This window comes from Fistularia commersonii, chromosome 16 (genome assembly GCF_037954325.1).
Source record: "Fistularia commersonii isolate RoL2024-O1a breed Wild chromosome 16, RoL_Fcom_v1.0, whole genome shotgun sequence".
NCBI classification, from domain to species: domain Eukaryota; kingdom Metazoa; phylum Chordata; class Actinopteri; order Syngnathiformes; family Fistulariidae; genus Fistularia; species Fistularia commersonii.
The window spans coordinates 2,781,638-2,904,477 of NC_141299.1; the positions used below are offsets into that span (position 1 = coordinate 2,781,638).

Genomic DNA, 122,840 nt, shown 5'->3' on the forward strand with positions numbered 1-122,840 from the left:
TGCGGTATGTGAAATGACCCAGGAGTTCGCTAGGTGTCAGTCCCACTGATCTAGTCTTCAGCCACACTGTCCGTGGTCCTCTGAAGCTGCTTCAGGAGAAGTTTGGGTGTGAAACCACTGCCCCTAAGCAGCAGAACATTCTGGACTATGTTAGTTCATTTCACGAGTGCTGGCACAATACTTGCGCCTGTGCTAAGAAAGCCTGCTCTTCTGTTCAAAGACGAAGATTCGTTTTGACCGCAAATCAGTTCTGCATTCCTTTCAGGTTGGTGAGAAAGTCCTAGTGTTGCTGCCAATGGTGGGGTCAGCATTGCAGGCCAAGTTTTCACGGCCGTATGAGGTAAACGCTAAACTAAGTGAGACTGATTATGTAATTCACACCTGAAAGGAAGCGAAAAACCCACGTCTGTCACAAACATGTTAAAACCATATCTCTTGTGACGCTGAGTCAGTGGGGAGCGAAGTGCTTGTGCCTGAATCTTCTGTGCCTGTGGCCTTTTGTGCTCCCATTCCCTAGAGGAGGACGCCCTGAGCTTTTGAGATGTTCCAGTTTCCTCCCCATAGCCCAAAAATTCTGAAATGCTCACTAGTTGGATTTTATCAGATTTGCCACACTGTTGTGCCAAGGATGTACAAAGGCTGATCCAGTCTTACTCCGATTTATTTTCTGATATCCCGTCTCAGACTTGCGTCTTTCGCCACGATATTGGAGTTAGTCACCCCGCAATCAAACAGCACACTTTTTGTTGAGTAGCAATGGCTTCATGGGTTAGCGGAACCCAGCTCCGGCCCATGGAGCTCCCCATGTATCCTGTTGCCAGAACCAGACGGAACAGTTCATTTTTGTACGGACTTCAGAAAAGTCAATAATACAGTTACCAAGCCTGGTAACAGGAGGACTGTGTAGATCGAGTCGATGCTGCCATGTTTGTTACTAAGCTTGACCTACTCAAAAGGTATTAGCAGGTCCCATGCTGCTGAGATTTCTGCCTTTGTTACCCCCGACTGTTTCATGCAATATCGCATCATGCCGTTCGGGCCTGGAAAAGCTCCTGCTACATTTCAGCGCTTGATGTGCAAAGTTTGAGCTGGCATTCAAAATTGTGGAGTGTACCCAGACGACATTGTTTTGCATTCATTATTGTGGTCTGGTCACCTCAGCTTAGTCTGTTCTGTGTTCCAAGGGTTATGTGAAGTCTCTCTGACCTTGAACTAAGCCAAATGTGAGTTTGATTTTGAACAAGACCCTGAGATACTTGAAGCAGGAGCATTTGAGGCAGGACCTCTTTCCGGACCTGGAGTGGGCACTCCATCTGAAAACTATGTTCTCCTACCAGATAGACATGCCCAGAATATCTCCCCCAGGAGGCGTCCAGGGGGCATCCTGAACAGATGCCTGTGCCAACTCATCTGACTCCTCTCTATGCGAAAGAGCAGCAGCTCTACCCCAAGCTCCCCCCTGATGACCGATCTTCTTACCCTATCTCTAAGGGAGAGTCTCGCCACCCTGTGGAGGAAACTCATTTTAGCCGCTTGTATCTGCGATCTCATTCTTTTGGTCACTACCCATGGCTCATGGCCATAGGTAAGGGTGGGAACGTAGATCGACCGGTAAATTGAAAGCTTCGCCTTTTGGCTTGGCTCCCTCTTCACCATGAAAGACCGGCACAGAGTCCATATATGCCCATCTCGGGTGGGCAATCCACCCATTCCCGGTTGAGTACCATGGTCTCAGATTTGGAGGTGCTGATCCTCATCCCTGCTGCTTCACACTCTGCTGCAGATCGTTCCAATGAGAACTGGAGATCATGGCCTGATGAAGCCAACAGAACCACATCATCTGCAAAAAACAGAGACTGGATCCTGCGGCCACCAAACCGAATCCCCTCGACGCCCTGGCTGTGCCTAGAAATTCTGTCCCTAAAAGTTATGCACAGAATGGGTGACAACGGGCAGACCAGGCAGAGTCCAACTCTCACCGGAAACGGGTCCAACTTGGAAACCAGCAATGCGGGCCAAGCTCAGACAACGATCATACAGGGATTGAACAGCCCATATGACGGGGTTCGGTACCCCATACTCCCTGAGCACCATCTGCAGGATTGCCCAGGAGACATGGTTGAATGCACTCTCCAGATCCACAAAACACATGTAGACCGCCAAACTCCCATGCCCCCTCGAGGACCCTGCTGCGGGTATAGAGCTGGTCCACTGTACCACGGCCAGGATAAAAACTACGCCAGTGGGACAAAGCAATTCCTATATCCAGTAGTGCTGCCACACAGTGACCCGGACCTCCTCCTACAGGAAAGAAGGAGAATAGGTTGTGATTGGGATTTGATGGGTCTGCAATGATATTTACTACCTTGTTTCTGTCTCTGAAAGTGTATTAATCCTGAATAATCCTGGTAATTTGGCACCTGCTCAATTCTGTTCAATTCTGGCTGGACTAAACCAGATGCCACAGAACTGCTGGGACTAGACTGGATGACAGCAGTTGAGAACTGGATCAGCAGCTTGTAAGGCAGGCTAAACTTCCTGTGCTGGTGCAGAAAGTACATCTTCTGTTAGCCCTATTAGATCACATTATCTACGTCAGACAACCATTTTAGGTACTGGGAGATGATGGATCCTTGAAACCTTCGGGTTTCAACAGTAGCTACAGTACTGTTTAAGTATGGTGATGGCAGCAGCACAGGGGTTCCTCCTATTGTCCTATCTCCAAGCTCTAGTGTACGTTCAGTTCCAGGTTGTTTAGACTACACCAGAGTACATGCTGGTCAACATCCAGACTGTATGTAGACTCATCACTGTCTCTGATGAGGCCAATGGCTTTTGTGTCGTCCGAAAACATTAGGAGTTTGACAGATGGGTGTCTTGAAGTGCTGTCATGGCGTAGAGAATAAAGAGAACAGGGGAAAGTAAACACCCCTAGGGGGTGCTACTGCCGATGTCCTTCAGGTGAAACAACACCAGCTTCTCAAATGTTTTCATGCCCATAGACATTAGGTTGATCTGGATTATTGTGGGGTGTTTTAATCAGAAGGGGGAACTTCACATAGCTCCAGTGATCCGTAGAGTATGCTTGTGAAATAGGGGGCAGGCTGATCAGAACAGGCCTTCGGGCATGAGGGTGACTGTCAAGACAGGAGCCTCCCTCGTGTTCTGTCTCATTAAAAGCTGGCACACATCCTCCTCACAAATCCTTAATGGTGGTAAAGTGTCATTGGTGAGGGGTGGGTTGGAGTGTAGCACCTCCGTTAATGAGTTGGCCTGGTTGGGACACTGTCATTTCTGTATGCCTTTTCCATTTCCTGACGAAACTGCCTCAGTTTTGAGGTGAACCCTGATTTGTTGTTGTATGCGCAGTCTGTACACACATATCCTCACCATAACTAATGTAAGGTGACACAATGTCAGTGAGTTCATCTGTGGTTACAGTCTCAGCAACGTGGCATTTGTACCCCAACCTTTCTTAATGTAAAAGCAGATTCCCCTTCCCCTCATTTTACTTGTCATCTCCGTGTTGTGGTCTGCGTATCAAAGTTAAAAGCCCAGCAGGTGACTTGAACTGTCCAGGATGTGATCACCTAACCAGGACTTGATGACACAACGGGTGGCAGATCTGCTAAAGAACAAATTTCTTCCACTAAAGAGTGTCAGTTAATCCATCTTGTTGGAAAGACAGCAGATGTTTGCCAGATGTATCGACACGACCGTGGTGAGGAATCCCCGCTGCCGCAGCTTCACGAGTACACTGGCTCATTTCCCCCTGTCTAGATCTCCTGAGCTTCTTACAGAGTTACTGCTCCTTGAAATGACAGTTCTGGAAAACTTTTAGAATTGAAGTAAAAAGGGAAGAAGTATCGCTAGCAGACTGACTGAAGTTCAAAAGTTCCTCTCGGGTGTATTGGATGAGTGATGGACCAGCCACTATTCGAAAAAACGCGAAACCATAAAAGGTAGGAGGAGGCAACAAATTGAGGCAGCCCTTATGCCTGCTATCTTGGCTGGGTCGGTGGTTACCCCTGCTTCGTTCACAACATGACCCAAGAAGGCAGTCTCTCCATGGAAGAGGCTGCTTTTCTATGGGTGAAGGTGAAGCCCAACAAATAGCAAGACATTTCTAAGGATGTCCAGCGCACACTGGAAGTCTACAACATGGACAAGGGTACCATCCAAATAGACCACACACCAGTTCTGTGGAATGTCACACAGGACCCTCTCTATCAGGAGTGAAGAAGTAGCAGTGGCATAGCAAAGCCCAAAGGGCACCACACTGAACCAGCTTTGGGGTTCACCTCTGGTGAACCTCTGGGGTAACACCTCTGGTGTTAACTCCACCTGCCAGTAGCCACTCCTGACGTCAAGGGAGCTGAACCAGCGGGACCCACTGATGTATTCCAGGATATCATCCACTCAGGGCAGTTATGCTTACAGGTGACTGTTTTGTTGGCAATAGTCAACACAGATACTTCAGGATTCATCCTTTTTCATCCACTAGAGCTGCCCAAGGGATGGTTGAGGGCTCGATGACTCCGGTACCCAACATGTCTTTTATCATCTATTTAGCCACGGACTGCATGAAAAGGGGTCCAGTAGGTTCTGTAGCTGGCGTTTCTGGCCATCATCAGGCCGTCACAGCTCTGGCTGCTTGCTCTGTTCAACAGATGATGGGGTGGCGGGTTCTTGAGCTGGAGGCGAGGTGCGCCGCAGTCCTATCTCACCCGGAATATTGACCACTGTGCCTTCCAAACTCAGATAGAGTGTTGCTCTGGGTACGTCAACCATCGCTCTTCATTTCTGCAACAAGTCCAAACCAATGATGTTGGGGTCCTGTATCCTTGCTAGCCCGCAACTGTGATCTACACAGTAGAAAGGTGATAGTCCTCTCCCCCAACATCCTGGTGTGCCTTCCAGAGACAGTAGTGATGCTGAGGCCAATGCATTTCCAACCCTGCGGTCCTGAGTCAGCAGTGCCAGGCAGAACCCCGGGGCAGATCAGCAAGGTGCTGGACCCAGTGTCCACTAGGGCACTGCATTGGGTGCCATTGATACTGCAGTCCACAAATATATGCAGTCCACCATGAGCTCAGCCAAGACGGCCAAGCCATGGTTGGGACCACGAGGGGGAGTCGGCAGTGGTATCAGATCGTAGTTCTAACGCTGGCTGCCGGGCTGAACTCTTTGGTAGGGTTGCCTGGCTTCCCACACCAATAGCATTCCACCGTTCTATGTCGATCAGCCACTCTCACTCTTTGCCGTGATAGTTGCCACTCTGGTTGTCGCCAGTCTTGTAGTCAGTTCGACTGGCTGTTTGTCTCACACTTGGAGCACATCCTCCTGACTCCAGAATGTTCGCCATACACTCTGCTTCACTGAGGGATCCAGCCAAAGTATTTGCAGCACACAGGCAGATGTGTTCTTTAAGTCTTGTTGGTTGGAGGCCCTGGATAAAAGCTTGGAAGACCAGCTTTTCCTGCACAGTTAAATTGCTGGTTAATAACACAAACAGTCATCAATTCACTGTGTCTTCACATTCTGTTCCCCGTCATGCAAAAGTAAAGCACAAACTAGTGCATCACATCTGCACCTGTAAAGTACAGGACACCCACATTGGGATTCAAGGGTTTTTATGGTCATAAAATGGAATGGAACAAAATTATTTTCAAGAGTCTCGGTAGAGAGCTTGCAGCAGCGATACGTATATAGTGCAATACATGGGTGTGAGATACCCACTGTGGCCGGATAATAAAAGAAAAAGTAGTGGGTATAAACACCTGGGTTTTAAATGTTTACCATCTGCTCCTCCAATAAACACTCTTGTCTCCCGTACCGCTCTCGTTCTCATCTCCTCGGTCGGTCCACACGACCTCCCATGCCCTCTTACTCTCCTTCCTCACGGACTCCCCGTGTCCAAGCCCAGTGTTTCCCAAACGCTGTGCCGATGCACATTAGTGTGCCGCCGTGAGAGAGGTGGAAAAATGCCCCCTTTCACCTGATTGGTCCAAAAATTATTTACTCAGCACAAATAATGTGTCGTTATACGTCCATCTTAATGGGCAACATGCAGTCATAGGCAGAACAATTAAATGCTCTTCCACTAGATGGCAACAAGTGGTGAATTAACCTGTGTATCTACCTGCTGCTACACAAACACGGCAGTGATACGTGATGGTTTAATAGTTTAAAAGAAAAAGTAGTCAAGGATCAGAAGGTCCCCCGCCAATTGGCCGTGTAAACCAGCGCATTTTGCCTGACTGTCTGTCCCCCAGTTTCACCCAGGCCCCCCATCCCGGCCAGGCCTCCCCGAAATGCCGGCACCTTCCGTCCCAATCCGGGCACGCATCTCGTTGGTGTGTCGAAACGCCGTTTTCCAAGACACTCGGCCTCTAACTACTCCCCGGCACTACTCCTCAGCCGTCCGCTCATGGTTCACCCACGAAGGGTGCAGAGAATAATTTCCTGTAATGGAATAATAAAGAAAAAAAATCACTTTGTCTTACAAATGTGTAATTTTTTTTTCATTTTTGCTCGCTCTAAGCCATCTCAGGCAAAACTGTTCTCAGTTCTACTACCTCAGTGGTGGAACAAACTTCCGGAAGCAACAAGACTAGCATCGTCCGTCTCAACCTTCAAGAAACAGGTAAAAACGTTTCTCTTTCAGGACTTTTTACTGCGCTGATGCCCCAGATCAGGTTGGCAGCAAGTTAAGCTATGCAGTGTGTGTGTGTGTGTTTGTGTGTCTCTGTCCAAAAAAAAAAAAAAACAAAAAAAAAAACCCTCACTAACCCAAGCTTACTGTTCTGTATCTTTCCTGTGCATCGTGCATTTGCAGTCCCTATGTCCTCTATTGTAAGTCGCTTTGGATAAAAGCGTCTGCCAAATGCAATGTAATGTAATGTAATGTAATGTAATGTAATGCATCTTGTATTTGCAAGTGTTATTTGCGGTCCTTATGTCCTCTATTGTAAGGCGCTTTGGATAAAAGCGTCTGCCAAATGTAATGTAATGTAAATATTCTGTTTCTTGTCTTCTCATAGATGCTGGCTCTCAAAGGCTCTCGAAACCCCAATCGGGAGATAAAGAGACGACAAATCTAATTTTTATCAGATGCTTCAGCTGGGTGTGTAGGCAAGGCCCCGCAGGCACACATGAAGCGGCTCCGGCCTCCACGCCCCGTGCTTCTATGGCGGTCTTCCAAAAACACAGATGTTACGAGCTCCATCCAATCGCTCACAAAAACAGTCCCGGGGCATTTGCTCCCACCCATTCACATGTACACACCGGATTAGATAAATAAGCAGGAAAACTCAGCAACAATAAACAATGATTGTTTTGTTTATAAGTGGACTATATATGCCAAATAGTTTTACGGATTTCCTCTTGGTCCCCGCTGTTGGCGTTTCAAAGTCTGTTCATGCTGTGTCATTGTTTTAATGTAGTGAAATGGTTCCTTGGTTTGTCATTTGTTCCTTATAGTCTCCAATTTTAACATGAAATAATCATTTTTGATGCGACTGAATACGAGTAATGCGTTACACGAGTTAAAATATTTACGAGAGCTTGTTGCTTGATTTATTTAATCGTGTCTCAATCGCTTTAAGTGACTCCACAAGGTTGTTTTTTTTTTGTGTTTCTGTTTGTTTTTAGTAGTTGATTGTTTCAGAATACTTTTCTGGGGACTGGAGTGATGTGACAGTTTTCTTTTTTTCCTTCAGGCTCAATGTTTAGAATATAAAAGGGAGTTTTTTTTTTTTGTGGACTTCTTGAAGGATAGAGCTGTTGTTTCATGACATACGGATTAAAAGTTTTAGTGTTTTTTTTTTTTAGCGGTGTGGCTGAGAGAATGACCAAACTTCTTTCAGTTGGGATACTTGCAGAGAAATCCATCTGTAATCCTTCATAATTTAAAAAACCTGAAAAAACACTTTTGCAGGGAAGGTCTTCACTTCACAATATATGCATAGAAAACCACAGATATATAGTTTATTTTTACCCATGCGTTCTTCATCCACACATGCATCTAATGTATCTCCTCCTCACATTTTCACATTCGAACTTCACGCCACTGAAACAATACAAAGTTGGAGTTGTAGTGAAAGAAAAAAAAAAAAAAAAAAAGTCAGTTGCTTGAAAACAGCTCTTCGATTTATCCTAGACCCGCCCAGTGGTTATCCAGTTACCAGAGTCTTTCCAACTATTGGTTGAAACCAACTAATTATGCAAGGTAGCGAATCCCTATGGGGGAGGTGTGGCCAAAACCAAGAAAACTCCTTTGGCTGGTAAAATAAGCCATTATTTAGAACACATCTAGGCTCATTACTTGCGACCAATTTGCAGAATTATTAAGATACAAACAAACAAACAAACAAACAAAAAAAAATCCAGTGTCTATCAGTCTTTTTTCTACATTACAGTGAATCGGAGTTCCAGCACATGAGGTGCCCAGCAGCAAACAGAATGCAAGGATTCTGCAGAATTCCCCTTCCTCACACAAGGAGCCTTCTGCACAACTGAAAGAAAAAGTAAGGGGTGTCAAGAGAGAACCGTGAGGGAAGAAATCAAACCACCGAGATTCAATCGAAGGATTTTTTTTTTTCTGCTCTCGTTGCCTCAGGTGTTCCTTCCCTTCCCTTTCCCTTTCCCTCCGCGGTGCGCACTGCTTGAAATCTCCATCCCCCGGGGTGGCTGAGGCCATGGTGTTTGCGCTGCAAGCCTTTCTGCCCTTTTTCTGCACTTTGCTTTACCTGAACCTGCCGCCCGGGGTGGAACCTGTCGTGCCCCTGGAGGACTTCTACCCTTTTGGCAAAGAAAAGGGAGACTCCCAGACCATTCCTCAGGACGACGGAGGCTCCGGTCTCCTGGAGATATCTGTCGCTTTCCCCTTCTTTGGAGACAAGCACACGGGGCTTTTTGTAAGTTTATATCTCAGTTCATCGGACGATCGGTTGACAGATAAAGTAAAAAGCAGGCGTCCTGGTGTGAGTTGTGTAACCGCCTATAAGGGGGTGAGATGTGGCGTGCAGCCACATATTACATCGCATTTCCCTTTTGGCTGTTTGACAGTTTGCATTGTTTGCCTTCGTTTGTTCCTGTTGCGTAACCGCATTTGTAGAATGCAAACACACACACACTCTCTCACACACACACACAGGTTGATTCATAGTCATCCTTTACATGACAGTCCTCGTTTGATTCCTTACATTCTAGCCGGTTTGCCGCACTGAGAGCATGTTTTTTTTGTTTGTTTGTTTGTTTTTTGCAGAAATTGAGTGATCTACGGTTGCGCGGAGAATTTATGAACTTCTGTTTTGAAATAGGCAAAATTTGGATGTTGATGTCCTGAAACTGAGCCTTTAGTAGTATATTTAGTTTGATCCCAGCTCCTCCTAAAATATCTGCTTGTCAAAATCTTCCTGTCGTGCCCACTGGACTTTTCACCCCCTCTTCTTCACAACTTAACAATTTTCATCTCTTATAAATAAACTCCCATATTCCAAAATGGGCTGTGTTTAGAAACGAGATGATCTTCTGCAAGCTGTAACGAATTGCTGCAGAGATTTCAAATTACAATCATATCAATTGAACAAACCTTACACAAGCACATTAAACATCTGCAGAAAAGTGCACAAACAACCCCCTTGAGCGGGTATTATTTCAATGAGCACTAAAGGCCAGAGTTTATTGTTTGTAGCATGAAAGCATGTGAGCTCTGATTTTCTTTTTTTCCCACATGGAAGCTGCAGAACAAACTGACTTTTAATAGTTTTGAATGATTCCTTTACTTTTATAGCCGCAGCTGCTTTGCTCTACATATACCCTTTATTATTTTCTTGAACATCCAACAGTTGATCCTATTAGTTACTGCCTTCATCCCCTTATAAACCAAGTCCTCTTACTTTTGGCAGCTGTGATTTAAAAACAAACAGCAGATTCTGCCAAGGCCATGTGAGTATTTGTTACACATGTATCTAGCGGCATCCCATCAGATAATTTTCCTAACATCACGGGTTCTCCGATTTTGGTCCCGCTCTAATTCTGCTTCTGAAAAAGCGAGTTACCCCCTGTGTTATGGTTCGTGTCTGGGAGGATCCACATCTCGCTCTCTCCCTCCCCTTTCTCTCCTCTAACACCACAGATAACATGGCAAGGGTCTTTTCCCCTGGAACTGTCCAGCTGGTTTATCTTGGAAATGACCAATCATTTTTAATAGAAAACAGAGGTATCTGCAAAATGTCTTGAGAGCTTTCATACTGCGCAGCTCGTGAAATAGCCACTCTTATGGATGACTGGTGTCAAGAGGATGAAGGAGGACGTTCAAGGTCAGAGAGGATAAAACACAAACAAGTTCTAAAGCAGATGTGAGAATAGTTGGTTATGATCAAAAGTATTTATTGCAGAACAACAAAGTGGAGAGAATTAAGTGTTTCCAGGACTTTTTTTTTTTTTTTTTTTCATAGTTTAACTCCTTGGTTTGGAGCAGTAATAAGAACCCCTAGAATATTTATCTCTAGTTACAAATTAACAGCTACATACAGAATATATTAAGATTATCTTGCTAATACTGCATTACGATGTAATTTAACTGCACTCCTCACAGAGTATAAATCAACTTATTTACGGTATTAACTGTATTGTTCTTTATTCACCATGTTTTAGCCATCCACATATGGACCAAAGATGTGTACATCATCTTATATTCTGTTCTCTACATAGATACTTTTTGTCTGGATGCGTTTGTGTTAAAGGTTTGTTACTGTTACTTTTGCGATTAAGTAACAGTGATACCACGATCAGTGTTTGTCCCGCTTTCCAGTTTTTCATCAAAACCACACTAAGCTAAATTAACTATCTTTGAATTTCTGGAAACGATAATATCAGCGCACTGTTGGTAAAACTATCTGACACAGATTGTAGGTTTGATCTTGAAAGCTAAATTTCAGTGTTGTTTTTTTGCTAGATCCCATTCCAACACATGACATTGCTGAATAGTTCTAACAACAAGCTGCACCAGTTGTCAATTTAGAGTTGAAAGGATATGAATAAGTATCATTGTCAAATATATTGAATGTCATGTTTTACAGGCATTAATAGTTAACAGAAATGACTCAGTATCAACACCAGCGGTCATCAGGTTTTTATCAGGTGGTTTCATTTCAGATGTTGACATGCAACCTAAAATCAACGTCCAAAGACTGCCGATGTCCAGGCATAAACTTATCGAAAATCATTGCACAAAAACAGATGAGATCTTTCACATATAAAATATTGGTAATATTGCAAGCAAGATATGTGTGTGTGTGTGTGGGAGTGTGTAAGGATAATCACTGCCTGATCTATCATTCATGCATGTTGTGATATATGTATACACAGTTTGACTATTTATAGTCAAGGCTTTTAAAAGCTATTTTTTTAAGAAAAGGGTTTCATTAATACCTTTTGTCAGTGTTCTTTTTCAGACTGTTTGAAACTCACCTGAGGTTGTACTATTTTTTTAAAATTTTTTTTTATATTTTTGCTTCAAACTGTGTTTGTGAAAACATTGTCGTAACTATATACATTTATGTTTCTAATACAGACTGGTTAAACAAGATGCATCCTAGCTGCTTGTGGCGTGGAAGTTATGTTGAATTGCTTCCACATTTTCCCTGACTGAATTTCTAGCCTTAGTAGAAAAAATCTTTCGGTGATGAAATTGATTTGGAGTTACAAACCCAAGTGTGCCCACTGCCACAAAGTTACTGGGTAAGCTCATAACTGTGAAACCTCCTTTTTGACAAGGCAAATCAAAAAATGTCCTTTTCACTCTTTCCCGACTGTAAAGCTTACTTACCTTTCCCTTGATTCAATTTCTGATTGTAACCATGTTTGAATCTAGTATGAAGATGATATAATAAAAAAGAAAATCTTTAGTTTCTTTCCTCCAAGGGCGATATCATATTAAACTAAACTAACTAAAAACCCATAACAAGGATGAAATCAGAGTAGTTCAACAGTTCTGGATGCTTAAACTGAGTGGATTTGGTGAGGAAACATTCCATTATTTTGTGTATACATTTTGTTTTGATTGAAGCATGATTTTAACAGCAGTTTTGCTGTAAGATGGGTCACTCCTAGACCATATCCACCATAGATCTCTCATTCCTGTGAGAAATTTCTGAGACGTATATATTTTGTCGCTAGTTCTGTTCACTGTCCCTTGCTTCTGTCTGACAGTGCTTGGGAAAACCTAAATGTCCGGTCTTTTCATTCACACCTCTTGTTCTCCACATTGGCCACATTCTCACCACATAACACTGATGCAGTGAGATAGACTGCAATGAAGCAATTAACCTGTTTTCGTTGCCAAACAAAACTTCCTCTGCAGATTTAAAAGAACAGTCCTCCAAATTATGATTTTAAACTGAGCCATCTTACTTTGCTTTGTCACTGTTCAGCAATTAGGGGAAATAGGATAGGTGCCATGGAGATCTGTATCTCCCATTCCTTATAATATGCAGTGATGGTGTATGAATGAATGTCTTTCATGGCTGAGAAAACTTTCCCCTGCACTCAAAGCTGCCTTTTTGAAAAAGGCACAACCCACTCCTCTGTGAAATATAATATATTTATTTCCTACCTGAACACTGCAAAATGCGAAAGCCGAATCTGGGAAATTACCCTTTATTTTCTATCATTTTTATGTTCTTTTTTTTTCTTTTTCAGCATGTCATCACCTTTTTAAAATGATTACCTAAATCAATTTTTGGACACATTTTTTTTTTTTTTTTTTTTTTTGTCAAAATCAATTCCCTATTCTATTATTTTCTGAAAAACTTGAAAAGATTACTAAGCGATTATTTTTAGAAAGCCACAATATTATTGTCTTTCTTCCAAACGTTCGTTTCTCAAATGAATGGCTCACTTTCCTTTGTTACAATTCTTGCATGAATCTATACTATTAAGCATATACTTCTCTTTATATAGGGCTATGGTAGAGAGGCTCTGCCAAAAGTTTTTCCTTCCAAATAAATCTTTTCATCCAGATCTAATCACATAACAGCAGGGCTTGTATTTATACACTCTATGGATGCGATATGATTGCCTTAATAGACATGAACGTTCAGTCATTCATTATTTACCACTTATCCTACAGTCAGGGTTGCAGGGAATGCTGGGATGCTGTTGTTGGGCAACATTTTGGGTACACCCTGGCCGCATACAAACAACCAGTCATTCTCTAATTCACACAATCGGGCGATTTTTTCCCTTTTTTTTTTTTTTTTCCAATTAACCTTCTGCATGTTTTTGGGGCTGTGGGGGGGAACTGGAGAAACTGTGGAGAAAATGCAAACTCTGCACTGAAAGCCTCCTTGATGAAATCAAATCAGGGTCCCTTGTGCTTTTAGGTGGAAGTGCTGACCGCCGTGCCGCCAAGACATGAACAATCGCAGTAATTAAACGCTATTTTCTTTGTCCGGTAATCCTAATTGAGTCCGAGTTGAGAGTTGCCAAAGAAGAGTTGACATGGCCATCCAAATTTTTAAGGGGCCTACAGTACTAACAAAGAAAACAGCATTATAAATAAAAACGTTTCACTTGGAGTTTAACTTAAATTTAGCTTGAATATTACAACTCTGAAGTCATAATCAAGACTGAGTTCTTTCATCTCAAGTGAAAGGTAAGTTAAGAGTATTGGAATCAGGATCTCTGAGTTGAATTACAAAGCATGCCATTGTACTTGTGATTTGTGATCCCACATTTATAGCCAGTATCAAAAGCATTTTGAAACCGATATCGCCTCTGAAAGAATTCTCACTTAAGTCATGTTTTTGAAGGACAATTTATTTTCAAAGTTACACTTAAGTTTGTTGAAAGTACTCCTTTTCAGACCTTTTGAGTGTTTTTCAGTTTTACTATTTCGGTTTGTTCTAAATGCAGTCAATGTCCCTGTGATGAAACTTGAACAGTGCCCTATTTTTTACTTATAAAGCACGATGAAGGGTCTGCACAATAGACTAACCTAAAGTTGTTGACCAAAAAATGTGTTGTTCTATGTCTACGTGTTGTGAAGAGAGACCCATTTTCTGTAATGTGTGCTGCATGCAATTTAGATTTTAACACTGTGACATTGAGGTTATTGTGTTCTTATGTTGTGGACCAAAATGAAATGATACCATCTTCAAGTGCCGTAAGGAACTGATAAATGTGAATGCTGGAATAAGCAAATATTTGGGATATGAGATATGAAATTATAAGATAGTCCTTTATTAGTCCCACAGCGGGGAAATTCACGTAGTCAACAGGAGAAAGGACAATAATGATAGAACAAGCACTATAGACATGCATTAATGTCCACACTTTTTTCCCATTCTATGACCTTACATTTAAGCGAGTGCATGATTTTAGCGACTGAAATATACAGTAAAAACAGTTACCATCATTGAATGCAATGTATTGATTGAATTATCTGTAACATACAGAAACAACGTCCATCTGGCTATGAATGCAAAAAATATGACTATAACTGGCGTAAAAATGGAAAATAAAACTCGGTATGAGCATGATCAGCTTGAATACATCAAATATGGACTCTATATTTACAGTGTAACCTGACTGCACATAAATCATTGTGGATACTTGAGATTACATTTGTCTTACTGTGCATGGAATGAGTAGAATTGTTGTCTTTTGAGTATCATAAGGGATGAAAGAACTTTGATACAGCCACCTCTTTATCGTAAATAAATAAAATAACTTTTTGATCAATTGGTTGATCATTTAAGATGCGGTGAGATAAGAAAATATGCATCAATCACCTATATTTTTTACATTACACTTTAAGTCCTGACTGTGTATTTTTCGAAAAAAAAAAAAAAAAAAATCAGCTGGTGATTTTAATTGGCAACTTTAAAGTTTAAAAGTCATTGCACCAGTAAGGAAGTTGGAGGTTTTCTCAGCTGCATTTATATTACAGTATAAAGGTAGCGGCTGTTTGCTATTTAAGAAATGCAAACATCTGCCATGGGGCTATCTATTTCCCCATGCCACTGCCTGCTCAGTTTGTCCATTTTCCTCGCTTCCTTATTACTTCTGTTCCAACTTAAACTGTGCTTTCTGTGTTTAATATCATCCAGATGCTCTCTTCTCTCTCCTCTCTAGGTTAACAACAATGGCCTTGTATCATTCCTGAGAGAGGTGTCTCAATTTACACCTGTGGCTTTCCCGATCGCTGGAGACAGGAGGGTTGTGGCACCATTCTGGGCCGATGTGGACAATCGTAGGGCAGGAAAAGTCTTCTACAGGGAGAGCAAGGACCCGTTCATCCTCAGGAGGGCTGCTGATGATGTCAGGACTTACTTTTCAGAGTTCCCCAGCTTTAACGCAACATGGGTCCTAATCTCTACATGGCATCAAGTTACATTCTTTGGTGGCAGCTCCCTTACACCGGTATTAACTCATACACTTGTTTTCTTGCTTCTATTTACTTCTGACTAAGACATGGAAATGTGGAACTAAGTGAATATATAGATATTCAGATATCTGTAATGTTAATTTTCCAAAGACTTATAATACCTTGGTAGGGATCACAGCTATTAAAATCTCATTGTAATGCTGAATGCAAACTTTCTGGACGTAAAATCTGTATGTTTTCACAGTTAGCCGAGTTAGCCTCGTGTCCTGCCGTGACATAGAGTCCAGTTTTCGGAAAATACTGAAATAGTGTAACTCCCTAACCCTTTCCCCTCTCTGCAGGTAAATACTTTCCAAGTGGTGCTCATAACAGATGGGGAGCTTTCTTTCACTATATTCCAGTACAATAATATTACTTGGACAACAGGTATGCATGCCAGCAGTGGAGGAAACCTGGCTGGGCTTGGAGGAATTGCAGCGCAGGTAAGATCATTTTTTTTTTGTTTTTGTTAGCAGTTCCAAAGTCAAAGTCCGTGTGTAATGTGATTCGTACAGTATGATTTGCTTTATCTTAAGATCATTTCATTTTAGGGTGTTTGGACCCTAATTGAGTTATTTTATGGGATGCCTACTTGTTTGTTACAATGTTCCCAGGCAGGTTTTAATGCTGGTGATGGTAAGCGCTATTTTAACATCCCTGGCTCTCGCACAGCTGATGTGGAGAATGTAGAGGAAACAACAAATGTTGGCTACCCAGGCAGATGGATCTTCCGTATAGATGACGCCCACGTGGAAGTCGGCACCTGCAATAACTCTGGTTAGAGAAGTATTCCGGTTTTCTCTTTTCTCAGAATTGTTTTCAAGAATTCTCGGTATATTATTTTCCTTCTACAGCATCTGTTTGCCCGAACCTGCGACCGTGTCTGAATGGAGGGCAGTGTATTGACGACTGCATCACAGGAAACCCCTCTTATACTTGCTCCTGTCTTGCTGGCTTCACTGGCCGACAGTGTCATATCAGTAAGTTACAATCTACTAACCATTTTCTTTGTTGTGTAAGGGGTTGCAGAAAATAATTTTAAACAATTTGTGCAAAGATAAAGAGCACAAAATGTATATTTATTAATATGTTTTAGAAAAGCAAAATACTGGAAATATAGTGCAAAGCAGTAACTATTCAAAAAGGTGTTTAAAAAAGATTGAATAACACCCAGTGCACATATTTTTTAGTATCATAAAAGGCTAAAAAAGATATTAACTTGTGAGATGTTATGATTTGACACTTTTGCTCATCTATATCCTAAAATGTGGCTAAAAATGAATTAAATGATTATCAAAATGCTCATTTATTAATTTCAAAGTGGACGGCTAAATAATTTAGTAACCCTTCACTACAGGTCTAGATTTGTTTGGCACTCACAAAACCACATAAATAGACTGAAAAAACAGGTTCCTTAAAAAAAAAATGGAAACGTGACTAATCAAAAAAAAGAATACCTGAATCAGCCTGTTGAACTTTGAGACAACAAGCTTACATGACGTTTTCTTTCTTCTTTATAAATATTTATACCTTTCTTTATAGATGTGGATGAGTGTGCCTCATATCCCTGTCAGAACGGAGGAACTTGTAAAGACCAGATTAATAGCTTTACCTGTCGATGTCCTCCGGGATACACTGGGGTTCAGTGTGAACAAGGTACGATAGACCCTTTCCCGTAAAGGTAGCTTCTTGTCCAATAACTCTTTTTATTTCTTCCTCCTTTTTTGTTGAATGAGTCCTCTTTAGAAGTACAGTAAGGCCCAGAAATATTTGGACAATGACACAAGTTTATGAAAACATATTCAGGATACAATTATATAAGCACATATATCAATATGGGCTTAAAGTGCAGACTCTGCTGTAATTTTGGTTAAGGGTTTAGAAATTACTGCTCGTAGTCACCTCTTTTTTTTTTTAAGGGACCAAAAGTAATTGGACAATCGAGTCAGAAGGCTGCAAAAAAGGAATAACAAGGTTGCATGGGCTCTTCCCTCAGTAACTTTTTCATCATTTTAAGCAGTTAAAAGGAGTTTATTCCAGGTGTGGCGTTTAAATTTGGAAGCTGTTGCTGTGAACACACAACACATGGGCAAAGAAGCTCTCTATGGAGGTGAAACAGACCATCCTGAAGCTGAAAAAAAAGAAGAAATCCATCAGAGATAGTAGAAATGTTAGGAGTGGCCAAATCAAGTTTGGTACATTCTGAGAAAAAATAAAAGTTCACCGGTGAGCTTGGGAACTGAAAAAGGTATAGATGTCCGCAGAATCCTTTCCATGAGGAAGAAAAACCCCTTCACAACATCCACTCAAGTGAAGAACACTCTCCAGGAAGAAGATATATCAGTGTTTAAGTCTACCATAAAGAGAAGACTTCATGAGAGTAAATACAAAGGATTCACCACAAGGTGCAACCTATTAATGAGCCTCAAAAAATAGAAAGGCCAGAATTGACTTTGCTAAAAAAAAAAAACACCTGAAGAAGTCAGCCCTGGTCTGAAACAGCATTTTTTAGACAGATGAGACTAAGATCAACCTGTACCAGAATGATGGAAAGAAGAGAGTTTGGAATTGGAACAGCTCATGATCCAAAGCACACCACATCTTCAGTAAAACAGGGTGGAGGCAGTGTGATGTCATGAGCATGCACGGCTTCCAATGGCACTGGCTCACTTGTGTTTACTGATGATGTGACAAAAGACTGAAGCAACCGGATGAATTCTGAAGTGTACAGGGATATACTGTCTGCTCAGATTCAGCCAAATGCAGCAAAGTTGATTGGACTGCGTTTCATAGTGCAGATGGACAATGATCAAAAACATACTGCAAAAGCAACCCAGAAGTTTTTGAAAAAAAAAAAAAAAAAATGGAATATTCTGCAATGGCCAAGTCAATCACCGGATCTCAACCCGATCGAGCATGAATTTCACTTGCTTCAGGCAAAAAGACCCACAAACAAGCAACAACTGAAGACAGCTGCAGTAAAGTCCTGGCAAAGCATCACAAAGGAGGAAACCCGGCATTTGGTGATGTCCATGGGTTCCAGACTTCAGACAGTCATTGCCTGCAAAGGATTCTCAACAAAATATTGGAAAAAGTAACATTTCTTTATTTGTCCAGTTACTTTTGAGCCTCTGAAATGAAGAGTGTTTGTATGAAAAATAGCTACAATTCATACAGGTTTCGTCATTTTTGTTCAATCCTTGAATTAAAATAAACCTTAAAGTCTGCACTTCAATTCCGTTTTAAGAAAATCATGAAGATTGTGTCATTGTCCAAATATTTCTGGGCCTAACTGTTTGTTGAAATTATAAATTTAATTGTGAAATTGGGCTTGCTTAATTTTTACAGACATTCCAAAGTCCCTGTTTCTGCATTCACAATACTGGTATAAACTCGAGATGGAAAAACTGTTCTCCTCCTCCAAGGTTATGTAATTTTTACCTTGGTACAACTGTTTTCAAAAATACAAATTAAGCTTACCCTCTCTGCCACAAAATTTCAGTCTTGACAGGCGGCCAAATGATTTTTTTTCTCCATGTATTAGCGACTTTATTCATACCACCAAACAAATAATTTACATCACCGCCCTCAGAGCCTCACCTCAGCAAATAAGGCATACAAGTTTTGTGCCCCAGCTGAATCCTTGTTTGTTCAAGATGTGTCCCAGCTAAATTCTTTTGTGCAATTAAAACATTTAGCATTAGCATGGCATCCAGTTGTGGTTTAGCCCCAGGATGTGCTTATTAGACTGCCTCCTGGCTCTTCGCCAAACCCCAAAATAGCATTTCTATCAATGTGTGCTCTTTTTTTTCATGGAATCGTTATCATTATAATTACTTTGAGTCCTGCCCATCTTGATCATCTAAGTATGTACTGCTGCTTGTATTGACATAACACTATATTCAACCATTGATAGATCATACATACGGTGGGTCTTGGAAACTCGTGTTTCTGACAAAAGCATAAAAGCATCACATTCTACAAGACTTTTTCATTGGCGCCTCAGGAAATGTTACACGGGTTTTGTAAGAGGTGCGTGTTTTCAGAGTAAGACAAGTTTTTACCTCCTTAAAAAGTCATATAAAAAATTTTGAGAATATATTTGTCCAGTTTCCACAGAGCTTCTGTGCCCGTTCCCTTTGTCCAGCACATGGAGATGTTTCAAACCTTGGCTAATATCCTGGATATATTAATCAGCTGAGAAAACATTTCACAACCCAAACATCTCTGCCTGCTTGTGTGTGTTACAGATATTGATGAGTGTGAAGACGGACCATGCTTCAATAGTGCAGTGTGTGTACAAGGCAATGGGAGTTTCACTTGTGTTTGTGAGCGGGGTTACACTGGTCTTCTGTGTGAGACAGGTAAGTGAAGTGCTCAGGTTTAGAAGGTACCTCCCCCTTAAGGAAATATTTTTCACTGTTTTTCACATCAAACTCAGCCTTTTGACAGATGTTTTATCTAAATTTCTGTCTGAGATGTGGTGCAAGTGGAGATTAGATTTAAAGTGATGTGAAATTTGATTTGTAGATCCTTCCCCTGGGCTCACCACCCATGGGAGGGGCCAAAGGGGTTGGGTGCAGTGTCGCCGCAGCAGGGGACCTTGGCGGTCCAACTCGGCTACAGAAGCTGGCTCTTGGGACATGGAATGTCACCTCACTGGCGGGGAAGGAGCCAGAGCTGGTGTGCAAGGCTGAGCGATTCCGACTAGATATAGTCCCACCTACCTCGCTGCACAGTCTGGGATCTGGAGCCAGGTCTCCTGAGAGGGGCTGTACTCTTTAGTACTCTGGAGTTGCCCTGGTGAGAGACGCCGGGCAGGTGTGGTCTTATTGATTGCCTTCCGACTCTTTTTTATACTGGGCTACTTCAACTCTCTTCTCTCTGTGGGCAATGACAGTGTGACTTGGAAGGGCGTGATTGGGAGGCATGGCCCCCCAGATCTGAACCCAAGCAGTGTTTTGTTATTGGACTTCTGTGCTCACAACAGATTGTCCATAACAAACACCATGTTCAGGCATGAAGGTGTCCATATCTGCACTTGGCACTAACGCACCTTAGGCCCCTGTTCTTGGATCAACCTTGTTGATATGTTGTCGGACTTGCGGACGCATGACCTGAACACTGCTGTCAACTGATCACCACCTGGTGGTGAGCTTGCTCCAGTGGTGGGGAAGGATGCCGGTCAGACCTGGTAGACCCAAACGTAACGTGAGGGTTTGTTGGGAACGTCTGGCTGAGTCCCCTGTAAGAAGGCGTTTCAACTCCCGCCTCCGGCAGAACAACGACCACGTCCCAAGGGAGGCAGGTGGCATTGAGTCCGAATGGGCCATATTCCATGCTTCCATTGTTGAAGTGGCAAAGTTGCAACGCTGGACCTGTGACTGTATGGCACCTGTTGGGGCGGCAACCCAAACTGATGAAGGAGTCCTCTCAGGCCTTTCTGGGCTGTACGGCTCCGGAGGCAGCTAACACCAGCAGGCCAAGTGGCAAGCAGCTTCGGTGGTCACAGAGGCAAAAACTCGAGTGTGGGAGGAGTTCGGTGAGACCATGTTGGGGGAAGGAGGGGGAAGCTGTGCTCCATCAACACTGTGTACAGTGGGGGTGGAGTTCGGCTGACCTCAACTCGAAACGTTGTAGATCGGTGGAAGGAATACTTGAGAGACGTCCTCAATTCCGTCAAAATCCTTCCAATGAGGAAGCTGAGCCAGAGGACTCTGGAAGGGACACACCTAATTCCAGGGCTGAAGTTGCTGAAGCAGTCAAAAAGCTCTTTGGTAGCAGGGTGGATATGGTCCACCCTGGTTTCCTCAAGGTTTGGTGGCCACAGAATCCAGTCTCTCCTTTTTGCAGGTGACTTGGTTCTCTTGGCTTCATTAGTCCATGATCTCCAGCTCTTATCAGAGCAGTTTGCTGCCGAATGTGAAGTGGCCGGGATCAGCACCTCCAAATCCAAAACCATGGTGCTCAACTGGAAACAGGTGAAATGCCCACTCCGGATAGGGGTCCCAAGTGGAAGAGTTCTAGTATCTTGGGGTCTTGCTCATGAGTGAGGGAAGGCTGGTGCGGGAGATTGACAAGTGGATCGGTGCAGCACCTGCAGTGATGTGGACTCTGTAACGGTGTGTCGCGATGAAGAAGGAGCTGAGCAAGAAGCTTCCATACATTCAGGTGAGGGCACATCCCTACCCCCACCTGTGGTCACAAGCTGCGGGTAGTGACCGAAAGAATGAGGTTGCAGCGGGGCCAAGGGGCCGAAATGAGTTTTCCAGACTCTCCCTTAGAGATAGGCTGAGAGGTTCAGCGATCCGGGAGGAGCTCAGAGTAGAGCTCCTCTGCATAGAGAGGAGTCAGATGAGGTGGCTCGGGCATCTGGTCAGGATGCCTCGTGGACGCCTCCTGGGGGAGGTTTTCCAAGCATGTCCATCTTGGAGGAGGCCACGAGAAAGACCCAGGACACGCTGGAGGGACTGTGTCTATTTTGGCGTGGACACACTTTGGGATCCCCCCAAAAGAGCTGGACCATGTGGCTGGGGAGAGGGAAGCCTAGGCCTCCCTGCTCTGGCTGCTGTCCTTGCGACCCGACTTTAGATGAGCGGCAGAAGATGGGTGAATGGATGGTTTGAAGATCAGGTTCAGCAGATTTTATTGAATCCTTGTTTCTACATGGAACTGAAATTATCTAAATAACAACTGACCACTCTTGAAATCTGTTCATATACAGTCTGTGTTTTTGAAAATGGTTGTTTTATACTCTTATCAGCACTAAGACTGTCAACATCTGACTTTTTAAAACTGAATTGGCAGCAAAGGGACTTTTGAACCTGTCTTTTTCTGGGGAAAAAAAAACAAACTGCTACTAATTTTATCTGTGTCTGTTAATAATTTAGAATGTGTCAGTCATGTGACAAGTTTCACCTGTGTTTGTCCTGTTAACATTTAATTGAGAAATGAGGCTTCAAGAGCTTGAATCTCGCCAATGGACCATACTCAGAAAATTGAATTTTTTTTTCTGTAATAAATAAATATCCAATTTATTATTTTATTTGACACCTTTTTATACTTTACCCATGCAAAATTGACTTATATGCGTCCGAGCTGAAAGGAAAGGGGACATGAAAGTGGTGAGACAAGCGCTGCTGTTTGTCCGAGAAACAGTTACAATGACGAAAAGACCAGGAACCAGAGCTAAAGGTTGCAGAGATGAAGATGCTAAGGTTCCCTTTGGGAGTGACCAGGATGGATAGGATCAGGAATGAGTCTATCAGAGGAACAGCACATGTTAGATGTTTTGGAGAGAAGGTCAGAGAAGCCAGACTGGGATGGTTGGGTCACGTACAGCAGAGGGATTGTGAATATATTGGTAGACAGATGCTGGAATTGGAGTTGCCAGGCGGTTCAAGGAGAAGATTTATGGATGAAGTGAGAGAGGATATGAAGGTAGTTGGTGTGAGAGAGGAGGAAATGGATTATAGGGTTTGATGGAGAAGGTTGATTCGCTGCGGCGACCCCTGAAGGGAAAAGCAAGAGGAGGAAGAAAAAGGACGAATATGAATGAATCCAAAGGATTTTTTTATCTATAGCGAGAAGAACTGACAAAAGGCAAAACCTAAATAAGTAAGCATTCTGATCTTTGTCATGTCGTGAAATTTTTAAATGTTACATAATTGAGGATTACACTACAGTTACCTTTCAATGTTTTGCTGTTTACCTTCTATTCTTAAGGTTCAATTCCAGTTCTGTTATCCAAAGATCACTGGATACTCACTTGTATTGACACAAGTAGATAATCTATGACCACATATAATTTAGATTTTACACTCCCTCTACTGGGAAGTAGAGATATTTTAGTTTATACTATCAAGTTTTATAGTGTCCATCACTTTCTTTTTCTGTTTTCTATTTTGTTGATAGTCATATTTAAAAATTAAAAATGTCACATCCGATTTTGGGGATATTCTGCTTTGCAATAATAAATACAGTTTTAAGTTGACATGATGATGTGATTGGAGCATGTTACATTAACCTTAAATAACCCGAATTGCTACATCCATCCAATGGAAAGTGAGAAAGTGTTTTTTTTTCCTGCTTAGTTTTTTTTTCTCTCTCTCTCAGAGTTGGTCATGATTCAAGTGAATTCAACCAAGGCAGAAAACCAAACAGGTAAGCTGGAGTACAACTTAATACTGCAAATAAAAAAAAAAAAAAAGACTTATGGTCATACAGTGCTGTCTGTGATGCTTTCCAGTAGCCTGCAAAGACAAAGATTGCACCAATCACCAAATTTGTGAATACAACGGCCCTGGCAGACACAACTGTACATGCGCCCCGGGATACTATGGCAACCATTGTGAAGGTATGGGACACCATGCTGGTTTAATTGCACTGTAGCCCCTGTCTACAATCAGGTAAATGACAGAGCTATGTGACAACAAGCCATTCTTTCCCACAGGAATTGGGACCACTGCCCTGGAAGAGGCTTCTGTAATGATGGATTATTGTAATAATCTAAACTGACATGGCCTTGCCCGGTTTATTACGGGAACCTTGGAAGATCAATCTTTTGATTTTGTGAATAATTGTTTTATGGCACCTTTTATTAGTGTACTAACAAAAGGAAGTGCTTTGTCTAGACTTAAAACGGCATTTTTATGAGTTAAAGCTGGTCTTTGGTATGTAGGTCATTTCTTCAGGCAGAGCTGTTGAAATATGCATGCTTCCACACGGCTTCTGCCTCTCTGGAAGATGGCCATAGCACCACACCACACTTTGAAGCACAGCTGCTGCTTGCATAACTAAAGGTCAACTTGAAACACAACATATTAAAAATGATTCACACCTAGTGCTTCAAATCCTCCATTCATTAATGGATTTTAAGTCCTTTTATTTATTTTATTTTTAGTCCAGCCGATCTATACTTCACTTTGGGGTTCATTTAGTCTCCGGAGAGACAGCAGAGTGACCCTCTGACAAATGGCAAACTTTTGCTCTTTAATAGTATTTGAGCTATCGCAAATGCATGAAACATCTCACTGTTGAGCTGAAATAACTATCAGCGCTTATATAGGCTGTCTTAAATCCCTCAAATACTTTCCTGTCTGGCTCACTTGGAAAGAGCGGTGGAAAAAAAAGTGAGCGGGACACAGAAATGCCTAATTAAACTCTCAGATCAAAAAGTCCAGGCTAAACAGGTGGCCAATGAAAGTGCCTCTTTGACAATAACAATGTATTTATTGCCCTCAGGGTGCTCCATATACAGTATATCAGAAAAATAATACCCACCGTGGAGTTACTACGACTTCAAAGAAGAACATTTTAGCAGCGATATGGCCGCTTCCTTTTAATTTACACTGTAATTAAGAGGTAAAGAGAAATGAAAACATTCTTAGAACTTGTACAGAGCGGATGCTCAGCATACTTACTGGTAATCTTCTGGTCCTATAAAATCTTTTCGGGAAAAAATAAGGGAAAGAGAAATTCCGGCAAATCAAAACACAGTTTACAGTATTGTAGATAAAAGGGGCTCAGCATCTGGTACACATGTTGACCATTTATACCTCCTGCCTATGTTTACACTTTGGCCATGCTGAGAATGTAACATAATTCAAGTGCTTTCTTTCAAGTAACCTGAGCATGCGTTCCAGCTTCTTTCATCTACAATTTCTCTCCCTGTTTCCGCAGAGGAATGTCTTTGCCAGAACGGGGGTGTCTGCGTGGACATCAATGGGACTTGTGAATGCCCTGCAGGCTACACAGGACTCTACTGTCAATTTGGTAGGTATGAAATATGAGATACGCGGTCCTACGTCTTGGACTTGTTGTCTCGCAAAGCACGCCAGTGACTACAAATGCAAAAACAAAGGCTGTCTCCTGTCCTTTCTCCCAGAAGTAACCCAGACACCATGTAGTAAAAGCAGGCCATGTCCTGATGGTGGCCCTTGTCTGGAATATGGAGGAGCCTACCTTTGTACATGCCAGACGAGCGCGGCCGAACTAGACATAAAGGATATCTACCCTCATGGTAAAAGCCCCTCTCAACAACTGCACACTTTGCAGCAATTTGCATGAGCAGCTAGTTACTGGAGAAACAAACACATTTTCCTGACATGTGCTGCTTTCTATTCAAAAAAAAAAAGGAATTGTCTTTTTCTATTTACATTTACAATGTGGAGATAATGCCATATTTAATTCAGTCGTGGAATGACAAAGAATACGTTTATTTCAAAGGTTTGCCCAAGCCTGATTTTAATTGAATTTAATTGAGGTTGTTTACTTGTTTAACAGTGCAATAGAGCACAGTCAAGTCTCAGTGTGTCTTTTTCAGTACAGCCCCGATCGGTCTGTGACTCTTCTCCTTGTATGAATGGGGGATCTTGCTATGAGCAAGACGGAGGGTACACCTGCGAGTGCAACCACGGATACTGGGGGAAGCATTGTGAGAAAGGTAGCATCATTCGTTTGAACTCATTACTACCATGTCACAAAGTCCCTTAATTTTACTTATCACTCAGAACTGCCGCAGGGAATGTGATCTTACCCACAATACCGCTTAAAATATGATCTCCAGAAGACACATGATGACTTGTGTTTATTAATGATTTATGTTACGATTATGTTGAATTGTTGCCGTACACTTGAGCAAATTTACTTTGAATCATTATTGAATTTTGGCTACATCTGTAATTCTCTTTTTCCTGTTTCCAGTGAGACTCAATACCTGTGCTGCTGGTCCCTGTCGGAACGGAGGCTCCTGTAAGGAGGAGGCAGGCAGCTACAGATGCGTTTGTCCCTACAGATTTATTGGAAAACATTGTGAAGTTGGTGAGTGGCCTCTTCAGCAGTCTTCTAACAGAAATATCCAGAAAAATAGATCCCTGTTGTATAAAGGTTTCAAACAAACGGCTTAAACAAATAAACCTATGACATTTTTATTACAGGTAAGAATGATGAATAATGCAGTGGCTAACAATAGTGATGAATATACTCGGCAATGACTTACAACACTATTACCTGATTGAAATTTTGACTTGCAGTGAACTATTCTCTCATGTTTACCAGTATTTTTTAATTAAGTAAAGCCTCTGAATACTCTGTTCACCACCCACAATGACATTTTTACAACGGTAATTATATAGATCATAAGTTGATGAATAAACATGAACACTATGACATTAAACACCTTTTCTTTGTTTCAGGCTATAAGCCATCATTTACAACTTGATCATCATAATTCATAGTTCCAAAGTTATTTCATTTTATGAGTGGTGTTTAAAAGTAATTTCAATATAAATTTCAAGAAATTATTCCTCATGTTTCTGATATTATCCAGGGAAGCCGGACCCTTGTGCCTCCAGTCCATGTCTTAATGGGGGGACATGTTTTCACTATATAGGAAAGTATAAATGTGAATGCACTGAGGCATTCAGTGGCAGACATTGTGAAATAAGCAGCAGCTCTACAAAGACTTCTGAAAGTAAGCAGACTGTGTCACTTCTCAATTATTACTATAATTTCTTTATAGCATGAGTATCTGTAAATAGTCAGGGGATCTCCTTCCACCTGAAGATGTACTTGGTAGCTTTATAAAGTTAAGGTGATCGCTGTCTGCTCAACCAAGCAGTCTGGAGATAATTCTCTATAAACACTTGTTTATCTTAGAAATGCGTCAGACCTTTATGTCTATGAAAGTTCTCGGTCATCCGGGTTATGATTAATTGTTTTCAAGTCTTGTCGCAGTAACCAAGACTTCTTAAGTTCAAAACTGAAGAAGACTCTCGGATGGAAGATGAAAATATCTCAATAAGTCAAATCCAGTTGCCCCAACAAGATTTAACAATAAGAAGAAGAATAAGAATAAGAACAACTTTATTCATCCTGAAGGAAATTGTAGCCCCAGAGTTTCAAGCAAAACACAACAATAAACAATAGCAGGGAAAAAAAAAAAAAAAAAAGAAAGAAAAACAAACTTTTTGAAAGTGGGCAGAGAAGATGACAGGGTGGCGTTTTTAAAATCCCCAGACATCAGATATCAGACCTGGAGATTCCAGTCTTTATTAGGTTTTGCTACCTTGTTTTGTGGCTCATGTAATAAGTGTTTGACTTGTTTGTATTTCAGAATTGGGCTGTGGGATGCCTCCCCAAGTGAAGAATGCTGAGGTTAAGTTTTTCTCCACAATACCAGGTTCTGTGGCCGCTTACATCTGCCACATAGGCTTTATGTCTGTCCCCAGAGCAACCCAGAGTATTTGTGGCATTCAGGGAGATTGGAGCCAACCACCCACCTGTGAGGGTCTGTCACTAATGCCAATTTATGGATACACATGAAGACAATAATCAATATCAACATTCAACAATATACCTAAGAAACACAATGAACAATTCTGCAATTGGAGTCGTGTTGAATTTTTCTGATTCATACAGAAATAGACGAGTGCCTATCACAACCTTGTGTTAATGGGGGTACCTGTCGGGACCAGCAAGCATCCTACCTTTGTGAATGTGATGATGGCTTCACTGGAAACAGATGCCAGACAGGTGAAGCCTCCTGCTATGCTTGATCAAAAGCTTCTCAATTTAAATTGGTTGAATTCTGTAGATGCATATCTGTGAGGCCCTATATAACACAAATGTTTATCTTTGTGCTTTATCTCCATGAAGACATAAATGAATGCCTCTCCAAACCCTGTAAGAATGGAGGAACGTGTGAGAACCAGCCTGGTGCTTATGTGTGTCATTGTCCACACAGGTTCAAAGGCCAGAACTGTGATATAGGTGACGTTTTCATTCAAGTTGTTGCGTCACACTTAAATTATAAACCATTGATTATACATGGTTACGATAAAATTCAAAATGTATGTGTGTAAATTTGTTTAGAGCAGGATGGCTGTGACCCCAATCCCTGTCATAATGGAGGTGTTTGCAGGGATTACAGAAGAAATTTTATATGCATGTGCAAAGACGGCTTCTTTGGAGACCTTTGTCAGATGCGTAAGTGGATTAGCACCACTTTGCAAGTCAAATGCGTGATGCTATAAGCTGATTCACACGAGCTTTATGAAAATGATTTATAAGCCATATTTCAGCAAGTACTTGTCATCGCCTCCCCCCAGTGGAAGATCCATGTGTACTGCAGCCTTGTGGAAACCGCGGCGACTGCAGGAGTGACAGGAGAGGGAATTACAACTGCATTTGTCAGCAAGGACACACGGGCAAAGATTGCGAGAAAGGTCATTGAACTAATTACTATTCAATGAGCTCATCATGCCCATTCCTGAGAGGTCAGACAATTTCATATTGGTATATGGATCTGTCATGCAGTTTTTTCTTTCTCACCAGACCTGTTGCCTCCCTCGGGTCTACATGTGCTGCGTGTGGAGGAGAATGAGGTTGAGCTGCGCTGGGATGAGCCAGAGCAATCCAAGAGTCTGGTCAGTGGTTTTGCAGTAATATATGCTCCCCTCGGCCAGACCAATCGAAAAGCTGACCTGCTGGACAGGCAGCAGTCCACTTACATCTTGCGTGGCCTCATGCCTGGCCTGCTGTACAACATCTCCACCTTCTCCATCAAACACAATACCAACAACAATGACATCAGCCAGCCTGCCACGGCACTAATACGCACCAGTGAGTTTGCCTTATCTTCCCAAAATTACTAAAAATTGTTGGTGTGGAAATTGAAAAAAATATTGTTCATTTCCTACTCTAATTTGCACTTAATTGTAGCCAGCATGGACACAGTGTATGATTTTTCTGTTTTGCCTTCCATTACTTCCATATTTTTACATAAACATTCATTGTTGCCATTCAGAATGAAACATTTTCCACAAAATTTGATATTGCTCAACTGATGGAGTAAAAAAATGTAGCAATGCAGCCAGCCTCAAGGGGAATGCATCCTCAGGGGCGGTCCCAAGCCCAAATAAATGCAGAGAGTTGGGAAGGGCATCGAGAAGAAACCTTTTTCAAAACCAAATCTTCGAATCTAACGTATGATACTCATGACTGACCAGTCACAGCCTGGGTTAACAATGACCGCCATTGCTGCTGATAACCTATATGGGTACCAGTGAGAATTGGTATACAGTGGGTCAAAGACAGAAAGAAGGAAGGCGTGCTAAGAAGCAGAAAGAAGAGGGGAAAGGCAAGAGTCTGGGACTGAGAGTAGAGACTTAAACATTGGGACATGACAGGGAAAAGTGAGCGTTTGTTGACATGATCCAGAGAAAGAAAATGGATATTCTGTGTGTCCACATGACCAAGGTGAAAGGAAGCAAGGCTAGAAGCCTAGGAGGAGGTTTTTTTAGTTACACTTTCATGGTATTGACAGGAGGACAAATGGAGAAGAAGTTGTTAGGAATATTCCAAAAGTGAGAAGTGCATCAGACAGACTTAAGAGTCTGAAACTGGAAATTGGAGGTGTGATGCTCAATGTTTTTAGTGGCGAGGACAATTTCTGAATTGAGTTAGATGAAGTGATAGGCAGATGTGGTATCCAGCATAGGAACACAGAGGAACATATGATGGTAGACTTGGAAAAGGATGGAAATAGCTGCAGTGAATACTCTTTCCAGAAAAGGCAGGAACATAGGGCAACTTATAAGAGCAAATGAAGGATCACACAGGTAGACTACATCTTGTATAGATAATGTAATCCGAAGGAGACAAGTGACTGCAAAATAATGGTAGGTGAGAGTGAACATAGGAGGGTGGCTTGTAGGATGGATCTGGTGACAAGGACAATAAAGAGGACAAAGACAGTGCAGAGGATGAAGTGGTGAAAAACTAAAAAGGGAGGAGTGCTGTATGGTTTCCAGCTGAGAGTTGATAAAGGCTCTCAATATTCAGGGAGAGCTTCCAGGTGACTGGAGAGAGGTAGGAGAGTACTTGGTTTGGAAAATAGATAAGGAGACTTGGTGATGGAATGGGGAAGTCCAGGAGTACATACTGAGAAAGAGGTTCGCAAAGAGGAATGGGACACTGAGGAGACATAATAGAACAGACAGGAGTTCAGAAAGATGCAGCACAATGTAAAGGTAGAAGTAGCAAAGGGTGTATGGTGACTTGTATGCTCTGCTGGACAGTAAGGAGGGAGAGATTGGTTTACTCAGATTTGGTGATATATTGACTGATGCTAGAAAAGAGACAGAAAGATGGAAGGAGTACTTTGAAGGACTGATGACTGAGAAAAGTTAAAGAGTGTCGAGGGTAGAAGAGGTGACTATTATGGGCCACAAAGTCGCAGAGATCAGTAAAGGTGAAGTGAAGAGGGCACTGAAGAGTGGAAAGGGAATCCTGTCCTGATGATATGCCTGTGGAAGTGTTTAGGAGAGGAGTCTGTAGAGTGTCTGGTTAGATTATTCAACAGGTTCTTAGACAGTGGGAAGACACCTGAGAAACAGAGAAGAGGTGTGATGGTGCCCATTTTTAAGAATGAGGGAGATGTGCAGAATTGCGGTAACTATACAGGGATAAAGTTGATGAGCCATACAAGGGAGTTAATGGAGAGAGTTGCGGAAACTAGAGTGAGAGCAGAAACTGCATTTGTGAGCAGCAGTATGGCTTCATACCAAGAAAGAGTACTATGGGATGCAGTGTTGCACAAAGCCATGGCTGTGGAAAACAAAGCTAGACAGGCAGTCTTTGACAGACCTACCTTTCTTCTTAACGCCTGCCAAATACAGAATGATTGGGACATCAAGGGTCTATATAGCAGCACTTTGAAACTTGTACATGTCCCTTAAGTTTCTGTAGAATTGAAAGTGATTTCAAAATGTCATAAGAAGGGAGGTAAAACTACAAAGAACCAATCATTTGGCCTCAGTTTTTTTGAAATGTATTATAAGCCTGAATGGCAGGAATAGATGTAATGAATATTTACCAATATAATATATGAACGGAAAAACAGAAAAGTCATATGTTCTCTCAACACATATGTTTGAAAAGTACGACTATTTTCGATTTCCACCCCACTACTTTTGTTTAAAAGTCTGAAGTAGCTCCAAATTCATGCATATACTATATTTCACAATTATCCATGAATGTCTTTGGTAGGACCCTATCGGGCAGAGAAGCTGGAGGTGGTGAGTGTGTCATCTTCCCAGGTGTGGCTGCGCTGGTTGCTGAAGGTAGCCAGACAAACAGGGGTCAGCAGGGTACATGTATCTCTGTCACCTTCAGACGGTAGCAAGGGTCTCACGGCAGTGCTTAAAGCAAGCACCACTGAGTACACATTCAGGTTAGATTTTGCACTCGTGGCCATATTTTCACTTGTAGACATGTTTTATGATAAAAACAAAGGGTTAAGGATTAATAATTATGCACCTTTTATTTCTTAAATATTTAATTTTGCACTCTTACAAGCCCTATATAACCAGTTGACCACACACACACACACACACACACACACACACACACACACACATCTATATATATATATATAGACACACACTCACACATCTATATATGTATATATATAGATGTGTGTGTGTATATATATATAGATGTGTGTATATATATATAGATGTGTGTGTGTGTGTGTGTGTGTGTGTGTGTGTGTGTGTGTGTGTGTGTGTGTGTGTGTGTGTAATTACAATGTTTATGTCATTCTTTCTGCCCACCAGTTCTTTACTTCCTGCACAAATGTACACAGTGGATATGGTTACTCAAAGTGGAATCAAACCAGATGAGTTTCCTTCCACAAGCTACCCAGCTGGACCTTTGCAGTTTTGGACAAGTAGGAAGCTCTAAATCCTTCTGCACCATATTTGTCACCATAATATTTGCAAATTTTACATGACGGCAAAAATTTCCTTTCATGTCAACATTTTCATCTAACCATGTTTCTTATCCGTATGCTAAGCTGATACTGCTAACTATGTCAACTTTCAGTTTAGATGGAGTAAAACTAACTTGCGATTACAACACTTGCCGGTTAATAAGATGAATTATTTATAAAAGAGAATTAGAGCAAGAAACAGAAAGAAAAGACTTATGAGTAGACAATCTTGTGTTCGAGAGTTTTGTCTGATTTGAAAGTTATTGATGGATCTAATAGCGGCTCGTAATAGAGTTCCCTATAAACAAATATAGGGAAGTACCTTCTGCAGCTTAATAATAATTATAAACTTAATTTTCACATGGGGTTTGTAATTTTTATCACCCATTTACTTTATACTTTGACTAATTTGCTGTTATATAATTAAGCTAATGTTAATTTCTTAAGTGTGAGCAGTCATACATTTTTTGTAATGATAACCAATCTTGTGATCAGATAACTATTGAACTGTCCATAGGCCTAAACAGCAGCATAGAGATAATGATTATTATTTAAAGCAACAGCACCAAAAAGTAATAAAGACGACATTGTGTTAAGAGATTAATATATGAAGGGGCTGCTTTAAATTCAGACTATTCTAAGGTAAGTAAGAGATAATGCACGTTTTATTAATAAATCCTTTCAATGCGTGTTTCTTTCAGGACCTCTGCCTCCTCTGAACTTCTCCCTATCACATGTGACCACCAATTCTGCCCTGATCACCTGGAGCAACCACCCAAGTCACATCCCAGATGGGTTTGTTGTTAATGTAACTAGAGGCTTGAACACCAGGAGTCGCTTCCTGCCCAATGGGAAGTTGGGATCATACACCCTACGTGAGCTGACGCCGGGCCAGCACTACTTTGTGGCTCTTACATCTGTTAAGAACACAGGGCATGAACAGATCCACAGCAAGCCACAACATTTGGCCTTCACCACTTGTGAGAATCCATGTTCTTTCATATTTCAGTAAATAGGTTGACCACTGAACAAGTGTATATGTGCAGACCATGAAAAATTTCGATTTTTTTTTTGTCGTGGCATTTGTTTCACCCTCATCTGAGAAGTTTCTTCAGTTTAATGACCTGCGAGGAGTTTCCGAATATAATGTGTTATATTCAGTTACTCCCCCGCCCCGCGGGTCATTAGAACTGATGGAGCTTCTTGGATGACTGGTGAAATATTTTCAAGTGAAGAAATTCAAGTCCAGTTGCCACGACAGGAAGATTTTGACAAGAATTCAACATGATCTGGATGACCGCGAACCTCCAATGACATCATAAAAAAATGTTATTGTAATGGGAACCAAATACCATCTGATTTCCACATTTTAAATGTCGGCTATACCAGAGGGACTATTCATTCTAATGGGTTTTCAATTAATTCTGTCATCTTAAAGGCCGGATTCTAGTTGCTTAAAAGTTACACATTGATTCTTAATAAATCTCTTGACAATACTTGATGGATTATTGTAGGGTCAAAGGTCATCTGCACATCGGTCTTGTCATAGTGGTCTGCCCAAATACGTTATTCTCCGTGTTCACTCTGTGAGACTAAACAAAAAAGGTCTAGTTTTGTGTGAAGGGATTAAGATCTAGTTCTAGACTAAATTACATTTTAAACCAGGATTTATTGAAATGGTTTCCTGAGACCAGAATTAAAATAGTCTCTGACTTGTTCTGGTCTTAAGTTGATTAATCTCATTTTTTGAAGGAAGCCTAGAGCTAATCCAGGTCTAAACAAGGACTTGAATTAAACCAGATCAGATGCATGTTTCAGTTAAGGCTTTTTGACATTTGTTGTACGGTTAAAATGGATTACCTTGATTATACTCTGTTCAAGCTGATGTCAAATGTCTATTAAAGTGCTTTATGAATAAAGCTGATTAATTGATTATCATTGAGGCTGAAAGACTACCATTACATCCATAGAGTAGATTGCTCAGAGCTAGGGGTAAACCACTGAATAAATTTAACATACATTATTCTGGCCATTTACGTATGCACAAAGACAATGAAATTCAAGGATTTTGTTTGCTTCAGACAAAACCTTCATGTGACTCATTGAGGGGAATCTTTACTTACCCCCTTCCTTACAAGTACTTATCAACTCAAGGTTTTTGGCAAGTGGAACGTTCTGTTGTGAAATAATGCATTTGTTGCGGTGTAAGTGAATCAGCCGTATGCAAATTAGTGCACCAAGTCTGCAAAGCAATATGTGAACTGGGAAAGGATTTGATCAAATTCTTTTATGCTGTTGATCAGGCGACTACAAAGTACAATTTTATGAATATGGAAATTTCTCTGGAGTAAATAGCTGTATTGATGGATGTCATATTCTCACATATAAATGTCCTTCAACAGAACTTGCTGTGTGATACAGGAATATTAACTGGTTTTCAATAAATGTACAAGGTGTGAGCATTTCCGCTATTACTACTATTATTTACTAATTGTAATTGAATTGGCTCATGGTTAACAGCAGCCTTGTTAGAAAAAAAAAACATGAATGTGTTGCTACTGCTTCACCTTGTCTCTCTCCACCTTAACGTGAAGGTTTTTATGTTGAGTTAATGTTACTCTTCACTGTAATTTACGCCAGTGGACCTAAATAGCAAGTTTCTCACGAATGAAATCGTATTAGCAGTTGTTTTCAAATGAGAGAGCACACACTCCGAAGTGAGTGATTAGTAAAGCAGTAAAGCCACCACAAATAATATCAATAAATCTTACCTGAAGTTGTTGAAGAGTTTGGTTGGTTACTTTTTAATTTAAATTATGTTCATTCATAATTACAGTCCATTGCAACTCTTTTTCCTTAGTCCGTTTTTTGTCAGGGGTCAAACTCCAGCTCCACTCACACACTGCTAAAGTTTATATTGAAAATTTCAACGCCGGGTTTTTGGAGCACCCTTCCCTTTGCACCATGTGAACATTCATAATCCCATTCGGCTTCCGACTAAATATCTGTCCTTGATTACTTTAATTTGAAACTGTTGTCCTGAACTATTTAATATGAAATTAAGCAACAGTGCAGTAAACCTTTCGATTACAGTGGATTAAATTGATTGGCTCAGTCCTGGTTTGATTCAAGCCCTGAATGCAAAACTGACCCCAACTGAAATGTGGTTTTCATAGTTTTGATATAAAAGAAGGAGCAAACCGGTTGTAGTGTTCTTTTGTATCAAAGAACATTCTTTTAATTTATCAACTGTCATAGCAGATGAATATATTTTTTCAAAATAATTGAATATCTGTCTTTTTTGACCCAGTGCCAGTGAAAGCAAGATCAGTAAGGGTGAAGCCCACGGGACGTACACTCACCACATTGAGTCATCAAGAACTAGCAGGTCCGGCAGAAAAAGACAACTCAGAGGAACTATCCAGGTATGACCAGAATTGGGATGATGACGAAGTACCAAAAAGCATAATTTGATGATTCAAAAGGACTGTTGTTTTCTGTTGCAGATACACAGAATTAATTGACAGAAGGGGCAAGATAACTAAGTTCACAAGCTTACCAAGAAAAGTGATTCAACATCAAACTAGTAAGTGCATATAGATACGTTGTAACACTGATTGACAAATTGTGTAAAGAAAATATATTTTATCTTGCAATTAAATATTTTCTATTATTTTTCCTATCTTTCATGTAATTTTTTTACATTCACTTAATATACAATTTTTTTGAGATACGAACAGCAATTCGAGCAAATTTTATCCTTGAAATACGAAAAAAAAAAGCCTCGATACAAATACAAAAGTGAGAAAATCAAAGTTCAAAAATCGCGCGGTACGTGTCAAACGAGCTCCCCCAGCTTGAATACACTTTATAACGCTGCTGCATCTTCTGAAATGGCGCTGCTTGCAGCTTTCACCTTGAAGAAAACCTTGCAGCTTCCAGCATCCCTCAGTAACTTCGCCTGGGTAGTTCATGCAGTCCACATAAATCCTTATGTTCCTATCTCTTGTATGGCATAATTTTATATCTTTGTGCTTATTTTGTGTATTTTTTGTAATAATCATCATGGGCCCTAAGAAAGCAAGTGGAAAGGCAAGTGGTTTTCCATCGACATTTTAAATGAGCCCACTTCTGGAATGAATTCACTTTGTATCTTAAGTGTATATATATTGTATAAAATTGTGTTTCTTATTAAGCTGGACATTGTGCAATATATAAACATACCTTGTAATTATGAATTTAATTTTAAACTATTCAAATGATACACAGGCTCCTATATTTATGTTTTTTAATAATTTGAAAGGGTTGCTGCTGGCATTTATAAACATATAATTAATCCATTTGCTATGTTATGGTGGATTCCTGTTAAAGTATATTTAAAAAAAAAAAGGAAAATGGAAAAATGTTAAAAGAAATACAACCTATCCCCTCGGTACCTCGGTTGCAGACCCCCTGTTGAAAACTTCTGCTTTTGAGGGTTTTCTTTCTTTCAACAAGATTTCCCTTCCCCTTTCTTTGTCTGAAGAATTCGTGGATTTCAACCCCTGTCACAGGTGGTGTGTGTTCCATATTTTAGTCTCCGCCTAAAGCTTTACTGATTTACTTTTAGTTGCTGTTTGGTTTATTTTCTGCAGTCTGTCAGCAGATTATCACTCCTTTTAACACTGAATCATGGCAGAAAGTATTTTTCCTCCTACAGGACCTGAGCCACCGATAAGGTTAGAGCGAATGGAGGAGACCACAAACAAAATCAGCCTTGCGCTAGAAGTTCAGGAAGAAGATATAGGAGCAAAACTTGGTACGTATCTTTACTCCTACAGATGACAGATCCATGTAGTGGTTGACATTATGGCGATTCATGTACCACCAAGTGAAAAGCATATACGTGTTGGTGTTAAGCCTGTTGAAGAAGAAAAAAAAATAACATTCCTAACATTGCCAAAGGCCCAAAAATTGAAGTGAAACAGCTGGATTTTGTCACTGCATTGCATTAAGTTCATATGGCCCTATGGGCTGAAACCTGAGACCGCAGCATATTTTGTGTCGTGGATGATGACAGCATCTGTTGACTTTCAGAGCTGACCCAAGACTGCCGCAATCTACCTTGTCAGAATGGAGGTACATGTGTGCATGTTGATGATTCTTTTATCTGTGACTGCACAGCGAGGTTCAAGGGCAGACAATGCCAACTGCGTAAGTTATGAGCTTCCTACACTCATAGACATACACACACACACTGCTAGTTTATCATTTATCCTGCTGGAGTTTCAAAAACATTACAAGGCATTTAAATGCAATTTCTAAACCAGTTCCAGTATGCTGATGGGTGTGATTAGTATTAGCTAAGGACTATAGCCCCAATTAAAACAACATAACTTTTAACATCATCATTTGGAGAAAGCACCCTAGAAACTTTTATAAAATGTGGGAATCATATAGGGCATTATATTTTGAATCAATTTCTATATAAATGCTAGAAACAATGAATGCCCATGTAAGTTTACGTTCTCTCACATACACTGAGCATATGCACAGACCCCTCAAATCAGGAAACTCCCCTGCTTTGCGCTCATTAAACTTGATCCAACTGATATTCATGAATTGCTTGTTTAACATTAAAACTTCGAGTATGACTATTCAAGAGGATTATAGTGGCACTTTAAGCACCAATCCTCATCCTATATCAAGTCTCAATGTTATATTTCTAACTCAATGTTTGGATAGAATTAACGAATATTTTGTTTTATTACATGAGGCAGAAATATATTTACATTTATACTGACAAAATCTGTAATCATTTTTGTTTGATATTTGCAAGTTGATGTTATTTAAATTTGTCTAGAGCCTACTCCATTTTGGTCTGTTTATACTGTATAAACACTGGAAGGTAACTGGAAGGGAGTCATTGTGGCTTATAGGAGCATATGATGAATTTGTGCTTGTGACAAGTCAGTAAATTAATATGCAATTGCTGCATAATTGTAAGAGTAAAGCAATGCATCTGATTTATGATCAAACCTCCAAAAATTCTAAGAGGAAAAATCTTAATGACTGAATCCATCTGACTTCATGTATAGTACATTATAAGTTTGATTATGTGCTCAACTGTGTATGTAATAAAAAGTAAATATAAATAAATATTTATAATATGAATAAGTATTTTCCAGTTTCCATGAGCTTTTCGTATGTTGAAAAGCTCATTATTTATACTTTATTAATCCCTCGTGGGGAAATTTGTTCTCTGCATGAATGAACCATGAGCAGTCGGCCACCAGCGCTAGGGGAGCAGTTGGGGGTTCAGTGTCTTGCTCAACAACACTTCGACACACTAAAAGGAGCCGGGAATCGTACGAGGAATGTTTGGTTCACAAAACACAATTTCTCTACGTCCTGCACCACACCGCCCCAAATGGAACACTCTTATATTCCTGTCTATATATCACATTATCAGGTTTTCAGGAAAGGCTTTATACATGTGCTGAGTTTTGGACAGCATAGAAAAAAAAGCAGACGTGGTTAAAAAAATAGATAAATACAAATATATAGACTTGGTATCTGTGTGTGTGTGTGTGTATAAACTTGATGTATGCATGTATAAAATATACATACAAAACATACTAAATAGCCATAAACTACAATATTGGCCACTGTAAAAGAACTTTGCATGACAATATGGTAATTCCTATGCAGCTTTACAGATAGTGAGACACAATATATAACAGACTAGAATGTTTAGGCATTTATCAAAGGAAGATTATCGACATCTCACGATAGATAGGACTTCTCCACTCCCCTTTTAAGTCCCTATTGCTCCAAAGTACCCAACATCTCATCTTCACACATTCTTTCAATTTAAAAAATCCATCACCTGGACCGAAAAGCCAAGAGCCCCCTCATGTGACGCCCATCAAACATGCTTTCTTTTGCTGCTTGTTCAAAGATTGTTTCATTTCTGTAACATTTTTTTTTTTTTTTGCAGCCTGCCATCTATTGCCGCACCCATGTACCCGCCTCTACTCTGAAACAAAAAGTGTCCCTCTCTGGGAGGGTGGAGTGTGCCATTACCTGTAAGTCACATTAGCCAAGGTTCTCTCACTTTTGCCTGACATGCCTTCATTCATTATTGACTCCTTGAATATGCAAATTTTTGTTTTAACAGGTACAAAAGGGTATATAAAGTACAGCAAGATGTGTGCTATCGTGAAATGTGTGAAACATCACTCCCTGAGTAAGTAAGTTCACAAGGTTGTTTGGACAATGTTTTTTTTTTTTTTATAAAAATAAAATCATAAATAAAATAAATCATAAAAGCACACAATAAGGGATGTCAATTGATTTATTGTTGTTTTTCGGTCTTGAGGCTATTTTTTCATCAAATACACAAGTCATTTAATTTTACATGCTTTTGTGTACTTTTTAATGTACATGCTGAAGAACAACTGCACAGCAACCCACATTGTGGGTTTCAATGACACAAGCAATACTATTTCTTACAATGAAGCAAACAATGCACATGAAATTCTTCTGAAGATGTCAGTGCTTCAACAATAATCCCTACTCTGGGTCTCTTCTCTATTTTTATCTCTTTTTCTAGAGCACTTGGATTCTGATGAAAAGACTCTGAACGCTGTCATGTGAAAAACCTCCAGATTAGATTGTACTTGAAGTAGCTAGTTATGTTCAGTGTTGTGTTTAAGTCCCCTGTTAGAAATGCACCAATAGCCCCAATCAATCAAATGAATAATGGCCCAGATAATTTATCACAAGGTTTAAAATTGAGCAGTACAATGAATTCCTCTCCTCTGACAGCAGGTCATGGTGTTCTTCAGTTTGTCTCAGGAGGCATGGCTGCTCACTGTCCTGTAAATAGTGTTCATAGGCGATTTTGTAGGTGACTATTTTAATAATAAAAATGTTAAAATGTCCTGTGTTCATTTCTCTTTTTCAATCTCATGTTTTAAAGTTATCATCACCACAACTGTTGTCAACTCAAAAAAGGATCCCATTTTTTTACACTATCTATATCCATTAGTCTGGAGTTTAACATTCATGCACAGAAACCTGTTAAATGTAGCCATACAAACACATGCATTTCTTGTGATTCCATCTGCACTGTTCCCGATTTCTTCCAAGCAATTTAGTAGGCCGTATGGTGCACCATTAGGTGTGTGTGAAGGCACTCTTTAATCCTGGCTGGGGTCAATTGTTGTCAAGTCTCACTGGAGCAAGTGGACTGTGATTCTTTCCTTGAAGACACTCAACCTCTCATCTGAGAGACTTTTTCAGTTCTGAATCAGTCAACGGCCGTCAAAGAAAGGTACTAAGTCCAGCTGCTGTGATAAGCCTGGACAGTAGGCATACCATTAAGGTTTAATATGTCACTCAGAGAGTTGCCCTGGCCACATTGAACTATTGTGCATTGGTTGGGTATATGACTACATATGATGCGAGTTTTGGTACTGATGCAGCCTGATTATTGATGATTACTGATTACTGATGCAGATTATTGAAATGGCCTATGATCCTTCCAAGGAAACACCCCAGTAAAACATACAGCAATGTCTTAGCCCAGCAACCTGACCGGAACTCGATTGAGCTGAGAGAAACTAACTATTCAGATTATTTTACAACAATTGAAATATTTGCAGTTGAGAAGCCAAGATTTCATTTTTACCACTACTGCACTTACTCCACATTTAAGAAGGATTTTTAATGAATTTGCTGAGAGGAGTTCAGAAAAAAGTATTCTGATGAACAGTCATAATTCACTCAGAAGAAGATTTATTTTTATGGTGGACTTGTATTGTCCCCCTGTTCCAAAATTGAAAACAACTAGTTTGTAGCACATATAATTTAATTTTTTGCCATCATGTTCTACTCCTCAATTTCAATTTGTCATCTGGGGGGGTTGCAGGATAATTCCATTATGTATATAAATATTTCTGAGAAGTATTTGAAGACGATAGTCTTTGAATACAGTATAATTTCAGTAAAAGGGATTTTCAGTATAAGAGTGTGATTAAAACCTTTATCCTCGGACACAACCCTGTTTTGATGTCCCTTTCGATTATTGCGCATTTGAAATATTTTAAATGTAATACAATCACACGGTTGTTGATATTCACTGCACAAGATTAGATAAATGTTGGCATTAATTTTCAGTTTCGGATGATGATACCTGTCGGAAGTTTATTTTTCCCTGCTGTGTTCATAAAACCTCGGAAAATCTATTACCGACATGTGTTAAAACATCTCGAAGGACTTGACTGACTTATTGACTGTTGTTAACCATGTGAAACGGTAACATGGGCTAGAATTAATAATGAACAGACACAAAGTCTACTTTTTTTGGATGCTTCTTATTTAAATGCGGTAACGAGTTGGATAGATAAACGAAGTTGTTTGCAGAATTAATTCTTTCTGTTGAGTCCCTGAATGCAACATAATTTGTGAGTGAGAGGAATGAGCCTACCCGCCGCCCCCTCCTTCTTCTGAAAAGTGAGATAGTGAGGGAAAGCTATGGCTCTAAAGATCACGGAGGGAGAAAGCGTATTTTAGACTCTTGTTACGTTTACCCACATAAATCATTTAACCAAACGTGGCGACTTTTAGTGTGTATATTAATTACTGGGAAAAACCGTCGTAACTCTTTTAAAACATTCAAGCGTTTAACAGCAGTCGAAGGTTAGCACAGTCCGACCGAAGTTAGCCTGACTTCGCTAGCAGGAAAGGAGAAAAACAGACTAGTTAAGGCTATAAGTCGTACTGTGTTGTGAAGTAACTCAGAATGTCGCTTCCCGGTATTAACCTCAGATACGGATGAGAAGGTTGGCAGCTGAGAAACTCCGAGAACAACTGACCAGCGCTATGTTGGGATTGAATCGCTGCTTCGGCAGTCCGTCCGAGTCCCCAGGTTGGCCCCAGTCCGTGCTGTGGAGGCTTGGGGGCTTCTTCGTCCTCCTGCTGCTGGAAGAGGCCGGCTGCTTCGCCAACCCGAGCAGCGTTTTAGGCGTCAATGACAATCATAATGTCAACATATACATGAGCGGGGAGGAAGTGCAGAAGCTTTTTGGTAAGAAAAGTCGTTGCATGTCCTGGATATAAGCTAGCGGTCTACTAACTGCGTGCCTTCGAGTGTTGTGGGGCAGTTTTACCAATGTGGCCTTCACACTGCTGCTGTGCTTTAGTTTAAGAACTTAAAAGTTCATTTTCACATCTTTTTTTTTTCAAAATAAGGAATATCAGCTAGATGTTCACCTATAATAATGTTCCCTGGCTGATGGAACAGCCTTACATTTTGATCCGATTACTCATCGTTTAAAAAAAAAACTAAATTCCAACTGGACAACATACAATGTTGAAACATTGTTTTTTGAAATGCATCAGTTGTGCAATAATTAAAAGTAATTGATTGATACTTAATTTAGAAATCGTGTAGTGAATTGTGTTTTTTCAAGGTGTAGTATGCTGGATAGTTAACGACTGCTTTACTGATTCTATTGCATATACACAATATTATGGAAGTAACTCTAATAACACAGTTTGAAAGTAATGGCGAGATGCTATTTGTGCGTTCACAAATGATGTTGGGCAGTAATGATGTTGAGACAACGTCAACTACTATGGTCAGACTGGAATATGTGATAGAAGATTAATTTCAAGTCCAGGCTATGGGCAACATTACACTGGTCCGGTTGTCTGTAGGATACAATATTGTTGTATACAAGAGCCTCATCAACAGCAGAATGTGACTAAATTTGAAAGATAGGAGATCATTTACCACATCTGTATTAACTTATAGTTACCTCGAAACACATGAGAAATACTAGAAAGGAGAGCATGTCATGACTGTGTCTACTCTCATCCATAATTTGATCAAGAGACAGTTTAGGTGTAACTGTCCCACCCACATTAATTGAGTGAGTCCTGAGCTTTATCGTACAAAGGTGTCATAAATTAAGAAAAATAAGTAATGTGATTGACATATTTGTTATTGTTGTTGTTTTGAAATTGAATACTTTTTAGTCTCCATCAAGGATGTCTGGTCAAATATGATGAAATGGATGGCCACACTTTGTACTACAGTCAAAGATGCAGTACTGTTACCGCATCTAAGCTGTTGATATAGCTTTCACCTGAGATTTTTTCAGAAGTGTATCATACAAGTGCCACAATGTTAATGATTATGTTAGAAGTAGTGGGGCAAAATTATTTTTTGTAAGAGGAAGTTCATATTGTGCAGTCACAATTGTATGACTGGATTATGGCCATTTTTTAGTTGCTCAGATTGCCTATTATTTTGACCAAGTGTCAAAGGATTCAAGTTTTTGACCTGGAAATAACTTTACTATTTTGGTGCCCTTTTTTCTCATTCATGTTATAGTAGATACTCTGTTCTCAGACCAAGGCTTTTGTTGTTGTGTGTGAATCTCCATTTGAACATATGTTGTTGATAACTATGTGTGTTGAAGTTATGTGCTTGGAAAAACTGTGTATGGGGCTGGAGGGCATCAACCTCATTTTTGATTTTTGTGAGACACATTGAAAAAAACATTCAACCACTTCTATTAGGTACACATGTTCAACAGTTCCCATATGTAAATATCTTCTCAAATGCATCTTCTAAATGTAGTTGATTTACAGTCAATTATAGTATGATAAGGCTTTAAAATAAGATATTTTAGCATGAACATTTCTGGATAAAGGAAAAATAGAGCTACAACACAATCAAAGAAGGACAAAGAATACTTACCAAACTGTTCTAAGACGATTGCCTTTATTTTGTCCAGCCACTCTAATCCATAGTAACATAATTTTGATGAGGATTCTGCTCATCTTAAGTGTCGCCTCAGGGTTTTTTCATGGTGGTAACTATCAAACCACTCGATTCCAATGAGACCCTTTGCAAACTTCAAGGCTGAAATGAAAGCATACACTGTGTTTGATCTATAAAATTAGAGCAGACAACCAGTGCATTAAATTTGCATATGACTTAGGGGCTGTACACAGTGTAAGCTTTAAACCCTCAGCTTATTAGCTTGGTCTCAAAATCTGAATCCTTGTCTGATATATGACACCATAAATTTTTGTAAAGGTACATGGAAATTTTGATAAATCCCTTTCAATAAATATTAAAACTTTCTTTACCACATAAAATAGCAGGGCCACAGTTGCTTTTTGATTCAGAGACAACATTTCCTGTTGTCATAATCATCTAAAGATAAAATAAGGGGAGGGTTGGGCAGAGGACACAGATTCGTGTTTTAATGAACAGTTTAGGTATTTGGTTTTTAAAAGCGATCAGATTGAGATGAAGAATGTAGTTGAGTAATATTCTTCTTTTCCATTATGTGTCCTCATTAGGATACCTGTTCAGGAGCTGCGGGTGCAAAGTACCAAAGCAGCCTTGGCATTCATTTTGTGAAACAGTATCATCTCCTATAGAGCTGTATTACTAGGATGAATTTGTCATTATAAACATGTCTTAATATTTGTTTATTGTATTGTATCTATAAGTGTGTATATGTTTATTATGTTTTGGAAATACTTTTTTCCAATCCGAATGTTGAATCGCTCTCATTTCGCTACTGATATGTTCAGCGTAAAACAATTTATTTAAATTCTAAGTAATCAGCCAGGAAGTCTGATTATAGAAAGCATGTTTTAAGACATGTTTATACATTTGGGCATGGGTCTGAATACTGACAAGTCACTGAATTGATACAGTATTTCCTCTTCCTTTCGGCTGTTCCCTTCAGGGATCGCCACAGCCAATCGTCTGCCCCCGTTTAATCCCATCCTCAGCATCCCCTTCTCTCATACCTCACATACATCAAGATTTTCAAGTAAATCTTGAATAAAAAATATAGTTGTTGTCAAATTTTGTTGTGACAACTGTACTTGGTTTTAGTTTGTTTAAGACTTAAAACCTGTCCTCTGAGTGGCTTCCTCAATTCAGTTCAGTTCACGTCTTCAGAACTGAAGAAACCCCTTGTATCAATCTTGATCTATATGACTTAGAACATTCATAGACAAATGAAAATAGAGTCAGACTAATTATGTCAGTATATTAGAAAATTATTTTATTGTATTTATTCTGCCTATATGGTTTCACTTGAAATGAATGATCATATATCTTACTCTGTAGAGATAAAGGGGTAGATAGAGCATTTGGCACTTCTTTTGGCTCCTCCACCCTTTTGGAGTCGCAACACACTCGCTATAGTCCTGCGTAACCACATCCACAAATCCCCCAGTTGGTATTTCCATTTTCCTCCTGCCTGGAAGATCCATTTCCAACATCCTTCTACCAATGTACTCACTCTCACTCCTCCTTATGTGCCTTTCCAAGACTTCCAACCTGGTATGTCCCTGTGATATGTGCGTTTTCTTATCCTGCCCTTCCTTGTCAATCCCAAACCAACTCTTTAAGCAGTTGCTCCTTTTACCACATTTTTTTCATGACCACTCATTCCTGCTTTGTTTTTAAAACTGAAGGCTAGAAGCACTTGCTAAATTCTGCAAGCAAATTGTCTTTAATTACAATGGAAAATAATGACTTTTAAACCTTTGAGCCATCTGTGGGTCACACTGCATGAATGTTGTCTGTCAAATATGTTCTTGAAGTATGTCGTTAGTTGCTGTTTATTCTTCAGGAAATTGAAGACAGGTCAACACACTAAGGAGATGGTAAACCTGAAGGAACCACTTGAATAAGCACCCGATCTAACTGGCACAATAGATTTTTAAAATCAAGGTTAATAGTTCAAACAACCTACTTTTGTCAGGACTGTTTCTGAGCTACAATTGGATGTCAGGTTATTGATTGCAGGAATGTTTAAACCTGTGGCATTTATTAGTTAGGCTTGATGCTCAAAGTTTATTTTCAAAAACATCACATTCATTCCTTTTATTTTCTTGCATTTCTGTATAATAAAAAGGTTTCATTTTGATAACCCTGTTTGGGGTAATGTGTTTGATAATGTGCTGCGCTCTAAACAAAAGCTAGTGTTATTTCTTTACCTCAAGAAACCTAAAAGAAAAATAAACAAATTTTAATCATGTAATTTATTGAAGAGATCCATCTGTGCTCATGGATATTCCACCTCTGTCTACCCTCCCCTTTTGCTTTTGGCTTTTGCCTTCATGGGTTTATCATCTGCCTCCATCCTACTCTATTCTCTGCTTTCTTTTTTCTCAAACCCAACTTCATGTCCTCTTTCAATATATCCAAAAAGCTCCTATTTGGTCTTCCTCTTTTTTCCTGCTCAACATTTTTTCATATTTTGTATATCTCTCAGTAGTATCCTTGACTCCCATTAGCTGTTGACTCACTTGCTTTGTTCAAAATGATAGTCAGTTAATGCTCCTTCATGGCCTCACATTTATCATCTCATCTGCCTGGGCATTCCACCATTTGTGATCTTAATAGACACAAGTAAAACCCGATGCTGCTGCTCATGCCATTGTTCAACGACATCCATATTTTCTTTACATTTTACAAGTCAAATGTTTCAGTAGTCTATTTATGTTCTAGTACTAGCTCACTTAACATAAAAAGAAACTATGTTTTGTCTATGAATTGGATCTTGGCCCATATGTTCAGCCCAAGTTGTTTTGAGTTTGTGAACAGTAATTTGAGATTTTCTGTTGTGTTGTTCCTCTTTTTTATTTAGTTTCATACATCATTAGTGAGTCCTCTGATTATATGTGATCTATTTTTTTATTTTATTTGTTGACCTCAAAATTAAATTTATGAAATACAGATTTTATTATTATCCCTGTGCCATGGCCAACACCTAAGAGTCAACATAATGATGGCTTTGTGATATTAAATGTATATAAATAGGAGTATTTTTAGTACAGATGAGCATGGAATAATAATGCTAATTGTGCCCTGCACTAAATGTGTCAGTGAGCAGTTAGGTTTGGTTTAAAACAGCACTGATTCATGCCGTTGTTAACTCCAGCATGGAAATCCAGTAGCCCTAATCCTCCTCTGAGTCATGAATGCATCTCTTTACAATCAAATTAAAGGTACTAAACCACATGATAGAGCCACAGATAGACACACTGCTAGTGTGAGTTTTGATTTGGCAACACTACACTATATGATCTATGATCAACAATCCAATGTCATTTTAATGTATTCAAAAAAAATACATGATCAAAATATATATGCCCAATCTGAAAAACAGCTGCTTTTAGATCTAAAATAACTTTAAAAAAAGGATGTGTATTATAATTTTCTCAAGCTCTCACTATCTCTGTTATAATCTCAGCCTGGATTATATCTTTACAACACAATGTATCTTGTCTAGTAGGAAATGGCCCCTCAAACACATACCCTTCTGAGAATTTGAAACAGAATTATTTCCCATTAGCATTTATAAAATCTGCTTTTGTACCCCAGTGAAGTGGGATTATATTGTAGCTTCATATTTCATCATGTGGCAAACTTTGAATCTTGTTTACAAGCACACATATTTATTTTGTTTTACCACCAAGTAACCAAACGATTGAGTCATTTTTTTTTTTTTGTTTTTGTAATCACAGGAGCCACTTACTCCCTGTCTTTGGTCTTACAATGAAATGGGGGCCTGCGCTCTCAGTCTCCTGTTGGCATTCTCAAGAATTCTGTTCTGTCCTGTTCTGAAGTTGTTCCTGTTCAGGGTGCACCACCAGCGTGTTGTGTTAGGAAGTTCTGAAGCCCCAGTTCACACTAGTCTACAGCCTCTGGCCATGGGTGCCTCATTTAGTTGCCATAAAATCAGCAAGACCAAAGATAATGCAAGAGAAGCACACATAAGAGAGGCAATTATTTCTTGACAGAATTATGTGTCTGTATTAGGCTGATTGCTTTTACATGATTTTCAATAGCTTTTTCATTTAGCATTAGGGAGTCACTCCTCTTGCAGTGCAATAGAACTTAATGTCATTTCTTTTACAGCATTTAGAAATCTTGTATAGTCTTTATATATATATATATATATATATATATAGCAAATTAGCTATAACACCTCAACAGTTAATTTTGCAAATGGAAGCCACATCTCCTCATGGCAAAATATGTCTTTTTTCATATCACTGAAGTCTTAACCTTTAGACTGCTGCCTTATCGGTCTAAATACAAGCTTTGCAAACACTAAAATTAATCAATATAAGTAAGTTGATATATCTGGCTGAGCTAACTATTGAAAAGGAAATTTAAAAAAGCAGACTCTGAGATGTTGGTGTTTTGAGGACCAATTTGAATCTCTACCTGGTGCGTCCGCTGATGTCATGGATGCCCCAGGTCTTTGGACATACTGCATATTTGTTTTATTGAATATGGTTTTCAAGAGCTACAGGTATTGTAGATATTTTAAAGCTAATTCTAGTGGAGTATTTTACATTCAATGCCTTCCCTCGTGAATCAATAGAGAACCATCTTTAGCAAAAACAAATGACTGGACCAACCAACACACTAACTAACACAAGTGGTTCCAGAAAATGAGTATCAAAAATTTGATTCATTTTAATACCCCTGTGCTGTGAGAGGATGTTAGAGCTGGCTTTTTCAACCCTTCTTTTAGAACATGAATAACAACCTCTGTGCTTAGACTTTTACGAACTGAAATGTGTAGGGAATGTTTGCCACTTTTATATTATCTTTCCCATTCAGACATTTTTAAGTCTCATCAAATTCTATAGTTATTTTCAGAAAATCTCAAGATGTGTCAAGTGAAGTAGTATGAGCTTATATCATAGTACCCTCCTTTCTGCATATTTACTTGTGTGCTATATTTAAACACTGAACACTTGTAATAGCCTTGCTATGATGTCCTCTTGTATAATGCCCCTTGCCAAAACTGCCTTTGAGATGTTTTCAATTGAGTTGATGTAAGAAAGGTCTGAGCCAGAGCTCTGTAAACCCCTGAGGTTATTGGGGGAGCCTGGGCACATTCTTCCGCTACCTTTAAAATAGATACCAAGGGACTTATTGACAGACCTCATTCTGACAGATACAGGCTTTCAAGAATTGAAAGTACTGCCTCAGGCGTTAGTTGGCGATTTTACTGACTCACATTAGAGTTGTTTGATGCAAGATCCTTGTTACAGAAAAATGTTTCAAGGATAAATTTTGTAACTCTTCAGCTATGTACATATCAACAACTAAATTGACATATTTTGGATGGTATGTGCGTATGTTTTTCGTCTGTCAGGCTTCTTCTTCCTTTTAATTATTCCCCTGCCTACTTTAGTTTGCTTGGTTTAAAACAATCAAGCTGAAAGTTTTTCACTTGAGCGGTAACATTTCTGAAGTTCTAGCAGATGAGTTTTGTCTTGTATTTGGGTGGGTATCTAAATCTACAGATGAGTGACAGTATAATACAAGAAATCCATATTAATTGAGCTAGGAAAGATTGTGGGTCATACTCCATGCCAGTACATCATTTAAACTTTATAGAGACTCCAAGCTAATTGACTTTGAAGCATGAACCCAATTCTTTCAAAAGAATATTCTCTTAATTTGTGTAAAAATAATGATGATCATCAGTTTAGAATATCCTCAGAAGTTAAAATCAAATTGCCTGTGATTTGGTTCAGTGGTCTCCAATCCCCCGGTCCCGATCATTTGGTAACAGTCTGCAAAGAAAATCTTTCTTGGTACAAATTACACATTTTTCATTAGACCGTCTGGATCTTATTTTGAAAAACTACTGTTTCCTCCTTCGCCTCACTGCCACACTTAATATTGTAATTGTCTAATATGAAGTGTAATGGTTATATTCAGATTAAATACTGTGAATTGACAAAAGGATTTATTATTTGAATCCACACACCTCTAACCAGTCCATGGAAACCTTTCTATGCATAAAACTGGTCCCTGGTACAAAAACGGTTGGAGACCACTGACTTAGGATATCCATACATATTAGGCACTGTTTTCATTTAACATTAATGATAGTGATTGTGGTCTTTGTCTGCCTCCGATCATTGTCATTTCATCTTTTCACCTTTTAAGGTGAATTGTTGGTTAATTAATTGTTTTTGTTTCTTGATCTGTTTATAACCTTTTTCCTCTTTAAATTCAATTTAAAATGATTCCTCCAAATGGAATAACATGTGATATTTAAATGTTCTAGAAATGACATTTTTAAAATAAGAAGAAATATCAAACAAAAATGATTGTGAAGATAATTACACCAAGGAACTGCAAGAGATAAACCTTAGAAATGAAGACAATTTTCAATAAATTACAAGTTACAACAAAGTTACTAATGGTAAACAATTGTAATTTGAATGAAAGATTTGCACTTCATATATATATACAGAATTTGAAAAAATTAAGAGGCCACCGCATTATTTTTTCTTTTTAGAAATCAGCATCTTGAATTCCAACACAACTACACCTGTTTCTACCATCAAATAAACCCGAGCTGCTTTAATTCTTGCATCAGGAATGGCATAAAGTCTACCAGCAATGTGAAAAACTGGTGGAGAGCATGTCAAGATGCATGAGAGCTGTGACAGCAAATCAGGGTTACTAACCAAATATTGATTTCTGACATTTCAGGTAAAACATTGGTAATGTGTTGTTTAATATGAACTTGTATATTCCCATTATTTGAGGCCTGAAAACATGTTTTTCATCCTCTGCAAATCAATACTGTGAATGAAAATATTTGTATTTGGAATTTTGGAGTTATGTTGTCAGTAGTTTTATAGAATAAAACAAAAACATTATTTTTGCTCAAAAATAAACCTATAAATATCAAAATCAGAACTGAAAATCGGACGGGGCTTGATGACGAGTGCCTGACTGGTGGCCGGGCCTGTACCAATGGGGGCTCGCCCAGGCCCAGCCTGAAAAGGCAATGTGGGTCCTCCTTCCCTTGGGCTCACCACCCATAGGAGGGGCCATGGGGGTCGGGTGCAATGTGAGCTGGGTGGTGGCTGGAGCAGGGGACCTTGGTGGTCCAATTTGCAGCTATAGAAGTAGGCTCAAAGAACATGGAATGTTCATGGGGTAAGAGCCTGAGCTAGTGTACGAGACTGAGAGGTTCCGGCTAGATCTATTCGGACTCACCTGACGGCTTGGGCGGCTCTGGAACAGGCTTCTTTAGAGAGGTTTGACTCTTTTCCATTTTGGAGTTCCCCCTGGTGAGAGGTGCCGGGCAGGTGCGGCAAATTGACGTCGGATTCCTTTCTGATGAGGGTTGGACTCCTTCAGGGCTGTCTTTTGTGACCAATACTGTTCATAATTTTTATGGACAGAATTTCTAGTCGCAGCGAGGGTGTTGAGGGGATCCGGTTTGGTGACCTCACGATTGGGTCACTGCTTTATGATGATGATGATGATGATGATCTTTTGTTGGTTTTGTTGGATCTTCTGTTGAATTTCTAGTTGCAGCGAGGGTGTTGAGGGGATCTGGTTTGGTGACCTCAGGATTGGGTCTCTGCTTTATGATGATGATGTGATGCAAACTGTGTTTGCAGCGATATGTGAAGCTGCCAGGATGAAGATCAGCACCTCCAAATCTGAGACCATGGACTCCAAATCTGAGACCATGGTTCTCAAATGAAGATAGGTGGAGTGCCTACTCAGGGTCAGGGAGAAGGTCCTGCCTCAAGTGGAGAAGTTCAGTTATTGTTGGGTCTTGTTCATAACTGAGGGAAAGATGGAACAGGAGAGTGTCAGGTGGATTATTGTGGTGTCAGCAGTGATGCAGATTCTGCACTAGTCTGCTCCACAAGGCAAAGCTCTCAAATTACCGGCCGATCTACTTTCCTACCCCCACCATGTTCACGAGCTGTGGGTCGTGACTGAAAGAACAAGGGTCCAACCGGCTGACATTAGCTTTCTCTGCAGGGTGTCCGGGCTCTCCCATAAAGGTAGGATGAGGAGCTCGGCCATACGGGAGGGTCTCCAAGTAGTCACTGCTCCTCCATGTGGAGAGGAATTAGATGAGGTGGCTAGGCCATGTGGTTAGGATGCCTCCTAGACGCCTCCCTGGTGTGGTGTTCCGGGCATGTCCAGGAGGAGGCCTTGGGGGACACCCAGGACACAATGGGGGCACTACGTCTCTAGGTTTGTCTTGGAATGCCTTGTGATCCCCTCAGCAGAGCTGGACCAAGTAGCCGGGGGAGAGGGAAGTCTGGGCCTCTCTGCTTTGGCAGGGCCCCCATGACCTGATCTTGCATAAGCGATAGAAGATGCATGCATGGATGGATGGAGAACTCCACCAATGAGAACTAATGTGCAGTTTGGCTGTATTATTTTTTTTTTTCATTATTTTACAATTTTCAATTTTTCATACTTAATCCAGTTAGCAATTTTATCTGTTTTGTGATTCTCATTTGTTATGTCCTTTATTTACGGAAATAAGCACCTGAGTTTATAAGAAATTGAAATTTATTTGCGACCTCTGTCAGATGTCTTAAACTAAAATCCAATAATATCAGCATTACTTTTTGTTTTAAGCCTTCCTATATATCTGCATTTTGCCATGATTAAAAAAATCCCTTGCCGTCACCTCAGTTTGCTCTGTAGAAAGTTTGGAAGCTATTTTCCTGCAATATTCTGTCTGTTTTACAACACTGTTTAAAACATTTGGGGTTACTTTGATCTGCTATATCTCCACAGGCTTGGATGCAGAACTCTACTATGTGCGAGATGATGTGGTGAATCACCATGCACTCTCCTTCGTACTCCTTGTGCCTATTGAGACCAACAGCCTACACTTCACTTGGCAATCCAAGACAAAGGTACAGCCTTGCATAATGAAATTCTGACAGTTTGCATTTATTCATATACATGACAATCCATTTATACAACAACAAATTTATTTTATTTGTGCTTTTTGCTCACAGGTGGATTACTACCTTGGCTTTCATGTGGAGAACCCTATTGTAATGAACCAACCACAAACAAATATCTCCAGTCAAGGGGAGGTCCCCCGCGTTCCCTCTGGTTTGTCAGATACTTTCCTTGTGTAGATTCACTCAAACCCCTTCTAATTAACAAAGATAAAACTCATGTTTATGGAAGAAGATACCAGATAGAATAAGATTGGCTGCCAGCATGTCCTACAAAGTCCCACCTTCACTGAAAGTTGTATTACTGTTATGCATTTGTGTGATGTGTCTGTCTGTCTGAATAGTTTTTAGAGTGGACCTTTACTGTTCTGGCAAGATAGACGGAGAGGCCGTTTTGACGGTGCAGCTCAATCTCACCTTCCATGCCAACAACTTCACAGTTCTCAACTTCAAGAGGAGGAAAATGTGCCATAAAAGTAAGCCTCAAAACAAACACATTAATCTTCAACCTAAGTACATTTATTTTCATTGATCCATATATTCCTGCTTTATCAAAAACTTTTTTAGTACATGTGAATGGCTGAAAAACTAGTGTTTGTGTTTAGTGTATCATTAAGTCTTTAAATCTGTCCTTCACATTCTGTGGGAAATTTGTTACTTGTACCAAGGAGTGTTTATTTTCAGTTTTTTTGGCTTATTTTACAATTCACAAGTATTGTTGATTCCTGAGATTGAGTGACAGTTGTTCAAAATAATATGATATAAAGTGACATTTTCATTCTTGTTTGCGTACTCTTTGAGAGAAAACACAGTCTTACTTGAGTTGTGATTTGAGGTCTCTGGTCTCAGAACACTGACTTGAAGTTAAACCATACAAAAAAATCATAGTGCAAGATGTGCCTTTTATTAAGATGTCTGAAAGCATTATTGTAATAATTTAAGTTCCTTAATCCTTGGACTCCTTAGTCTTAAGTATTATTTGAGGCTTAAATTGTTTGTTTGTTTTTTTTTGTTTAGAAAAAGTGCTTTGAAAAATACCTTTTTGAATGTGTGAAACATGACTTTCTAATTATTTCTTCTTTCCGAGGAATAGATTCAGATCCAAAGATACACATTTCCCTCAACAACCACAGTCTTCAGCAGCCTGACCGTAAGAGCTGTTATCTCCATGTTCTGTTTTACTTATCCTCTGCCAGCTTAATTTATTGTCTTGACATATGTGGGCTTGCAATCTGTGGCATTGCACTCTACCTTAACTACCCATCAGTGATGGAAGAGCCCAGAGGAAGAGATTCTTTCGTAATGAAGCGCACTTTTATCAGCCCCTAATCTGTAGAGTGTTTGTTCTTCTCCAGTCGGAACCATTCATGCCCTTTTTGCAGCCTTTCCTTTAAAAAAAAAGGAACATTAGTGGGTTTTCCCCATTCTGCTTGGGTAGACCTGATAATCCTCGGGCACTCTAAAGCTTTTAGAGGAAAGTTGAGATAAGCACTTAGAGACTGAATTCTGGCCACCAGTGCCTCGGCTCTAACATTCTCATCCTCCTCGAAGCCCACTCGCTTCGTGTCTGTCACTGCTTCTTTTATGATAGAAGAAACTGAAGGTTTTTGTTGGGTCACCTTGTATTTGTCTCTTGTCATGTAATGTTCATCCAAAATGTGGATTATCTGCTGATTGTCAACATGTTTTGTTTTCCCCAGTAGATGGTGTTACCACCCCAACCACTTCCACCCAGGTGTTCTATATAAGTGTTAGTGTTTGCTGCATTGTTATCTTCCTTGTTGCAATCATTCTGGCAGTCCTACACCTTCACAGCATGAAGAGAGTGGAGATGGAAGACAGGTTCGCATCTTATGTTTGCTGGCCCCCTCAAGGTTAAGCTCATCAGTAGGGAAGTAGATAGAACAAATAATCTAAAGAAATACCATATAAAATGGTATAAAATTTGAACTGTATCACGGTATTCCTCCACCGTTTTTTGATCTTTATTTAAAAAACAACCCAAATAAATTCAACCCTATTAGACACGTGACACTTGTAATTAAAGTCCTTATTTTTGCATGAAAGTGAAATTTCAACAGAAAATTGAAGATGTATGAAAAAAGTCAAATATATATAAAATTCTACCTCAAGTGAACATAAAGATGTCAGTAACCAGTGTCTCAATAGTGTCCTCTTCTTTTATATCTTCAGAATTATGTAATCCGTCACGTGGTTTTGTTATATGTAATGCTGCAATGCTTCTGAAAATATGTTGGTATGATATATCCTGTAATGATGTGTACAATGTAGATATGTATGGAGACATGAAGAATGGATTATTTACTTACAGAAAAGGAATGAAATATATACACAGAATGAGATGAATACATTACTTAGAAAATACTGACAGTTTTAGAATGGACATATGACAACAGTACAATAATATTAGAATATGTTGGGATGGAGTGCAAGGAGATGTTAGAGGTCTTATCATTGCAGTTCCATCCTGACTGATCAACCAGGGTAGATGAATTGTATGGTCTCATGGCAATAACAATACAGCAATACAGGAAAACATTCCTTCAGACATTGGAGTCGTATATCTTTTCTTCAGACATATAAAACATAGTTAAGGTTCTTATCGCCTGTATAAATTAATTCACTGAGTCCAAAAATGCCACAGAGTATGTAGTCCATTTTACTTTGTCTTTCAGTGTGAGTGACAGTGGAAGCTCGCAGGGCCTGTCTCAGCCATCTACCCAGACCACGCAGTACCTGAGAGCTGATACACCAAACAATGCTGCGCCAGTCAATAGTAAGGCACTTCATTCCAGACTGGAAGAACACTAACAAATATCACATTTTCAACAGATTGATGATAAGAAACAACGGTTACATTATTATCATATAGAACAAAACATATAACCTGTAGAAGGTCAAAGCTTGTTAGACTCTTTTGACACTATCATCTTAAAATGTTGAATGCTTCTCCAAATATTATTACTGCTTTTGAATGACCTAATTTGCTCAAGTGATATCATTTGATAGAAAAATGGATGGGTAATCTTTGTTGCTATTTGTTTATCAGTCAGTATTCACCATTTCACCTTTCTTTAGTGTTACTTTTTAACAGAGGACGACTCACTAGCCGTATTGTACATCTAAGTGCAGCAAAACAAGCAACTAATAGAATTTGGTAAAGAACCCAAACAAATAGCTGTTTTGAATATCTACTCAGTTCTCTTGAAGAGGTATTCGTATAGTTGAGGTTTGGTAGCAGTGTGATTATTAACCCTGCCCTTGATTTCTTGGTTAGCATCCATTGTAAATGCTATGGAGTTTTAGCCGTTTTAATGGAAAATGGAAAGTTATGGCAGGTGGTGCAATTTATCTCTTCATCACTAGGCATTACTTTTTATAATTAGTAATGAAATATTTTATCTAAGGCTGGCATAATAAAACTTAGTAATGTATCTTTTCTTCTACTAATTGTACCAAACAAAAGTGTAGATGTGGTACCTTGTGCCTCTTTTCTTTTGTTGTTAACCAGGGAGACTATATTATAATATTTAGTGTTTAAAGAAAGCGATCCCTCTTATGTGGGATTAACAAAACTGGCTTATTTGTACTTGCAAATTGTACCAAAAAAAGGCCAAGTAAGGGGCACACATGTCTTTGGTGTAATGTGAATGGTGTAGGAGTAGAGTGAGTAGAGATACTGTGTTGTCTTTTGGGGCAAGATCAAATGAATGATTTAGTAGTAGCAATTATTCAAGTTGCCGTGTTTTTATAATAACAATGTCATTTTTCTTGTGCCACACTAAATAAAACAAGAAGTAATTCTGAATAAGGAGTTTCACATTGCATGGAACGCGACCACTATCATTTTTTTCATGACCGTTCTTTGATTAAACTCAACATACATTCAGTTATAATGAATGAAAGCCTTTTTTGTGGGGTCTTTTCATTTTACTGCATGCAGTGCTTTGACATTCAGCACACCTGCAGGATCTTGCAGCACTACCATTTGCCATTTTCTCATATGACTTATTTTGTTTATTTTAACAATAGTTGTCACTAACACTTTTGAACTTGTCTTTTCAATCAGAGAAAAAAATAGCAATAGGAATGGGAAGCGGCCTATTTAATAACATTTTAAGTAAAGTACGAATCTGCATTGTGACTTATTTATTCAGTCTAAACAATTTATAATCAGAATTTTCAGGTGTAAATTCGAGTAAGAAATGTCTAAATGTGGTACTTTTATGGTTATTCAATATAATGCAACTTTAATTTGTGGTGATGTCTAGAAATATTTTTACCAAAAAATAGCCACGTCAGATTTCCATAACTTCCAAGTTTTTGCCCAAACCTAGTTTCTTTTTGTTAACTTAATAATGACATGACTAATTTGTTTTGTTTGACTTTTTCAAAATTCAGGACAAAAATAAAACAAAGTAAAAGAACATATGCGACTTAAGTAAAACAGCACTGATCATTGTAAATCAAACACCATTCCCCTATGCATTTCTTAACTGCAGGCAGACTACATAACTTGTGAAGGGAATGAAACATGCTTCTGAAATTGTCAAGATCTTCGCAGTTTGCTGCAGGAGTGCCAACCCAATGAAGGGCAAAACCAACTGTTTTTGTGCCTTTCTGCATGATCCATTATTGCCCTCTTGTGGATACAAGTACCATCTCAGCTTTGACCTTCTTGCCTTTTCTTCATCTCATAATTACTTTCTTCACCTCCTGACTGGTGCTTACTGAATTTGCAAGATTGTCTAGTCTGATGGATATTCTTGTAAGAGGTGGGCATAGGCAATTAAATCAGGACAGCTGTAGCTCAGTTGGTAGACCAAACCCAAAGTTTCTTCTGATGGTCTATTCAGCGCCTTGCATGGCAGCTCTGCCACTATTGGTTGTGTCCCAAATGTCAAATACAGTCTTGTGGAAAGTGCTTTGAAACGGAGGTTGTAAAGGCACTATAAGTTGAGCCCATTTACTGTTGCTTCATTCAGATTATCATGTTTGAATAAGTGATCCATTAAATCTGTCTTCAACTCTACATCATTTTCTCTTCCCCTCTTCTCTTGGCACTAGATAATCACACTGGTTCTGCACCCATACTGCAACTTGCTGCCTCTACTTTCCAAAATGCTGGCGCTCCCCCCAATGAAACAAGAAGTAAGTTCCAGTGACGCCCTGAAAGAAAATCTTTCACTCACAGTAACCCTCTTTGCTTTATATTATCCATCTTTACTCCACACCATTATTAATAATCATGTAACTATTTTTAGTCTGTTTTTCCCCTGCCAATTCTACTGCTTAAACCACCATATTATTTGTGAAATCCTACACCACATTTACAGTAATTATTGCATTGTAATCTGCAGAAAGGGAGTGAGTGAGTGAGTGAGTGAGTGAGTGAGTGAGTGAGTGAGTGAGTGAGTGAGTGAGTGAGTGAGTGAGCGGGCGGGCGGGCGGGCGGGCGGGCCGGCCCAATGAGAGCTAAGATAGGGGCGGGCGGGCGGGCCGGCCGGCCCAATGAGAGCTAAGATAGGCTCCAGCATTGGTTAGTTCAGTCTTCTATTTAATTCACTTTTTATGCTAGGATGATTAATAAAGTGATATAGAACTCTCCAAAAAAATCAACTGTTACTTTTAAAATAATGAATGTGGTTGAAAGGAAGCAATACAATACAATTTTTCAGATGCCTCTTTCTGATATTTATAACTATCATCTCGACTAAAAAGAAATGGAAAAATTGTGCAAAAAAATTACTTGTCACATCATACCGTCCATTCATCCATTATTGACCACTTTTCCTGCAGTCAAGGTTGCACGGATGCTGGGGCCTATCCCAGCTGTCATTGTGCGAGTTGCGGGATACACTCTGGACTGGTCGGCAGTCGATCACAGGGCTACATGAATAGACAAACAACCATTCACTCTCTCATTCACACATTTGGGCAATTTTTCCAGGGTATACCAACTGACCCCCTGCATGTTTTCGGAGTGTGGGAGGATCCAATCTACTAATCACTGTACCACTGTGCTGCCCTTATTTTCAAGTGAAATATTTTTTTCATTTTTTTTCATTTTAGTATGAAAATAAATATATTGCAACTGCATACATTTAACCTGGATTTTGAGACCATACTGGCTATTAGGGTGTCAAATTAAGGCGAAATAGCTCTTTAACATGATGCCTGCTGTGGTAGTGTTTTGTGTTTTAATTGGTCCATTTAATCTTAAATCTTAAAAGATTCTTTAGGATTTACCCGTGGTAAATAGCCTCTAGGAGACAGCATTAACCCATTAGTCAATTTTTCATTGCAAACAACAGTCTTAAACATATAAGTTTCACTGACATACTAAAGCATGTTGATTTTCCTTTTTAGCAGCATCTTGACATTTAAGTAAAACCTTGAATCCATCGCTCCCAGATCTCACATCCAGAGCACAACAGGGTAATTTTGATACAGTACCACACGTGTAAACAGACTGTTATTGTTTGGGTTAAATGTATATGTATTGCCACTAACTTAATCTTGAGATTGTTTGGGGCTGTGAGTTTTGCATCAGATTTAGCCACCAATCTTAATCTAAGATTACCATGCAGCTGCACCCAGGACCGGCACAGCCCTATTCACAATTGAGAACTGCAGACAGCAGTTTTAGAAAGTTCTCTTGCATCACTAATATGCTATTTACACACAGTATGCAGATCAAAAAGGTTCATATTTTTATCATGTTCGTCTGTGGGCTCATTTCTGTAAAGCTGAGAGCTAATAAGTCAACATTAGATGGTAATGAAATTGATGTGCCATAGTACAGGACTTTGCATGTGCTTTTAATGCAACATTTTTAGGACACTGTACAGGATTGCAGACTGTTTCTTTTAAATGGTTCACAAAATTCAAATTCTGTATGATTTGGTGAATTTAGGTATTAAGTTAGCACAAAACATCAATTTGTTACAGGTGAAGTGAAACAAGCTACTCAAGTTGTTTTTAAGAATCATGTTGTGATAACATGTTAAACTGTATAAAAATGCTATTTTGACATTTGGATCTGTTTTCCTCACAGGTTACCCATCATTCCGCATTGAGAAAAATGACCTGAGGAGTGTAACTCTGATTGAGGCTAAAGCCAAAGTGAAAGACATTGCCATTTCGAGGGAGAGAATCACTTTGAGAGATGTCTTGCATGAAGGTAACCGTCTCCTCTGTTTCCTATTTCTTCCCTTTATTCTTTAGTGTTCTTTATAAAATACATAAAGGATTCTTTTGTTGGCAATTTTCCGGATAGAGAACTATCAGAATCCGTCAACTATCAACTCTCAGAGTCATTTCAGAGAGATTCCGAATACAAGTTGCATTGTAAATTTGGGTTATCGGGTTTTTAATTTTGCTCAGAATCTTAAGTACAGTGGGACCTTGACTTACAAGTGCCTCAAATTGGGAGTTTTCTGACATATGAACTGGGATCTGAGTAATGAGTGGAGTGTTTGATACCGATGTCAGTGCTGTGGATTGGCCATTAGAAGAGTCATTCAAAGCCAGATCATTTTAAAAAAGGGGACTGGCAATTACTCTGTTGCTAAATTAAGTTTAGCAATAAACTATAGCGTGGAAATAAAATGTAGCAATGTATTGTAGTATTAGTAGCAAAGTGATTAGTATGTTAAGCAATAGAGCACAAATGAACTACCCCAACCTCTTCCTAAAAAAAACCCTACGCCCCTGTCAGCATTTTTGCCCGCTCTTCACCTAATAAAACCCGTTTATTTCTTTAAATTCTATTTTATTTTTTATACATTAAAAATAGTGCATTTTTTCTTATTTAAAACGAAACAAAAACGGGTCTTCTACAGTTTGACAACATTTCATTTTAATGGGAAAATTGAATTTGATATACGAGCAAAGTGAGTTATGAGCTCAGTCATGGAACAAATTAATCTTGTAATTCAAGGTTCCACTGTATAAAGGAAAAGAGAAAGGCAAGGAGGGAGGCTTAAAGCAGTTGCTATTCTTTATACAATATGTGACTAAAACTACATAAAGAAGTCACAACAACTAACCTGGCCCCCTGAATGTCTACACAAAGACGAAACAACAAAAAATAATGTCTGGTCTGTGTGGTGCAGGAGGTAGAGCAATCGTCTCTGGAACCGAACATTCCTGGTTTGATTCCTGATTCCTCCTAGTGTGTCAAAGTGCTGCTGAGCAAGACACTGAACTCCTCCCCTGGCACTGGTGGATTGCAGCCTACTGTTCATTGTTCATCCATGATATGTTAATTGCAGGGAACAAAATTCCCCACAGGGATTAATAAAGGATAAATTATTATCCTTTATACTCGTAGGAGTGTATCCTTTATACTTATCCTTTGTCCTCATAAGGAATATAAAGACTTTAAATGTCCATAAGGTGGAAGTGGAAAAAAATGTTCCTTAGCATAATAAATATAAAACAAAGAAAAACGCCTGCCTATGAGCGATATTGTGTCTCCTTCAAGCTTGGGTCTTCTACCAGTAGCCTGGGGGCTTGAAGGTTCTGCTCAGGATGTTTCCATGATTGTGCACTTCCGGAGCCATTCTCTCAGCTTGGGGGTAATTGCTCCAAGTGACCTGATCACTACTCTAACCACTTTGCCTTTTTGCCCCTCGTCTTCTTTAGCTCCTCCACTTCCCCCTTCAGACCCTGTTAATTCTCCAGTTTCTTGTGCTCTTTCTTTCTGATGCTACTGTCACTTTGGATCTCTACATCCAACACTACAACTGTCTTCTGTTGCTTGTCCACTATTGTCCAGTTGGTTCACCACCACTGCATTGTCTGTCTTAAAGTCATGTTCAACTTCCAAGGATCTTGGCTTGGTCGTTCTGGGTCACCTTTGCTGGTATCCCCCTCCGTGATCTAGGGACCTCCAACCCATACTTAGTATAGATATTCCTGTTTACAGTGATGGCCAGCTTGGTATTAAGCATCTTAATAAAAAGATCAGCATCTTACAACTTGGATTGGTGGAATAACTTGGAGGAATATCTTCGCACAGCCTTCACCTTGGGCTTCTTTTGGTAGGGTAGATCCCCACCTTCATTAACCTTTTGTTCAAGGCTTGTTCTTGTGCTTCTACTGCTTGAGGGATTTACTTAGCGGGTTATCATTGGGACCATCTTACTAATCCACTCTTGGAGGTTTACGGTTTCCTTCTGGATAGTGGCTCTGACTCTCACTATCTGCGGCCTCCAGTTTTACTCTAAGTGTATAGCCTCAAGAAATTGGATTTTGAGTGAAACCTCTTTGCATTGTAAGGGCCTTCCTTGTCTTTATCTCTTGCTTCCATTTCTTCCAGTGGCCAAGCCAGTTGTGTATCTGATCACTAGCAGGGTGTTGATGTTCATAGCCTGGATCTTGTTCTTGGTCTTCAGCTGACTTTTCAGGGCCTGATTCACCCTCTGAAGGTATTTGGCTGTGGCTTACCTCTGTGTTGTTTTCTCATGGGTGCTTTTTGCCTGTGGGATCCCCAGGTATTTGAAGCTGTCCTGATCATCTGCCTTCAGACAGTTCAACCCCTTCAGTGGTGATCATCCTCTTCTTCTGTATGCTTTCCATCCACACATATCCAATCCAAATGACATCCCAATAACACTGCTGTATATGCTGGTGAGGTTAACTGGCGAGTCTCAGCATATAGCTTTGTGTTGATAGGTAGGCACGTAGGCAGGTACAGTGTCACAATATTAAGGTAAAGATAAGAAAATTACCGTAAAAACTCCACAGAATTGTGTCAAAATACTAATGAAAAATATATGCAGAATAAGAAAGAACGTGCACAAAATGAGATTAATTAGTTACTGAGAATGTACTGACAATTTGGAAATACCTGTTGAAGAATATACATGACAGCAATATTTGAATATACTTGGATTGATTGCACGTTCAGTTCTGTTCTGACAGATTTCACTAGGGTTGTAGAATTGTACATTGTGATGCACGAGGCAGAAACTTTTCATTAGAGTTTTGTGAGTCTGTTGCTGGAAGTGCTCTTGAGATTGTCAGTTCATCGACGATTTGGCTGACTGGGTTCCGACCTATGCAGAATACAAGGAAGGACTGTGCAAGTCCTTGGTGTGTACCATATTTGAAATTCTTATCTGCAATTGGCTTGAGAGTCCTCTTCAATAGTCCCATTGAGCTCTTGATTAAGGCTTTAAGTGTCCGATTGATCTTATGCAGCCCTATGTACTCCAGTATCCATGTATGCTACATTGAGTCCTAGGATGTAGCATGGCAACGTAGCAGATGTTCAGGATGGACATGGGGTTCTGTTGGCTAGGAGCTGAATATGGAGTGGCTGGATGAAAACAAGCACCTTCAAATTTAAGTCCATGATCCTTAAAAGCTCTGAATTTACCAGTTGATCTGCGCTTCTAACCTTACCCCTGGTCATGAGCTGTAGGTAGTGACCAAAAGAAAGAGATCATGGATGCAAGCGGCGGAAATGAGTTTCCTCCCCATTGTGTCTCGACTCTCCCTTAGGGATAGGCTGAAAAGCTCTTTCATCTGGGCGGGACTCAGAGCAGAAGTGCTGCTTCTCCACATCGAGAGGAGCCAGATGAGGCGGCTCGGGCATCCGGTGAGATGCCTCCTAGACGCCTCCTTGGCGCCTCCAACCAGAAGGAGGCTGCAGAGATGACCCAAGACACGCTAGAGGGACTAGGTCTTTTGGTGGCCTAGGAATCCCTTAGGATTCCCCTGGAAGAGCTAGATGAAGTGGCCAGGGAGAAATGAAGTCTTGACCCCTCTGCATAGGCTGCTGGCCCCATGTGTGAATTCGAATCTGCAAATGACATACCAAAAAGTAGAATTTATTCATCTCAGAAAGGCTTGTCTTCTGCTGCTTAGTAAGTTAAAGGATCATGAAAACATTGTCAAAAAGGTTAAGAATGATCAAATTGAAGCCTGAATGAGTACTGCATCCTCCAGGCATTGCTTACTATTCAACTATTCTTTGTTTCAGTATGCATGTGTATGTATAACTGTATTTCAGTCATGATAAATATTGCAAAATGCATTGTATAGTATTCAGTGATATTTTTGGTTTAAGCAATTTCGAATGACTTGTGTATGTGAAGGTGCAGTGCATGACCTCAGTCAAATAAGTTTAGTTCAAACAAGTTCAAAAAAGACTCAACGGATTGTTACCAAAATCCTCACAACTGAAGTGGAAATGGCAGTTGGTTTTCCTTCAGTAATTGTAAAAAAAAGGATGCTCTATCAACACCAGCAGTATTCTAAAAGCTAACTTATGCGCAACATTGGCTATGTTTACGCATAAGTATAGTACCTTCTGTCCATCCTCTGCATTCATATCATGCGTAATTCTGTACATTTTCGGGGAGCTTGCGGGTGCCAGTACAATGCAACAAAGCGATGAGTACCCCTCAAGTCATCGGGGCAGTGTTGCACAGTATGCTCAAGAGTGACACCCAGAAGAAACAGCACTCAAAGCCAACATCCCATCTGATTAACCAGGAAGGGAAGATTTCACTGTTGTAGCTTCAGGGTTATCATTGGTGCCATTACAGTTCTCTACAAACAAAGGCAAGAGATTTTATTTACAGCAATGCTGCCAAAACACATGTGACAACAGTTGATAGTGAAAGCAGGCCACATCTACTCAAAGTAGAGTTTGATCATAATAGCCAGCAAGTTTATACAAGCTCAACAGACTGTAAAGTGGGAGGGAGGGAATTCAAAACCTTGCCCTTTTTCAAGCTTTCTCTCCTCTCGTGTTCAAACACAGGCCGAGTATGCATCGATGCATTACAGTTGGTTGTTAATACACCAAAATGGCATTTTCCCCCAGTATCAACTTGGAAAGAAATGGTTATAGTTTAGCAAGAGATGCAGAAATGCTTTAGCCTCGCCTTTTCACCCCCAAATATTTCGGAATCACTGAAGTCGAGGAAATGTTTGCAGAACTTTTGCGACTGACTCATTTTTTTGGCTTCTGTCAAGGAAGTTGAATATTGCTGAGATCAAGCATTTTGAGGAGAGGCATATCCACTACACCAGTCATAGTGTTTTGAGTGATGTGAAATTTGTTCTATATTCACACTTGAATCTGGAATTTTGACTATTCCCCCTTTGCAAACGTAAAATAAATGTTTTTATTGTCTTCTGACAGGCACATTTGGACGAATCTTTCATGGGGTGCTATTGGATGAGAAGGACTCCAGTAAGGAAAAGCAAGTCTTTGTGAAGACAGTTAAAGGTATGCATGCTGATTTGGTTGTAATGTGAAGCTAAATGCAATCCCAAATTGAGCAATTGTGTAATCTACAGCAATTGTACTTAAATACATACTTAAGGCAAACACAAAAAAGACTAATGATCAATGCATCATAAATATAATAACAAAGTCATAGTATGAGTGACAACCCTATGAACAATAGAAAAAGTTGCTGTAAGTATGCACTAGTAAATTGTCTTAAATGTCCTCCGTCTTGTTACTAACCAAACATTACTGACCAAAGGTAATTTGTGTTTTTCTAATGAATTAGCAGATGACCATGTATGTGTCTGAGCAAGTATACAGACATTCCTTTGGAAATTTATTTTAAGGCTATTATGATTCCATTATCGCATGCAAAAGAACACAAAATATTTAGAACCGTGACTCTATCTGCTTTGTGCTTGCTTGACTTTTAATCTCAACATCCAATCTTTTATTATGGTGAGGGAAGGATGGATAATTTTCTGAGAACAATATCTTCACACCAACCTTGACTTCATCAAGCTCTTAACTTCCTGGTTATGTGAATTTTGTAAAAGGAAAATAATGCTGTTCATAAGTATTGGATGATACAATACTGACCTCAGTGAGCTTGGCACAAGTCACTTTTCCTGTGTTACTTCCAACTACAAAAGACTTGGCTTCGTTGCTTGGAACCAAATGATAATACAACACTTGGCCGCTGGACATGGCATTATATTGAACATTGTCTAACTGATATGTTATGGCATAATATCAAAATATGCAATCCACAATTCCTGTGTCCACATTTAGACAATCTTTGATATTTATTGTTTGGATGCTTCATTGAGTATTCTGTTAAAAACTGATTTTAAAATGAAGTATTCATGCTACCTCACTGACTTGTTTTTAGAGTAAGCAGAAAAATAGTCCATTGCATGTCTCCTATTAACTGCAAACAGTTGTCCAAAATTCAACAACAAATTATTCTGGAATTCTGTGACAAATACATTGAAATACCTATAAGATTATACCTAAATTTGACAAGAAGTTAAACTAAAGATGAGCAAAAAATGTCCTGAAAGAAAAACAGGAGCTTCATCAGCATAAATAGTATCTTATTTGTTTTTAGGATATGAAAGTAGTTGGCATGAGAAGGGAGGATCCAGAAAATAGGGATAGATGGAGAAGGTTGCCAAAGGGAGAAGAAGTATCTTATTTTTTTTTGAGTTGAATCAGATACTCTTTGTTTTTGTTTATAGTCTCCATCAAATTTTGCCAGCTAATGGTGGAATAAAAAAGTCTGATAGGACTTGAATCTGGTGATAAATCAAGATCTTCGTGATCCCATTTTCTCGTATTTTAAAAAATAATGATGCCATATTTCTGTATTTAAACAATTAAATGAAAGGAGACTATATCATCCATATAAATGTTTAAAGTAATCTTACTCTGCCTTTGATAAACTTCTTCAGATCATGCGTCGGAGGTGCAGGTGACAATGATGTTGACTGAAAGTTGTAAGCTCCGTGGGCTTCATCACAGGTAAGTGGAAGCAAACACGCCAAGTCAGTTTTATTTCTAATGATCGAATCGTTTGACATGTAAACCTTGCCAAAAAAAATAGGAGCAGTATCAAGGTGATTACTTTTCTAGTTAGTTTTTTTCCCCCAACATGTGAACAGACTCTAACCTTAACACTCACTACTACCGGATCAATTGTCGACTCATTTTGTGAAGCAACTTTGTTCAAAATCTCATTGAAGGATATGGTATATATTTTTTTTATATGATATACTTAGAGTTTTGTCCCACTACCACTCATTCACCTGAAATTTTCAGGAGGCTTAAAGGGCTACAAGCTTTCTTTTTGTGGAAAATAAAATATTCATATCAGACTACATGCCCCTTCTCCATCCTTTGAATATATACTGCTCAAAAAAATAGAGGGAACACTTGAACAACACAATGTAACTCCAAGTCAATCACACTTCTGTGAAATCATAGTGTCTACTCAGGAAGCAACACAGATTCATTTTGACTTGTTTTAAGGACATTACATCAAAGTTGGATCAGCCTGGAGTTTGTTTTTACACTTTAATTTTGAGTGTGATCCCTAATCCAGACCTCCATGGGTTGATACAATTGATTTCCATTGATCGTTTTTGTGTGATTTTGTTGTCAGCACATTCAACTGTGTAAAGAGCAAAGTATTTCATAAGAATATTTCATTCATTTTGATCTAGGATGTGTTTTTTAAGTGTTCCCTTTATTTTTTTGAGCAGTGTATATGATTTGCTGATACTTACAAATTTTGGCAGTTGTTTGTATGACCCGATGAGCTACTCGTCGATCATCTTGTCTCGTTGGAAAAAACACTGACAAAAGTAGTTTACAGTATTTATGTGTTGCTAGACCGTTCTCTGGTTCCTCAGGCTCTCTTAATTCTGCTGCTAGAAATTTGTTGCCCATAAGTCATGTGTGTACGGAAGATGGAGAGAAGCCCATGGTTGTGTTGCCCTTCATGGCCTGGGGCAATCTAAAGCTGTTCCTGCGGCAATGCAAGCTGGCTGAAGCTAACAACCCTCAGGTAAGGCTATTAGTCTGTTAGTCTGGTGAGACATGGCACATGTTATATCAGATTTGCTTCAACCTTGTCATTGCACAGTAAAGTATGAGTCAATGAAATGCTGTTTGCTTCAAACCAGAAGTGCATCAGCTTTATGATATAAATAAAGATATATGATATGATCAAATACAGTATGTACAGATGTGCAAAATGAATAGTAAAAAGTACAACATGTATGAAACTATTCCAATAAATTGATTTCTCACTGTATCGTGGTATGACAAAACATTTCCAAACTACTGTAATAAATCCTTCAAATGGAAACTGGTGATTTGATGTCAAGGAATTTTTTCACTGCACTTTTATGTAGAGTTTAAAGTAACACAACAACACTCTAGTTCAAAACCATGTCATTATGTATATTCAAGAGTTGTGAGAGACGACAACAATTGCAACAAACATACAGCTATAACTGACAAAACAGTATGACAGATTCAGCTTTGTTGAAAAGGCAGAAAAAACACTGCTGTGACATTTACTATAAATCAAACATCTGGCTGTCTTTCAATTTCAACAGAATTTGTACATACTCTACACCTGACATACATCGTCCCCCAATCGATATCGTATCTTTCACATGCCTTTTAAATTTGCTTTTATTCTGTATTTTTTGCATTTATTTTATACTAAGATTATACTCTTGGCATTCACTGTGGACAGCAAAGAAAGAATTTCATTGTATAAGGAAACGTGTTTCCTTTCTATGAACATGACAATAAACACTTTGAATCTTAATGTTATTGTACTTGAGTCAGGGATCCTTCCCTGTGCTGTGTTTAGAGATGTGAACCAAACCTGCTGGGTAGTCCATTGTCTACACATCCAAGCAATAATAAATTTGTTCATAACTGTGACTTTTATTTGATGTAGTCCATACTATTTTTTTCCTAGAGATGAGAATTCTGATGCAAACTCTCCACATTTAGCAGCTATTGTGTATTACAATGTAATACTACCTTGTTGTTCTCAGCTGTGAAACTCATGTTTTTGACAGAGTAAGCTCTGACACATTTCAAAAGAAAATGTTTTGACATAAAAGGACAATTCAACACAATGAAGTCACGTTGGCTATGATTCTGTCTTCAACTGCTCATTGTCTCTGGTTTCCTACCCATTTCCTTTCAGGCAATCTCTCAGCAAGATTTGGTTTACATGGCGATCCAGATTGCTTGTGGCATGAGTTACCTGGCTCGCAGAGAGGTCATACACAAGGACCTGGCTGCCAGGAATTGTGTGTAAGTGTCTCTGATCGTGTCTCCAATGTGCCATCCTGCAGTTTTTAGATGATTTAGGCTGGTATGTAACAACATAATAAAATAACAGGCTTTTTCTTTGCCCCACCCTCCACCTATCACCCCAAATAGTATTGATGACAACATGCAAGTGAAGATTACAGACAATGCCCTTGCCAGAGACCTTTTTCCTATGGATTATCACTGTCTGGGTGATAATGAAAATCGGCCCGTTCGCTGGATGGCTTTGGAAAGTTTGCTGAACCATGACTTCTCCAGTGCCAGTGATGTGGTAAGACCTGTTGATTATAGCCTCTCTGCTCATTGCAAGAACACTGTTTAGACTTGAGGTTTTTATTTTCTCCAATATTTGATAACACACCTCATCTGTATTCAGATGAAAAATTAATACAAATCACAAACCTTCAGCATTCATAATGTTGAAAATTCAATTTAGACGGTTTCCTGTAACCTCCATCCTTCCTTATGTGTGATCGTCAACAATGCTGATGCCCAATAATGTCAGACTGTTGGACTTAGAAATCTTTAGATAAATATCTTAGTTCTGCTGCAGCTTGGTAGGTTACTGTGCAGTGGGCCGTCAAGTATTTTTACAAGTATCATACCAAGTATAATTACAGAAGAAAGTAGAGGGTCTTAATGCTTCCACATTACTTTTTCACCATGATCTTTCAATCTCATGCTAGTAGATACATTGTATCTGAAGTATCTTTATTCAAGATGCTCATGCTGGAGTTTGAGGTCTCAATGATAAAAAAAAATAATTGCCAAATTTAATCCATTATTTTTGTGTGACCCAGTTAAACATAAAACATGTTCTTTAAATTAAAAGGATTTCATTTCTAAATATTAACAGATAGATGAGAGAACAGAAATGACATGTCTAATTGAAAATTGACACTAAAAATATTAAAAATTTCAAAGAAAATGAAAAAACAACAGTTAAAAGAGAAGGGAAAACACAAATTTGAACTATGATTTAATACAGATGGAAACCACTTTTTGCTTCGGTAGGCACACATTTGTAAGCTCTGATTAACATAACTATGTGAGTGTGTCCTCTCCTTTTTAATATAATGTTATCACTATCTTTAATTGTGGCCGAACAAATCACCTATTTTTGTAACCCTAAATATTCCATCTGCAAGGATGGGGAGAAAGGTTGTAAATGTTCCCCCTTTAACTAAAATCACATAGCTGCCTGGATGAAGCTTGGGAACTTGATAAGACCTGGAGCAATGCAACCGCTCTATTAGAATGTAACTATCATTTAACTGAGTCTTCCCTGATTCTAAAAATACCCACTGTGCACAGAGACTTACAGGCAGACATAACCAGAAGAACCATGTGTAGGAAATGGCCCCAGTTGTACAAAGTTCATTCTTCGAAGCTTGGTCAAGGTGTCAGAGCACAATGTTCATGTCACAGGATAGCAGGCTATAGCCAGACCACAAAAATAGGCAACCAGTCTCAGGCAGACATTCCCCCATCCCTTTGCATTCTTCTTTATGGTCACTGTACCTCATGGGAGTAAAATACCCCCATCCGCTGTCTTCCCCTCCTTCACTCCTGTTTAACAAAAGCAATAAAATCAAGCTTTGTCAAGTCCCTGGAACTGTAAAACATGACAACAGCCTCATCCCTATAAACCTCTCACTGGTGCACCTTCATGACAAAACACTCAGACGCAAAGTCGAGAATTCGGTGAATGCGGTTAAAGCGAAATGATTGTACTGACCTTTACATCGGTAAGACAAAACAACCTCTGCGCAAATGAATGGTCTAACACAGGAGAAGCCACCTCTTCAGGGCAGGACGCCACGGTTCTCTTACACCTAAAGGACAAAGGGCACTTCTTTGAGGATAGTAATTTACACACTCTCGCCAGAGAAGACAGATGGTTCTAGGAGCCACAGAATCCCATTGTCAAACTTTAGAGACCTTCACTGAGCACAGAATGGGCGTCTTCAAAGCAATTTTTCACCTACATACAACACCGTGCTAGGATGCATTCTTAGACAGATAACACAGGCGCATACCTGCACATCCATCTGCACCATACAGCTCCCTGTCGAGCTCCATCCTTCCCTCACTCTCGAACAAGACCCCGAGATACTTGAACTCCTCCACTTGGGGCAGGACCTCTTCCCCAGGCCGGAGCGGGTATTCCACCCAGTTGCCAAATTAGATTAGATAATGATATACCATGACCAGGATGACTAATTGGCTCACAAACGCCTCACTATAGTTAATTTAACACAAATTATCACATACATGTTGGACAGGACGAAAACCTGACTATGGGGTTATGTGGAAACCTGAGAGGACTAGACCAACACGTCTATTCTTCCATTATGAACCCCTTTACCTGTTACTCACTTCACTTCCCTTAAAGGTTAGATTACTAAACACTGGTCGTCTGGGAAATCATTGGAATAAGTCTGTCCAAGTCACTCTAAATTGATCGATTTATCTTAACCAAGGTTTAGCAACACTTTTCTTGCTAATCAACATTTTCTAGAACTTTAAACTACATCCTCAAGACTGAAATTTCAATACCCAATAAATAACGGTTATTTTTGGAATTTGTTTGATGAATGTATTATTTAATGTTTTCAGGTTAGTTTATTTCGTCTTACTAGCACAGTTTAGCTATATGCTTATGCAGTGCTGCATCCATATTTAAATATCTAAATTGTATTGTTTTGGTAAAATGTATGCAAAAATATCTGACTTTTAGAATTGATACCAAGTGCTTTTTGAGTCCATTTTATTAGGCATGTTATAACAAAGTGGTTTATATTAACTAAAGGCTGATTTGTTATTTCTATTTTTAATGCGCAAGTATTTAGGCAGGATTTATCTGTGAAAGATGCTTTTCAAATAATTATTATTTTCACAAATTCAATTTTTTCTTGCTTTTTTATTATATCACAGTGGAGGGTTAGTTCCTCTTTACTTCAGCTCCACCATTGAACCACAACACAATGATGACCAAATTCAGCCTCTTACAAAAACTAATTTGAGTGGAGTGGGCCTGGTTGACTTAGCACACTGTGAATGATGGAGGTTCTGGTCATAATGTTTGATTGCAACAAAATAACAGGAACTCATAATGTGGATCACATACAGAAAATTAACCATTCCCCCTTTTAATCATGTGTTTTTGTTTTCACAGTGGGCTTTTGGAGTCACACTATGGGAGCTGATGACTCTTGGCCAGACTCCTTATGTTGACATTGACCCTTTTGAGATGTCAGCATACCTGAAGGATGGTTACAGAATAGCACAGCCAATCAATTGTCCAGATGAACTGTATGTTTACCTTGTCATTTTTTTATTGACATACTGTTAGATTCCTGATCGTAGTCTCTTCCGAGATATGAGAACTCACTATTGGTTTTAACTAATATAAACAATGAGAAAAATTGTTTTAAGGTTTTGCAGGAAATTATTTGTTGGTCTCAATTGGTGGTTATTCAAGTTTAACCTTAATGTCCGTGAACTTAAAAATAGCCACCCACATTTTCCAGCAAGATGCTGCGGATTCCCAAGCTACCACTTTGCCATTTAGAGTTTAGTTCTTATTAGAGCTTAATAATACACCTAACATTTTATCACGGATGGATTGTTATTGGATTAGATTCCCAGCTCAATATGCAGCAGTGAAGAGTTGGGCCACCAAAGTTATATTTATAACTATGCTTTCATTCATCAGAATTCTTACATTTTGACATATTATTGTAAATCTCATACATTTCTGAGTCTACTATTATCCATCCATCCAATTGCAGTGCCACGTATAGAGACAGACAACCACTCTCTCATTCACACATCTGGGTATTTTTTCCAATGTATTCCTCTTGACCTCCTGCATTTTCACATTTTTTGAGTATATCGTCAAATAGAAACAATATTACTGAATGTATTTCTGGTCATGTTTGTTCGCACAACACATGGTGTGTCATGGTGAACTTTCATCCCATAATTCATGGTTTTCGCAGCAAAACTAAAACTTTGATCAAAGAGAGGGCTTAAACACTTTCTTATTTATTATTTTGCCCCTTTTCTGTATGGTTCAAGTGAAAAGGTGATGTATTGGACTACATTTATCTTTGAAGTTTGGGTTTTCCTCTGTGTGTGTAAATAGCGTTCAACCAAGCCCTGTGTGGTGTGTTATTGCATGCTTACTGTACCAAATTTCAATTAGGATTTTACAATTTCAGATATATAGGCTAAACTCTCTGTCCAGCTTTTCTCTTCATAAGAATCCTATTTTTCTAACAGGCATAAACCTAAATACAGTTCAGGCAGCAAACTGGGGATGAGACACCAAATTTCACTGATAATGTCTTTGTCTTCAGATATTGAACGCCTCCCATTTTGACAAATTACACATAGTGTTTCTTACCAATTATGAGCCCTTTCATTTGATTTTTTTATTTTTTTTTGTGTGTGTGTTTGTCCGTTGACATAATTATCCATTACCCAAAGAACATTAGAAATTGTAGTTAGTTTGCTAAAAAAAAGGCAAAATATGCTTACTCTTAGCTGGAACATTACACATTTAAGGTCATGCCAGTAATAGATACTTATCTACATCAGCACTGCCCAGGCGGATCCCACTTCAGGGGAGTACAACATGTACTGTCGTTGAAAAATGCGCCCCTACAATGTCCTGGGATTGTTGCAAGTCACCCTCCATCTCTTTGCCAATGCTTCCTGTTTCACACAAACAGACCCTGTTCCTTCTTACTCATGTTTGACCCTTGGTCATTGTTCCATCAATCTGTCAAACCAAGCACATTAATGCATGCCAAGCCAAAGAGCAATAAATATATTTTTAAGATATTATACTGTCTATCAAAATACCGAAGCAAGCATTATCTTGTCGTAGCTCACTATTTTTTTTTTTTGCTTTTTTTTTCCTCTTTCAACTGGAAATAACCTTTCAAGAATATTTTTTCAGTGGTATAATTGAAAAATATCCATAAAAAACTTGAATATAAGCTGAAATTCCAGTTACACTATGATTTATCACCAGTGTGTTGTGAATTGAGAGACCGACACAAAGGAACTCAAAGGCAATTCATGGTTTTCACTGTCAATCTACAAATCAAAATCCTTCACATCTTGGTTTCAGCCGTCAAAAGTTAAATAATAACCCTCTCAACATGATTTGCTATCAGACTTCAACAACCAAATCCTTCCTGTGTTTTCTGTAGTGAAAGCCTGACGCTTCTTGTGAAGGGTGAAATATCGGGCTTGTCATTCTGGCCCGTGTTTAGTGACGTCTCAATTCCTGGATGACACTTACCTGATGTTGTCTTTCTTGTTGGACCTTGTGTTTCAGGTTTGCAGTGATGGCGTGCTGCTGGGCCCTGGACCCGGAGGAGAGACCCAAGTTCCAGCAGCTTGTTCAGTGTCTCACAGAGTTTCAGGCAGCACTGGGTGCTTATGTATGAACAAAGATGTTTTTCTCCCCAACCTGCAGTGATACTATGGGCTTGTTATCTGTACTCGAGAAATGTTTGATTGTGCCTTATTGGAAGAGGAACCAGATCCAAGCACAGTGACTTTTTTTTTTTCTAATCTTCTTATTTTGCCTTTTTATCTAGTTAAATAACCTTTATACAGCATAGAGGAGTAAAATTATATTTTGTCAAGGTGGTATAAGGACTTTGTGAAATGTTCTTCCATATGCCTTGAAAGTGTATAGAAATGGCTCTTCTCCTGCCAAGTGGACCAACTTGATGGAAATATTTTCTCATCTGTACAACTCATGAATATTCTTTCACCTGAACAATCTTTAAATGATAACAGGCCTCTGAAAACCTGCTTTTAAAGAAAGTATTTTGTACTGTTTGTTAACTGAATGAACGAGTAACTGCGGCGGGTGAGCTATGGCAGAATGATTTGGGGACCAAAGGGTCTGATTGCTGTTTGCATATTCTTAAGCATGCTGCATTACTCTACAACAAAAAAGGTAGAGCATGGTACGAAAGGAAAACCTGTTTATATTTCCTAGGCGGCAACTTGGAAGCTTCCTTTCAATGGTACCATTTTTCCCTGATGAAGTTAATACTTCTGCCATGGATACGTTTTCACCTCTGACCAGTTTCAGGACACAATTCCACCTCCGTGGATCCGAACGATTAGAAACAACAGCTCCTACAAATAGCTGCACTTAAGTTTTAAATGACATTTGGTATTGACTTTTTTTTTTTTTTTCTCCACACTTTTCTCGATTGCTGATCGAACATGGTTTTTCTCTCACAGTCTCAAGTGATTTCTCTTGATTCTACGCCAAAGTGTTTTGCATTGCAACACAATTAACACAAGACGTTATGACTGTTTCTTGTGAGTTACTAGAACACTAATGATAACAGTGAACACATCAAGCCGTCTGCCAAGTTTAAGCCTGGTCACCCGTTTACCACTTGATGTTTTCACAGTCACTGCATGAAGTCAAAGTCCCCAGTCCCTTCATTCATAATTAAATATCATTATCTCCTCTTGTCAAAACACCCTGTGTACTGATTGCTGATATGAAACCCATATTTGTTTTGTTCTACAAGAATTTACAGTGTCAATCCAAGTTTTTTGGCATATGAATTTTTTTTCTGTTTGGCTTGGAAAGCGTTCAACCACAGTCATGCCTCTGCTTTTTCACTTGTTAACAGAAGACATGTCCGTGAATAAAACTTTTTTTATGTGAATATAGGGATTACCAAATAAACGTATGTAATACAAGGATACTGTTATGAATTTCTATGATTCTGTTTCTTTCAACCCATGTATTTTGCATTTAGACATAGGGTTAATATAACCTTTTCTTAATGGCATTTTTGAAAAGTAATGGAAAAATCTCAAGTTGTTGGAATCCCATTTTATAAGTTGTCCTTACATGAGGCAATGGTTAAAAGTATTGCATGTATGCTGACAATTCAACAGAAAATTCTGTTTATCATGTTCTTTGCTATTTTATTTATTTTTTGAAATGTAATGTAAGGATGGATAGTAACTATATTTAACAAGCCTGGTGTGATGGAATCGCTTCAGCTGCAGCAAAGTTTAAAATGTTGATATAAATCTTGTGTGTGTGTGTGTGTGTGTGAGAGAGAGAGAGAGAGAGAGAGAGACCTTCATTTTGCAAGTGAAGAAATTTGATCAAATTATGAAAATACTGCGGGGGACCCTCCCGCAAGGCAGGTCCACCTAAACACTGGACTTAAATGTCTTTCCCTCAAAGTATTTAAAACATCAGGGAGATGTTAGACCATCGTAAATTTGCAAACACCCGATGATTTGCATTTATTTGCCCCAGAAATGATCCCTTCTCCACCACATATCTGTGAACCCAAGCGAACTTGCAGAGCAGCAATGAAATGAAGTCAACCCATGGACAGCATTTCCAGCCCCTCCTTTTTCGTACGTAAATAGCTGATTTGGAAAATACTAAAGAGCCCCCCCCCCTTTTTTTTCTGTCAGGACTAACGCATTCTGCCTCTTCTTTCCCAGGTGATCTGTGTCTCTCAAGCGAACGCACGGATCTGCGTTCAATCTGAATTCTTTAAAAAAAAGTTTTGCAGTTGGATCTGCGGGCTGCGCAAATTCATCATTACGCACACGCATATATGCTGAAGCGCAGCGATTCACCTCGTATACATGAAATTGACCTCCAGGATCCTTAAGCACGGCGGATCTGGAGTCCAAATAACGACTTGATGGATTTCCACCCCTCAAAAAATATGGAAAGACCCGGGAAGTGTTTCCGCAGCGTTAAGGTGAGACACTAACAAAAGTAGACTTTGGTTAACCTGACACCCTCCCTGTGAAGGTATGGCTTTTATGGCGCACTTTTTATTAATCTTTTTTATAATAAGAAATGGTTCTTCTGCTGAAGGAATCTTAAAATATTAGGTTTTAATTGGTTTCCAAAATCATGGTAGCAAATAGTCCAGTTTTAACTTGGGGGGGTCATCTATGAATGGATTTAACAGCGTTAAGTGTAGATGCTCATAAATCCGATATGAATTTATTTGATAATATTAAATGCATATTTTTACGCTCTGATGAATTTCAATCGCTGACTTAATTAATATTGTAAGGTGTTCATACTAAGAAAATATTAACTCAATCACTCATCCTTTTATATCTCCATGTTCAACGATAGATGTGGGGAAAAATAGATCATAAAATATCATTTCTGATGTGTTTTTAATTTTTTTTTCAAATGAAAGAATTCCAAGATTGAAGTTAATGTGTGGTCCCATCTTCTTCTGTATGATTTGTTACTACGCATAATTAAACATCTTTTAGCTGCAGATAATAAATAGTGAACCTCTGGTTCATGTTTATTGTCCTGAACACTGAATAGAGGGAGATTCATAACTCCATTAAATGCTAGGATGGCCTACACATGATAAGACACAGATTTGTTTGAGAATTGTTAACAAAAACAACAACAATAATAATAATAATGATGATGAAGCACAACAGGTCCAGAACTACGGGAGTAGTTCAGATAGGTTGTAATCCTGTTTCACTAAGTTATCTTTCTTCAACTTTATTAAACAGCATGGGAAAATATGCACAAATTGCACAAATGTCTCGGTATTCTTTGCGTCCTGTTCATGAAAAACTACCACCGGCTGAGTTTCTCTTCAAATTAAAAACAAGTCAGATCACACATAGTCGAACCAGCATATCAGCAAGTATTAACATGGTACAGTCAAGTTCATTTATCCTTTCTTGACATTTGTACACAGTGTGCAGCACCTTTATTTGCTCAATTTCATCAGGACATTCTGTTTTTTTGTTTTGTTTGTTTAAACTGGCTTTCAGCACTTCACTGTAATAGGTTACAACTATGTTCCATCAATTCCTCACCTGGGTTTCTTTTGAGATACTTATTTTAAAGTGTCAGAAGCGTCTGAATGATCCCTTTTACCTCAGTCTGTAGAATCTGATATATTGTTCAAGAATTTCCACAGGAAATAATGGTCTGTTATAGATATCAGCTCAAGTGTATATGTTGTGAAAATTCAAGACTAAAATTTTATACACCTTCTAATCAGTTTGTTGTATCTACATACTCTGGAGAGTGTTGTCTACACTTTGATATTTTGAAAACTCAGTGTCACGGCATCTAATGACAAACATTTTAGATACAACTGACAGATAAACATTGATATTGTGTTGTTTTACGGTCAGTCGTAAGTTATTTACAGACCAAAATCCAATGCAGTTCAAACTTTCAATGCTCGCATCTACATGTAACATTTAAGGTCTGTTGATGTCTTGATGTGTGTTGATGTCTTGTTTGCTTTAATTCCAACTTTGACTTTTAACACCAATCTGTCTTTACCTTCCTGCTTTTCCTTTTTTCTTAAAATATAAAACTGGTATATACAGATATCAGCATCTTCTCCATTTGTGCGCTGTCTCTATCCACCAATCAATCCAGCCAAATTATAGGCCTCAAGTTTAACAAAACACACACACAGCCTCACACACACGTATATAAATAATCAAATATGTGTAAAATCACCCCAAAAGCATGCAAGGATTTGTGTAAATAAACTACAAAAAATTTAGAGGAAGTAAAAACTTAACTTCTACACAAATTGAATTTAAGAGAAGTAACCCCAAAAGTGGATTAAACATACTCTTCATTATGCTGTGGCGAAGTACAGCTAATTATTTTTTATTGTGTATCTAATTTTATACAGGGAGAAGCTGAAAACTATAATTTTCATGAAAATGAATAAATTCACTCGCTGCATATCACTTTGTAGCTGACTGCTGGTGGGTCCTCGATTTTCCATCCATTTGTTTTGGGTACTCATCCGGAGTTGGGCAGCCAAGGCAGGGAGGCCCAGACTTCCCTTTCCTGGGTCATTTTGTCCCGCTCTTCCAGGAATTGCACGGGTTTCCCAGGATAGCCAAGAGACAAAGTCCTCCCAGCTTGTCTTGGGTCCTCCCTAGCGCTTCTTCCAAGTGGAATGTGCCTGAAACATCTAACCAGGGAATCCTGCTGACTTGATTTGAGAGCCATCTCATGTGAGATGGCTCTCGATGCAGAGGAGCAGCAGCCCTTCTCTCAGCCCCTACCAGATGACAGAGCTTCACCCTAATCAAGCGCCCTGATACCCTGCAGAGGGAACTCACCTTGTCTGCATCACTGTTCATCACATCGATGCACCATTATTCCCTCACCCATGAACAAGACCTCAAGGTACTAAAACTCCAGACTCCTGTCATACTGTCTGATGGCTGGGCACAATGGAGTGTCGAAAGCTTTCAGTTCTGCACCTTTCACCCATGAACAAGACCCCAAAGGTACATGAACTCCCCCACTTTGGGCAGAATCTTATCCCGGACCTGGAGAAGGCACTCTACCTTTTCCTGGCTTATGATCATTATCTCAGATTTGGAGGTGCTGATTCTCAGGTTATAAATGTTATGAATAGATTGGTGACAAAGGTGAACCCTGGTATAATCCAACTCTCAACTGAAAGAAATCCAACTTGGCAAATCCGGACCACAGATCAAGCTGTGACACCTTGCTGAATGGCTGATTTCAGGCGGTCAGGTACCCAATACACCCAGACTCTCCTAATGATGTAGACTGGTTAGGTGAACTCCCATGCACACTGCAGGACTTTTCTCAGAGTGTAGAGTGGGTCCCCTATTCCATGACCAGGAAAGAACTCAAGGCGGTACTCCTGAATCCAAGGTTTGACCATTCAGTGACACTCCTCTCCAGGTCCCTTAATAGACCTTACCAGGGAGGCTGAGGAGTGTGGTCCCCCTTCTTAAAGAGAGGAGCTACCACATCGGGCTGCCATTCAGAGGCATTGTCCGGGACTTTCACGTGGTGCTGCATGGGTATGTCAATGTGGACAAGCTTACAACACCCAGAGCTGCAAGGAACTCAGGGTGGATCTCATGGTCTACTTGGACTCAATAATCCCTGCCTCCCTGGACAGAGTGGAAGTTCTGTCGTCGATAGGAATTGAAAATCCATCCGACATCAGATTTTTGGGCCCTATCAGAGAGGTGATCTTCCACATTCCTAGAGCCAGCTTCTGAAGCTTAGTATTGGAAGGTCCCAACCATCAGAGTTCCCAACCCCCTTCACTCTTCCAATCGGGGGTAACCCTTAGGAGATGAAACCCATGGAAAACCATGTCGTTTTTGGCTGTTCTCATGGGTGCAGGATGAGATCAATCAAGATAAAATGAATTCCATAGTTTTTCTTCGTTAGAGGGGTCTTATGAGCTGCATTTTGTCCGGTCCCTCACCTTGGACCTGCTTGCCATGGGTCGCTAGCATGAAAGAAAATAGGTTTAATAATAATAATAATAATAATACATAGGATTTGTATAGCGCTTTTCATGGTACTCGAAGATGCTTTACAAGTGAATTACAAGTGGTTTCTCGCATCTGGCAGAGTATGGAGAACACTTTGGTCTTATTTCATTAGAAACTGAAGGACAAAGTTGCTGCCATGCTGCAATGTTTACAACTTTATTTATTTTACAAGCAACATATTGAAAGCGGTATATCAAAAAAGGAACGAAAAAAAACAATTAGTGTGATTTCCGCCTCGCAACACGAAGACCCCTGGTTCGATCCCCAATGGGGGCCTTTCTGTATGGATTTTGTATGTTCTCCCGCTGTCTCCGTGGCTCTACCCCTGGGTTGACCAGTTCCCTCAGACAGTCCAAAAACATGCAGAAGGTTAGATGAAAAGAACTGTGAAATTGCCCAGATATGTGAATAAGAGAGTGAATTGTTGTTCGTCTCGACACGCGATCTTGTGATTGACTGGTCCAGGGTGTAACCCACCTCTCGCCCAGCATCCCCGTGAGTAAATGCAGGATAAGCAGTAGATAATGAATGAATTTGTTTGATTTGTTTGTTGGCTGATGATGACGCAATTGTTACGAGATGGTTCTCAGCCCCTATGTAAATTATAAACAACTCCACATAATAAAATCTAAAATTTCTGTAGTTTTGTGTAGTTTTTCCTGTTATCTATAAGCTAAGCCAGCTTCCTTTGTCAAGCCTCTGCTCTATGTTTAATGGCCAGAAAAGGTTACGATAAAGGATATGATTGATATCTAAAATGTTATTGCTTCGAGTGTTGGAACATATTTCCTTAAGGTGGAGACTTTTTTATGTAACCAAATTGTTCAATATTGATCTTTTTTTGCAGTTTGCAGTATCTTCAATACCCTGAGTAACATAACATGTTTTTTTGAGTTTGTCTTCTTTGGCATGAAACCCATTCCCTCAAAATAAACATTGCAAACCGAAGAACAAAGTTCCCTCTCAGTTAAGGTTAGTTGAGGTGTTTATGCAAACATAAACACACACTTGGATGTGACATGATATAGTTTTATTAAAAGGATCAGTGAATTTTGATGAATGTATAAGGCAAAAATGCAAAAATGATCCCATTGTTCCACTTAAACTGCTTTGATTCATTATTATTGATTTAATGATGAAAAAATTAGATTTTCAGCAACTTTTTAGATCCTAGTGCTAAAAAAATGAATACTTGAATGTAGTAATTCAAACTGAAGAATTGAAACACATTCATAATCTTTTCTTCCTTTCCTTCTGGCTACCCCTGTCAGTGGTCGTCGCAACAAATCAACCTCCTCCATCTAATCCTGTTTTCTGTATTCTCTTCTCTCACAGCAACCAATATCATCTCCTCTTTAACTATATCAATAAATCAACTATATGGTCTTCCTCTAGGCCTCCTGTGTGGCAGATCCAACATCAGCATTGTTCTACCAATTTATTCACTATCCCTTCTCTGTACATGACCAAACCATCTCAGTCTGGCTTCTCTGACCTTATCTCCAAAATATCTAACATGCGCTGTATTCTGATAGACTCATTCCTGAACCTATTCGTCCTCATCACTCACAAAGAGAACCTCAACATCTTCATCTCTGCTATCTCCAGCTCTGCTTCCTGTCATTTTTCCTCAATGCCACTGTCTCTAAAACATACAGCATCGCTGGTCTCACCACTGTCTTGTACACCTTTCCTTTCGTTCTGCCTGATCACACTTTACCCCTGCTATTTTTCTCGACCTGTTCTAACTTGCTTGAATGTTTCTCCTGACCTCTTTTCCGCACTCTTCATTGCTCTAAACTGTTGGCCAAGTACTTGAAATCCTCCACCTTCTTTATCTCATCTTCTTTAGCCTCACTGTTCCACTTGTGTCCCTCTCATTTACACACATGTATTCTGTCTTGCTATCCTTCATTCCTCTCCTTTCACTGGTATACCCCCTCCTCCCAATGGCTCCATGCTCTCATTACAAACCACAATGTCATTTGCCAATATCATGGTTCCTGTCCAACCTCATCTGTCAGCCTGCCCATCACCACTGCAAACAAGAAGTGTCTTAGATCTGAACCCAGATGGTGTCCCCTCTCTACCCTGAACTTCTCTGCCACACCTACATCACACTTTAAAACTTTTTCTCAGATGGCATACATGTTCTGCTCCAATCTAAAACACCTCTCTGCCACTCCAGACTTCCTCATACAGAACTGTAGTTCCCCTCTTGAAACCCTGTTGTATGCTGCTTTTTCTTGGTCCACAAAGGCACAATGCAGCTCCCTCTGTACTACTCTTTCTACACTTTGAACCGTACTCCTACGCACAAATAGGGACTTCTGCTCTTAGTTTCCCATAACTTCATTGTATGGCTTATTAACTTTATTCCTCCATAGATACCACAATTCTGCACACCTCCCTTGTTTTTAAAATGGGCACTAGCACACTTATCAATTATTCAAGCATCCCCTCACTCTAAGAACTTTTTGAATAACCTAACCAGGAACTCTACTGCAACCTCTCCTAGGCATTTTCAGACCTCCCCAGGTATATCATCAGAATTGCTTTTCCACTTTTCATCCTTTTCAATGCCCTCGTCACCTCACCTTTACTAATCTCTGCTACTTCATGGTCCACAAGAGTCACCTGTCTTTCATTTTTCTCATTAATCGGCTCTTCAAAGTACTCTTTCCATCTTCCCGTCTGGCACCTGTCAATATATTTCCCTCCTCATTTATAATTATTTGAACTTGCTATACATCCTTACCATTTGTGAGGGTCTCAGTCTATACTTTAATTCATTCCAAAAATATTCTATCAGGTTAAGGTCAGATGGCTGTTTGGTACTGTAGGTCAGCTGGCATAAGCTGTACACTAGGAGAGACCGGTCAATGGCTGTATTATAGTCATTTGATGTACTGATATACCAGTAACGCCTTAGTTTTGGCTAGAACTTCTGCAACTTTTGCACATGCAAGAATGAGCTCTCTACCCATTATACTGACTGGACAGTTCTTTGAGATAAAAATGGAAGCTGTGTTTGAGCTGAAGTTGTCCCATCTTTGCAGAGGAGGGGTTGAGTGAATCTCTCCGTCATTGTAACACCTGCTGCTCCCGTGTTGAAAACGAAATGATCGGTCATTTGCCATTTTGGCATCTCTTTGTTTTATCATCCGATTCTACTGGGAAACGATTTGCTTGCATTTAATATCTAGGGTGAGTTCTGGTCATTTCTGAAAATTTACAGTTTCATACTTTGTGTAAGTTCCCATCTTCATTTCAGTCAGGGACGGTTCTAGTATTTCTATATGCTGCAATAATTTTCCGTGTGTTTTACGTGGGGTTAGTTGGAAGCTGCTTTTCATTGCGTGTGACGTGTATGTGTTATCACTTCCCTTTTTAGATGCTGCGAGATGTTGGGCTGTCTCCTCCACACACGGCCTCCCCTCCCACTCATGTTAGTCAGACTTAATAGAATGGCCATGCTCTCATTCCCAGCCTCGTCCTCTGGGCGGTCCTTGCTTTCGGGGCAGTCCCTGGCCCAATATCCGGGATCTCCGGATGTCCGGATGAAGCAAATGGAGTCACTGGATTGGAATGATCCATGCTTCCGTTGTGGTCGTCCTCCCCAAAACATCCCCGCTGGAGCCCACCCCTTCTGTAGGTTTGGGGTGGGTTCTGGTAGTGGGCTTGAGGTGGTTGTGGCTGCTGATTGGGGACAGTTTGGACCTTGGTCAGGTGTGCCTTGTACTTTGTGTCGCTTCTCGTTTCTTGTTTTTCACGTTAGTCCTGTTCGCTGTTCGTGAGATGTCTGGCAGAAGACCGGTGTGAAAGGTGTTGATAAGGTGTGTTTCAGACACCCCTCGCTCTGCCAGCAGCGGGTCTGGTTCCTGTATGCCACAGTTCTCATACAGTCTGCGGTATTACTCTGCCACTGGCTCATGCTCTTTCTGCTTATTGTCTGTGATTTTGTCCATGTTCACAGATTTAGGATTTGTTTTTTTCCCTGGAAACCATTGCACACGGTGGTTATGACCCTCCCGCTTCTCTTTCCTCCTCATCTACCGAAGGGAGTGATGCTGATGGAGGCGGTGGGGAGGAGGAGAGGACCCTTAAATCTTGTTCGACGGGGATACAACCGATAGCTTTTATCTGTTTTCTCATTCTCTACTTCTCTGTTTCCCCTTGTCTACACCCATCCCAACCATCTGCAATTCATGCTTCTGAAGTTGCTTCGTCCGTCTACGATTCGGTTTTCCACATTTTCCGACATTCATCATGCCTTTCAATGCATTCCAAGTCTTAAACCTTAATCCTTCTCTTTTTTCTAATTTCCCTTTTTTTTTCCCCTCAAGTTTTGTTTCCAACAGTGCAGATTGCGTTGGACTGAATTACCCCCTTTTTGGAAACCCAACATGTTCTGATCATTCAAATGATACAACTTACAGATTTTTTGCCCGTATTTGTCCATTTCACTCTAGAACCCTTGGAGAGCACGACTCTCCTCCTCTGACGGACCCTTTCTCATGATGACAAAGTTCTCTAAATCCTCCTCCCTGCTTTGTCTTGACAGCGTTCATCGAACATTGTTTGGTCCCCACAAGAAATACAGCACGGTGATCACCTCAAATAACTTTTATCATTTGTTTTTTCTTTGGAAATTATTCTATTGCTGATCCTGCCAAGCATAATAAGAAATCACAGACACCATTATAGGACTGTCTTACTTTCTTTCTGGCCCATCTCGGCGTCAGAAATTGAACACCGTGTATCTTTCAATACTGTCTACAAGCAGATACTTTTAGACACAGATGACACTGTGAATCCCCCGTCCTCTTGGGAACCAGGGAGTTAAGACCCCAGCAGTAAAAAGAAATGTAAAATTCAAATTCTATTTTTTCTTTTTAGAATAACACTTTTTTTTTAAACGCTTTTTTATTTTTTCCTGCTTCTTCTGATAATCAGTAAATTGATCGAACTACCTTAGGTAGTCAAAGAAATGACTATCCTACCTCATTAATACGGCTGTCCTACATTAGATCCATAATGCTGGTCACGAATTTTATCTTAATCTTGGACAAACTATGGTCCTCTAATTCAAGAAATAGTGCACCGGATCAGCCATGAGTATTTTGAGTTCAGCTTTCCCACTTTTGACACCAAATTGTCATGGAATTTTTTCGAAACTTTTTTGAGAAAGTTGGTGAATAACAAAGAATGGTCAGAATGGTCTTTATGTTTATTTTGAGGCCTCAAAAGGTATGATAAGATGTAAAATATTTTATTGATCCTCATAGAGGAGATTTCCTCTATGATTTCCTCTACAAATCAACTGTAAAAATATCAATAGATATGAGTATAAGTATAAATAAAAGAGACAATTAAAAGATAGCAGAAGACATCCACAAAAAATAGACTAAACCAAACAACAACAACAAGGATAAAAATAGACAATAGAATGAGAAAAAAAAGCAAGGGTTAGAATAGAAAAAGGGACATTTTAAGAGGGAAAATAGGGGAAATTCTTTTGTCACGGCAGCATAACAGTTAAAGGGTCAATAAATATGAATATAAATAGAGAAACAGTTAGAAGACAATTAGAAAACAGTAAAGACATCCTCAAATAAATAGACAGCAGAGAGAACAACATCAAGAATGTGAGTGGACAACAGAATGGAGAAAAAAAACAGTATGGGTAAAAAATAGACAACCAAAATTAAACAATAACTGAAACAGAGTGACAATAGCAATGCCAAGAATAAAATAAATAAACAAAAATAGACAGGATGCAAGTGGGCTGAGACCAACAGGGATAAAAAAGAACAGTAAAGTTACAGAAAATATTTCCAAAACAGGTTCTAAGAGTTGTTTGAGATATGATGCTGCCTGGCCATTTTGAGCTTTATAGGCAAGAAGGATTTTAAATTCAATTCAGAATTGTACAGGGCATAATGAATGAGCTTTAGAGTCTATTATGCCTTATTAAGACAGCTCCTTCCAATCTGGAATAGACCATCATTAATACATTTTTCTGTGTCTTTTTGAGACGGAATTTGACTAATTTTCACTATATCATGTAAGTGAAAGAGGGCAGTCCTTGATTTTTATTTTTATTTGGCAGCGAAATCACAAATCCGTGTCAAAGATAACTCGGGCAATTGTCAACCATAAATTCTCAGCTCAAAAAACATTATGTTTGTTATCATAGCAGCTCATTGTGATGATGGGATACAACAACTGAAAATGTGTGCATCATCCATAACATTGCCCTGTAAAATGATCCAAGTTAGTTATTTTTCAAAATGTAAATTTTTATATTTCTGTTCTTTTTGTGCGAGTATATTTGCATGGCACTATAAAAGGATTTTGATAATAATATTAATAATAACAATTTTATTTGAAGGCGCCTGTCTTGACACTCAAGGACATGCATTTTTGACTGTATACAGCTCTGATACTGAAGTGTGTTTTCATATCTGTCCCAGATATTTGTCCTATGCCATGGGTTGTTGCAGTTATCCCAGCTCCTGTACAGCTCTTATTTCAAGAGTATCATCACAACCATTGAGAGACGCTTTGGCTTGAGCAGCTATTCGACTGGAACTATTTCTTCTTTGCATGAGGTATGATTTAAAGGTATTTTACAATGGTATTTTTCGATAATGATAGCTTTTATTATAAGACTGTCTATGTTAAAGTAGTATCTTGACTACAAGCACCTTATCAAAATTACATTTTTCTGACAAGTCAAGCATTGTATTGTATTTTAAATGATATTGGGAAAGGATTAATTGAGGAAATGTATATTTGGGTTATGGAGAGCTGCAGGTCAAGAGTCTCACAAGTAGAATCATACATAGGAACATCAAATAACTGTATGACCTTTTTACATTTGACAGTTCAGACCCTCTTACAAAGGAATTTGCAATCAAATGGTTATGGTATTTTAATTCAATTCTGTGTTCCAGACGTCATGCATCTTTATTTTAGAGTTGTAGTGTTTTCTACAACAGCATGACCATAAAAGAAATGCATATAAGTACTGAATTTCCAGAAAAATAAAAATTACATTGTAGGACATAAACAGAGTAATGTTTTCAGCAGCAACACTACTGGCAAAAGGTTTCTTGTTCAGTTTATTAATTGAAAAGTGATATTCACTAATGTGGGGAGAGAATGATACTTGGACAAATGTCACAATTGTTATATAACAATGTTGCACTCATGCCAACATCAAATGCTCAAATGAATTATGTTTGCACATTTCACAACTGCAGGCACCAATAGAGAAAACAATGCCTTATCAACTATTATTTAGTGCTAACAATTTATCACTCAATATCTTAACATAAAGGTAAAAAGGGCTTTTTGATAAACTATTTAAATAACTACAAGAAAGGCCTCCTGTTCACTTCAACATCCTGGAGAGGTTCTGATCAGGGACTTGCATTAGAGAAGCTTTGTCATTATGTAACAAAAGAATCACATAATGATAGACTTTGCATTATAGTCCGGCTGATTTTTCATTTAAAAATACTTAATTACTTTAAGGTGGATGTAAATATATTTCATCTCAGTTTAAGTCTGTTGGATCACACGGTGTATGTTTCTTGTAACAGCTAATATTTCTAATGTCTAATATCCAACAAATTTCCCTCTGATAAAATCAAATTTCCCGCTCAGCAGTAAGCAATGCTTGTCCAGCCCAGTTTGTCTCATACCAATTTTGGTAATTAGATTAATCCCAGCAGGTTTTGCTGAAATGTCTGCAACAAATACAGATGTTTTTTTGCGAAACATTATCTTACTGGTATAGAGTGAGAGGATCTTACATGCTCTCACCTACTGTACCATAGTCACTACATTGTGCTTTTATTTGAAATGATGCCAAGGATCAAATGTACAAAGTAAATTGAATATATATAAACACATTGGAAAACCCCTGAGGTCCATTCAGCGCTCTCTGTCCTTGTGGTTAAATATCTTTTACTTTTAGCAGTTGGTGGATTGGCAAACAAATGAAAGGTGACAAGATGTTGGATCATCTTCTGCATGCGCCTTGTTTTTTGTTAACTTCAAACAGACTGTCAATGCATATTGCGAAAATTAAATTCTATCTGCCATGTTACTTTTTATTTGATTCCATTAAGTGTAAATGGATTGATGTGTAAAGGGAGAAATGTTGTCTCTCTCTCTCTCAGGTCAGCAACTGTTTGTTGATTGTGTTCGTGAGCTACTTCGGAAAGCGGGTTCATCGTCCTCGTATCATTGGAATTGGCGGAGTGTTGATGTCCATCAGTGCCCTGATCCTGACCATACCTCACTTCATATCCCATCCCTACGAATATGATTCTGTTTTACACAGTAAGAAACACCCTGAATGCAGGCATGCTGGTATTATGTTTCAACAGACAAAAATGTGACAGTTGGTGTGTCTCACTTTTGAGTTTCTTCTTCTCCTTTGGGTTTTTCCCTTCAGGGGTCGCCACAGCGATTCAACTTTCTCCATCTAACCCTATTCTTTGTATCCTCCTCTCTCACACCAACTACCTTAATATATCTTATATATATGATATATACACACAAAAAGGGCAATCAAATAAATGAGACTTTCAATGGCGTTTTTTCCGTTGGCTAAGCACCCCTCGGTTTTTAGCAGGAATCAAGCAGTTTGCTGCTTAGATTGCTTTGGTCTAAAGAAAAACTGTAATTATTCTGTTTTTCCTCTTTAGCTGATCTTAAGTATACACAGAAAGCAATTTCAACATCTAGATTTTGAAAGCTAAGAAATTAGAATAAATTCCAGGCTCTTAATCTGTAACAACAACATCCCTCCCGCTGCTTTTGTCTCACCCTCAGGATGTGTATCTTGGCATTATTCAGCATGCCAGTAAATAGTCAAAGAATCTTCAGGAAATTAAAGTAGTAACTGCATTCCCTGTCTTGTCATCAATATATACACTGCTCAAAAAAATAAAGGGAACACTTAAAAAGCACATCCTAGATCTAAATGAATGAAATATTCTTATGAAATACTTTGCTCTTTACACAGTTGAATGTGCTGACAACAAAATCACACAAAAATGATCAATGGAAATCAATTGTATCAACCCATGGAGGTCTGGATAAGAATCACACTCAAAATTAAAGTGTAAAAACAAACTCCAGGCTGATCCAACTTTGATGTAATGTCCTTAAACCAAGTCAAAATGAATCTGTGTTGCTTCCTGAGTAGACACTATGATTTCACAGAAGTGTGATTGACTTGGAGTTACATTGTGTTGTTCAAGTGTTCCCTTTATTTTTTTGAGCAGTATATTTTTTTCATAACCCACAATGTCTCCCCTTGTCTCGTTTACAACCGTTTGCTAAAATGCAGACCGTCAGGACATTTGTGATCCGCAAAGGAATTCAAGCAACTCAGAATCATGCGGTCAATACGAGACGAGGCGTCTGGCTGACACCAACAAATTGTGGGTGTTCATGGCGAGTGCTCAGCTGCTGTTTGGTGTGGGATCGGTGCCCATCCAGCCATTTGGGATCTCCTACATAGATGACTTTGCAAAGCCTGGCAACTCTCCCCTCTACATAGGTGAATACCCTTTTATTTCCCTGATAGATGGATTATTCTGCTCATTTAAACAGCACAATCTGTTGTTCTTGCAGGAAAAAAAAGTACAAAAAATATTTTTTAGTGTGTAGAAAATAATTTACCGAAGAATTCCGCTATTCTTAGAACCTAAATATCGTTTCCCTTTTTTGCAGCCATTTTGTTTACAGTATCTGTGTTCGGTCCAGCCATTGGCTACCTGCTTGGTGCAGTGATGCTTCGCATCTATGTAGATGTGGACAAAACTGGTTTTGGTAACAGTTTTTTTTTTTCTTAACCATTTCATTATATGCTGAAATGTTGGATCAAACTTTTTTTTCCATTTACTCTGGTCTGCTTCAGGAACAGAAGTAGAGCTGAGACCAGATGATCCTCGCTGGGTGGGCGCCTGGTGGATGGGCCTACTAATTTCCTCTGGCTTACTGGTTATTACCACAATTCCGTACTTCTTCTTCCCCCATACAATGCCTTCAGAGAACACTGTAAGTCATACTGTTGCACCATTACTTTCGTGGAGAGATGCATTTGCACCTAATGGCCATCGAAAGTGATTCAGAATATATTGTTTTTTACTGATATAAAATGGCTGTACATTGACCTTGCATCTTTCCTTTTGGTTTCCTGTCTTGAATATTGATAGATAGATAGTTTGACATTTAAATTGAAACTTAACATCTTTGAGCAACATAAGTGATTTTTAACTGATACAATTCATTGCAAATAAATGTCCTAACCTTATTGTTATTGCACAAGAAAAGGTCATTACAATCAGATAAAGTGCCTGGAAATCTCTGATCATATTGAATGTATAATTTAACATGATAACATGCTTCTGCCTCACATCAAGAAGGTCATTAGGTAAAATTTTCAATAGGGGGTCTTTCTGGGTTAAATTAGCATGTTATCTGTGTCTAGGTTCTCTAATTACTCCAAAAATAATGCAGTGGGTTAATTAGAGACCCTAAGTTGCACATATTTTTTTTTGTCTTCATCTTTTTTTGTGTTTGAACATCCTTCTGTGACCCTTGTATCCATGTCATGGATCCCCCCAGTTTTTTGAAATACTTGTCATTAAATTTGTTTTAGCTTCATACACTTCCTTCCATATTGTAACCACAAAGGGGAACTTAAAGGGAACCTCACCTGGGAGGACTAATTGCCACAAATACGATTTAATACTTTATTATATATTTTAACCTACTTGTACACCCATTGTGTTACTAGCACAGTGCATGCTGGGTTGATGATGTATACAGGTTGCTCATAGGGACAAGAAGAGAAATAAAGGAGTGGGAAAGTGCTCGTGGACGTACACAACTTTACCATGGATCCGCAGCTGTGTTTTCACCACTTCTCTCCAGATGCGTTTGATGCAAAAAGCTCACAGGCACTGCTAGTTTTAAACAGGCGCTAAAGCCAAGCACAAGCGTCTACAGTGTTCTTACATAAGCATAAGCATACAAAAGGTTCTCGGGGAATGAGGGAAACCTGCACGAAGAGACGCCAAGTAGCATCTGATACCGAAAGACCGGACACCGGCACGATCACAAAGGAAGCTGAAAATGACTCAGATCTTCTATCAGTACAGCGATCCATAAATCTACAGTGCCAATGTCAAAAAATGGTGCTCCTGACAACAGAATCTCTGTTAGCATCACAACGCAGTTGCTGCACGCACACCAGCGACTCTGGCCAAACTCTTGCCTCTTTGCATCTTTGTTCAATTTAATTTTGAAGCTCATTTTGGCTTCTTCTGTCAGCATTATCCTCCTCTCGTCTCTCTCGGGTTCAAACGGGAGGGATTGCACAGATAACATGTTTTTGCAACAAAGTGGAAAATGGGACGGAGTTTAGTTCAACCTCATGACGTCACAACCCAGACGGCATTGCGAGGTAAACAATGGCAGGCTACTAGTGAAAAGCTTTTTTTTTTTAGAATTTTGTACAGTATAACATTAGTCCCAAACATATTGGTTAAATAGGATAAAAACATCTTGGTTACCAGGCATCTCTTGAAATATCAAGACAGTTTATCATGACATTTTCAATAGTTTCTAGGGAGCGGACCAATTAGGATGACCAGCTAATTACAAATTCTAAAAGACAATAATGCCAGAGGACTACTGCTGTCTCTCTCAATATTTAAAATTAGCAAGCTAAGACTTATTTAAATATCCATGCATATCAAACAACAAATGAACAGAATAATTCATTATAATTCAGAATAAATGGATGGCTGGATGGATGAAGAAACCAACAAACACATTAATAAATAAATGAATAAATAAATAATGATTAGCTTTGTATATTGTTATATAAGTCCATCGATCCAATTTAGAATATATTCACATTGTTAATATGGGGATCGATTTCCTTTCTGTTGTTTCCTGCTATGAGGCGCAAAAAATATCCAAGTCGGGAAGACAAATGTATAGGATATAGAGAGCTCGAAATTAATCGTGGATTTTGTTATTCATATTTACATAATGTAAGTAATGATGCTTCTATGTAACGCTTATATTTCTTGTTTCAGAATATTGCGAGTGAAACTGAGATGAAGAATGACATCAAGAAGTCAAATGTCTCTTTATCCGAGTTTCTCAAGAGTATGTTTATCTTCTTCATTCCACAAATGTTATAATCGTACTAAGTTGTATGATTCCTTTTAATACTTAGTTTGTATATATAAATAGTGTTTCCTAGAATGATTGTCCACTTCCTGCTAAGCCCGCTCTTCCTGACATTGATCCTGGCACAGTGCTGCTTCTCTTCGGTGATCGCAGGGCTTTCAACCTTCCTGAACAAGTTTCTGGAGCAGCAGTACAGTGCTTCATCAACTTACAGCATCTTCCTAGTAGGTAGGGTCCAGAAAAGCATTGCATTAATGCTATATATGAAATTATTTAACTGCACATTGTGGAACTGACATGAAAAAAGACTTTTTGTAATAATAACGGACCCTCTGAAATAATCCCCACTTGCACAGTGGAGGTTTACCAGAGGGACACAATGTTTCGTAATACTTTCTTTTCATCTAAAATGTTTTGTTTGGTTGATTAATGCTTAATGAGTACCCTCACCTAATTATATTTTTCTTTGTGTATGGGGGGACAAGTAAACTCCAACAAACACAGAACACTCATTATTCTAATGGATTCAAATTTCTGAAACAAAATTTTTTACAAAATCTTCTTGAGCTCCCTCAGCCAATACGTCCAAGTATTTGTTGATTTTGTGGTTGTTTCTGTTTATGGCAAATTTCCTTAGTTTATATTTATTGTTTTCTGGTACTGTTTGGTTAACTTTTGCCCTTTCTAGTTAATTTCTTGCCAAAGTATGAGCAGAAATGGCTGTTACTCCTGGTTCTATTTGAATTAGGATGTTTTTTTAAGTTCAATAAGTGAAAAATTAGCAACACTAATTCTCTTCATCTCCTTTTGACTGCTCCTTTCACAGCCTCCATCTAACCCTATCCTCTGTATCTTCTCTCACACAACTAACTTCATGTTCTCTTTCACAACATCCAAAAATCCCAAATTTGATCTTCCTTTAGACCTCCTGCCTGACAGATCCAACTTAAGAATCCGTCTACCAGTATATTCGCTATCTCTCCTCTGTACACGTCCAAACCATCTCGATCTGCACTCTCTGACCTTCTCTCCAAAACATCTAACATATGCTGTCCCTCTGATGGACTCATTCCTGATCCTATCCATGTTTGCCACTTCCAAAGAGAACATCCCTGCAACCTCCTGCTCTGCTTCTTGTCTTTTCTTCAGTGCCACGGTCTCTCAACCCTAAAACCTTTCTGTTCCACCCTCTTTTCTCCTCTCCTTCTTTTCGTACTTCTCCAGCAACATTCAATACATCTGTTGTACCCTTTCTTGGCATTAAACATTTTTTCAGCTCACAAATGCTCAGTTTTTCCCTCGGTCAATATCCTCTACCTTTTCCTATAACGTTATTGTATAGCTCATCGACTTTATGATTCTACAGAAACCATAATTCTGTAAATCTCCTTTTGGGAAGCTTCTCCTGACACCCAAAAACCACTCAGCACTACTCCTTTTTCAGTTTCCACCACTTTATCCTCTGCTCTATCTTAGTCCTCTTTTGTCTTCGTTGCCACCAGAGTCATCCTACAAACCACTACTCTACACTGTCTGCCTACACCCTCACCTACCTCAGATTATATCTTCAGATTAAATAAATCTGAACAAGATGTATACCTACCTATGTGCTCCTACTTCCAATATTATAAGTTCCCCTATGTTCCTTCCTCTTTTGATAGAAAGTATTCACGACAGCCATCCTCATCCTTTTTTGCAAAGTCTACCACCATCTTTCTTCCTATGTTTCTGTCCTGGATACCAAACTTGCCCCTCACTTTTTCATCATCTCTGCTGCCTGTATCAGTTTCTGTTGACTACTTCACTAATTTTATTTTTTTTTCTCTCCGGGGATCTTCTGCATCACTTCTTCTAAATCACTCCAGAATGTCTCCTCTCTTCTTTCTCACATCCAAACTGTTGGTCAGTCAGTTTCTAACTTCAGACTCAATACACTTTTGCCCTCCAGAACATTCTTAACAAAGTCCTCTTTCAAGAAAATTCCTTTTTACCATGATAAAACAATTTTAAATTCTACTCTTGAGCTTCAAGCTTTGCTACCGTGCCACATAGTCCCCTGGACACACAGTACATCCACCTGCTCCTTCTGCATCATGTTAACCAAATCTATAGCTTTTCTCGAACATTCAAAGTCCCTCCTCTCAATCCCTGCTTTTCACTATCATCTTCATTTTCTGTTTACAAGCATTCCTTTCTCCTTTCTGTCCTCTCTGTAGCCTAATTTCCACCTGTGCTCTGTAGGTTATCAGCACCAATGTCCATCATTAACTTAGACGCTGATCTGTCAATCATGGAAGTCATATGTTCAATTAAAAATTGTATTAAAATTGATACTTAACCAAAGAATCATGAAAAATGTATGTAATTTAATATTTCCCTAAAATGAAATAAAAAGGCTCCACACTAAATGCAGTCTTCTAAACACCTAGTCTGGCAGGTTTAAAGCAATATTGTGAATCAAAACTAGTGCTTCTGTGTGTGTGTGTGTGTGTGTGTGTGTGTGTGTGCGCACAAGTGCGGGTGTGGTCTGAGGAAATCTTAACTGACGAATGAGCCCTCAGCTGTTTGTGCACCGATTTCAGTGTTTTAAAAACACTTGATTTATTACGTTTTTATTTTGGTGCATAGGGGCTGTCAATTTGCCAGCAGTTGCCTTCGGGATGCTAGCGGGTGGAATTATCATGAAGAAGACGCACCTCTCTCTGAAGAATATCCCATGCTTCTGTATTGTCCTACTGTCTTTCTCCACACTGCTCTGCGTCCCTCTCTTCTTCATGGGGTGCCCCACCCGGAGAGTGTCAGAGGTCAATCACAACCGGATCGGACACTACGGGTAATGTGAAAGGACATGGTAGTAGACAGTGTTAGGTTTTAGTTTCACTTGCAATTTTGGAATTTTACCAAACTAATTTCGCTGCACTTCAAAATTGTGGAGGAAAATCCAGAAAAATCAAGGTATGCCCTTTAAAGGAGAAGAATGAAGGGTCCATTTCTGGCCCGTTTTGCTTTTTTATCTGGCCCACCAGACAATTTTCTTTGAATATTTTAACAAGTATTTTCAATCAATATTGAATTTAGAAACCCCTTATTTTTTCACTTTTGTTTAATTTTGTATGGATGATTACATACAAAATAATGTAAGTATATTTATATGATCATTAATGATTTTAAAGTTGAAATAAAATGCCCAAAAATTCAAATATTTAAGTTGTAATTTTCATTTTGTTCAATTTGCATGATACCTCGTTAGCCCGCGCATAAAAATGAAATATGGAATGTGGCCCACTAGCCAAAATAATTGCCCACCCCTGTGCCAGACTGTGATGGTTTGGTCATGTACAGAGGAAGGGTACTGAATACATTGGTAGAAGGATGCTTGGGTTGGAATTTAAAAGAAGATTTATGGATGTAGTAAAATACTACTGTACTGAAATACATTTTTAATAATGTTCTTAAATAGCCATATAATTTTTTTTAATCCTTGAATCAATTTAAAGATGTGGATTTTTTTCCGTCAAATCAGCAAGTCAACTTTGGTGTGAGATGCCTGTAAATTTGCTGTCTGAAATGTATCAATCCTACCGTTTAATGGATATCCTAATAAACAAGCACATCAAGTTCATCCAAAATTTGCGTACAACTGACATTGTGAAGAAATTCATTAACATAATGTATTCCCTTGCCGGCCCATTGCTCAAAATCCCACATATGACCTACACGCACACACACACACACAGATGCACACAGAGTAATTTCTTCCTTTCTAAGATGAACTGAAGAACATAATTTAATACCTTGCCACCACCTGTTGTTGTCTCTGCAGAACTTTGTCCCTGTGTTACAACAACTGCTCATGTCCCCCGGGTGCCTTCAACCCTGTGTGTGGCTCTGATGGCATTGAGTACATTTCTCCCTGTCATGCAGGCTGTACCAACTACACCAAGGACCCTAACAACACACAAATACTAAAGGTCAGTGTCATCACCAAGGTTCAGCCTTTTGGTTCTTTGTTCGATAGCATTATGAATGATTAGGTATTTTGCATTTGTGAAATTAAATGATTATATAGTTTTTGGTGTTGAATTACATTTATTTCAGTTTCAGGGTTGAGAAATATTTGTTACATTAAAAATAGAGTGCTACCTGCAAAGAATAACAAAAAGTGAAATAATCAAATCTTTAACATCAGATATCAGTATTTTACACAAAGGCCTTATCATAGGAGGCCTCTTTGTGAGGAGTTGGTATGTTTCCCCCCCATGTCTGCATGGGTGTCATCTGGGTTCTCTGGTTTCCTCCCACAGTCTGAGGGTTAATTGGGAAAAAAAAATTGATTGTTAATGGTTGAGTTAATGGTTGTTCGCCTCTTTATGTGGACCTGGGTTTGACTTGTGGCTGGTCCACCTTTCGCCCGATGACAGCTGGGATCGGCTCCAGCATCCCCTGCAACCCTGAGTGGCAGATGATGGCTGGTCGATGGATGAATATTTTACACTTGTATAGTTCCAATCATTTAAAGTTTTTGATCAACACAATCTTTTCTTTTTTACAAACTTGATGATTACAAATGATTGTAGTCACACATTGGATTTTCAGTTCATCTAAATTCTCATTGTGGTTTCCTTAAAAAAAAGGAAATTTTACCCATTTCTCATATCAGCACGAGGGATCACAGAACAGTTGAATGGATGAGAAAGGATGTATCCCAAATTCTTCACAATGACAATAGCAGGAAAAGGTTGATAACAATATCAGTATTGGGACCATGCAGATAAATACTTCCTATGCAAAATAATGAGTAACTCTTGTATAATTTTCATTTAACCATTGATTTTTTTTTTCCTTTTCAAAGATGTACACCCACTGCAAATGTATATCAGGGAGTCAGCGTCACACCCATCCTGCTCCTTGTCCAAATGGCTGTGCTCATTTCCTTTTACCTGTCATTCTTCTCATCTCTCTGGCCGCTCTCATCGCCTGCCTCACTCACAACCCCATGTACATGATGGTCCTCAGGTAAATAATGAATAAAGTATGATAAATGCTGTATTTCACACATTTTCATCTTTTAACCTAATTGAATTTGTGTTGAATTATTTTTATTAAATGTTTGTTTATTTTAGCATTTTAGCTTACTTTTGGCCATCTTTTATCAAGTTATTATTGAGTTCTAAATCTTTAGAAAGTCAAATACAAAGGTTAGAGATTTCACTCACACCTTAGAGAGATGAAATCTAAGCATGTTGAACTAGTTTTTCTGTTGATTCTTAAGTAAGCACAGCTTACTGAAATACATGATTTGATTTTATAGAGTTCTGTATCTTATAATGAGTAAATGTGCTGCTTAGTATCTGACAGTATTGTGACCAGCTCCTCATGGAGTGACACTGCACTGCTGTGGAACATGCAACATTGTTTTTATGTCAATTGCAGAATTGTTCCTTCTGAAGAGAAGTCATTTGCCATAGGAATTCAGTTTTTACTCATGAGAGTTTTGGGTAAGTCAGAACAGAATCACTTCATTCAGGCTTCTGCTATATTCATTATGTTAATATCAAGGACTTTGCTCAAATTTGGCAAAATAAGAGTCATTAATTTGCTACAGTTCCATTAAGAATTACAATGTACATATAGAATTAGAGCAAATTCTGACAATGATGCAAACATTTTATGGTTTATAAATATGTATACATTAGTGCTGGGAATCAATTAAATATTTTGATAATGATTAATCTCACTTTCCCCCTGCAAATTGACCAGGATGATAAAATGATATTAAAAAAATCTGCTTAATTGCATTGTTTTTCACAGAATTCAACAATGATTTCAAAAGTAGTGTACTTCAAATACATATAATACATATATATATATATATATATATATATACATATGTAATACAAATACATACATATGTACTGCAAATATTTGAAATGAGGTGCTTTTTAGCAGTAGTATATGCTTGATATGGTGGCATTTGAAATATATCTGGCAAATTTCAAGTCAAACATTAATTTAATCAAATTGAACATAAATTCAAAGCTATTTGCCACTTTCATAATATTTACTGTTATCTGGTAACTTCAAAGTCCAAGGCCATAATCTTAACATCATAATGGGCGAGTTCCACAAGTAACAGCATGTAAGAACTTGTGTTTATATATATTTCACTTCTTTTTCCCATAACTTCATTATGTGTATATGTATGTGTGTATATAGTATATATGTCTATGTATGAATCGTAAAAAACATGTTTGAGCTGTATTTTTATTTGTTATAAATTATATGGAAAACTATTTCGTATGTTACTAAAGTAGAAAAAAGATCTAAGCACTTTGAAGCTCTCTATATTGTAAAATAGACTCAAATTTACTCTTTGTGGACTGCAAGTATGCTAGCGTCATGTAAAAAGGAAAAGTATTTTATAAATCAAAACCACTTTTAACCACTTTCTCTGTCCCTCTCAGCCTGGCTCCCGGCTCCTGCTGTCTTCGGAATGGCCATTGATACCTCTTGTATTTGGTGGAAGCGTGTTTGTGGAAAGAGGTTTAGCTGTGGTTACTATGACAACAACATGTTTAGGAACAGGTTGGGAAAAATTGAGGAAGACTGAACACATTGACTGACACACAATATATCTCCATCACTGCTAAAAGTCAAAATTATTGTGATCCCTACAGGTACTTGGGCTTACAAATAGGATATAAGGTCATGGGAATTGTCCTACTGGTGATACTGGGTTGGAAGGTGAAGCGGATCCAGGAATACAGTCTGGAACAGAGGCCAGGAGGACTTCTGTGATGCTGCGAAGAATTCCTATCACTTCAAGACTTAGTGTTGTTTAAAGCACGGCTGCTGTTAAAAACAAAAAAAAAAAACATGCTTAGAGCTGTCTTTAATGAAGGCCTACTAGAAAAGCATGAAAGCATGTTTCCACATGGAATTAATTTGAACGATTTTGATGCTTTCTACTGGCAAAGATTAACTTTGTTTTCACTCTTTTATTGTATTTTTGTATTTACTTATTCCAAGATTAGGGAGAATCCCTGCCTTGTGTGGTATTTTTACCTTCAATTACAAAACTAAAACATATGGTAGCTATGTCCACTAATTGTTGAAATAAATAGAAACCTTATCCAGCTGCTGTTGGCATTTGGAATACACAGTTTAAGGATTTATTAGTTAGCTTCATATTGCAGTTTATTTGTTGATACAGTGACGTGTTTGTTTCAATATGCAGAGGTAACTCAAAACTGCAAAACTCAGTTTTCATATAATTCCTTATTGATTGCCAATAACTTTTTAAATATTTTGTAAATAACTTGTGTTATTCATGAATGAAATTCATCACACATTTGTCTTCCTACTGATATTATCTATCTACCTTACTCTCATGTCTGGCAATTTAGTCAATCGACTGCATTCTTTTAGACTGTGGGAAGAGAACTCGAGAGCTCAGAGAAAACTCAGACATATGGAGAGCATGTAAACTCCACGGAACAGCTCCCTGTCTTGACTGAACCAGGAACTATTTCGCTATGAGGCTGACTCACTAACCACTTTGCGCAATGTGGTGCCCAAATGCATATTTATTGTATTTTATTTTATGTAACAGAGCCCCCAAAGAGGTCAAACTAGCAGTTTTTTTAAATCATTGTTCTATTTTGGTCAGCATCCCAATGTCTATTACACTTTTTGAGGATTTCATTCACTTTGTGTTAGGTTGACACACTTCTTTCCATTATGTAATTAGAAGATCTCTTGTCGAAATAGTTTATCAGGATATTTTAAGTAGATTTTGGTCAGTGAGGGGGCCAAAAAATAACAAATCTTAATTCTTCTTCTTTTTCTTCTTCTCCTTTGGGCTTTTCCCTTCAGAGGTTGCCATAGCAAATCAACTTTCTCCATCTAACCCTATTCTCTGTATCCCCCTCTCTCACGCCAACTAATCTTAATAAGACAATAATATATACAATATACATAGATACAATATGTACAAAGTAACTCCCTACGCAAAGTATTTAGAATATGTTTCTTTCATGGAAATGGTGAAAGGGCAATAATTTCCTACAGTCTCACTTGTCTGTACACTTTCAGCATATGTAGATATATGGACCATATAAGGAACTCAGGGGCCAAAAATATTTTTTCAACCCTACATGACAATGCAATGATTTTTTACGTACATACTGTGATGGAAACTTATTTCTGTTGACCCAACTTATTTCTGTATTCAACCACCAAGTGTTGAAGAAAAGGGTAATTTGAAAAACAAAAATGAATCCAATTAAAATGGTGAAAGAACATACAAGCCCCATTGATGAAGAAACAATTTATCAAATTTAAGTTGTGGAAATACTTGATTTTTTTCTTTTCTTTTAGACCATTCCCACCAGGGTTACAACAGCAAATAATCTGCCTCTATCTAACCATATCATCCACATTCCTCTTCACACACAATAACTTAATATCCTCTTTCAATACATCCCAAAATCTCCTTGGTCTTCCTTTTGGCCTACTATCCGTCAGCACACTGCAGGTAGACGGCGGAATTCATGTTTCCATTTGCCACAGCAAGTATTCCAGATCCAAAACAGCCCCTGACATCACACTACCGTCACAATATTTTAGCGTTGGTATGATGTTCTTTTTCTGAAATGCTGTATTACTTTCACATCAGACAATAGGACACACTTGTCTCATCAGCAGTGTATTTCCCAAAATTGGGACTCATCAAAACGTTTTCTGATAAAACTGAAAAGCCCTGGTGTTCATTTTGCTCAGTGGTGGTTTTCATTTTGGAGTTCTTCATTTTTGCCCTGTCTATTTCTTATGGTGGAATCATGAACACTTTACTGAGGCAAGTGAGGCCTCCAGTTCTTTGGATGTTGTTGTGGGGTCTTTTGTGACCTCTTGGGTGAGTCATTGGTACACTCTTAGGATAATCAGCTGGCCAGTCCTGGAAAGGTTCACCATTGTTGCCATTTGTGGATAATGGTTCTCACTGTGTTCCACTGGAGTCACAAAACTTTAGAGATGGCTTTATAACATTTTAAAGACAGGTGGATCCCACTTGTTTGTTTAATTATTAATTTACATTTAAGTTTTACCAGAGCTTAGAGGTCACATGGCCATGTAAGAATAAGAACAACTTTATTTATCCCGAAGGAAATTGTTGTGCCAGAGTTTCGAGTAAAACATAACAATAATAGAAAATAGTAGGAAGGAGGGAGGATAAGAAATACAAATAAAAATATCGTGTCAAAGTCAAGGCTATAAAGTGTTTAAGGTCTTAAAAAGTACAAAGATTTGACTTTTGTATTTGTACTTTTGTATTTTTTCATTTGAAAGCTTCATTTTGTTTTTCTTTGTATTATCTTTGACTAATATTTAAATTTGTATGATGATCTGAAAAATGTATGGCAAACATGACAAAAAAAAAAGAAATCAGAAGAGGGTAAAGACTTTTTTGCACTACTGGATATGTACCCTGTTCTAGTAAAACCCTTTCTGCATCCAGTAAAGTCATTGATTGTGACCCTGGGAAACCCTGACACTGGTCATATGGGTAGTACTCTATCTTTCACCAATCCTAGGTTCATTAAACCTTCTCCTTCCTGAGACAGACAATCCAGATAGCCAATTTACCATTGTGATGCCAAAGGGGGACCAAGCACTTCCTCATACAACTTTGGTACCACTGGTGGGACATCTAAATATATGTTTTACCTTTTTTTAATAAATGTTTTCTGTAGAAAATCTCAAGGATATATATTTCCTGGTTTTCTTGTAACGTAATAAAATTGTTCCTGGTTGTATAGTGATTGCAATTTCATCAAAAATTATCAGAACACTGCATATGTATATAACATATCTTATCTTAAAAAGAAACACCCACACACAAAACAAATAACCTGTTCCCCGTGCAAGACATGTTAGATAGTTTTGAAGACAAATGCAGAGAGGCTAGACTTGGAAACTCGGGTGCAGAAGTTTAGGGAAGCAGACCCTGGCCACATGTGCCGAGCCTTGGGGGAATCTGACAGAAGCAACAATGCAACAGCATGGTGATGTGGCAGGTCCAGAGTATCAATGGAGCCTTTGTTTTCTATACTAACAACACCAACCAAGGGAGATATACCCCCCCGAAAGGGAGATCAACCCACTGATAAGTAAGGTACACAGACTCTAGCAAGGATGAACGGAGACAGGATTTAGGGGAACAACTAAAAACCCTCATTGATTTATCCAGTAAATAGTTCAAAATGGCAGTCCCTCAAAACACTGGCTGGGGAGGATATATACGCAGATGGACCACCACAGAGATAACAGGAGAGGGGTTTATCACAGGGAGGCGGCCAGGAGGAGGCCCAAGAGAGAACCACATGTGAAGTACACATGCACACACATGTGAAGCATACACACACACACACACACGCAGGTAATTAACGCTACTATGGAGCCGTTACGTTGGCTAAGTTCACAGCCAAGTGACTGAGACCAGACTCAACGCAAATGGCCTCTTTTCTTTAAAGGGCAGACATGGCCAAATCTGCCACACACCTTGGTGTAGTTTGTGCTGTGCTTTTAAAGAAACACAGATACGTGCGATTGGCGCCAATGACGACGACGCCGGGGCTTAAAAACAGGCACCCAATATCCACTACAATATGCCCCCACTTCTTTTATCATCGGCCTGACGATACATGACAGAAAAAAAACAATGAAACAAAGATGCCCTGAATGTTTTACGCATCAGTTACCCCTCTAATTGGCAATCGTGTGGGTTAGGGTGCTTCCCTTCATTGCCTCGTGTTGTATGGGAGTCATTATTTACACCAGAGGTGGCCCCCAATTGCTCGGCCCTCGGTGGAGCAGAGGGAGAACTGTTTTCTTTAAATGGGAGATTAAGTTTCGGAACTAACCAGATATGCTGCCGTTTTTCCATCATTTTTGTTATGTTGCCGAGGATTGGTAACGAGATGGTGTGAGACCTGTGATCCCACTACACCTTTCAGCAGGCTACGATGGACATTTCGCAGCTTACCCACCTGATGTGGGATGGTGTACGCAGCACCCCCATTAGGTGGGGCTCGTATGACTGTGTATATCATCGGGCTCCATTGCTAATGAATTATATGGCGACTACGCACCCCAACATTATGTTACGGCTGTCTGATGCTGAGTGTTCTTGTATCTTGCATCGTCTCCTGGACCGTCAGTATATCCACCTTCCTTCTCTGCATCATGCCAACCAACTCTTTTACTTTTTCCTGTCATTGTCCCAACATTCTAATTCCCTTCTCTCAGTCCCAGACAGAGATAGTTACAATAGTCCATACAGGATGGCGGTTGTGTGGGGCGTGAGGGAAGGGTAGAGACGGCTAATGTTTCATAGGTGGAAGTAGGCAGACCAGGTAATGTTATTGATTGAAAGGATACTGTACTGTCAAGAATGACAACCAGACTCTTAATCAGGACAAAGGAGTCTTTGGTGAGAAGCAAAGAGACATTTTCCGTATGGATATTGAAACTGCCGAACAGTATAATTTTTGTTGAGACAGAGGAAAGATGGGTGAGGAAAGCAGCAAAGTAATTTAAAATGTCACTATAATGTTTTGGGGGGCAGCAGACAGTAGCGATGATGGTTTGTGTGGGATGAGGCAACTCATAGACAGTGGTTTTAAATGAGCTGGAGACAGGTGCACACACCTGCAAGACTTTCCACTTCTCTCAGTGGATTATTGTAAAACCACCTCCCCATCCAGAGTTGCGGGTTGACACTGCAAAAGAAATCCAGTAGGAAATGTATGGGATTTTGTTTGAATGAGAAAATGAGTGGTAATGTTGCCATGCCTCAATCTACTGAAGTCATAAATGTAAAAAAAAGAAGTGAGGGCTCGTCCGGGATTTGAACCCGGGACCTCTCGCACCCAAAGCGAGAATCATACCCCTAGACCAACGAGCCACATGACAAAGCGGAGAGTATAGCAGTACTAAACCACGGCAAGACAGCGCTGTGGTGTGTGACAGCACGCTGGTACGGTCCGTACCCATAAAAGACTCCATGGCGGCCCGCAGTACTGGGAGGATGGGAGAATGAGCCTGCCATGAAGCCACTATTCCAAAACGGGCACGGCCGTAATCTCCGTCAGAAAGTAGATCGGCTTGCAGTATAAACAGCTTAGTCGATTTAAAAATTCTGTTTACTAATTCCGATTTTTTTGCTGAAATGCACGTGTACCGTGTGCTCAATGTCTTTACGTTCGTTATGAATGTTCCAATCAAAATCAGTAGGAGAGTAAGCCGTTGTATTTCGTGTTATTTTGTTCAATTTTACGTTATAAAGCAGCTCGGAACAGTAACGGCTTGTGAGCTAACGACCGGAAGTTTTCACGCAGCAATACCGGTATACGCATGCGCGTTTACTTCCTAAACACAGCGTTTCGCTAAGAGGATCGGTCAATCTGGTTTAATTCACTGGACCATTTTCCACAACTGGTGCACAAACATCGAGAAGCGCTACTTGCTAGGACAGGACGAACAATAAATTACATCAGAAAAAATCGACACACTGTTGTGGTTGGCCTACAGTAAAATACTGACTTTTTTTCGTTGTTTTTTTTTTCGGGGGGGGGGGGGGGGTCTTGGAGATGTGTCAATGGTAACTTTCACCCGTTAGTGCAACTGATGATTCGTTTGTGTTTTGTTTATATGCCTTTCTCAGATAAAATCAATTCAATTAAAATACGCCAGACTTTGTTCCAACTCGCAGATGATTTAAAGTTATAGACAAAATATCGCAAAAAAAAAACCGATTTCATTATTTATAGAAAATGCGTCTAATGGAATTGCTAAAAAGCATGTCGATGTCTGGAATGCAAAACCCCCTATCTGAAAAAAACAGTTTTTTCAGGAAATGAAATAAACGTTTCATTTGATTATAGGATGGTCTTTGTTAACAGTAAAGACGATTTATATTTCATTGTATTTCTTATTCTTCCTCCTTTCGACTATCTATATATAGATATATATATCTATATATCCTATCAAGTTTACTTGAAACTCTGGCACAACAATTTCCTTCGGGATAAATAAAGTTGTTCTCATCTCATCTCAAGATATTCAAGAATGTTCTATAGTTCACGGACTATACTTCTATGTTACAACTTAAAAATACATAGCATGTCATAGCATGTACATAGCATGTATTTTTACCACTGACAAGCAGACAAGTGTTTTTTCCTTATTTTTTCTGCTTCATTGTGCACATAGGAGTTTTGTCATGTGACATTTATGTCAAAAGAAAGGGTGGGATTATCTTGCAGATTGACTGAAAATGTGGAGCCATCCAACTTCGCACGATTCAATGCAAAAACCCATAATGGAAAAAAATGCAAATAGGAAGTTTTGCATTCCAGAAATCGATATGAAAATGTATAACACCTTTGAAAGGTGAAAAGCATTTGGGCTCGTCCGGGATTTGAACCCGGGACCTCTCGCACCCGAAGCGAGAATCATACCCCTAGACCAACGAGCCACGTGTTTATCCGCTGGGTCGTATGGACGTATAAATCATAGATCAGCCGTGAAAGTACAGAGAAATACCGTTGAACCAAAATAAGAGCCTGCAAAAATAACTTCTTAAACTGAGTGCTCACTTGGAAGAATAAGACGACATACAGCCTCCATTCACTCAATGTAACCACCGTGGCTCAGTTCTTCCTCAACTTCATTTTTTTAATTAAAAAGGATACTTATATGCTGCGTTGGAGGTGAATACATCATAATATAAATATCAGAGTGAAATACTTTTCACAAAAAAATGGCAAAGTCGAACGTTATAGCGTCATCCGCTCCAATCCAGCTGGTGGCAGTGACGCACCTTTATATTAGTCTGACAACCTGCTAACCCGTAGAAGAACAGTACAGACGATGACGTTGATTGACTACTAATTTTGCAGATAAAGTACATTCTATCTTACCGTTATTGTATTTGGGGCGAAATTATATCGGTTTGGCAAGTATAAGCTGTTAGGTTCTCCTTTCGTGAACGTTATATGTTGTCACAGACGTTACTGAGATGGGCATCGTGATGTAGTGTGATTAGAAAAAGCTAACGAGAAAGCTAGTTGTGTTCGTTACTAAGAAAAGCACCGGTAACATTTTCTCAGATGGAGGCGACTGTGGGAGCTCTGCAGACTTCTGATCTCAGGTATCACAACTTTGAATGAAACACAACAATCATATCGTCACCCTCTTAAAATATTTTTTTGCCTAAATCATCTCCTCATGTTGCTGACTACCTCTGCCCAAATTGCCTAAATCCTCAGTTAAACAGATTGTGCCATTCTACCCCTTTTATAGAAGTTGCCTATGTCAAGAGTCTGTCAACTGGTTCAGTTTTTTATATTTCCTGAAAAATCTGAAAAAATGACTAAAGCGATTATTTTAAGAGGGTGACAATATGTTGTCAGGGTAACAAAGGCCCCTTCTTTTCTTCTTTTTCAGCGGTCACCACAGCGAATCAACCTTCTCCATCTAGCCCTATTCTCTGTATCCTCCTCTCTCACACCAACTACCTTCATATCCTCTCTCACTACGACCATAAATCTTCTCTTTGGTCTTCCTCTAGACCTGCCTGACAGCTCCAACTCCAGCATCCATCTAAAAATATATACGCTATCCCTCCTCTGTACATAACCCAACCATCTCAGTCTGACTTTCCCTGACCTTCTCACCAAAACATCTAACATGTGCAGTTCCTCTGATGGACTCATTCCCGATCCTATCCATCCTGGTCACACCCAAAGCGAGCCTCGACATCTTCATCTCTGCGACCTCTAGCTCTGCTTCCTGTCTTTTCGTAATTGTTAATGTTATTTACTTTAACCCAAAGTACCTGAAAATCCCCCAACTTCTTGAGCTCCTCTCCCTGTAGCCTCACCTGAGTTCCTCTCATTCACACACATATTCTCTGTCTTGCTTTGACTCACCTTCATTCCTCTCCTTTCCAGTGCATACTTCCACCTCTCTAGATTTTCCCCAACCTGTTCTCTGCTCTCACCACAGATCACTATGCCATCTGCAAATATCATGGTCCATGGAGATCCTTATCGAACCTCATCTGTCAGCCTGTCCATCGTGTACTTCTCTATTCACATTCTGAAAGCAAATACTGCATCTGTAGTATCTGTAGTAGCATCTGCATCTAGTTTCTACTACTCTTTCCCATAACTACATTCCTCCTGTAATGACTGAAAAAGTTGATTTTCCAGGGAAATCCTGAGTTATCTTTGAGTATTACAGTAACATTCTTATGTGTATGAGTGAAATGTATTAAAAAGTCACTTACCAATAATGAGGACCAGGTCTGAAATAATGTTATCAGTTATTCTAGCGTAATTATTATCATTAATATAATAATTTATCATGGGCTTTTTTTATTTGTAGCTACTGTAACATTCTGTGAAAATCACAAACCCCCATAACACAGTTATAGTGAAAGAATAAGGAGCTTTAGATGGTTTATTTTCTAACCGATACAAATAGACAATTTATTGCTTCAGCAATAGACTGCACATGTTTTAAATCAGGCATATATTGATAGGAGCGTTATTGCATTGAATGCATTTATTGACTTTTCCACCAGAGAGACCTTTTTTAAAAAAAATACCTGGAAAGTGAGCTGTTTCAATTCAAAATATCTGTCTGCTTGTGATTATGAGATGTTTGGGCAAAACAATGGCTGTTATGAGGGGAATCGAGACTTACATCTCTTTGTTTTGTTTTTGCACAACAGCCGTGTGTTGTCCTCCTGTGAACCGGAGCTGCAGGATCTGATGCAACAGATTGATATCATGATCAACCATCAGAAGAGAGAATGGGAGACTCAAATGCAGGCCATTGGGTACCAACTGCAAAGTGTCAAAGAGGATCTGTTGAATTCCAGGAGTGTTATTGAACAGAGGGACCTGGAGGTGAAAAATAAATAGGAAGTTGCATGATTTATCAGGCGACGCATTGTTGTGTTGGTATTTAATCTTTGCCCCTATCCCTTGCGATCCCAGATAAAACGTCTCCATGGTCTGCTGGATGATGTCCAAACCAGTAGAAAAGAACTTGTCACCAAATATGAGCAACAACTACAAAAAGTCTGTGATGAGGTGAGAAACATGTTCGGACGTCAGCTATTATGCCTTAAAAAATTAACTCAAGATTTTGTAAAAATGCAATTATTTGAAAATGATAAAAAAGGAAACCAGAATTTGATTTATTATACTCACAAACGTGAAAGAAATCATCTTGACATCAGAAAAAAAAATAAATGTAAAGATGATTTTTAAGAGAGGGGTGAAGTACCTGTCATGTCAGGTGAATTTTTGCTGAATGCTTTCCCTTGAAATGCCCTAATAGATATTTACCAAAAAAAAAAAGATCCAGAACCTTGGTGGTAGTTTGAATAACTGGTTATAAATATTTCTTTCTACAGCTCAACTATACAGTACAATGCATTGATATCGTTTAAGTCCAGCTTTGGTGAACGGAAGACAAACAGTGATATTGTTGATTTAATGCGAAAAGTAATGACACATTTTCTGTTGTTAATACATTTTACAATACTTTTTAATTAATATTTATTTGATAATATTTAAGAGGACTTACTTGCTCTCTTCTTGAAGCTTCAATTAAAATCTCAAAATTTCTTACAGTTGGATAAATTAAAGAGAAATTATTGCAAGCTTCAGCGCAAAAAAATGAAGGAAGTCACCGGAGGAGAAAAAAAAGAAGCGGCAAACCTTTCCGAGGTGCTCCAACTCAACGAAAAGATCAAGGTAAAGTTTATTTATTTTGGCATTATTTTGACTTTTATGGCTGCGTATTGGTCATGGAACTCAGTCCTTTCTGCCTTTCCCAGGAATATCATCAGCATTCGGTTGAGTGGGAGAAGCTGTGTATCCACCACCAAAACCAACTGGCAGAAGTAGAGGTCCAGAATAAGTGCCTGATGGACGAGATCACAAACATGAAAGTAAATGCAAACGGCATTTGCAAGTTGAGTTTAAAGGACGTATGTAATGACTTGGATGATATTCCTGTACTTTGATTTTCCAATCACAGTGCACATCTCAGCAGCAGGAGCACAGGGAGTGCTGTTCAGAGGTGAAGTATCTGCGCGCTCAGCTGCACAAAGCTCAGACTAGCTTGCACTCACAGGTTCTGGAGCTGGAGCATCTCCGATCTTCGAAGACATTGAGGGGAGGGGTCCAGAAAAATCTGCAGGTGAGTGGAAAGGTAGGAACCAATATATATTGTGGCAGATTATCAACCCTTAAAAGTTCACTGCTATCATGGCCTTGGCAGGGTCATAGTATGACGTAGGCCAGAGGTCCCCAAACACCGGGCGGTAGACCATTTGGTCCATACCGGGCAGCAAAGAATGTTCTGCAACTTGAGTTTTTCTTCTGGTTCTTCAGTTTCCTACCACAGTCTCAAGCACGCAGTTCAAGACTCACTTGTCCATTAGCATGAATGATATAGTGATTGGTGGTGACACTGTGTTTTTTTTGAGACAGACCAAATGTGGAGGCATGACATGGTCATAACAGAATTTTCCAAACAACAATGGGCTGTTTCTTAGATTTATTTGAATTTTTTGCGCTATTTTTGACCTCCCTCTTCTCAGACAGTTTGTGCTCCATTTACTTCCCTGAAGGAGGGTAATGTGCCCCCTCAGAGCAACCTGGAGCTACAGGATTGTCAAGCGAGACATGGACTTGCTGAGACACAAGGAGGAACTGAGCTCTCCAACCCAACTTCCAAGGACAAATTTGAAGACGCGCTGCACAGCCACATTGGTGTTGACCAACCACAATCAGCTGAGGATAGGTACACAACACACACATGCATAGCCTTTGGTTAACCTTTTGTTTCATCTGTACTAACAGTACACATGAAAATGCAGGGAGGAAATTCAGACAAGCAAAGCTAAGACCATGGAGTGGAAGATCCAGAAGCTGTTTCAACAGCTACAGACAACGTTGCTGTCCTTCGAGAGGAATTGTGGCAATGCCTTTTCCCCATCCAGCTCTTCTGGCCATAGAAAAGTCATTTGCAGAAACTCAACCCCAAACATGAGTTTAAGCGAGGGACAGAGATCCAGCACAGAAGTCTCATTGTCCCAAAAAATAGTCACAACTTTTCCAAAAGTGAGTTTTAATTTCTACTCATGTATTGCTATGTATGTATGTATGTACGTATGTATGCATGCACATATCTATCTATCTATCTATCTATCTATCTATCTATCTATCTATCTATCTATCTATCTATCTATCTGTGTATCTGTGTATCTATATATATATGTATGTGTGTGTTTGTGCGTGCATATATATATATGCATGTATATGTATATTTATGTGTGAGTGTATATATATATATATATGTGTGTGTGTATGTATGTATATATATATATGTACATATATATGTTAGCTTTTTTTTTTTGTTTTTCTCCCAGTGGTCATTGTCGGAGACGTCTGCAAATGACATGGTCTGTCATTTCTTGGAGGAAGAAAGCTTGCGATCCAAGGAGTTGCTCCAGACGCTCGACACTCACATTCAGCATATGAGAAAAAGCAACATCAGGACTGTGTCAGTGTGTCTTCCTGTTTACTCAAGGCCTGACTCTGTCCAAATGTCTGCACAATGATTAGTGAAAATAATAACCGAATTGTCCACTGTCTCACAATTCAACATTCGTTTCAGAATTTCAGCCAGAGCAAAGAAGGCATTGGATATATCTCAGAATCAGAGTTGCACACTGACATTTTATAGAAGTGGTTGTGCATTGATTATTATCTGGGTCTAGTTCTATGCATCCAATTTCCATGAACACAAGCAGGGTAGTATTTACATAATCAAAAAACCAAAACGGATGTGAGTGAAAGAATAACCTCTGTGGTCAACATGCAAATGTTATTATTGCCATTCTTCTCCTGGATCATAACTCATTTCTGTGATTGCTTATGATTATCACATTCACTGACTTGTCACTCTGAGGTCTGAGCAGATAAGCTTGCTTGAAATGGGTGTGCACAATCGCTGTAAATGATTCTTTACACTGACAAATGTTAAGGAAAAGATTCCTTTCAAACTACTGAAAGGAATGCCCAGCTAATCATATGCCACCTTTCACATTGCCTCTTGAATTCAAAACTCACCACCAAGACCACTGCTGACTGACACCCATGTCAGTGACAAATTAAGTAAAACTTGAGAAGGGGACAATTTCAAATTAACTGCGTAGATAACAGACGGACATGTGCAAGACACCTGCAAATTGTGATCTGTCAGATTCAGTTATTCAGCAGCCATCTTTTGTTTACAGCTGAATCGCATGAGCTCTGGAATGCTTTGTCAAGCACATCCACAGATGTCAGTTAAAGCTTAAGCAAATCCAAAAGGAAGCCTTATGACTTCACTGTCTTTGTGTTTTGGAGGATTTAAGATTGACCATCACACCTCGGATACTTGTTTTTAGGATTTGAGGCTCAAGTATTTTGGTCCAGTTGGTCAGAAATTGTCATGTTATCCAAAGCTGAAAAGGACCCACCCAGACCCACATATACCAATGGTCCAAAATTCTGAATGTCATGGTTTGTGCTCTGTTCAAGCCCTCAAATGTCATATACAATGCAAAAATTAAAGCAGAACGGTATACAAAGAATTTTAGCAACATTTTCCCTTAAAGATCTCTTTTCCTGTGGTGTCCATCAATATTTTCAACAAGATAATATTGCAGACTTTTTCATTGAAAGAAGAGAATCTGCCTGTCCTTAATATAGAAAGTGATTGACACCAAAACCTACACCTTAACACTTGTTGCAAGGAAAATGTGGCTGCTGAAACACTTGTATCTTCAGTTCCTTAATATGTTGAGAGAAGTAAAGCAATATCACAGAGTGATATATGTATCACTTTCCCAAATTTTAAGGTTGCAAAAAGAAAAAAAGTGCCTTTTTAGAAGAGGTCAAGAATGAAGTAGAACTTTTGTACTTTGTTTTGTTTTCACTGTATTGAAATGACGCTTTATACATTTTCAGTTTTATTTTATAAACACTTCAACTTTTGCATTTTATTACTTTTGTATGTGGTCGGGAGACTCTCAAATAGATGTTATGTCATGCATAGGCTTTTGCATTTGTTAAAATCACTTACAAAATGTTTCATGGTCATCGCCAAATCAGAGGTGAACATAGAAGAGGTTCCAGAGTTATTGGTCTGCGTTTTGGTTTTAGCTGTTTTTTTCTTCTGAAGCTTTTCAAGAAGGCAAATCACTCTCATTATTAAATCAAAGTTGTAACATGTCTCACTGTTCTGCTTTATACCAACAAAGTTATTTGTCTCATTTCAGAAACTCTCACTCATCCTCTTTCAATAACCTGTATATACCTTCTTTTTACCCCTTTATACCCCTCTTTTTACCCACTGGTTGATATTTTGGCATCAATACTTTGAAATTTCAGGATACCACTGTGCTAATGCAAACAAAGTAATAATAATGATATATTTGTGAGGTGTTTTCTGTAAAAGTACTGTACAAACAAGCAATAATAAGAGTAGGATAATGAAACATTAATTAATTCATGTGTTGCCTATTCCACCTATCCTCTAGTCAGGGAGACCTCTGATCAACCCACCGTCATTTTGGAGTTTGGGAGAAAACTGGGGAACCAACTGGAAACCCATACAGACATGTGGAGACCCCAAGTTGGAATCCAATCAGGAACCTTCTTGCTGCAAGGCGCTAACCACTGCAACATGCTACATAAGTTCAATATATATATATTTATATATTTGCCCTGTTACTTAGTTGTCTTGAAAAATATAACATTTCATTTTGCTGCAATTTAAGATTTACTCTCTAAGACAGCCCAATATTTGCTAAACATGCCTATTATCTGTCAACTTCCTGCATAAGATAAACTTGAATAGAACTTTTCCTAGAATTGTTGCAGCCTGCATTCATTCTTTGTTGCACATTCCATGGTGGGGCCTCAGTGAGCAGGTCTGCCGGCTTTTGCATGTGTCCGTGCCCCACTTCTTGTCTTTGCCTGTCTCTTGGAAACATCAGTCGGAATACCTCTTTGTTCTTGAGGGTGAGCATGCTCTATGGGACTAAGATCCAGGGTGCGTGTGGTTGTTTGTCTAACATGTCTTAAGACATGAGACTTAAGGAGTTCACAGCAGGTTACTTGGAATGTTGCAAAGACAGATTAACAGAAGTGTATGTTTTTTTTTCTTCCTGATCTGTAAGGCCAGATGGACGTAGAGGAAAAGAATCATTCCCCCTCTCAACACAAGGCCTCCAATAAGGTTCCTGTTCTTTGGGTATGGCATATAAATTGATTTGTGTCAAATAGTGTATTAAAAAATAATGTATTTACTTTGAAGACACATGCCCAACTACACCAAATAGGTCCAACAGTCTCAATCCTAAAAATGCTAACATAAATAATTCAAGATTCAGTGTTTCAAAAATACAGTCTGGAAATGTGTTTCCCTGTCCAATGAAAATCTTATCTTGCAGTACAGTGGTATAATAATACTGTACTTTGTATCTGTATATTATACTTATCTAGCATTTTATCACACAAAACACAATGATTCCCAAATTCTCAAAATCATATTCTTCTCTTCTAAGTAAAAACGATTGTTACGATCTTGGTCAATTTTTTAATTTGTCATTTTCTTAAAATGTTAAAATCAATAAATATCCGCAAATGTTTAAATACATGAGCACACCATATGTATTTATAGCTGTACATTGGTTACCACCCAGCTTCACCAGTCATCAGTTTGTTCCAATAAAGAAACTACTTAATCTGGGAAAATCACAAGAAAAGATATAAAATCAGGTTGAAATTAAAGGATGATTTTGGTTTTCTAAAATTCAGTGTCTTAAATTACCACAAAAAGTATAATCGTCTTTGGTAGTAAGTAATACATGTTACAAGCCCAAGTAGCTGAAACAATATCATTTTATGATCGTCTGACTCTTTATCTCATAATGAAACCTCTTTCAGAAATTCCAGTTGTTACATCAAGCTTAAGCGACAAGTGTCATGACTTGGACAACTGAGATCTCTGAGATACCTAAACCTCAGAATTAGAGTCAATTTTATTGGCCAAGTTCAAAAAGAACAAGGAATTTGTTTTTGTTTGTGGGTTGACATCGCTCAATGTACAGGGAAGGGAATAAGTCGGGGAAAAAATAGGAAAGAAAATGTACATATGTACAAAAAGTTGTATGTACAAAATAGGCAGTATTTATACAAACACATATATGTACAAAATGTGCAATAGTGACACAAAAGTGCAGGGTGGAAACCAAAATTTACAATATGAGTATTTTTGGTTTTCATTTCATGACACTATTTACAGTATATCACAGTGACAGCCTGGGGGTAGAAACTGTTTTTGTGCCTGGTGATCTTGGCATACAGTGCTCTGTAGCATCTTCCAGAGGGAAGGGGGGGTCAAAAGGTTTGTGACCATGATGTGATGGGTCCACAGAGATGATGCCCTGTACCAGCCCTGTACCAATAACGGTCCTGGAGGGAAGGCAGGTCACCCCCGATGATTCTCTCTGCTGACCTGATAGTCCACTGTAGCCTTATCCTGTCCTGTTTGGTGGCTAATCCAAATTAGACAGTGATGACTGTGCACAAGACAGACTGAATGATTTCATGATAGAAGATGATCAGCCATTTTTGTGGCAGGTTAGACTTCATGAGCTGTCGCAGGAAGTGAAACCTCTGATGGGCTATTTTCCAGACAGTGTCTATGAGGGACGTCCACTTCGGGTTCCGGGAGTAGAGTTCCCAGAAACCCGAAAGTTTCCACAGTAGGCACTGTGTCAAAAAGGACGGTTAGGGGGGAAATTGTGGGTCGGCTTCTTTTGAAGTCCACTGTCATTTCCACAGTCCTGAGCGAGTTCAGACTGCACCAGTGGTCCAGCTGCTCCACCTCCTGTCTATAAGCAGACTTGTCACCATCACGGATTCAACCAATGATGAATGGTGGTATCATCCGCAAACTTCAGGAGTTTTACAGACGTTTAGTTGTTCATGTAGAGGGAGAAAGCAGTGGGCATAAGACACAAGCCTCAGGGGCACCAGTGCTGATGGTCCGGGTGCTTGATGTGATGCTCACCTGCTGATCCTGTCTGTCAGGAAGCTGATGATCCACCAACAGGTGGAGGCATGCACCGTAGTCTTGGTGAGCTCGTAGTGGAGGGTTTTAGGGATGCTGTTGCTGAAGGCCGAGCCGAGGTCTACAAACACAATGCTTGCATACGACCCAGAGGGGTTGAGGTGTTGCAGGATTTCGTGTGATCCCAAGTTGCCCTATAGCGGTGTTTCTCAATTATTTTGTGTTACGCCCCCCTAGGAAGAAGAAAAAATTTCGTGCCCCCTCACCACCACTCTCCACTGCAACTATAAATAGTATAATTTGTCTTTAAAATCATTATTTGCACACCTCTGCAAACCTCTTATTAACATTAAAGAAAATTAAAAAAAGAAAGAAACAACGCCTTAATTTATTTGGCGTCATGCTGTCCACTGCCAACATTTTTAGACACAGTAAACACACCAGTCTTTCCTTGTCTCCCACTGCAGTCACAGTGAAGCCATGCGCTCCATATGCTTCCCCAAGGGAGAATCAGTATGCAAATGGGGGGGTTTCCTGCACTTTATCTATAAGGGCCAGGGTGGGATTTCCTCATCCTGGTAGCTGACCCGCCTGCCTTCCTGTATTCCTTCCCTTTAGCTCCAGTCCACCATCAGACCATCTGGAGGTTTAGGCTATATATACCATTCCATTTAATCCATTTTGAAAGATGCTCTCATTACTTCAAACTTTGACACTCTTTCTTACTTGTATTAGACAAATTCACATTCCCATCCAGTGTTGATAAACATAAATGTATTGCTCTTATCTATTATGGCCTCATAAGGCTCCAGTAGGCTACTATGTCCCCACCAGCCTTGGTTCCAGTCTCCATGTAATTACAGCTCATTGTTCAACAGCCCCCACCTGTCCTGCGTTTTCCTAATTCACTTCACCGGTTTAGCTCCCTTCAAAAGAACCCCCTTGCCCAGGCATGAGTTGTGTGGTTGCACTGATGGTAAGCCTACTTTATTGTGTCTGGGTTTCTAGTTGTGGGCCGATGTTGAACGCTTTATCTATAGAATCTTCAATATATGTGAATAAAGCCATTTGTGTTTTGGGGTCTGGAACATTATCATAGTCGCTTCTTTTTATGCAGTCACATTTATTCAAGTGAAGGTTAGCGCACCATTCTTTTCATGTTGCTGCATCTGGCTCACACGAAAGCTGCGTCAATCACGACAACTATTCAAATATAGAGTTTTCACTTTGAGCTATTGAGGGAAGAACTTAAGGAGAGTTGTCTCACTTGTCTATGCAGAGAGACTTTCTCCAGTTGCTACTGTAAAAGTTCTTGGTATGAAAAATTAAGATTCCAGAATTTTCTAAAAGTAAGGTCACATTTCTTTGCAGTTGACAGATGCCAGCTTTGCAGAGTGCTTCCAACAAGGCACTTTCAGACAGAGAAGGGACACACAGGGGAAACCGTTAAAATGCTGTTTTAAGATCGCATGAAACTGATCAATCATACTGATCAGGATGCATGTACAATTTCTTCAGATTAGCAGATAAAGCTGAGACTGTAGTTTTGACTGCTTTTTTTATTGAAGCACTGAGTCAAATGTAGACCCTTGTGTCTATCTGAATATTAACAGGTAGATATTTGCTCACTTTGAATTAATCCAGAGCATCCCTGGCTCAACAATTAGATCTTGTATCACAACCAAGAATTGATGGTACAGAATTTGGATTTAGTGTTCAATGTTAGGCATCTAGATTGAACAAATACAAGATTTTACAAAGCCCAAGGTATTCCAAGACCAAGCTGCCCTTCCAGTATGTTCTGAGTTGACCAAAGGATGTCTTACCAGGTATATTTGCCTGTAACATTTCTAACACAAGGTGCTGAGGTGACATCCTTCTCAAATGTCAAAACAACTTCAACCTCTGGCTTGATTGAGCAATGGTTCAACTCTGAGCTCCCTTGGTATGTCTATGCTCCTATAACCTTATCTATAAAGCTGGAGAACATATGTATGTGTCTTGTATGCAAGACTTTGTCATGACCCAAAATAATTTTTGATTAATTAAAACCTCTTTTCAATATATAAGGAGCAACCACATACTGAGAATGAATGTACAAATACTAATTCTCAAGTGTTGAGATTGAATTAAGTTATTTTTATCAAAATGTAATCTATTGAGATCGTTCTGTGTACACTGTCTTGCTTTCAGTTGGAAATCCTGCTTCAATTTCCACAGATTAAAGAGTTTTACAAAACTGTCAAGTTACGTTCCACCCAACCAGTTTTACTAATAATCATCGAAAAGTACATCCTCAAATTAAAGGAACGTGAAACTTTGCTACTCACATTTATCCAACATAGTTGTCAAGCATTTGGCAACTTATCAGTCGCCAATTAACCTACTGCTTGTTTTTTGCCATTGGCGGAAACTGAATAATGTGAAAGAAACCCATGGGGACAGCATACTAATTCCACAAGGAGATTTCTGTGAGTTGGAAGTGCTACCCCCACTTGTAATTACATATTCTAGGCAGTCAATCTCTTTAACTTCGAGCTTTTGCCTGTGTGGCCACACACACAAAAGAGTGTGATGTCCAAACAACCATATGGTGGGGGAACACATAAGGGGAGGATTAACAACAGATGCTGTCTCAAAACTGAAGGAGATAACTTGCTCTGAGTTTTTTTTTTTCTCCCAAACATCTGCCCTTTAGGTTAAAGCACTGCCATAAACATGCTTTAGATTTGAGGTACAGACTTAAACTTTCATTTTTGAAGAGACTCCACCATGAAAACTAATAAAGCAAAACATAAGTAAAATAAGAGAAATATTGCGGGCGGTGTGGCGCAGGAAGTAGTGCACCATTCCAACCTGCTTAAACCTGTCTCTTCACCTCTTTTCCGCACTCTCTGTTGCTCTGGACTGTTGACCCCAAATACCTGAAATCCTCCAATGTCTTGATCTCAAAACGCTGCCTCACTGTTCCAACCGGGTTCCTCTCAGAGCTGATCCCTGATGAGAGTGCCACCTCTACCCTGAACTTCTCTGTTACCCCTACAGCACACATCACCACTGTTTCACAGCTAGCATACATGTCCTGCACCAGTCTAACATACTTATTTGTTACTCCAGATCTGGTCATACAATTAGAGTTCCTCTCTTGGCACCCTGCCATATGCTTTTTCTAGGTCTACAAAAACTCAATGCAGCTCCCTCTGTACTTTTCTGTTAGCACTCTCAAAGCAAATATTGCATCTGTAGTACTCTTTCTAGGCATGAAGCCATACTGCTGTACACAAATGCCGACTTCTGCTCTCAGTCTAGTTTCCGCTACTGTTTTCCATAACTTCATTGTATGGCTCATCAACTTTATCCTGCAATTCTGTACATCCCTCTTATTCTTAAAAATGGACACCATCACACTTCGTCTCCATTCTTCAGGCATCTTCTACCTCTCTAAGATCCAGTTGAACAATGGAGTCAGAAAATCTATTGCTGCCTCTCCTAGACACTTCCACAGGTACATCATCAGGACCACATGCCTTTCCACTCTTCATCCTCTTCAATGCCTTCCTCACTTCACTTTTTCCTAATCTCTGCTACTTTGTGATCTACAACTGTCCCCTCTTCTACCCTTGCCGCTCTTTCATTTTCCACAGGTCTTCAAAGTACTCTTTCCATCTTCCCATTACTCTTTTAGCATCTGTCAATACATTTCCCTCTCTATCCTTAATCACCCGGACCTGTTGTACATCCTTTCCATCTTTGTCTCTCCGTTTCACCAACCTGTATAGATCATTATCTCCCTCCTTATAGTCCAACCAAGCATACAAGTCATCGTACGCCCTTTGTTTTGCCTTTACTACCTCTATCTTTACCTCACGCTGTATCTCCCTGTACTCCTGTCTGTTCTTTGCAGTCCCCTCAGTCACTTTTTCTATGCTAACCGCTTTCTCTGTATATACTCCTGCACTCCCTCATTCCACCCCCAAGTCGCCCGATCTACTTTTCTTCCAGGTGACACACCTAGCACTCTCCTCCCTGTCTCCATGATAACACTAGCTGTAGTTGTCCAATCATCTGGAAGCTCTCCCTGACCACCCAGAGCCTTTTTCTATTCCTCCCTGAAACCCATACAGCACTCCTCCCTTTTTCAGCATCTACCACTTTGTCCTCTGCTCTGCTGTTGTCCTCTTGTTCCTTGTTGCCAGAATCATCCTACAAACCACCATACTATGCTGTCTGGCTACACTCTCATCTACAAGTACTTTACAGTCACTGATCTCTTTCAGGTCACCTCGTCTATACAAGATGTATTCTACCTGTGTTATCCGACCTCCGCTCTTTTTATCCTATAGCCTCATTCCAGAACTTCTCCTCAAACTCACATCCCACCTGCAGGGCATAGCCACTGATAACATTGAGCATCTCACCTTCAATTTCCAGTTTCAGACTCATAAGTCTATCTGACATTATTTTCACCTCCAGAACATTCCTAACAAATTCCTCCTTCAAGATAACTCATACTCCATTACTCTTCTTGTCAGTTCCATGATAGTACAACTTAAAGCCTGCTCCTAAGCTTCTCGCCTTACTACCTTTCCACCTGGTCTCCTGGACACACAGTACATCCACTTTCCTTCTCTGCATCATGTCAACCAACTCTCTAGCTTTTCCTGTCATAGTCCCTACTCTCAGTCCCAGACTCTTGCTTTTCCTCTTCTCTCTCTCCGCTTCCAAACATGCTTTCCTCTTCTCCTTCTTTGACCTACAGTCGCCCAGTTTCCATTGGTTCCCTGTAGGTCATCGGTACCAATTGCGGTCATTGTTTACCCGGGCCTCAACCAATCCGTTATGATCTGGTTATTAGGTTTCATTCGCATGTTTGGTTTTGGCAAAAGTTTTACACTGGATGCCCTTCCTGACGCAACCCTCTGTATTTATCCGGGCTTGCGACCAGCTCAGGGAGACACTGGCCCATGACCCCTGAAGGTTTGCTCAGAGACACCGGCCTATGCCGCCCTGAGGCTGCATTCCTAACATTTTCTGTGATTACATATGGCAAATTCAATTAAGTAATATCTGTCCTTTTTGGCCTTAAGGCTTGAAATTCAGAATAGAATAGAATGTGCTTTTAATTGTCCCACAATGGGGAAAGTTTAGTTCAGTTGATAGTCCAACTTGAATTTTGCACCTTTGTGTAAGTTAAAAAAGGATCAGTTGATCCCTGAATGCGACATCAAAGCTATTAATTTTCATTGAGTTATGATAATATACTCAAGTATAGAATCTGTGATTAGAAATTAGGCTGCAATGCTAATTTGAAATTAGAACACCTGTGGCTGCAGCTGCTCTCCTGCCTTCCCACCAAACAATAGCAGATTCAAGACTCAGTTTGACCCCATGCATAAAGTAATGTGAGGAATGCAGCCATTTCCTACTTTAGAGGAAAACAAAATGAGGCCAAATATCAGTCTTATATGCCTCTCATTTTGCTAAAGTGAGTGTGTGGCAGGTTGAAGGTCTTGCTCAAATCTCCAAACATGAAAATATGAACTGTTTGAACGCAGGGTTAAAAATAAATGCAAACAAACTCACAAAAATAATACTTTTATCACTTGGAGGTGATTGATAGGACAGGCAAATATTAAAAACAATGGTGCTTACTTTGAGTTGATATTTTAAAAAACCTGCAGCTCTCACCTCAAAACCCAAGTATTCCTGACCTGAACCACTTATTGATATTCAGCTAAAAATGTTAAGAGGCAATGAATAGGACGACTACAATCTCGTCCTTGACGACTTCAAGGACAAGATTAGGTTTTTTGCAAATAATTACAGTAATTTTACCCCTATTTCTGATCACTCTGTGCATGCAACTTCATTAATGGGAAATTAGAAAGGGATATATTCAGTTCATACCATTATATTAATACATTGTGAAGAGATATCTGGTCACAGTTTATTCAGATATTATATTTTAAATCTCTCCTGCCAGTACAATTGGCATTGATTGTGTCCAATGTCTGTGTAACACACAGACATTGGACACATACACTAATGAATATATAGTGGAAGAATCTGTTACCCCAAAATCATCTCTGTGCAGTTTTATGATGGGCAACCAACAAGCAGTGTAAGGTAGCTGCTTGGGAGATGATGTTCAAAAGAGGCTACTTGCTATAAACTCTCATGCTATCTCACCTTTGATTAAATTGTGATCTGATCACCCAAGATTTCAATACTTTGTCTTAAAAAGTTATTTGTCTGCCATCATAAATCCCTTCCCCTCAGATCTTTTTATTGCCATTAGAATAAAAGCTTTGTTCTTAAAATTTCAAAGCTGCATATGAAGTAGTTTGATTGCTGAAGAATGAAATATATCGGCTTTAAAAGTACTTGGTCACTTTTCATTTTATGTGGACTGGGCATTGGATAAATCATTATTATACTATGACCAATCTTTCTGCAAGATGTGCTAATAGGCCCTTCTCACTGCAGTTTTACTGCATGTCACCTTTTTGTTTTGTGGGCCATGGGGATTTTGGATACATACTAACTGAAATGGCAACATTTATTGATAATTTGAGTTTGTTTTTTTTTTTGCTTTCACCTACTAACCTACAACAGTACTGATAAGGCTATAGTAGGTTTAGTTTTATATTGTAATTTTTACAGATGTTTTTTACGGATAAAGTTGCAGCTTCTTGTATCAGCGACAAAACCAATTAAAATAAGCAACAATTATTTAGTAACTGCTTTCTAATATTTAACTGGTGAATTTAGGTAAATGGTCAGTGGAACTACTAGCTGCATGTACCCTTGTTGTATATGTATTTAAATAATTTCTAAATGAGGAACAAATGATAGTAATACAATGTATTTCT

The 122,840-nt window shown here is 39.2% G+C and overlaps 4 protein-coding genes and 2 non-coding genes across 14 annotated transcripts; 4 read left to right on the plus strand and 2 right to left on the minus strand.

The window, feature by feature from the left end:
* The first annotated feature begins 8,293 nt into the window (after positions 1 to 8,293).
* Positions 8,294 to 40,134, plus strand: sned1 (sushi, nidogen and EGF-like domains 1). 5 transcript variants are annotated; one of them, XM_086161474.1, is made up of 31 exons: positions 8,294 to 8,528; positions 8,621 to 8,918; positions 15,145 to 15,432; positions 15,739 to 15,879; positions 16,051 to 16,213; positions 16,291 to 16,416; positions 16,979 to 17,092; positions 19,687 to 19,800; positions 23,552 to 23,599; positions 23,685 to 23,792; positions 25,118 to 25,210; positions 25,323 to 25,457; positions 25,761 to 25,880; positions 26,141 to 26,257; positions 26,766 to 26,909; positions 27,552 to 27,725; positions 27,857 to 27,970; positions 28,094 to 28,207; positions 28,310 to 28,423; positions 28,546 to 28,662; positions 28,772 to 29,059; positions 31,487 to 31,670; positions 32,056 to 32,168; positions 32,912 to 33,190; positions 35,521 to 35,635; positions 35,717 to 35,796; positions 36,910 to 37,008; positions 37,287 to 37,403; positions 39,190 to 39,277; positions 39,370 to 39,442; positions 39,805 to 40,134. In XM_086161474.1, exons 2-30 carry the CDS (start codon positions 8,700 to 8,702, stop codon positions 39,440 to 39,442), a joined length of 3,999 nt encoding a protein of 1,332 aa, XP_086017600.1. In that variant the 5' UTR covers positions 8,294 to 8,528; positions 8,621 to 8,699; the 3' UTR covers positions 39,805 to 40,134. The 5 variants fall into 5 exon arrangements, with proteins under 5 accessions (XP_086017600.1, XP_086017597.1, XP_086017601.1 ...); XM_086161471.1 differs by having other exon boundaries at positions 39,370 to 39,438; XM_086161475.1 differs by having other exon boundaries at positions 37,287 to 37,328; positions 39,370 to 39,438.
* A 1,553-nt stretch (positions 40,135 to 41,687) lies between these two features.
* ryk (receptor like tyrosine kinase) lies at positions 41,688 to 76,481 on the plus strand. Of its 4 annotated transcripts, none has more exons than XM_086161477.1 (16): positions 41,688 to 42,282; positions 52,840 to 52,961; positions 53,067 to 53,166; positions 53,357 to 53,488; positions 54,100 to 54,162; positions 54,713 to 54,854; positions 55,709 to 55,809; positions 58,101 to 58,184; positions 60,091 to 60,216; positions 65,197 to 65,283; positions 66,741 to 66,810; positions 67,723 to 67,855; positions 69,020 to 69,129; positions 69,259 to 69,418; positions 72,326 to 72,462; positions 74,501 to 76,481. In XM_086161477.1, the coding sequence occupies exons 1-16, from the start codon at positions 42,030 to 42,032 to the stop codon at positions 74,610 to 74,612; spliced, it is 1,932 nt and encodes a 643-aa protein (XP_086017603.1). In that variant the 5' UTR covers positions 41,688 to 42,029; the 3' UTR covers positions 74,613 to 76,481. The 4 variants fall into 4 exon arrangements, with proteins under 4 accessions (XP_086017603.1, XP_086017604.1, XP_086017605.1 ...); XM_086161478.1 differs by having other exon boundaries at positions 54,716 to 54,854; XM_086161479.1 differs by having other exon boundaries at positions 54,106 to 54,162.
* A 141-nt stretch (positions 76,482 to 76,622) lies between these two features.
* slco2a1 (solute carrier organic anion transporter family, member 2A1) lies at positions 76,623 to 101,528 on the plus strand. The gene is made up of 14 exons (XM_086161487.1): positions 76,623 to 76,934; positions 87,003 to 87,140; positions 88,719 to 88,881; positions 89,897 to 90,109; positions 90,283 to 90,381; positions 90,470 to 90,609; positions 92,661 to 92,733; positions 92,821 to 92,985; positions 95,386 to 95,590; positions 96,581 to 96,728; positions 97,610 to 97,773; positions 98,191 to 98,255; positions 99,222 to 99,342; positions 99,435 to 101,528. Exons 1-14 carry the CDS (start codon positions 76,875 to 76,877, stop codon positions 99,553 to 99,555), a joined length of 1,875 nt encoding a protein of 624 aa, XP_086017613.1. The 5' UTR covers positions 76,623 to 76,874; the 3' UTR covers positions 99,556 to 101,528.
* Positions 101,529 to 104,650: 3,122 nt separating this feature from the next.
* On the minus strand, positions 104,651 to 104,722 carry trnap-ugg (transfer RNA proline (anticodon UGG)). Its single transcript has one exon. It is a non-coding gene; the product is annotated as a tRNA-Pro (tRNA).
* A 1,500-nt stretch (positions 104,723 to 106,222) lies between these two features.
* trnap-cgg (transfer RNA proline (anticodon CGG)) lies at positions 106,223 to 106,294 on the minus strand. The gene has a single exon. It is a non-coding gene; the product is annotated as a tRNA-Pro (tRNA).
* Positions 106,295 to 106,676: 382 nt separating this feature from the next.
* cep63 (centrosomal protein 63) lies at positions 106,677 to 113,118 on the plus strand. Of its 2 annotated transcripts, none has more exons than XM_086161553.1 (9): positions 106,677 to 106,969; positions 108,557 to 108,734; positions 108,825 to 108,920; positions 109,467 to 109,589; positions 109,673 to 109,786; positions 109,876 to 110,037; positions 110,441 to 110,643; positions 110,720 to 110,963; positions 111,272 to 113,118. In XM_086161553.1, exons 1-9 carry the CDS (start codon positions 106,929 to 106,931, stop codon positions 111,461 to 111,463), a joined length of 1,353 nt encoding a protein of 450 aa, XP_086017679.1. In that variant the 5' UTR covers positions 106,677 to 106,928; the 3' UTR covers positions 111,464 to 113,118. The 2 variants fall into 2 exon arrangements, with proteins under 2 accessions (XP_086017679.1, XP_086017680.1); XM_086161554.1 differs by having other exon boundaries at positions 110,471 to 110,643.
* The last annotated feature ends 9,722 nt before the right edge of the window (positions 113,119 to 122,840 follow it).

Bases quoted from the DNA above. Each gene is read 5' to 3' on its own strand.
- sned1 (XM_086161471.1), top strand. From the start codon at position 8,700: ATGGTGTTTGCGCTGCAAGCCTTTCTGCCCTTTTTCTGCACTTTGCTT. The intron at 16,214-16,290 runs GTTAGAGAAGTA...TTCCTTCTACAG, and splicing joins CGGCACCTGCAATAACTCTG to CATCTGTTTGCCCGAACCTG. The intron at 16,417-16,978 runs GTAAGTTACAAT...CTTTCTTTATAG, and splicing joins TGGCCGACAGTGTCATATCA to ATGTGGATGAGTGTGCCTCA.
- ryk (XM_086161477.1), top strand. From the start codon at position 42,030: ATGAGAAGGTTGGCAGCTGAGAAACTCCGAGAACAACTGACCAGCGCT. The intron at 58,185-60,090 runs GTAAGTTCCAGT...TTTTCCTCACAG, and splicing joins TCCCCCCAATGAAACAAGAA to GTTACCCATCATTCCGCATT. The intron at 66,811-67,722 runs GTAAGTGGAAGC...TTCTGCTGCTAG, and splicing joins CTCCGTGGGCTTCATCACAG to AAATTTGTTGCCCATAAGTC.
- slco2a1 (XM_086161487.1), top strand. From the start codon at position 76,875: ATGGATTTCCACCCCTCAAAAAATATGGAAAGACCCGGGAAGTGTTTC. The intron at 88,882-89,896 runs GTAAGAAACACC...GCTAAAATGCAG, and splicing joins ATATGATTCTGTTTTACACA to ACCGTCAGGACATTTGTGAT. The intron at 92,734-92,820 runs GTATGTTTATCT...ATATATAAATAG, and splicing joins TTTATCCGAGTTTCTCAAGA to TGTTTCCTAGAATGATTGTC.
- cep63 (XM_086161553.1), top strand. From the start codon at position 106,929: ATGGAGGCGACTGTGGGAGCTCTGCAGACTTCTGATCTCAG. The intron at 108,735-108,824 runs GTGAAAAATAAA...TTGCGATCCCAG, and splicing joins TTGAACAGAGGGACCTGGAG to ATAAAACGTCTCCATGGTCT. The intron at 110,644-110,719 runs GTACACAACACA...ATGAAAATGCAG, and splicing joins CCACAATCAGCTGAGGATAG to GGAGGAAATTCAGACAAGCA.